The sequence below is a fragment of the Rissa tridactyla genome, chromosome 9 (assembly GCF_028500815.1).
Source record: "Rissa tridactyla isolate bRisTri1 chromosome 9, bRisTri1.patW.cur.20221130, whole genome shotgun sequence".
NCBI lineage: Eukaryota > Metazoa > Chordata > Aves > Charadriiformes > Laridae > Rissa > Rissa tridactyla.
In genome coordinates, this window is record NC_071474.1 from 40058538 (window position 1) to 40180433 (window position 121896).

General features: G+C 46.8%; 2 protein-coding genes across 3 annotated transcripts; both read right to left on the bottom strand.

The window, feature by feature from the left end:
• Positions 1–45514: 45514 nt before the first annotated feature.
• GPR50 (G protein-coupled receptor 50) lies at positions 45515–88843 on the bottom strand. 2 transcript variants are annotated; one of them, XM_054215214.1, is made up of 2 exons: positions 88646–88843; positions 45515–50020 (listed from the first exon to the last, which is right to left on the bottom strand). In XM_054215214.1, exons 1-2 carry the CDS (start codon positions 88818–88820, stop codon positions 49152–49154), a joined length of 1044 nt encoding a protein of 347 aa, XP_054071189.1. In that variant the 5' UTR covers positions 88821–88843; the 3' UTR covers positions 45515–49151. The 2 variants fall into 2 exon arrangements, with proteins under 2 accessions (XP_054071189.1, XP_054071188.1); XM_054215213.1 differs by having other exon boundaries at positions 88190–88776.
• Positions 88844–113908: 25065 nt separating this feature from the next.
• Positions 113909–120463, bottom strand: HMGB3 (high mobility group box 3). Its single transcript, XM_054215340.1, has 5 exons — positions 120326–120463; positions 117341–117497; positions 116660–116799; positions 115981–116155; positions 113909–115421 (listed from the first exon to the last, which is right to left on the bottom strand). Exons 2-5 carry the CDS (start codon positions 117488–117490, stop codon positions 115278–115280), a joined length of 609 nt encoding a protein of 202 aa, XP_054071315.1. The 5' UTR covers positions 117491–117497; positions 120326–120463; the 3' UTR covers positions 113909–115277.
• Positions 120464–121896: the final 1433 nt, after the last annotated feature.

Consider the following 121896-nt stretch of genomic DNA (forward strand, 5'->3'; position numbering starts at 1 on the left):
TACATTAAAATCACTAGAAGCTGAGAGTAAGTTCAAGAAGCCCTCAAGGAAGAACCAGTTTTACCAAAAGAAGAAGGTGACCTGTTAAGTCTAGTTAAAATTTTTTTAAAAGGAGAAATTTTCTTCCTGACCTGGAGGCTCACATCCTCAATCACAGCAGGACAGCACAACAGTAGGTTTATTTTCAAAAACACAGGGAAACATGTAATCCTGCCTCAGCAGGGAATGAAGATGAGCCATGTAAATACAATCCTTGGACACTGACTGATGTGTGTACCACACACATCTGCCAGATGAGCCTGGCACATCCCTTATGGCAACAACCCTCTGTCCCCAATTTCATCAGGGTCCTGGCCTTTTCCAAGAGGTCCCCGTGTAAGCCTCATGGCTCTGCAGCTACAGACCTGCTTTCAGATCTGGAAGATTACTTTTTTTTTCCTGCACAGTCCTGGTAGAAACAAACTCCATTTTATTTACCAACAGCAACCAAAGGTTCAGAATTCAGAGCTACTACAGTAGAAGACAGCAAAGTCAGCACATAATTTCAATTCCTTGGGTTAGAAAACCAATTTCCGTTACTGCTAATGGGATTTACGCATCCGTTCTGCTGAGCACATTACTGAAAATCTGCACCTCATTCTGACCCCAAAAGTTTTTCTTCCCCCGTATAGTTTTTTTTAAAAAAACATAAACCAACAAAAAACCCCAAACAAATAAAGTGAACTCTGTGTTAATTGCTGCCTTAGCTTTGGGCCATTTGCAATGCCTCTGCCTCTCTGGACTTATGTATTTTATTTTCAATAAATGGCTCTCCCCACTCCTGTGGTGAAGCAGTTGTCTGAGGTAGTCCGTCCACTCTGGGTTTATGTGTTGCCTGTACTAGCACGGTCCCCTTTCATACCTCTTCCTAGATAACTGGTTTGAGCTCCTTGTCTTTGCCAGGTATCTTCAGAATCTTGGTCTTTCATTCCTGTTCTTGAATTAATACTACACGGGGAATCTCCTCCCTCAGCCGTTTACCACGTGGAAGGCACGGGCCTAGAGGAGCACTCACCTCCAAGAGGTGCTGGGAAAGAAAGTCTGCTTGATAACACTCGGCTGTCACTGATGTTCAAAATCTCACGATCGTATTTTACAGTGCTAAGAAACAGTTAAAACTTTAAACACAACAATGAAAATGAGAATGCCAACACCCCTTTGTCTCTTGGATGATGTCCAGACTAGCTATGTTTATTGAAGAAGAAACCATGACATGACCACCTGCTTAGCAAAGTCTCTGCAAGCCTCTTGCTAACATTTGCATTTCATTTTTCTTAAACTGTTTATATACACAGGAGGGCTCAATCCTAACTGAAGCCTCAGGGCTTCCTGGTAATTTTAATAAAAAGGTCAAACTGAGAAAGGAATGATTGTGTGTTGATGCAGGCAGCAAAATTCACAAGAACGGTGCTCCAGCACGGGCTGCAGAACAGAGAGATGCCATCAAGGAAATTCTAGAAATTTTGTTCTCATTGCTCAGTTTGGTCATGTTTTAACACAAAGGAATCCGTGAAGCAGATACTCCAGTAATGGAGTATGACAGGATGTTTGGATTTATAAGTTGGATAAAATGGTTACAGGTGAAATCGCATGAAACAATAGAGCTCTGCAAGAATCTCCCATGAGGCTGGGCTCTCACATCCCAGTTGCTGAAGGGAAAATGGCTTTTAAAAACCACTGTCCTCCCTCCCTACTTTGACTTGTGCTTTCCAGTCACCGCCCTTTCCCTATTTCTAGACAGTTTGGTCACTCTAAGAATACTCTGACGCTTTCAATCTCTTAAAAACACTCAACTGTTTTCATTTAAGTGTCACTTAAATGTCATCTGGATTAAATCTGTGTTATCAAGACAAATATCACTTCGCACTGTACTAAGTCCACTACTGATGGAAACTGCACCCAATAACACAGATGTTAAGTAGATGACCCCACTGATCTGGGACATATCAGCAGTCTTGTCAATCCCACAATCTACTCCTGGCATCTGTCAGAGGGCATTGAGAGACTTTTCCAGTTTCGTCCAGATATTAAGCTAACATAACATGATTTATCCACACTGTCATCATGTGGGAGGAAGAACCAAGCCCCAGCATCCTGGATTCACAACCAAGCCTGCAAAATTGGCAGTGAAAAGAATGGGAATAGGGTCATTCTATTTGTAGCATAAACATTTCTATGGTAAAAGTCTAAGAAATACCTAATCTTCTTTTTAAAAAGAAAGAAAAGGCTTACAAGTAGTCTGATCATGTCTGAGAAGAGAACCACACTTTCAGACACATCATTCGTAGCTATTCCCAGTTTCCTGCCACCAGCTAACAGTGTCCAAAAAGACACCATACAGACAAGGTGAACACCACAGTCAGACATGATGGTCTGCAGGACCCCATGCCTCCTTTACAGGCTTCACTGAATGAGAAGCACTGCTGCATCACAGCCTTGCGTGGATTTTGCTTCTAAGTTACAGTTTGTGCCTCGTTCAGAAAATTTTAGCAATGTTACAAAGCCAGAAGAGTAACCGAGGTCTCTTCATTTGCTATTCCCCGTGAGGAAGCATTGCAAATTCAGAGGCGTGATTTCAAGAGGCAGTCTGCCATTCTAGACCAGGAAAGAGCAATCACTACTGATCCCTTAAGGACAGAGAATAATCAGCATCCGTCCACCACCCTCCCTCCAAGACACCCAGTGCCTGGCAAGAGCTCTGTGGGATCACTGGTGGCCCTCTCTCCACAACAGGGAAGGAAACCACAAATCAAAGACTCTGGCTATCACGCAACCAGTTAAGGCTCTTCTGGTGAGATGTATAAATGAAAGAATTTAACACCATTTCTATTTCTAGTCCAGTGCCCATGCATGGCAGTTTAGCACCTTCAAAAAGCTAGAACCGTATACCACAGGAGGGGCTCAGGACGCTCTGCAGACCACCCAGGCCCTCCGTAGAGAGCATTGCCTTCAGATTCAGGGCTTTCATTTGGAGACCTCCTCTCAGGCAGTTCACGTGCCATATCAAACCCCGCGTCCTCCCTGCGTTCCTACAGCCCCCATGAGAGCATAGCAAGTGCAGGCATCTATTGTAATTCATTTTGGGGCGTATGAAGGACTGTTGGGCTTTCGTTGTTATTAGTTTCATGCAGGTGTTAGAGATTTCTTCTGCACTCCTAAATAAATGCTGTGCAGATTAGCTACAAAACCCCTTAGTCCTCCTCACGCTTGTGTCCTTTAGGTCACAGAAATCACTTTAAAGTCAGCAAGGAAAAAAACCCCTGCTGTCTTTTGACAACTGAATGGGGTGTACCCTTCATGCTGACAGCAAGACTGAACGTAGCCTCTCTGCACAGTGAGACAATAAATCCCTTTATTGGCACAGATTACCAGCCGGATTGCTTGCATACAGATTAATGAAACAGCATGAGTCCTCTGGGTGACTGCAGAGCAGGGAGAGTGGGAGGGGTGAATTTATTTGCTCAGATGCTTGTGATCTGGCTATCTATCAATCACCAAGGAAAAAAACATTTTGTGAGCTTAATTGCAAAAATATCTTTACATACAGATAACAGAGAGCTGTGAAAATTACCCAAATTATAAAAGGAAAGGAAGCACCCCCAAGGTTGCATACATGAAAGCCCAAAGTTGGTGCCACCTGCCCAGGGTCAGTGTGCCCCACACCACACCTGAGGTCTCCCCTCCAGCCACAAGTTTTCCTACCCTGCCTCACTCGGGCAGCACATAGCAATAACACCAAAAGCATTACTGAAAGAGGAGACCTAACACGTGAAGCAAATCATTCATCTTCTTGAGAGCCTCAGCAAATTCTTTCCATTGCCATTTTTAATTCACCACCAAATATGGTGAATTAAAGAGAGGCTACAAAACCTTTCTTATGGCAGAGAAGATGAAGGAACAGACCTTTCACATTCTTAATTAACTCTGCATTGAATGATGGCAATTGATAGTTTATCACCCCTATTTCATGCTCCTTATCCAGTCCCTGCCTTGCTGGCTGCAATCAGCCATAGGTGGCAGGGTGCAAGTCACAGACCCTCACCCCAGGGAGGGGTCCATCCTCCCCAGCCCACCACCTGCCAAACTCTGGTGATGTTGCTGCCGTCAATGATGGACCACTTGTGCACAGCCATTGTACTGCCAAGGGGAGAAAGGTCCTGGCCCCACAACACACTGTACCCCTACTGAAGGCCACCACTAAAAAGGCCTGGTTGCTTCCAAGGACCCTGTGAGGACCCAGCCTGGGGGCTCAGGACGTTTCTCCTTCTCCAAGAGGCTGCCAGGAACTAGGTACCTGTTGCTCAACCAACAAATCCAGCTTAAAGACCTATCTAATTAGTGAGATATCGCTCTGATGCTCAAAAGCAGGTAGGTGCCTGGCTAGTACACAAGTTGTTTCGGGGTACTGGGACTGGCTTGCCCAGTGCCAGCATTTTTTGGCAGCTGGCTGTACCAGCTTGGCACCTCTGGGAAACTCAATCCCCATGTTTGAAAACCGGCTACAGTCATGAAAATATGACTTAGAAAATAGACACAAACTGTGTTAAACTAAGACAGCAGCACATTTTCTTTTGGTTTTTTTTTTCTTTTTTAATTTTCCTGAGCTTGGCTGTCCCTGAAATCTTTTACTAATGAAATTACTTGAGAAAATTTCTCAGGAGACAATAAACATTGCAGCCTCGTTTGACATAAGGGAATTCTTCTAAGCTGAATCGACTCTCCTCCATTAAAATTGAGATCTGCTGCTAAATACTCTGTCTCCCCCAAAGAGCAGACTATAAATCCAATAATAAACACAATGACATATTTACCAAGGAACTAGAGGGCAAAAATAATTGAAATTATCTGTTCCTAAATATATTCCAGTGTTGGGAAAGCAGAGTCTGCTTCCATTTCTGATGTAAATACTTTTTCCCAGTCCTAGTATCCTTTAGGGATCACTTTAGCACATGGTAGGAAAAACGAGTACCACCCCGCAAGTGCCAAACTCATGGGTGCTGCTCACCAGCTCTCTGTGTGTTTGGGGAGAGGCAGGTCCCAACCGGAGCACCCACAGCCACCAGGAAAGGTGGCACCAGGAGCTGGGCAGGCTCATCCCGGGGGCCAGGAAGCCTTACAGGCAGGTGCCTGAGCGCTTTAGCACTTCGCACCGCTTTCCAGCTGCCTCCCCAACTCCTCCCCTGATTGCTTTTGCTATATACTGACCTATCTGCTCTCATCTTTATTATACTTTCATGCTTGGAAACCAGCAAATGAAGTGAGTTAAACTGGATGTTCATCAACTCTTATGGGGACAGTGGGCACCTCCAAGCCTCCACAAGGCTGGAGTTACGCTGCCACTTGGACAACCTGTGTCTTGCCCAGTTTAATGCGGGTAACTCATTGTTTCAGCTGTCTGAACAACAGCAATAACAATTAAAAATAGTCACAGCAATCAGCACAAAAACATTCCAGCCGTCCACTTGATGAATTTTTGTTAATTATGCATGGGACTACAGACAGTATTAGATTTCTGTCTTGCTAGAGATACTTTGTGTGGGCCATAAAAGTGACTTTATTTGGAGGAAAAGAAAATATTATCTATGGGAATTGTGCCTGCCAAAAACAAAAGAGAAATCTTCCAAAGTAACTTCAAAAGATTTGGGTTCAGGCAACAGGGCACCATTTTAAATTCATTTAATTTAAAAAGTAAAAGTAACAGCACCATAACAGCACTATCTGGGACACAATCCGGTCAAGTGGATTTCATTCAGGACAGCTTAAGCTGACATAAAGGACCGCTTAAAAGAAAGAGCTGGTGGTTCTCTGCTTCCATCCTCGTCCTCCTGCACTCTGAGAAAAGCAGTACTGAAGGACTGATTTGGATCAAACCCGCTTTTTTACTGCAGGCTGATTTTCCTGCAGACTGGTAACCCAGTCCTGCCCCCTGCACAGCCTCACTAACACCCCTGCCGGTGTTGAGGGGAGTCTGGGGGTGTCATGGGCCAGGGATGAGAAATGCAGGCAGTGGAAGAAGGACTCTGCAGCATTCCCATGTTGAGTTTTGACATTGGTTTCAGCTGACCTTGTCTGCCCTCATTGCTAGAACAGGTACCCCAGTGGTTTCCCCCCAAATCCCAGACCGTGTTTTCATCACTGTGTTTGTGTCAGCTCTAGACTGGCTGGAAAATAAACTAATCAACAAAATGCTTTTCCCTCGTTTTCTCTTTTGTCCAACTAAGAGACAGGTGTTTACCCCCCAAAGTGGTAATTAAAACACAACATTAGGTTCAAAAATCAAACACATTATTTCTGCTAAGATGCTGCAAGTCTAAAGGCTCGAACCACACCAGGACGCAGGTCCAACAACCAACTTTGTCTCCTGGCAGAAATTTGAGTCAGCATAATACACCATCAGGGCAGAGCATCCCTTGGGTCCCCTTGTGTTTGCTGCTTGCTGGGTTCTTCTATTTGAGCTGCTTTACTTCACTTGAGCATAGAATACATTAATGAATCCTTCACACTTGAGCATAGAATACATTAATGAATCCTTCATTCCATTTGCTCTTACTTCTCACACAAAGCCTTGGCCACCAGCACCCTGCAAGCAGGGAGTGGGCTCAGACTTCAGGGGCAAAGCAAGCCAGCAGCCTGGGGTGTCAGTGAAAGCAGTATTGTTCTCACTGGAGCTCACACAGTTCAGTGCCTTTCTGGGTCGCACAGGTCTTATCTGCACTCTCAGAGAAAACAACAAAGAAATGTGCTAGCCTTGGCCAACAACTTCACCAAGGAGCATTAATAAAATCTTACAAAAAAGCCTTCTAATTCACACTAGTTTGATAGACACCACAATGTTATCAGCAAAGACCAACCTCCAGGTGCGCTGCCAGCAGATGTACTTGCGTGGCATGGAAGTGCCCTGGTAGCACACCCTGCACCTCGAATGGATGAGGACAACCATCACACACTTGTCACAACACAAGAGCCTGGAGACCTTGTAAGAGAAAACAAAGAGCAGTCTGAAGATAATCTCTTTGTAAGAACACTGAGGCGGATATGGTTAATTAGCCAGAAGGAAAGCAAATTGATTAAGAAAACCAAAATAAGAAGTAACAAAGCTGTGACAGCTCACACATCACAGCTAACAACAACGGGAGACAGGAGAACCGTGTAAAAAGCAGTTGTTTAGCTTTGTCCCCCAAGTCATGCCCTTCATTAAGTAGTTCAAGACACCATCCTCCAGTTTCTGCGTAGCAAAACCAATGTAGAGCGAGATGATGTGTGCAAATACCTATGTAATTATCTGTTCTGTCTCACAGCCTTCACGTGATCACAGTGGCACCCTTAAGCGGGAAAGTGAGCTGAGCTATGAAGGTGGAGGGAGAGGAACTGCCACTGCCCAGCCCTGGGAGGAAGAGTCAAAGGGGAAGGGACGAAAATACAGCAGAATTAATGAAGAGTAAAGTACTGGTTTAATGTACATTTTTTTTTTCCTATTGGCAAAAAAAAGTTTTGTGCATTTTTTTAGGTTTGTTCCTGAGTAGATGATTTCTGCTTTAAGAAATGTTCCTATAAAATTGACTTTTAGGGTCTGTCTAGACTCAGAAACATTTCTAACTTGTTTTACAGCCAGTTCTGCCTAAATGATTTCTAAATTGGTTAAAGTCTTCATATAGATTTCAGATAGTCTAAAGCAAGCAGGCAACTTTTTTCCTTGCACTAAATTCAAGGTAACTTTGAAAAGTCCATTAAAGCTAATGCAATAAAAATGTTCAGATCACCTGTCGTCCTGTACACACAGGTTACTGCTATGGCTTTAGCGCTAATTTAGATTACAGTTTTAAGCCTTGTGGAGGATTCCCCTCCGTTATGGGAAATCCATGTAGGTCAGGTGTCAAATAAGCAGGTGATTTCCTTCCATGTTTAACCTACAGCCTCACATACATCACATTTTCAAAAAGTAAGGCAAGAAATGAACATAAAGCAACTTTTAATTTCATGCTGTTTACTAAAAATTTGACAACTATAGCAGAAATTATTAAAAGTCTCAGGTAATTCTCACCATTGGAAGGCAGAGGCATATGTCAGATTCCTGCTGATTATTTTTCCCTTGAATGATTTAAAAACAGATTGTAGATCAGCCTTCAAAAATTTCCTCTAGGTTTATTCAAACACAGAAAGACTTAAGAGGTCTTTACGCAGAGGTAAAGAGGTCTAAGTTTAAGAGGTCTAACTTTGAAATCATTGCAAATAAAACACTTGGGAAAAGCTTTGGATGGCCAAAACTGAGATCCAAGCAGGTATTGAGTTAACTGATGAGGGATCACCATGTTCCATCTTAAATAAAACTACACAAGGTAACAGCTAGTGCCAGGAAAGATGGGGCCATTCACCCCACCTCATCATCAAAATCCCAGGCTTATGCAGTTGGTTATAAATGAATTCCTGATCATAAGATTGCATGAGAACAAACATGTGCCTTAAAATGCAAGCTCAGACTGGCTTGATTTCACATCACCTGCTTTTTACTCATTAATCATTGTCTGATTTCTTGCCTTAGAGTGAGTTTGTCTTTCTTGACTCCAAATTTCTTGGCCTTTGCCAGTTGATTTAAGTGTGAAAGAGGAGGGGGAACAAGTCTGCTCCACTAACAAACACAATATCAAATTAATATTTACTTTTCTCTGGCATAACTTTAGTGTTTGTTATTTTTATGCATTCTACGCTTTCCCAGAGTCCCTGTTGTTTTTGCAATCCTAAATCTCAATCCTGGTTCACAAGGTTAGGAGAGCAATTGTATTTGTTCTTCTTTTGCCTAAATGGATGTAGAAGTAATGGAAATAAACAAGATAAGCAATAGCCAGTCAGTAAGTAATGAAGAAAGGTCTTCTTGCTGGTTCCAAGAGTATCTCACAATAGTCCTTCATAACTTCTGGAAAAATCAGAAAAAACCTTCACATGAAGTTTGAGAGTTAGAGCTTAGAAATCTGAATGGCACTGAGAAAGGCACAGAAATCTCATAGGCCATAAAATTACTGAAAACTGGGAAATTACTTGGCATTAAGTCATTACTCCCTATTTTTTAAACCATCCACAAAACAAGTCATAGCTAAAGCATTGCTCATGATGAATATATCCATCAGTAGGAAGCATTTATGGACCTGCTTTGCACATAGTCTCACAGAGCCCAGGACAACGTCAGTGTTTGCATAAACACTTCCCTGAGGTGCAATTACAAGCTTGCTCACAGTAAACAACATGTTCGTGTTTTGCTAAATCTGAGACCCGGGAGCCATGTTCTGGGACATCAGGTTTGGTTACTGTCCGCACCATCCCTGTTACAGCACCAGTCCCTGGTGCTACACAGAAACATTGATGCACACCACTCTGCAAGACGCTGGCTCTGCTTTGTGATTAGCAGCTAGCCGAGTTCACCAGGGCTAACTGCAAGCTCGAGCTAAAAGGTCCCATGGAAGATGGAGATATAATGGGACACGAATGGTCCAGGTTCTCCAGGTGTGGGATCTGGGGTGTCAAACCACTGGTGCCCAGACTTCCCAGGAATGCTCAAGCATACACAAGCTATCCTTTGAAGAGTAAAGATCTAGGTAGAGATCTACCAAATGGCTTTAGAGTTTAGCAGGGCTACTCAAGTCACAGCAAAACCTGTTATACAGGATTGGCTGACCTGCCCCCTTCATTTCTGCACTTCGCTTTAACTCCACTAAGCCTAAAAAAGCATTTCATTGATCTTATCAGAAATACAAGCTCATCTTAACACTCCGGCTACACCTCACTGAAGATCTTTTCGGTGCAGTCCTGACTGGCTATTGTTCAAAACAGAGAGATTAATCTACTGGAAAGCAAAACCACAAAAAATGAACTTAAAGTAAATGTCATCTTCTCAACTACACAGTTCAGCCTCTTCGTAGTCTGTGTGTTGCATAAATCCTATTCATCCATTCATCTTTGGAACTTAAGTCCACAAGAAAACATGTTTCATGTCCCCCAAACACAGTGAGTAAAATTATGTTTGTTATTGAACACTGAATTAACGACACTTAGAGAGTTACAGTCTCCAAACAGAAGAAACAAAATTGTTATTCCACAACACAGAAATACATTCAGTGTTTTACCTGGTGTTCACACAAGGCCTGAATTCAACTTGACTGATCCCACTCAGACTCATACAAAGGGCCAGCGGGTCAAGCTGCTCTTGCCCTACAGTGTGGCAGCCTACTTACAAGTGCAGATCACTGCTTGTGAATCGATGGGACTTTTTATCTCACACAACCCTGCAAGATGCTCAGAGTTCTAGAGCTCAGGGACGTAATGAAGCCAGGCATATTTTGTTAAGTTAGCTATACTAACTTAGGATAGTGCCCAGAGAGCCATGTGTACTGATGCTAGACTGTAAACTCCCAGTCCCAAAGATATCACCTGAAGCCACAGATCACTTCAGCCCTTGCAATTAAGCACGAGTTTCTGGAACAACACTTCCTGCAGCTCAGTGCTCAGTGGGCTGAAGCTCTAGGGGAGACAGGCTACACATAGGCTCCGGTTCCCACAGCCTGCGATCAAGAACCCCACAGCTCCTACAAGCTAAGCACTTATGGCACTTAAATAACTGTATGGGAGTCCTTTGATAAAGCCCCGGAAGCCCTGCTAGGCATACAGCTACTAGATATCTGAGGATGCTGCAAGTTTCTTTTAAGCCTCTTGAGACATTAGACATCACAAGGAATCATAGCAGCCTGAGCTTGACCCCAAAATCCTGTAGCAAACATTGTGCAGGTGTCAGTTAAATACCAGACTGCTCTGGTGACATCAAAGCTCTTCCCAAAGACACCACCATCCCCTACTCACGGTCTGGGCAGTGGTGGAAAACATAGACAGAAGAGAGCAATACTCTGCATCAAAAACAACTCCAAAATACCCACTACTAGTATGTCTTGGAAAAAATCCTCTCTCTTTGGAAGGCAATAACCGAGTCACCAGGAGGTGACAGACTGGATAAAACTACCTATTGGTGTCCTCAAGGAGACCCAGAGAACAGCTGCCCATACAGTGTGTAACCACCTCCACTTGATATTCTCCCTTAGAAGAGACCCTGCCCTCACCAAACCTTGTCCTTCCAATCAACTTGTGGAGCAGCACTCTCCATCAGGACAAAGCTTGTTCTTGTAGCTGGTGACACTGATTGATTCAACACAGCTAATATTTTTTTCTGAATTTCTTCCGTTTTGTTCTTTCTTCTGGGATTTGTTGGTACAGCACACGCTTGTGAGTGATAACAAACAATTTTCCACTAAGGCACAGAGAGGAGGCTGCTGCTGGCTTGTTTTCTATACAGTTTGAGGGTTTTCCTCCTTTTTAAAAAAAAAAAAAAATGGGTAACTGACAATACTCATTTCAGATTCAGTTCCTATTTCACACAAGCCTGCTTTTCTCCCTCCAATAAAATCAAGCATAATACATACTGCATATTAAGTCCCAACAGACTTCATTCTTTTGTCTTCTAGGGTCCTGCATTGGTTCCAGTGCCCTTCATCTGAGATTTCGTCATGTTTCAGGCTGAGTTCAGAATTCTACGGTGTGAAACACCTCAGCTCAGATGGGACTGAGGTACTTAAAGTCTCCTCACCCAGGATCAGGGGAGGGAGCCCGTCGTGGGGAAGCAGATGGCCTAAGAGAACATTTCACACTATTCAAATGCAAGAGCAAGATTTTCAAAGCTGTTCATTTCAGACACCCGCCCTCCATTGCAATCATGCAGAACTGTGAATTGCAATGGGTCTTGCCTACCAAGTCTTGACATTCATGAAATAGACTTTTTCTCAAGTAACTGAAGATCATTCCTCAAGCCACCTGATAAGTTCCGTTTTTACAGTGTTTAAATGTCACAGGCATCTTCAGAAGCACATCAAATGAACAGTTTCACTATGCTACGTAGGCTATAAAAGCTCTCCTCTCAAAATACAGTGTGTTTTAGTAGCAGTGCAATATGGTTTATCACCATATAAAATCTTTCTGATAAGTTTTTTCTTTAAAAAAGCAGCTTCAACCTCCTGTTCCAGAACCAGCTCATGCAGCCACCTGCATTAATTCATCATGTTGTACAAACAGGGGTGCTCACTGCAGGGCACATAAAACAGAGCCTCCCTCCACACTTCAGCTCTTCCTTGTGCTTTACAGGAGTGTGAAATAGGGTGAACTGCATTTGAAGTAAAACACTGTCATCCTTTTACTGCTGCGGAAAGGTGAGAAAGCTGTCAGTCAAGATGAGGTCCACCAGCAGAGACTCCATCCCCAGAAACTGGCCTCATCGCAAGTGGCAGAAATCTACTTAACAGCAATAATATAAGAGCCAAGAAGATTGAAAGAAACTGAGGGTATTTTGGCTTACAGAACTCATCTAAATATCAGTCTTCTCTTTTCCATGTTCCCAAATCAAGGCAAAAATGTTGCCGGGTTCTCATCCATGGCATCAATGTAGTATCCCAAGGTACTGAGCATGAAATTAACTAGAGGCAGAGCACATATACATAAAGTCTGGGGATGCAGGAAGCCCTCTCTTTCTGAAACATTGCTGATTTTTTAGAGATAAACATGGTCTTTATTCTGTTCTCAAATATCCAGTCCCTTCTTTATTGACCACTCCATTTGTGGTCTGTGCTGGATTTGTCTTCCCACAAGCTACATAAAATACTTCCCTACTTCAGCAGATGCAGAAACAGCTGCTGGGCTGGCTCGAGACTCCATCTTTAAGCTAAGGAGTAGCCTCTAGTCCTGCTAAAATTGTAGGTGGCTCCAAGATTTGCAGTCTCAAAACCTAACAGTCTTGTTAATGCTACAACACTCACTGTAGTTACAGACCAGCTGACATCACTCCCTCTAACTTCTGGATTTTAACTTAAAATTTGAGTATAATCAGCAGTGTAGATTCAAACATCTGAGTTTTCCAAACACACAGCCTAAAAATGTTGAGTTCATTTTTAAATAGCATGCTTGCTGTTTCATGTATCTTTTCAGCACCAATTCCGCACACCAGAACTTAAGATCTCAACTTTAAATAATTGTTATTCTGCATAATTGAAACCATTTCAGTAAACCCCCTTCGTTTATTCCTCCCCAAACATCCATTTTCTAGTATGTTTCGATAAAACAGAGATGCAAACCTGATGGGGGAAGATACAGATATACCAGCTCCGCTGGGAAAATCTGCAATGTTTTACGCCTTGGCAAGATAAATCTCTGTCTAGGGCACCCGCTACACACCCACAGTATGTCTTTTAATTGCTACAGGCCACTTCAAGCTGGTATCCAAAGAGTCTTTAAGCGTTCTGGATTAAAAGAGAACTAAATGTTTTCTGAAGACCCAAACTGCCATAGAATATTTTAGTTCAAATAAAAACAGATTGTGGTGGTTCACTCCAATGTATCAAAACTACTTATGGTCTTACCTGCCTATTAGCTGGCAGAATTCATGAATATTCAATGTTATTAGTTACTATGTTCCCAGGGCAGACATATCCAGCCCTTTATAAATTATACATGGACTCTTTGCAGACAGCTGAGAAAGCCAATTAGCCAAGTGGAATTTGCATATCAATCAAGGAGAGAGTGTCCCATGTCCAGCCGCCATACAAGAAGTATCTTAGATTCACATTCTACATCTGTAGGTTGGTTTTGAATTTTTGTAAGCCTTCCCCCAGAGTTATTAATATCTTTAACTAGAGCTTTAAATAGTAGCACATTTGGGAAGCAACAGAGAAGCCCAGGGAGGCAGCCCAGCACCCATCCAAGCAGCACAGAGCCCAGGCCACAGGCACAGGCTGCACCTACTTTTGAAGCCAGGAACTTGGCTGCAGCAGGAAGAGTTTGGGGCTGCCCTGCCTGAAGCTCCCATCTGTCTGTCCACACACCCCTGCCAGAAGTGCTGTAGGCACGCAGGAGCTCCCTGGAGCTTGTGGTCCAGGCAGACTCTGCTAGGCGAGCCTGTGGAAGAGGCACAGAGGGACACAGCAGCTCCCAAGCCCCACCTAAGGAGTGACCTCACATTCACAGCAGTGGTGAAAGAACATCTGCAGAAAGCACAACAGTCTCAAAACCAGGTCAGGAGGTTTAGCAGTCACGAAAGTGAGCCATAAAACCACCTGGAACACCCCAATGGGTCAGCAGAGCTGAACCAGAGGTCTCTCAGAGACCAGCCCAGCACTGCCACAGCTGCTTCGCAAAAGCAGGTGTGAAGCAGTACCCTTCTGTGCCTGTTTCTTCCCATAGTTGCTATGCTCTTTTCCACTCCCACATCCACCTGCACTTGTGATTTATCTCACCATGTTGTGATCTCAGGTCTTGTGGTCACAGCCTATACGTGCTGACCTTTTTCCTGCTCTGTAACTCCCTGTTTCCCTCTCTGCAAACCCCATCAGTCAGGAGAAGTTGGGGCCAGCTCTGACTTGCATTTACACACAGCAGCCAGCTCCTGTGATTGCTCCATGTGGGCTGACATGAGGCTATATTTAGGGCATGAAATCCCCATCTTACCTCTATAAATGCTTTCAATGACTCATCATGGGGAAATTTGCAGCCCTACACAATCATGAAAACAGAGGAGGATACTTTTGGGAAAACCGCCAACACCCTTTCTCTCCAATGGGAGTTTTAATTGGCACCAGCATTTGTGTTCACATTGATCCATGCTCTTCTACACTCAACACCAGTATTTAAGCATGTGAAGGCGTAGAAACAGTACAGATGAGGCGTGTGACTGTGAAAGCCATATGGGAAAGTGCTGATCCCTTCTCTCTCTGGTATCAGCCTGTATTTATTGCAGTGTCTCTGTTTGCAATTCAAGGTTTATACAAACTCAGCAAAGAGGGTATTTGCAGTCAGCTAGGGGCACGCAGACGGTCAGCTGCTACATCTCAGCCCATGCACAGTAACACCCGCTCACACTCTTATGTTGTAATTTGGAATATGGCTGGACAAGGTTCTGTTAAAAATGTCATACCCAGGGCTGCAGGCAGATGTATACTCAAGCATTGATGCCAGAAGGAGACAGCAATCCTCTACAAATACCAAAAAGTCTGGTCCTTGGCCCCTCACTAGGCATGGACGGACCTGGGGGACAGCATTGCCCACAGCCTCAGGATCTATCAGCCACACCAGGAGAAACCACTTGCTGGAACACGCGCACCCTTTCTCTGCAGCTCTTAACTGAGCAGAAGCTGTAGGCACCGTCAAGCTCCACTATTTCAAAGTTTTAGTGAGCTTGCTTTTTGTCAAAGAAGAGAATGTGCGAAAGAATATGGAAATACAAACAAAACAAGCTTGTCAACAGTGGTGGCTGATTGTATTCATGATTGGAATCAGTTTTGATACCAAAAAGACATTTTGCAAGCAAACAGCCCATTTTGCAGTACAGCACATTTTGCTGTTTTCCAAAAGAACAAAATGCACTGAAACATAAAGCTGCAGTGTAAGAGCTGTCTGCCCTGCTCACCCAGTAAACCAAAAAGATGAAATTTCACATGCAGTTTGATTATATGCATATTTAAGGATTACAGCTATTACAATCTGCTGGATATATAAAAGTGAGATCGTCGTTGTTGTTGTTGTTAAGTGCACTCTTGCTCTACCTCTGCATTCCCCCACCTCGCCAGTCTGGGTGCAAGGAGAGGACAGCAGGAGCTGGTTCTCTCAACCTGTTCTGTAAGCTTGGTTGTGCCTCCTCCAGGCTGCATTTGCCATTCTCCCTGCCTTCTCCTAACCATGGCACATGTCCTCCGAGGGCTGCTAGCCAGGTGCCCTGGCCAGGCCATGTCCTGCCTACGGATCCCAGTGGGGTCACCATGTAGCTTGGCCTGACAGTCCCAGACATAAGGTGCTCCCTCAAAGTCCCACATTGACTGGGTTCAGGCACTACACAGAGAAGACAAAAGGCTAATTGCATTGAGTATTTTCTCCTCCACATCCCAGCAAGTCAAGGCAGGTCTTAGCTGAGTACACCCAAAAAAGGGTTATTAAGATCAACCAACCCTTCTGAGGCCCTTGAGGTCCCCCAGAAAACATAAAAACACAACCACCTCATCACAGAGCAGGGGCACTTTCCACCACTGGCTTAGTGAGGATTTACTTTCACCAAAGAGGGCCTCATTTACTCAGGGATGGCTAAGGAAGCGCTCCTACACCCATGCAGTAGGGCACAGGCTGCCCCAGCAGACCGTCAGATGAGCCACTGCGGTTGGTACTCTGCTGGGCACAGGGTTGCTGGCAGTGAAGTGGTCACACCAGCATGTGAGTATCACAGCTTGTACTACACGCAGCTCCCCTTCTTGCCCCGACATGGGAGACTATTACACTCCACATACCCCCCGCACAGTTAATCATTTTAATCTATTTTGCAAGATTCAATCTAATTCAGCAGCTTTACTGCAAGACTGATGCCACATTAGGGCTGCGCCCATGACAGGGCATGTTAGGAGGAAGCTATGTTACTCTAGCAGATCTATGCATGGCCCCAGATGGGTCAACACTGCACAGAATGATGCAGCAGTCCTGCAGCGTGAAAGCTGATGCTCTGCCAAGCCAGAGGTTCATGGCTGCTGTGGTCCATGGGCACCACCAGCACAGGACACACTGGCTGACATGGGGCAAGTAGGCAGCACTGATAAAGAGGAAAGAAAATGTTTCTTCCCAAAATCCTCATTTCCCCCCTCCTCAGGCGCTCAGATCTAACAGCAAGGCACTGGCTGGGTCCCATACAACCACACTAAAACCTCAGTGATAAAAGCTTTAGTATCGTTGAGCATCCAAATGTTCCAGAGATACCTGAGTTTGGAGCATGCTTTGCTCTCCCATCACCTTTCCAGCTACTTCACCCTGCACTAGCAGTTGCAATAACTCATAACAGGGAAGCCACTCCCAGGGGCTATGATCCATGCCAGAATTCTGGGATGAGCCTCTGGAAAGCAGCAGCTCAGGAGACAGGGACTGATCCAGTCCCCAACAGTAACCTCACTAATATCACTGATAATAATAAATGGACACAGATAATTAGCAGCTGGGGAAAAGCTCTGTGGTTTCGTTCAGTCCCCATGAAGTAAAAACCCTATGGTGTGAAATTCTCTCCAAAACAGCTGAAGCAATTTGTGTTTGGGTTTTGTTTCCCTGTCTGCAAAAATTACAACTGAAATACTGCTGTAAATCAGGCTGTTACAAGAGCTCCCACAGCCCTTTGGTCATGTCAATCATCTGATTGCCTTCAGTGAGAGTGTTTCCATGAGTAAGGACCTTTGGCAGGAGTAAAGTTTGAATGATGAAGCACTTGCACATAATGACAGATTCATAGAATAATATGAATATTTATACACACTGGCACAGGAGCACTAAGCTTCCCATACAATTATTGATGTGCTGTGTTCAGGCACAGATGCTCATCTTGGCTACTTTCATTTGAGCATCTCTGTGGCTCGCAGAGGCAGTCAACACACACTCGACCACTCTTTGCTCCATTTTGTGTCAACACTGATTCAATGCCACAGTTTCTGCAGAGCAAGGCCAAAGCAGGAGAGGCCCCAGAAACAGAGCTTGAGAGCACTGTACTCTCTCTACAGGTCTGTTCATGTGGCAATCGCATCCTTTTTTGGTGCCAAAGCAGTATTTCCAAGAGAGTGGGTTCAGCTACAGAGCAGCATTAAGCACAGCCACTGTAGACCTGGTGAGCCTGCTTGCTACAGCATGCTGCAGGAAAAGAAAATATTTTGCTACTGTAACTTCTCTTAATCAACACTCGCAGCAGGAGTGAATCCACAAAATACATCATGGAATAGTGGAATACAAATGTTGCAAGGAAAAACTACCAGACATCTGAGGGGCTAAGGGATGTGGGCAGGCACAGCATGGAGAAGGTGTGGATCTCTGACCCAAAGAAACCAACCTGGGAGAGGCATCCACCATGGTGAGGTAAGAAACCTTACAGACCTACTTATGGTATTTACTGAGGTATTTTCCTACCTGGAGTATTTTTCTTTATAGAACAGAAATCAGCAGAGAAATACTCCTCCTAAGCCTGTGGTGTGGGTGGCAGCTCAGACTCACATCCTGCTAGAGCAGAACTGTGAACTCCTAAGCCCAGAGTGCAAGGAGAAGGTATTCCCAGGGAAGACTGCTTTCTACCAGTATTTACCACCACCACTTTTTTTTTCCCCATTTAAATAAATGCAAGTAGTACTGCACCCACAGACTGTCAGCAGCAATAGCGTAAGAGATTTGGGCAGGGAATTCACAGCCTGCCCTCCCGTGTAACACCTTCCCGATTACTCCTGCCGTCTTGCACAATCAATACTAATTATAGCCACACTGTCACTCCACTAGTGAGGAGTAAAATGGTGATGATGATAATGATGATGGGGTAACAGAAACGTTCATCCTATGCACATCGGTAATCTGAACTCACCCACGTGCTTTCAAGACATTAGGATAGATGTGCTCTGAATCCAGAGAGATTCAGATCAGGCTACGGAATAGCTGCGCAAACCATTCCGACCATAACACTTTAAAAGTTAATTAAAACATTATGTGCTTCCATACCAGTGCCCTGTAAAAAAAACATTCTTCATAGGCACTCTCATTCATGGAATTTTGCAAGACAGGCTGCATCAGTAACAAGGAGACATCTGTACAGTGCAATAGATGTTAAACAAGGCAGTGTTCCAGCCTCCCTTGGACCGGGGCATTTCAAACAAGAATTTCTGGACATTTCTCAGTCCCACTTTTGGCTGGGCTCAGTGCAACAGCTCAGGAACTGACTAATTTGCCATTCCTCAAGGGGAAACCAGCCCAGGCTCAGCTTTCTTCAGTGTCAAATGCTAAACAGTGGTTTGGGAGCGCCGGATCCAGCACGAGCAGCTCTGCAATGGGACTCAGCACTGGAAGCTCTTTCTGTGTAACGCCACACTCAACATCACCAAAGAAGCCAACTGTAGTGCGCAGAGCAGGTTTTCCTACTAGAGGGTGATCTGAACGCTGTCATGAATGCTGAACACAGGCCATGCCCATGGAGTCACTGATGTCCCAAGAACACGGTTTATCACTGACTCTCACAGGACCTTCATGGCCATGGTAAAGCACAATACCTTGAGCCCTGCAAATCACATGCACACACATGCGGTTGTTTGTCTCTAAACCATGCATGCCCAAAAACAGAACACAAGCTTTCATGAGCATTTAAGTGTCAGACTTCACTGAGCAAAGCTCATTTAAGTCACAGAATTCAGGCACATTGGGATTGCTTTTTTTCCCGCCCTCACTGCTACATGTACCAAACTCAGATGGTAAACCAGAAGCAATTAGCTTCTTGCTCAGCAGTATCCTCTGCTGACAGATCAAATGCATCAGCACAAATATACCTATGGACGCTGCACAATTTGGTGAAATACACTGTGAAAGTTGGTCTGTGTGGCCAGCTAAGTCTGGCTTTCAAAACATAGCATTTAAATAAGAAAAGCAAATAGACAAAGACTGAAAGCAGGCTAAATAACCATCAACAGAACTTGTGCTGCATGGTACAGTCTGGAATAGAGCCCCAACGTCCCCCAGATCCATTGCTTTCTGCTCCATGCCAAAACTCAGTTTACTGCCTTTCCCCTCTCACCAGGGGAGAAGATTTATGCAAGACCCAAGCAGGCCTGTGTCAAATCCAAAGGCATTAAACATACGGAAGGGTGCTTTACCTATCACAATGCAAATTATATCAGCCATAAGCCATAAAAAAGCTCATTTCAAACAACAGTAATTTAACAGAGTTATTCCAAGGAGAACTACTGGCTATATTTGTTTTCTTTCTGATATTGCAGTAGCAAACCATGCATGAAGTTTATTAAGCCATGCTAATTGTCTTTCTGTTCTAGCACATTTTAGCCATATGGAGAAATCTGGCTGGTGCTCAAAATACAAAATTGTTATTTGGGGAAAAATATCCTGAAAAGCTTCGACTGCTTCAAATGTTAATTTCTTCAACAATGTGAATAATACATAATCAAAATGTCAGCCTGGATGTGGTACAACATGTTGGAATCCATCAGAGAAAGGTAATTTGCAAACCCCAAGGAGACACACATAGGAAAACAGCTGAGTTCATGTAAAATATTTGTCATTAACCTGAAGAGTTCATGCTCACTGGGGAGAGCAGATGACTGCGTGCCCATCCAGAAGCACGTGCAGTGCCCATCCAGAAGCACGTGCAGTGCCCATCCAGAAGCATGTGCAGTGCCCATCCAGAAGCACGTGCAGTGCCCATCCAGAAGCACGTGCAGTGCCCATCCAGAAGCACGTGCAGTGCCCATCCAGAAGCACGTGCTAGTACTGGATCACGCAAAAATCCCTACCAGAGCAGTCAGGTCTCAGAGCTGAAGGTTGGAGATACCAAATCCATGGGAAGAAATAGGGGTCATGCTCAGATCCAAGTCTACTTTTCACCACGACCATGGGAGAAGCCCCTGAAAGCACACAGCCCAGCCAGAGAGAACCGTTGCCCTGGGCATTGGGCACTGAATGGGAGAGATTCAAAGAGAAGAATGTCGACACTGGAGTTACTGACCCCATTACCGTGAATCATCCATTCAAAAAATTTACATATGGAACCAAAAGCCTGGAAGAAGCCTTCTCAGCATAGAGAACCCCCTAAATGTTACATATAAGTGATTTTGCACGTGGAAAAATCTATTTCAGGTGGTAAATTCTCATTCAGCTACTCTTCACAAGGGAAATCTCAGCAAAGTCTGAGACCTTATTAAAGTTCATCACTATAAACTGTCTTTGTTAAAATTTCCAACCCTTTCAGCTGTACAACAAATGAGTATCAATACACAAGATTAACATTTCATGATCACTTGCATGCCTTACTTATTTTTTATTAAAACACCTAATTTTTATTTCATTGACAGATGACACAATGTCAATAAATTAATTCCAAGAAACATTTTACATGCCATGATTTTTTTTTTTCCATCCTCAGGGCACTTTGCTCTTGTGCTTCTGTAATTCATGCCACCATTTGAAACAGCAACTTTCAGTAAGGCTAACCATAAAACAAATCACTGCTGATAGTCTTATGATACAATCCAGTTATTTATGAAAACGGATATGTTGTTCTATTATTCCCTTCTATCCTAAACAATAAAATCTAATGACTTGCTTCTGAGAAGGAAGATACAGGAGCACCAAAGCATGACATATAGGATACAGTTAATGTGAATAATATGTTAGATTTTTATTTTTAAATATCTAAAATAATACTGATTGTGGATTAACAGAAATTATGCTTGCATGATTCTCAGCTTTTTCATTACATGCCTCTGAACCCCCAGAATGGCAGAATAATTGCTATATTATGTATTTATTCCTAAATCGTGGATTACATAAGGTAAATATTAAGAACAAGCTAATATGTACAAAACACCCTAAAGCAAATTGTCATCTTGGGGGGCTTGAGGAAAATCTACATGCAGACACAGTGCCATTACCAACTGTTTTAACTGTTACTTTGACAAAGATAATAGAATATCTCAGAAACAGAGGGTAGGCTCTATCGAGGCCTTCATCCAGATTTCCCAAGGGGATGTTTTTGGACGAGCACCACAGCCTTGTCTGGAAGCACAGCCGTCCTCCACCAGAGCTCATCAGAGCCTGGAAGAAAAGCGGATGCTTTCCTACAAACACAATGCTTTGCAAGCCAGAAAGGACGGGCAGGCAAGGCCAGTCTCCCACGCCTCCGCACAGACAGCTCGTGCCAGCTCCTCCTCGAGCACGTCCCGCTCTGCAGCCACTGCCCTCCTTCCCCACTGCTGGAAAGCGGCTGCCCTGAAAGATGGGGCTGGAAGGCCTTGAAGAATGGCTTGCTGCAACTTCATCCACGTGAGCTAAAGCAAACCAGGCCTGCTTTACACCAACACTCTACCACCAGGTCTACCTTAAATTGCAATAAACTACTTAATACAAATGGAGTAGGATAATTGGGGATTACACAGTACTCTGGCATCAATAGTTGTTGGGGTTTTTTGGGGTTCTTTTGTTTGTTTTGGGTTTTTTTTGTCTTGTTTTTGTTTTGATGGTTTTTTTCATATTTTTTTTTTTATAGAATCATAGAATCTTCATGGTTGAGAAGGACCTTTGAGATCTTCGAGTCCAACCAACCAACCTACAATCTCTGCCACTAGAACAAGAACAAGTAGTCATCCAGAAAAGGAAAAAGCAAGATCAAATCTTTTGTTGTTTCTCATTATTTACATGCTTTGTACAACAGAATAAGGATTTTAGCTGATTTTTAATGCCAAGGTTCATGTGCTGCTACTGGACTAAGCACAGTTGGTCCTCAATATAATTACACTCCAAAGAAGTTCAAAAACCCACGGTTCTACTGCCTGATCCAGCTTCCTTCCAAATGGAAACTGCTCCAGGCAATTCTCCTTCTATGTAGCTCAAGTGATTCTCACGAAAAACCAGATGGCATGAACCATCTTCCAGGAAAAGACAGCATTTGCTATGCAGCGAGAAATGTTAGAGGGCAAACAAGCCCCCCTGCCTGTGCCTGACACATCTTCCCCATGTCAAAACAAACCCTTCATTTTGCCTGCTGAAAACCAGCAGGAGAAAAAAAGTTTAAAAAAAAATTATAATCAGATATCATCACGTAGGCTCTCCTGCTTAAGCTACACGGGAAGCTCCTGTGACTCACCTCTTCAGTCACGCAGCAGAAGAAAGAGTGAAGCTGCAGTGAAGAAAAGTAACTTCCATAACAACTTTTTATTCCAATAAAGTTTCTTTTTCAGCATTAAAAGTAGGTTATTCTTTTCACAGTACTTGTATGCAGGCAGGCAAGCACTGCAGCCCAGATGGAGACAAGCCCCACGCCATTTCAACATCTTTATAAATGCACGGGAGCCATTTACTTACCCAGGACCTTGACAGGGGCTTGCTAAACAAGGGGAACAGCTTCACATGGTTCTCACCACCATCTGGCAGTTTTGGAAAGGCAGACACAAAGACCAAGTTTTGCAGGGCCCCAAGAGCAGCTGGCTTCAGAGCTGACCTTGGTGGAGATCTCCAGGAGTCAGTCCTCCCTCCACTGAGCTAATTCACCAATAAAGCATCCCAGCGTCTACAAGGAGACTTCCAGCCCAAACCACCAAACACGCACAGGAGGTGCTCAGGCAGCCTCCCGCTGTCTTGCCTCATTTCAGCTGATTGCAGTCATTTCACTGCTTTTCCTCAATTTTGTCATTCTCTGAGCCCACCTGCACTCTCCGGGTGCCGTTGCAGCACCCCAGACACCTCACACCTGCATGTGCCCACCAAGGCAAGGGGCTGCCCCAGGCCGCTCCTCTCCCCTCTCTGTCCTTCCATTTATTCCTCAAATAACACATTCAAGTGAGAGCTGGGTTTATAGCCCTGGGTTTTTGCAAATGGGAAATGTAAGCTCTAATGAGGGAGAAGTAGGAATATTTTTGCATCAAACAGCAATTACTGAACACACTGCCTTCTGAAGATTAAAAGGGTTTTTAAAAAATAATGAATACACCTGGGTCTGTGCATTCAGTTGAGTCTTAAAACTCAAAGAATCTGAATTAGCCTTATTTCCTCAGGGAAGATAATTTTTTAAATGTAGTTGATACATTTTAGAGACTCAATCTGCCACCTGCAGTGCTGTGAACCAACTCCAGAGACTTGCACACGAAAGGGTGGAAAAAAATATAAGCTAAGTGAAACATCCTTTCAATACCTCATTTCTGCTTGATTGCTCTTAGAACTCATTTCTGGTTGATTGCCCTTAGAAATACAGAAAGTAAAGAGGTGCAAAGAGGAAAGAAAAGCAAGAAAATCTTCATATGTCCACTCTTACTACATATGCATACATCAGCATTTCCTCACATGTACAACCTTCATTACTATTTGGATTTTAATTAGTTTCATGTGGTTAATTGCACAGTCAGTGAGGCACAGAACTCCATAGCATGCCGGTCATCAGAGACGTTAACCCTAGGGTTATCTGAGAAAAGAGGTACTGAAAAAATATTCACCTACTAGCATTGCAATAAAAGTTATAAATAGGCTTTATCTGATGCAGAATCAAGCGCGAAAGAACAAACTCCTCTTACAACTAGAGGGACACCCTGTGCTGTGCACATGGAGCAGTCCCACGTATCTTATCCCTTGGCCTTGAAAGATCATTTCTTCCTAAAGAGATGTGCGTGCTGTAAGTCACCCTGCACCACCAACCCCACAGCCTCCCTGCCTCTCCTCTGCTCCTCTGCCACCTGGCCCAGTTTTTAGGGTGCCACAATATCCAGAGCAAGGACATTGCTGTTTGCCATTACATGCTTTCTACACTTCAGTTCCCCTTTTGCAAACTGCAGACCCCCTGGCCCTGGACCACCCACACACCCCTAACGGGGTTCTCTTTCTTACTGCAGCACCCACTGATCTTCCCCACGCTCCACCTGCAGGATTCGGCTCTGCCTCTGCCCCATCCCTGTAAGTGGCACAATTTTTGAAAGGTCAACTTTCCCGTGTCCAAACCATGACACGGAAGTATATAGCTGTCACTGCCATCTGCACTTTGAGCTTCAAGTAGTCTTAAGCATGGTGGGGTCAGGCCAAAAAGTATCCAGACTATAAAAGCCACAGACCCTAGGAAGTTTGCTCAACCCATGCACACAAGCCCAGTCCTACACCCAAGCCTGTTTGTAAGCTTCCCATCAGGACACTCTATTAGCTCAAACTTGAAAACTGGTAGAGAAAAGCATCACTGCTTTTCTGTCCAACCTCCCTCAAAAACCTTCTCTGCTCCAGCCCCCACTGCAGTTGAACTTCCCCAACTTTTCCCCAAGTTACTGGTTTACTTCCCAAAGCAGGTCCCACAGCCAAGGAGTGAGGCAGCACCAGCTTGCCTCAGGGACACCCCAACTCCTCAGCTCAAGCTTGCTGTTGCAGGGCAGGCTGGCACACTTGATAGCCTGTGCTCCTGACGAAGCCCGTGGCATCACATCAGAGTATGCTGCTGTGACCTTGCAGGGAGCAGAGAACAGCATGAAGAGCAGGGCCAAGCCACCACTTGCCAAGACATGTCTGGGTCTGGCAGGAGGCAATGCTGAGGAGCAGCCCTGGGCTTGATTTGGTGCAGCTACAGGTCACACATACTGAAACTCTCCAAACGCCTCACTCGACAGGAAACCAGATGAAGACACCTAAACCAACGACAGCCACAGCTTAAAGTGCATTTTCTTTCGATGGATTTAATAAAGCTCTATCATTTAGTTGTTTCAGTGGCTGAAGAGGCATCAGAAACATCACCTGGCCTGTCACAATACACAGCTGCTGTAATTACTGTAGGGTAAGTAGACAGAGGACTCCAGGTTCAAAAGAAGCCTTGAAAGCTCTGCAAAACCCCAACACCACCAGATTTACAAAACCTACTTGCAGTCAATGTTCTGATGCAGCCATTTCCCTAAGGTGCAGGCACCTATAAAAGCTGAGAAATGTTCACTTCTCCTATGACAGACAGAGATATGCAAGTTTGTGGTCTTAGCACAGCTTTTTCCAGGGAAACAGTGTTTTAATTTAAGGACCTTGGTTTTTTCATCCCACAAGCCCATATACTGTGCTGCAGGCAATTAACGTTGGGAACCTCAGTTAGTAATGGGACACTTCTCTAGGTTACAGCACAGGAGCGCTGTGCAGCCGTCACAGCTGTGTCCATGGGACTGGGTGTACACACACACACTTTCCTTGCTCTCTCTTATTGCTAAGTACAATTTAAGCAAGGAAGCCCACCAACTGCTTTGTGGTTACACTACATCATCTCTGTGCTTTGGTCCAAACAGAGCCAAGTTACTTCACACAAGCTGAGCTGTGGTAACTACATGTACTTCTCTTAAAGAAACATGAAAAGTCACTGTGTTGGGGAGAATTCCTCACAGAACCATGCCAGGATAAGATAGAGAAGCTGTAGCGAAGCTACAAGCTAATGCCAGATCTCCGTCCTCCCACTCTGATACTTTTAGCTGTAGGGCCATCTGGGAAGAGGAATATAAAGTGAATTTTAACTTGCACTCACAACACAAGCATGGCTGAAAACTAGATTAACTGTAGTCCATTTACATTCACCGGAGATGTATCAACTACTAAATTAGATTGATCACCACTCCATCTCCATCACTGCTGGTCTCTGGTTGAGCCCAGGGAAACAACCAGTAGAGCCAAATGGGAGAAAATTGAATGAAGTTTTGTTTGTATTTCTTCAATAATTTTTAAGGAACAGACCGAGAGACGAGGCCACACTCTGAGCTTCCAACCCCTTGTGGTGGAGAAGCTGCAGAGAATTAATTTGGAGAAAGTTTGTCCAAAATTTTGAACCATGATTAAGATGATGATAACCTCATTAGCCCAACCAACCAATTCCTACCAAGTCTGACCCTTAACTGCATTTCAGTAGAACACAAGGATCTTTTATTTAATCAGTCTCAAAACAAGATAGCCTGTACATTTCAGAAAACAACAATTATACATTCCCCAGATATCAGGTCCAGAGGATTTCCTTTACAGTCTTCCATATACATATTTTTCTTTTTTCCCATGGCCAAGTTTTCCTGTGAGCAAGGTGAGGGTTCAGATTCCAGGTCTTGAAAACAGCACCAGGATCTTTATCTGAGACCTAAGCAGGATTTGCTGTTGGCCAACAATGGGCACAGCCATACATGTGCCATTAATTACCACAAGCAGTTAAAAGCCTTCAGAAGGGGTCTGTCTCTGCTCCTATGCTTGTTCCTGTCTATTTTGGGCTGAGATTGAGGCAAACTCCACAGAGAAGTTGCTCAGGAGAAAACCTGCACAATGCCTGCCCCTCCTTCCACATACGCAGCCAGTAGCTGCCTTTGTCTGCTATCTCAGCTGGCTTCCTCCACCACCATGAAGCTGGGTCCACACCTGGGAGCAAAGGCATTCGCCAGCCTCAGAACACCCAGAGAAGGGTCTTCTCAAAGCTTCCCTGAGGATTAAACCTCACAAATCAAAAGCATAACTGTCACTGAAGGGAAGGAAGGGAGAAAAGACAATACTTCTTTTACTCATGGACTAAGTCACGCACACAACTGCACCAAAAACTGTTCAGAGATGTCTCAAGCCAAGAAGCCCACACTTTGTTCAGAAGTATCTGGTGAAAAAACTTTATGCAGATTTCCCAAGCCAGACTTAACTATCTCAGACACCTGGTGTGCAATCCCACAGTATGGGTCAGGTCAGAGCCCTCAACAGTTTGTAGGTGACCTTGTGCAAGTTGTTCAACCTCCTGCTTCACAGTCCCAAAAGAAAGAGAAGAATTTTCACACTGCTTTCTTCAGGTAAACTAATTCAAGCTTGTGTCTGACACATGGTGCCTGGGTGCACACATGCAATGGACGTACCCTACAAGGCATTCGCATACAAATTCTGCTCCTGTTACTGTTATTAAAAAGTTGTTTGATCTATATACACTGTCTCTACCACACAGATCATGTGTACTCTGCAGAAAGAGATCCTGCAAAATTCCAGACAATGGACAAAGGTGATGCATGTTTGTGATGTTCAGATGCAGAACTGGCCAAAATAACATTTATTTCCACCACAACAGAAATGTATGTCTATGCTGACAACTACCATAAAAAAACCAGACCGCTTCCTGATGCTTAAATTCCTTGTAGAAGAACCAAGGGACAAAAAAGCAAAAATAGAACAACAAATTGTGTCACTGTTGATTTACACTAACCTCATTTTTGAATCACTAGGGCATGATCCTTCCCTGCTGAGCCCAACTTGAGCAAAATGCAGTCTTTAAACCACCACTTCTAAATCAAATGTCCATAATCTAGCTGTGCAGCATGCAAGTGAATACTGTGTCCTTTGCTGAGTGATTCAGGGGTTAAATATGATGGGTCAGTGTAGCTTTCCTTCAGACACAGCTTTCTAGCATTAATAGCATTTCTCAGAAATATTTTGTTGATTATTTCTACATGTCTCTGACCCTTAGCCATATCTTTATTTTTCAACTGCCTTCCCCCTTGCTACTGCTCCATTTCCTTCCTAAGTTTTCAACTAAATCCAAGCTATTGACGTAATTCAGGCATTCAGAGGGCAAAACAAAACCCACCCTTGATCTTGATCCAGAAGTCTTTAAAAACCAAACTGAGGTCAAGCTGTCAGGATTGCTCGACTGGCCAGAGGACCATGTGGAAGGAGCAGCCGGGTGCTGAACAGTTTAGGACAGCAGTACTGTTTCTTAGACTACAACAGCTTCTGCAGTAGTACTAAGGGCCTCAGCAGCTGCCAGCACCAGTTGCTAAAGAAGCTTTCTCAGTCTAACATAGCAAAGAGGGATTTCACTTGTGTAGCACTTGTAGAGATGAGCAAGAATAAGAACTCAAATGCCTCCCACTTCAAAAACCTATGTGTGAATTGGCCTTAAAGGTTTAAGCTCTCCATTTCCAGACAATACTGTACCCTCCTTCATTTAAAGCAAAAGAAAATCTACCCTCAGGGACCCCCCATTTGACATTTGTAAGATATTATCAGCACTACAGCCATAATCTAAACTGATGCTAGATTTTTGGTTCAAATACTGCTGGTCTCTGCTTGTGTCTTCTAGTTTTGAACTTTCAATATCTGGCTTCAGAAAGACACATCCCTGGTGTAAATATTAACAACATTCTACTTTGAACATGATTTGAGCTGTTACGCAATGAAAGCTTGAGATGTCTGCCAGGAAAAACACCAGAGAGCAAGAAAAGCAGTAGCTAGTGTTAAGAGGGGATCAGAAAATTTGTAATTGAACAGTAGTTAAAAAATAACAGTACCCAACCCACATCGTAACTACACACCCCAACTTGTAGAAGACATCATGATACAAAACGTTTAATATTTTCTTTACTAGCACAGTTACATATGCCAAGTTGTTTATAAAACAGCAGCATTTCAGTAGTCTCAGATGTCCAGTATTATTTGCAAATTATCTAAGCCTGCAATATTTTCTGTTTTAATAATCTGTCAGTCCTTGCTTCACTACCTTCAATAATCACATGCAACACCAGCAGAAATATTAACCTTGAAAGCTGCATGAAGTGCAAAAGTGGACTTGTATTTCAGCAATTTAACTCCACTTTACTCAATGCAGTTAAATAAGCTATGTGATTTCCATCTGCTTTGTGTGACTGGCAGGTAATGCTGGACAGATGTTAGAACAGATCTTTTCTGCATCTGGTAGATGGATTCCCTGTTCCACCCAGGCACGAACCAAGGTCCTAAACAAGGTGCCAGTACTTCTTTGTGAAAAAAAAAAAAAAAGCTGATAGTAGGTAGGCTGAGCTCCTCTCAGCAGGAAGTAGAACTTCAGGAATGAATTGTATGCAGTTTTCAGGAATGACAATAATTCAGAATTTCATAGATTAGGAAATTGAGCCAAGGAAAATGCTCTTATCTGCAATTCCATGGAAAAGGGACAGTTTCTCCTATGTATGTCTTAGCAGCATCTTCCAGTTACTTTTATTGAGGCTGCATAAACTAGCAATCTAAGATACACATTGAGCATGCTGTTAGCTGGCCGTGTTACAGCCCATGGGACGCTTGCCAGTACTCGTTCAGAATAAAGCAGTCAGCAGACACAGCTTCAGGCATATCTGTTTGCATCCCAGTATGACTTGTCAACTGGATTGCACTACCGTGATGGGGTAAGAGATTGGAAAAAAATTGTCTCAGGAGAAAACAGTGGTCCCACAAAGTCCAGATATTACCTCCAGCATTCAGAGGACTAAAAGGCATCCAGGCCCCTTGGCTTGGTACAGAAGCGTTTAGCTCCCCACAGGTCACAGTTGGGCTGGAAGCAGTCAGCAGGGACAGGCAGCTTGTGGGAAAACCAGCCAGACCACAGCCTGCTCTGCCTCTGACACAGCAGCATCTCCCTCCATCAATCCCCCTGACTGGCATCGCCAACAGCTCCATTCATCATTTGCTTGCTCAGGCCAAATAGATCCCAACCTTGTATCATGTGAGAAACCAGTCCCTACTGTGCTCCTTACCCCAGCTCCAACCCAGATGATACTGAAAGGACAGAATTTTTGTCATAACTTTCACTTGAGATTTCACTCTTAATCAAAACAGGTTTCTCACCAGTTGGTTTTAATGTGATATTAATTGCTTTTATAGTGGTACAGGCTCACATCACACTCTTAACTGCTGCCAAAGCGTGAAAAGCACTTACTTCCCATTGCTGAAACTAGGAAAATATGAATGGAAGAACCGAGATAACTCCCTGAACTCTGTGCTCACCTGATTCAAAGATGTAAAGCAGCAATCCTGCACTGTCACCAGGAAAAGTTTTTCCCCACTAAGTAAGGCTCAGGTCTTTACCAACGATTACAGATTGATATCACCAATTTCTTGGTGATCAGCAGCACTAAAGTCATTTGTTGTACTACTGTGATTCCCTAGAAATGGGTCCAAGTCATAGGTGGCTTCACTTAGGACTGAATGAGCTCCCTAAAAGTTACAAAGACTACATTTTTAGCAGGATTGTTTTTCTCATCAGCTCTGTACTCAACCAGTTTAATCTCCTACTGGTGCTGGAGCAGTTTGTCTGGTATGAGTATAGAGGCCATTGGGAAGATCCTTACAGAGCCATCAATCTGCTAATGTATGTTTCAGAGCTATTTTCTTTTCCTCCTGGTCCCCAGTGCCTTTTACCAAATATCTTACCCCATGAGGCTCAGTTGTAGCATTATGGTTATGCTCAAAGGGATGTGTGTTATTAAGTACCTAGACACCTCTTTCTGAATTTCATTGCTGCTTCTCAAGAGGCAAGAATGTGGATTCGTGCTGGCTGACTTCAGATACTTCAGTTCTGCTTTTTCACAGCCCTGACAGCATCCCACACAGGTAACTTAGGTGGTGGCAACAGCAGTGACTCACCAGCACAGCCTAGATCCGCTCTGGGTGCCTGCTGCACAACTAGACAAGCCTCATGTCCCAGGCAGAGGGCTCCTCCTGCAACTCCAGAGCTGGGACCTGATGTCCAGAGAGAGGACTGCAGATCAGTGTCCCCCGACACCTCCCACAGTCTAACTTTAGTCACTTCCTGGTCACCACTTTGCCTTTCGAGACATCCAATTTTCCACACGCCTCATTGTGACACATTTCACTGTTCCAGACCTAAACTTTAGGAACTTCGACTGGCACCAGCCCAGCCCTGCATCTGGCCTTCATTCCTCATTTGTAAAATGCAGATATCCTGTTCACACCACAGAAGTCCAGACACACAAAAAAATTGGGATCCATTATTTGCCTTAAGCAGATGGCCACAGTAATGCCCTCTGAGTCTCATGCATCAAAATGGGTTACACCAGCCCGCTCCGCTGGAGTGTCATGGAGATTCTGTAAAGTGTTTTGTGCTCTGAAAGGCTTGTTTACAAGTGTTTTAGTTTTAGCCCACAAGCATGAATTCTGTTTTAAAATTTACTCAGATATTTGAAGTTCATTCTCAAGCTACAAAGCGCCAACCCATTTCAGCCACCACAATAAGCTACAAGGGTTCAGGAAGAAAGAAGGATTTTAATCTTTAACTTTTTTTAAAGCCATAAAAAAAAATCAAAAGCCAGAAGAAGAGCAATGAATTTTTCCTGAGTAATACTCCATTATGCCAAGATGACAACAGGGTTTGATTTGGGGGGAGTAAAAGGTAATGGCTTTCTTTCCTAGCAGCCTTTACTTCCCAGGTAAACAGTGCTGGCAGTAGAATAAGAAAAGAAAAAACCACCCATTGACATAGGCAGTGTTCCAGCACTCAGTAACTCACTGGGCACTGTAGCTCACAGTGTTGGGTCCAGGGGTGGCTTAAAGAGCGATGGCCATGAGAAAGAACCAGGCTTTTGGAGAGCAGTAGAAGAGTCTTCCCAAGACATGGGGGGGGGGGAATAATTTATAAATAGTAGCATCATTAGCAGTGAATACAGACTGAAAAGGAATACAAGGCATTAATAATCATACCACAAATGTTCTTTTAATACATGATCAGAGTATATTTAATATATCCTCATGTTTATAAAGGTAGATGCATGTTAGGGTTGCACTGAACATAAAATGTCTATTCACATAGGAAATAATTTTCTTCTTGGAATCTACTTGTCTCACCATCAAGCAAATGCATCTCATCAAATAAGTGTAGGCACTTCTTTTTGGGCCATTCAGCAGGAGTACACCATCAGCACAATACCAGGATGCACTGGAAATGGTGAAGTGCTCTGTGAGGGAAGAAAACCAGATTCAAACTGAAAAACTCCTTAGGTTTTTATAATTAGGTGCCTGAACCACCTTCTGCCTCTCAGGGAGGAAGGGAAAGAAATAATTATCAGCCATCCAAACTCCTTGCTATACAAAGAGGGCTCCCACACTACTGTCAACTATGACAACAGCCAGTACTCTGTGGGCAGCGCCTGTTTTATTCCCCTGCCAAAGAGCAACTGAAAGGGGCTGGTTTCACCAGTCTGCCTGTACTGGCATGGGCAGTGCTTATGTACATTACAAACTATGAGGCTCGAGCCAAGGCCCTCCTCCTGAGCAATCTCTAGAGCACTTTGGAGAGACAGAGCTGATGACTACCAGTCTCAATGCTTACATGTGCAATCTGTAAAGATCAGCTTGTGGGATCACATCTGGCCAAAGACAGTCTGCCAGCAGACACCTCCAAGCCATCTCTTGCCAGGTGTGGCACAGCAGCTTTGAAAGCAGGCTAGGAGGGTGGGATTGGTGTCCTTCCCCCATGGGCAACAGCTCTGCTCTCTGAAGCATGGGATGGCTGCCTCCCGCCTCAAGAAATAGCAAAAGCAGAACAGGAGTCTTCACTCTGTGCCCATAGATTTCAGTAACCAAGTTTCAGTCAACTTCAACCAGAATGGATTTATCTTAGTCAGGTTTTTTTTCCCCTCCAATTGAAATAGGTGACATCAATTTGACTTGTCAGTTTTAATTAGCATTTGCATTATGTTCTGCTCTGAAGAAGTTGTACTGTTGTGACAGACAAGGGGAAAAAAAGCCTAATACATAACTCAAACCTAGAATTTAGAATGTCAACATGAAAGGCAAAACTAATTAAGATGCTTCACAGGAGATCCCGGTGCTTCCCACAGACACCGGTGACATGATGCTTGAGACAGGCATTCTGTACATTCGTATATATACAAACACATCCAAACAGTCAGGGATTCACAAAATGAAAACTGACATCAGTTAGTACTAGCAATGGAACAGAGCCCAATACTTGCAGCTAAGTTCAAGCCTAATACTGGGTATTGTTGCAAGAATGCAGCGAGAATCAGTCCCTCTTTCAAATAACAGAATGTGGTGACCCAAGATAAATACGCGAAGAAAGCTTTATCAGGAGCATCTAACAAATGAAAAGCTGATGCAAAAGTACAGATTCCCCAGACCATATTTGGTTCATATCACCTGCTGTAGTCAGTCAGTATTACATACAGATACCTCCAGCGACACCAACAGAAATACAAGCATAGTTTTTAAAAAGTGTTAGACTTATTAGACATTTCAATTGACTCTGAAGCAAGCTGACATCAATTGGATTTTTTTTCAAGTTAGATGCTTCAAAAAAACAAAACTTACAGGCAAAGTGTGCAACCAGGGCAAACCCATGTGTAAGTGGCAATCATTTTGTTTAATATTTAGTGCCAGTTGTGATACTGCAGAGCATTGCTGGAAGCAAGAATGATGCAGAGCATCGAGGAGCATCACTGGAAGAGTCACTGTCAAAGCATGCTTGGGGGTTCTTCACAGGGCTTCTCCAATACTCAAGAGCCTCTCAGCTCTTACAGCAGGAAGAGACACAAAAGGTAGGAGCCATCTTCAGTCCTAGAGCAACATTCAAGGTTGCAGTTGGTGTTGGATTGTTTTTCCACTGACCATAATTTGTTTAGACATAGCAGCTTTATTGAAATACAACAGTGAGATAAACACATTGAAGATGAGAAAAAGCTACCCAAGATGAAGAACAGTGCAATAAAGACATTGACATATACAGGCAAGTTTCCATTTTGACTGGAAACCAAGAGAAGAACTAGAACAGCCTTTTCGGGGCTGGAAAAGGAACACCCTTTTTGGTTTTAAGACAGAGTTTGTTCTGCTTATGATAGTTTGTGTGACATAGCTGCCTGCAATTATGACCAGCGGGGACACAGACAGGATCCTCCATGACCAAGATTGTCCCTTACGTGCTCCTCCTGCCAACGTCAACTGCTTGCTTGCACTATGCATAAGTTTTGGAAGGAGTGTTGGGGGAGGGAGAGGAAGTGGGAAGAGAAGGCATTAATATTTTTAAGACAATTCCTCTGTTTAGCAGGAAAACAGCTATTTATGTGTTTTACAGGTAAGTTACGAGGCTTTTGGGAATCAAGGTTTGTATTGAAGTACCAACTGGCCTTTGATTAGAGCAGTGTAAACACTGCGGCCGTAATAAATCACCAAAATCAAAGCTGAACCGTGCCATGAAGAGGAGATTTCAGAAAGGGGATTTGTTTTGTTTGGGTTTTGTTTTTTGAATAGCTGTGACCTGATCAGAATCAGATTAGCCAAAAAGCAATTTATTTTTTTCCTTAATATAACAGGGAGAAGTGTGCAGACAAGAAAGGTAACTCACAAAAAATTGAAGCATTTGGGTTAGAGAGGCTGGAGTATTTCAGTGGAAGAGACAAAGTGTTTTGGCACATCTTCCTCTTCTGTCACCATCTCTCCCCTCAACATCCCACTGTGTTAGGACCAGGGCTTGCCACTCAGTGACATTGCAGGGCTAAACCACCACAATTCCTTAGTGAAAGCTATCTGCCTACCTCAATGGACCTTGCCCCTGTAGAAATCACCAGGTTTTATGCCTCCTGCCTTTTCTGAAATGCTCTTTCCCTTTATCTAGATTTGATTACAGCGCTCACCAAACGAGTATTCAGGCCACTCCAGGGATTTAAATCTCTCCTCCACAGAGCTACAATAAACTACTCAAATTCAAATATAGACTTACAAGTTTGAACACAGTAGAGACAAGACAGGGACCATTAAGCATCTTTTGCTCATAGCCAGAGCAACCAGCTCCATCTCATTTGTCAGATGGGGTCATGCAACCCTCCAAGATTAGACCCCAAAGATTAACAAGGCAAGGCCTCTGAATAACTCTGCTGGGCTACATGACCTGTATTCCGGTTTCCCTCTAGGTACATACATTATTAGTAGTTGTGTGCACAAATACCTCAAAACTGAGTTGCCCATCACCGAGGATGGGATTTGCTTCAGCTTCCTACAAAGTTAACAGAAAGACTTCCCATTGTGTCTCAACAGCTCCATGTCCCATGTTGTATTTACAAGAAGAATTTGCACCCTGATGAGGATCAAGCACAGCATGGTCCCATCATTTTGTTTTCAAGCTCTAACTGTGCAGAACAACTTCACATGAATCAGGTCCATGCTACCAGTCTATAGGTCTGTTTCCAGAGTTAAATTCTTTCCTTAACTCAACACAAAATAAAGGAGGCTTAAAAAAATCTCACCAGGCTCACATGAACACGTCTACTTCACCAAGAAACATTGATGTTTATACAGAGCATGAATAATTTAGCTTTTCTGATCTTTTTGAAGAGTCTAATCTCACTGAATGTTACAGGACATATAATTTATATTATTTAAATAGTAGAGGAAATAAAAAATGGTTTCAACTCTTAACCTTATCTAATAGTCAGCCTTAAGAACAGCAAAGTACAGTAATTGCTATAATGGCAGTTTGCCCAAGTTAAGTCTTAATAACATTATAATTAAAAGGGTCTTTTTGGCTCTTATTTTTAAGATTGATTCACCCTAAAATGCAATTTTTCACCTCCTCACTGTAAATACCTGCTTGGTATTTCTCAACTTTTCTTGCACTCAGCTTTGGTGGAGGAGTCCCACAACAGCGAGTCACCTGGTCATTGATGCTCCAGGTAACCCCTCAATCCGGAACTGCACAGATACAGCCAGTGGGACAGAAGCACAGACAAGGAAAGACTGAAGCAGTAATCTTGGCACATTACAGTCCTTCCTCCAGACACTTTAGTCCCCATTTCCAACCACTAGACTCCCAATCCTATTTTTACCTGTCAAGAAGAGACCACTAACCTGTCTGGCTGACTACCAAAGCCTTTTCTACAGGTTTTCCCAAGCAGTGCTGTGCACTGCAAAGGACTCTGTGGCCAAAGTGCAACCCACAGGCCAAGTCATCTGTCTCAAGCCAGGGTGATGGTGCTTCTGGCATAAGTGACTGAAGAGCTCTGGACTGACCAAGCACGTAGATCCCATGACCAGGGAACCCTCAGAGCAATCACTGTTCATCTTCAGTTTTGCAGACTTTATTGGTGTTACTTTTCCCTTTTGACTTATACTCTCCACTGTTAACAGAATAGAGGATATAAAACAGAATACCTTCATTTCACTTGATTTAATAGCTGATTTAACCAGCTTGTTACTAGAAATAAGTCAAATGAAAAACTGATTGCATTTCCCTTTACAGAAAGAAATACCATCACGTTAATTATTCTTTACTGGCATAGTGCTAATATTCCAATATCTCAGCTAGAGCCAAAGGCAGTGGGAGCCAGGCAGGTGCTCAAATATCCCCATATCCCCAGCTTAGTCCAGGACTGAGGTGGGCTCTTAACTCAGGCCCATGTTTCTCAGGGTTCTTGCCTTACTCCGTTGCAATATATCCTTTTAGGGCCATATTTGAGCACTGAAACCACCCGTGCCCCAGTGACAGGGTAATAGAGAAGCAGGTATCTAAGGCACATTGCAAAGAACCAGGGAAGTCACTACATGAGCTGCTTGCCTGAACCTGGAACCAATAAAGACCAGGCACAGGGATTAAGCAGAATTTCACACAGCTGACTATTGTCCTAAAAGCAGTTAAATCATTTAGGAAAGGATGGTTACAAATGCTCTAGATATCTTTCTGAATAATGAAACCCAGCAGGTAATATAACAAATATTTAATATCACAGTAGCTGTGAACTGTGTCTGCAAAATATTTACCCCTAATGTGTCATGTCCCATCTACACAAAAACCATCCCAAGTGAATTACAAGCAGTAGGGATCTTGGTCTAGTTGACCAACTGAAGCACTGGATGCGATTTTACAACTAATTGTGACAAGTGATAAAATATTGTTCTAGAGCACAAGTTATTATACCTCACTTTTGACAGACTTTCACTTTAGGTTAAAATATGTGTTTTCTACAGAAATGCATCACTAACTAGTTCACACAACCTCCTACGTTTCTTCAAATTGAAAGACTCCAGCAGTAGCAACAATATTACCTGTGTGTATATATATTAATGCAGAATCTCCAATTTCTCTCTCTGAATAGAGTCATCCATTAGATTTAAGAATATCCAATTCAGACACAATGTAGTCTGTAGTTTTGTAGAGTACAGAAATGAATTTTTAATACCAGAAGGAATCAGTATAGTGAGATAGACTGACCTCCAGCCTCTCCACAGGCTGTAACTCCTGCATCACCAGCCCTTTAAAGAGCTGCTGGTTCTGCACGTTAACTCCAGCTAAATCCTTAGACCCATGCCAGCTGAATATATTACTTCCCCACCCCACCCGAGACATCATGGATATTGTTAGTTTTGTCTGCACTTTAACTCCTGGAGCAATCTAAGAGCGTTCTTTTATGTATTTATACTTGTACCATTGAATCACTTTTCACTTCCATTTTTTGTTGCCATTAATGTAACTTAGAAATTAGGACTGTTGGAGTCTTTCTAACTGTTAAGAAAATCATACTGGATTTGGACCAGCTCTCCTCCTACACTAGTGTTACATTAGCATAAACACAGCTTTCAGTGGAATTAGTCCTGTTCACTCCTCTGGGAAACAAAAAGAAAAGGTCACTCCTACTGTTTTCTACCTACTAAACTTAGAGTAGGGGTTTAATCCACAAATACATATGTAGGACTCAAGCTCTGGAGGGAGAATTACTCAATGTGGCCAGATAGTATTGCAGCAAATCTGATAATGTTTCATTACGGCTAATCATTTTCACCAAAAAAAAATGGCTCTTAAGATACCACAATGCCTCCAATACACCAGAATTAGATAGTACACATTAATATGAACGACAAATAAACTAAAATAAAATCAATCCTACTTCTGCATTAAAACAACTCAACAAATACCATGAGAGAAATTATGAATTAGCTCAACTGGACTCCAATGTGCTGATCTTTAGACATTTAATCAAATAAAACACGGCACGCAGACCTGGTCTGTCTTTCCCCCGCTGCTTTTGACTGTTCCCACAACACTTGCTCTGTGACAGACAAAAGGACCCTACTCCTTTTAAGGCTGAGCAGATCACAACCCCATTTGGGTACTTGGGGATGCTTTTGGCCACAGTGTTTGGCATCCAAGTGTCCTGCTAAAAACTTCCCCCTGTTGTCACAGCTACTTTTGACAAGTTACCATCCTCCCAAGCAAACCCATACCCAACCTACACGTGAAGCATCAATAGCAAAGTGCACATATTCCTGCCTTTCATAGACCACATTCAGGGGGAAATCGTGAGCTAGAAGATCAGATCAAAACTCAATTGTCCTTATTTCTTTGTTGTCAGTGGTTTTCCACCACATGGGGTTTGGGTTTGGTTTTTTTCCTCCTATCTCCACACACAGAGAAGCAAATCAGTAGAAAAAACTATCAGAGGACTGCAGCAGCGTAACAACCTGTTAGCCAGTACCCACGCATCCTGTGTTTCGTCCCAGGCCAATAAAATACAAGGAGGTCTGCAAAGCCTTGTTGCAGCTGACTTAACTCAGTCCTCTACACTTCTAAGAATGATGTTCACCTTTGATTTTCATTTCAAAGGTCCTGCTTCAGCAGGGTTAATGAGAAAGAAAGAAGTGATATAGCAAATTAAGGCTTAATCATTGTGCAATTCCCTTCGATAAATGTTAATTGTCCCATCCTCAGTGCTTTGCAGTGTAATTAACTATACCTCTGTACCAAAGTGAAAAAACATAGCATGCTTCATTTCAAGGTCACAAAACAAGTGAGAAAGAAGCAAGAACAGAGGCAAGATCTCCTGACTTGTCACCTCTACTCAGTCCCCTGCTTCAACCACTAGGCAGCATCCACTCTTCAAGTTGACACAAAAGATAGAAAACCAATGTCAATGCCAGGTACTAACTAAAAAGCTATGAGAACAGAGACTGGAAAAAGGGAGCCTTTCCACATTGATCATATGAAGGAACTGCAGTTTAAATCAGTGTTTGATATGCAATAAGTTTAACAAATAGACTTGTATACAAGGTTATCTAGCTCTTTTTACATATGCTCCTAAAAACTACAGCAACTATGGACTTAAAGATTTAAGCACCACCTCTGAGCTCAGCTGTAAATTATTCTTCTTTGCTGAGCTACTGCTTATCCTAATGTCCCTGCCAAAACAAAAATAAATTCTATTAGACATACCATTAACATATTTAGTATCAGTACGAGAGTGACACAATTCACTAAAACCAAAATATCTCAAAATGCTGGCTGCTACTACCCCTTTACAGCTACTAAAGTGCTTTAATGAAATTCTATCTGGCTGCAAAGGGAAAATATGGATGGATTTACACATTCTAGTCCATTTAATTAGCAGCTGGGAGGTTTAATGGCTAATAGTAATTTCTGTTAAACACTGAGCCATACCTCTCATCTGAAATCTCTCAATTCAGACAGCTGCTTGTGATTCATTTTACTTCAAAGGCTCAAAGGTGAATTTCAGATGCAACTGTGCAGTGAAGTCTGAGTTATGACCAAATCAAGAGACAAACATCCAGAACTGAAGAGACCTATAAAAATTGTTACAAGAAGGCTATCCCAGTCTGTAATAAGTACTCTATGCTGCAGCCCCAGATGACAGCACAGTTTCAGAGAGCTACAATTTGTTCCTTATCTAAAAGCCCGATTATCACACTCCACAACACATGAAGATTGAGAGATTGTGCAACTACTATCCCAGCTATTATCACCAAACATGTTCTTCCAAGCTAACTTGGTGCACCTTCAAAGAGGTCACTTGTATGTAACAGTAAGTCCTCAAACAACAATACCCACAAACATGCTCCAAGGCAAGCAACCAGCTACAAGCACATGCAAGGTGCCGCCTCTTAGGGCAGGAGCGGTAAAAACTATTCTTTGCTTTCCAAAATTTCAGCATCAGAGAATGGAGTGGGAGAAAGGTCTGGCATCTGGAATGACACAGTCTGTCAGCCTGAGGACCCACAGCTACAAAAAAAACCTCTTTATTTCCTTCTTGGAGTAAAGCCTGCCCAAACATCTCCAGTTTACAGATGGGATCAGCAGGGGAGAAGCATCCCCATTTTTGATTTCTTACAGAGCGAGGTGCACGAAGGCACTGAGCAGTGCCTATTCCTGCTACAGAGCTGGACTCATACAGACCAGCCAGCAGGACTTGCCTTGCTTTTCATCTTCTACAAACTTCACATTTTAAACATGCTGAGTTCAGGAACCATTCAGTGTCTGTACTATCAACCCTCAAATTCTTTTTCTGTGCAGCCTTAAGAACATGCCAAAAATAAACTAAGGTTTCCATCACCTACTGAAAAAGCAAGGGAAAAGCACGTGCATAGCCGCTAAAGCAAAGCTCATATTACACCCTCCAGTCACTAATACACAAAGTGCAAATCCCTGTATTCCCTGATATTTCTTCAGTAAAAATAAAAATACCAGCCTTCCTCCACCTCCAGCACAAAAAAGACTTTTTCTTTGTTGCTTGTAGCTTATTGATTTTCAGTTCTTCAAGTATAAGTGAATCTGCGAGACTTCACCTCTAACCGCCCTGCATGTGTTTTTATGTTACAGAGCAGTTTCAGGCAGTAAAATGTCAAAATAAACAAGATAAACAGGTAACTGTGACAAGTTTTCCCAAGGGCAGAAAAACATTATCAGCAGTTGCTGATTTTTCTATCTGCTCTGAAGTACTCAGGAGAAAAATCAGAACTTTCATATAGTCAATACTTCGTAAGTTATGATTGGTATTGATTCCTTTAGGAAAACCCAGGCTGTGCATGTGTGTGTATATATATATATATGTCTCTATACAATGAGGAGAGCAGTATAAGTAAGATCTATGCTGGAATTCAGGGGGCTTCAGGTCAAGGTGCAGCTCATTTTCCTTCACCTGCCTATTCCTCTGTTTCAGTGTTGGCCCACAGGTAAGGGGCTGCTGACCTGGCCTCCTACAGATTAGCCCTCAGTATTGCTTGAAAGACAGAGAAGTGGCAATAGAGAAGGAAGGAAAAAGTTAATTTCTGGTGTAGGGCACAGCAGGGGAGAGCCTTGTGTAGAAGAAATTGCCCTCAGGGTTTGCAGATAAGGGCTGTTCCTGGCCCTGCCGCCATGTTCATGCATGGCTTGGTTACGACTGGCTGAAGTTGGGTTTAACCTGGCTCATTGCCTAAATATTTACAGTTTCTCACACATCCCAGGCTGAGCTGGGCATACTGGGGCTCAGTGTCTTTAGCACAATCACAAACACAGCAGCTCGGCAGGGCCAGTCAGGCCGTGCGGTGGGCACTGCCAACACAGGACAGCAGCAAGGACAGGTTTTTGCCACTGAAAAAAGCCCCTTGTTGTAGCCTTAATTCCTGCATCACCACCAGCAGGGTAGGTAAAACCACCGGAATAGAACAATCCCTGTTTTTCCACAGGAAACGTCTGCTTTCCAAAACGTGTTTTGACTTCCCAGCAAAAAGAGCTTCCTACCAAGAAAGCCAGCCTCCCCTCCCTCAGCCCCCCCCCTCTCCCGGGGCAGGACAGCCCCCTCCTACCTCAGCAAGGTTTCTCTCACGGCCAGGTCTCACCAGTCCCCAATGCACACAGACGTGGGCCCAGTTTTGCAGTGCCTTTGAGTGCTGAAGCTCTGCAGATCCTCAAGGGCCCTGCCAGCAGTCAGGGCAGGCACAGCAGCCCCAGCACAGCACCTTCCTCCTCTCCCAGCCATACTCTGCCAGGGGAGAAGGGAAGAACCTCTCCTGCGGGCAATTTAAGGCCGTGGAGCTGGGTGTGACACAGCCCTGCACAGGGGCAGCTCGTCAGCCCATCAGCCCCATCTAATCCCTGAGCAGCCCAGCTGTGCCCAGGTCACCATCGCTGCAGCTCGGGGCCCTCCAGACCAAACCAAACTGAACCGGTCTGGTCCTTCAGGAGCGTTTGACCGCAGTTTGTTGTGTTTACAACTAAATGACAGCTTGAGGAGGGGAAAGAGGGAAAATACTTTCTTCAAGATCTGTCTGTGAATTACATGCAGAGCCCCGCTCCCCTCAAGGCTCCTCGGGTGATCCCACCGAGGCGCTGAGGGGCTGCTGCGGTGGCGATGGCGGCCTTCTCAGCCTGAGACAGGCCCGAGCGTGGCCTAGGCCTGGGCTCCCGCACAAGCCAATGTGGTACTGCACCTCCCCGGCCTCCTGAAACGTTTTTTTTGACCCATTTCCAAGCAGGAGAAGCTGGAAAGGAATTATTTGTCCCCAGCTGTGCCAGGCCGGCATCGCAGGGAGCCAGGGTGCTGCGATGATGGTAGGACAAATACCCATAAAAAACGAGTGTTTAAGGTGACTGACAGTGTTTTGTAATATTTCAAAAGTGTCAGAAAAGGAAACGTTGTTTTTCTTTAAAACAAAACAAACAAACAAACAAAAACAAAAAAGCAAAATCTTACATAACTCTTATCTTAACCACCAATACATTTGTGCATTTAATATTTTCAGACGTACACTCTGGTTTTCTCTAGATTTCCTTAGTTTTACCTGCTGTTTTGCCCTTTCCCATGCTCGTGCCGCAGGGGCTCCCACGGCCAGGCACGCAGCTCCACACGGGCTGTGCGCCTCAGCACCATAAAAATCCCTGGGTCATTTTTTATATTAACAGGTTCATTAACTTTATTGCCCTGGCCAGGTCCCAGTTTGAGTAAGTACAATCTCAACCACAAATGTCTCTTTCAATTTTTTTCTTGCAAATTGTTTTGCGCTTTTTTCCATGCTTTTTTTTTTTTCTTCTAATTGGAAAACAGCTGTCACTTTTTACCCAGGGCACGTTTGTATTTTGATACCACATTAATACCTCTGTCCTAAACACTTATGAAAACCACTGGAAGCCTACCTCGAGGCAAAGCAACCTGCATACAGGTGAGGAAACAATTTTACATCATGCTTCCAGGGAAATTCAGAAGTTTTGCTCACAGGAGGAGCACAATGCCGAAGGAAAGACATCACAATTTATTAAACATGTTACCTGTAAAATATTCTACATATAAAATTAATTATGTTCTTCAACTGGACAGATTTGTAAAATGGTTTGATGGCTTAGTCTATTTAAAAGACAATCTAAGCAAGCCATGACTGCACAGCCATTGCCACTAATCTAAAAGACATTTAAGTTTCCCTGGCCTCTTAGAAGCTATTATTTGAGTTAAAAACCTTATTGGGAGACCATGCTTGGGAGAAAACATAGAAACATGTTTCAGTTAATGGTTCAGACCCACTTTGTTTGCTCTGGAAACTGACCCCAGACTGTAAATTATCTCTCTGCTGTACAGGGCATTACTTATAGCATATGAGTAATGGATATTACAAACAAGCATTAAAAAATGCAAATTCAGTAACTGAATATTACAGAGCTTCCATTCACAAACGTAGTTCATGAGTGATACAAATTTTATGGTTCTTATCACCAATGAAAAAATTTGCATATCCCATCACAGAGTTCTTGCAAGCACATTCTGCACTTCTTATCTCAGGGCTTTTATGGTAAGAAATATTGCATTAGGCCCAGTAATTTACATTTTTCCAATAAAATTCTAAATACATATGCAGCAGCTCTTTACTGACTAGCTTCAAGTTATAAATTATAAGCTTGGAAGTAAATACATTATGACAAATATTGATTTCTGAATAGTCACCATGAGCAAGATTTTATCCTGGTGTTGAATTATCACACCTCTTGTCTTTTATAGCTGTATCTTGTCTCCCAGCTACTATACTTTCTGGGAAGTAAGTAAATAAATAACACCACCTCACTTGTGACAGTTCAATTCAGTCAGTTCCACATGTCAGAAACAGCAGGTATGAGTCCATGCAAGGGTTTTCTAGCAACTCTACTCAGACAGACATTTTGGGACCTCCAACTATTATAAACACTACTTTCAGCCTGTCACATCACCAAGCATTGCAGGCTTTACTGTGGAAGGGGCAGATGAAGTCCAGTACCTCATGGAAAATATTAGCAAAAAAAGTAGCAGTACTGGTCTGGGATGTCATTGAATGGACAGTGCTTGTTCATTCATGCTCCATGGTTGTTCAGCAATTTTTTGTTTTAATGGATAATCTCAGTCTTTACTACCTTAACACCATGATTACACATGGCATCTGGTTAGGAAACAGGAACAAGGCGCTTGGTCTGCGTAAAAAATCAAATAGAGAGCTCAAGTTGCAGTTGTAACTGGACAACCCTCCATACTCCCATCACCCCTGCTTCAGAAGTGGCACTGAGACTCTGCAAAAAACAGAGACTCCAGTCAAGTCAGCATGGAAATACAGTTGTTGCAACCCACGGGCAGAACCTATTGTCTGAAGAACTGCATGAATACAGCAAAATCTGCTCCAAAACAGAGATGGGGAAAAAAATAAAGAAAACCAGCAGTCCTCGATGCTCCTCACAAAGCTCCTCGATGGAGACCAAGTGTGTGGCAGCCCTCACTGTGCCTCCAGCCCAGGGGGACTCTCTCTGTCCCCAAACCTCCCCTGCAACCCAAATGCCACCACGTGCCCTGACCTGTGACCAATGCCGCTCCCACACCTTCCCATTCACAGCTTGTCTGCGGTCTCCTTCCCAGCTGCAATGCTGTTTGTAGGGCAAGAAAACGGATGAGGCGCAGTCTTTGCTTCCATAGCACCCGATGGATAGACGTAGAAAGGCAAAGGGCCTTGGAGGGACACACAGTGATTAGACCAATGGCAGCACAGAGAAAGTTTCTTCCCTCATGGGGAAGGCTGTAGTGCATCAGGCAGATGGGTCACGGGCAGGTGGAAGAAAAACATGTGAATTCAAGGAAATGTCTCAGACGCACTGGGTCATTCTCTTCCAAGTCTGAGCTGAGCAGCTGAGGTATGCCTGAATTCAATTATATTTGTCAATTCAATATGCTTGCTGGGAGTCAACAAAACCCAAGCTGTTGTTCCAAATATTTATTAAAAAATAAACGCAAGTGGAAAAAAAAAATCAATAAGCAGGCCAATGGCATATTTATTACAGTTTTAACAGGTAAGGAGAACGAATCTACTTTATGAATAAAAATAACAATAGGGAAGTATGCTGAAGGATTCTTAATCAAATGATGAAATGGAAACAGCATATGCAATATATATTTATATATAAATTTATTGTTTACATTCTTCTTAAATAGATTAAACAACATTCATTAGCAACATCCAAAAGTATTTCTTAGTGGCAAGAGATTCCCCTTCCTTCACAGCAATACCACCTCTCCATAAGTTTATGTCCACTGTGATAATTTTGGAGTTTGGGGCTAGAATACGTATTCAACACCACCAGGTCAAATCCAGAGCAAGTGATCTAAAACCAGTTTATAGGAGATCTCAATGTTATTTCTGTGACTTAAGGCCAGGTATGCAACAGGCAGAACTGGCAGAGCATGATTTAAGCTGCGGGATCTCCTTGAAAGCTCAAATTCGGATTAAAGATAAATTCCCATAGGGAAATTCTGACACTGCTCAGGATTCTGAGTTTAAGACACACTTCCCTTTTTTTGTAAACAAATGTTAACAAAATAAACTCTCTGTACCCTGTTAACCATTCCTTAACATAAAAATAAGGAGCTGCTTGTGTGGTCTTAAAATAAGCCAGTATAAAAATCTATCCTAAGAACTGTCTCTGTATCAAAGTGCTAGCAAATGGCACAGTGTTTTCTGCTTGGAGCCACGTTCCCTGCTTTTCACATTTCATATTGCAGACCTCAGCTCCAGCAGGACTGAGGTCAGGACTCCAACCATGGTGGCTGAATCATCCCAGCTCCAGGCTCACTCTTGGGCAGCCCTCACTTACACATGGACACCCAAAGCATTTCTGAATGGGTCATGCTAGGACAAGCTCTCTGTGTTGTTAGATGGATGGTGCCCATCGCAGACCCATCGCCATGCTGCGGGGCAGTGGCAGGGTCTCCACGTGCAGGGAACTGCTCAGGAACCACCCCAGCACAGCAGGCATTTAGCCTGGCTCCTGCAAAGACCTGGGCAGGAGTCGGGCTCAGACCCCTACAGCAGAAGACGAGCAGATCCCCCCATCACTTTGCATAGTTTGGTTCAGCAGGAACTCTCTGCGAGACCTGGGGAGATGCTCTATCATGCTCCTGCTGCCCCCCTTCCCACCAGGTGCTAGCAGAGACTCCCATGCTTGCCTGTTAGGGACCTCTTTGGCTTACTTTGTTTGGTTCAAATGCTCACTGGCTGCTACTTTGGAGCCTGAATAAGAAATAGTGCAAATACAAGCTTAAAGAAAAAAAAATACCACTTTAACTGAATGTTCAGTGAAGGCAAGAAGACAAGGATCCATAAGATGAAACCCCATTTGTGGGGTATATTTGGCAAACCTGTACAAGATTCTTCATGATTGCCTTAAAGGAGTATATTTGGCTTGGTGCTAGATGCTTAAAATTATTTGCTAATGTGATTCTAACTAACACCGTTGTTGCTAATTGCAAACAACTTTGAAGACTAGTCACAGAACACATGACATCTCCTTGGTGCGATGGGACAAACACTTCCTGCAGTTATGGATTCCTTGGTGCTTTTCTTATCCAAGTTTGACTCAAAATGATTTTGTTTGCATGGAATGGCGTGAATTCATCCAGATTGGTTTTGCTGGAAGGCAAACGGACGACATTATTTCTGAGGGTCAAGATACCTTTATTTGGCCATGATTGGGCAGAAGAGGAGGCCAAAACAGAACACAGTTTGATTCCTATTATGGGAGGCTGTCTGTGGTGCATTTTAAAACAATAATAATCTGAAGTGGCTGAGATGTTCGAGTTTGAAACTTTGTGAAGTGCTAGGGTGCCCTATAAAAAGAGAGACCCCCCTTACACTGCAGCAACCTTCACCACGTGGCAGCACGCATGCTGCAGTCCTCACAGAAGCAATGCACCATGCAATGTTTCTTGACCCACATCATAAAGGGGCTTAATTTCTCTCAACTCCTTTTCCCCCCCAAAAATCAGCAGAGGGGACATTCAGCAATAAGTTTGCCTTCAGCAAGCAATGAACAAATGGCTTGTGAACTTCACTAAGGATTAGGCACTTAGTCTGCTCAGGGTTTTTGTAAATCCTACGTACCTCCATCTCTAGGCACCCACATGCTATTATTGCAAAGTCTGGTTCTCAGTGTTTCAGGGCTCAGCCCTGGGAACTAGTCCTGCTTTGACTATGATCAAAGAGAGAAGACTGCACTCTCTGATCAGGAGCAGGGCTGACTGCTGTCCTCATTAGACCCACGGGGCTCAGAGCTGCTCCTCTCCATCACACAGCTCCCACCATGCCTCTCAGTACACCAGCATCAAGCCAGGTTTGCTAGCTTGAGGACAGAGTTGCACTGGGGGAGTTTTACCCGTGATTTTATGGGACTGTTTCAAAGCAGGATCCACACATTTAAAACCATAAGGAGATGAATTCACCATGAAGCTAAGGAAAAAAAACAAGTCATATTTACAGACAGCTGCCGTCACCCCCCTTACACTCCATTAAAGAAACAGCCTTATCTGTGTCCATGTGCTTGCTTCTAATGTGATAGCCCTTCCCAGCACTTCAGGACATTGTTTCCAATGACAAAGATAACAGAGTTTGGGCTTTAACTGAGAACTGATGCGTGAATGTGTTTAAGTAGCTTTCCTCTCCCGGCTCCATGAATTAATTACAGCTTTGTACATGAATAAAATGGAAAAAAATTATCTGCTTTTTTTTTTTCTCCCCCATCATATTCATGTTATGTGGTGAGCAAAAGGAGAGATGTTTGGAACAAACACTTCCTTCCCCTTCTCCCTTTGTCTGCAAGTGTAAATATTACTGGAACTTGAAAACCGGCATCTGCATTAAACAGATGGGACTCCGCTATGTTTATCTTTTTTATGATGTTCATGTAGCAGGGACTTCTGAAAGATGTTTGGCATGAATGCTGGCCATGACAGGAAACTGCCTAAATTAGAATCAGGCTCCAAGTATCTTCCTGCAATTAGATTATGTCACATGTTATACTCTTACTCGTGGCCTGGGAAGGATAGTGCAAGGGTACTTAATGTCTGTAGATATTGAATTAAAATGAGTACATCAGACACTCACTAGGTCTGGCTTTTGCTTGCCTCACATCTAGCCCAGACTAGCTTCTAAACCTTAAGAGAAAAGAAAAAGGAAAACAAACGTACGCAACAGTGGAAGTCATCATGCCCATATGTACGCCTGCTGGCTAATACTGTTACCTAACTGAAAAGGTAAAAAGTCATGCAGTTCACATGTTGTTTGCTATAGTTTGGATTATGTTAATGCTAAAAAATATTATTCACAGGGAGGGGAGAAAGGTTGGTTTGTAATACACGGCAATTTTGCCAGCTCTTGAAGGTTGCATTTCAATCATAACTGCATTTCTCTGTGCGCTCTGAACGCTTCCCTTTTCAAGGGTATTGGCATGCTTATGGCAAAAGCAACCAAACCAATTAATTAGGCACATGGTGAAAGTTAAAAAGAAAACAGAACAAAGACAAAAGTCAGTCATTTCCATTCTGAAAATCCTTATTCAAAGCCTCGATGTCACAGCGATAAGCTAAGCATGAAAGGTAGCAGACTCCTTCCTTGCATGAGGGGCCCAGCGACACCAGCTGTGAAATGTACACATAGAAAGCCTCTTCTATATTATATATACAACTGTAATCCAGAATAAATAGTACTCTTCTGAATCATAAGTGTATTTCAGCTTGGTTGTTGTTGTTTGTCACGGCTGGAGATGGCTTGCTTTTCATCCCTTCTGTCCCACCCTTGGACACATCAATGAACAGCAGCCTGGGAGTCCGGAGTGTCAGCAGTATCCTTTTGTACTCCTTCCGGAAATTCTGGTTAAGAAGCCCATAGATCACAGCATTGAGGCAGCTGTTAAAATAGGCCATAAAATAGCTCAGGACAAAAAGCCATTCTGGAATGTGTGGCTGCACTTTTGAAGGGTTAATTGAAACAGCAAGGCCAATAAAGTTTAACGGTCCCCAGCAAACAGCAAAAAGGACAAAAACCACAAACATAGTCAAGAAATTCCGGATGTCAGCTGCCCTGAGCTTCTGCTTGCAGTCTTGTCTCACCCGGTGTTTGACTTGAATTACCAAAATCCAGATCCGTAGGTAGCAAAACGTCACGATGGACAGTGGGACAATGAAGTGAACCACCACCACTGTGATGGTGTATGAGGTACTCACCGTCTGGGCAAAGGTACAGGAGTAAATCCGGGGGTCATACTGCAAGGAGCCAACAAAGAAGTTTGGCACAATTGCCACCACTGTGAGTATCCAGGTCAGGCAGAGATAGCAGCAGGTGTTCTTCAAGTTGAAGAGCTTATCGTACCGAAGGCTGTGGCAGATGTAGCAGTAGCGGTTGATTGCGATCGCCGTGATGTTGAAAATGGACCCGATGACACTTAAGCCCATCAGGAAGCCACTTATCTGGCAGTGAACGTTTCCCATGGTCCATCCATTATGGAAAATGGCACTCAAGATCAGAGGGTATGGATAAACTGCAACTACAAGGTCTGCGACAGACAAACTGACAACAAAGATGTTGCCTACAAAAAAACCAGAAGAGATGGTGAGAGGTTAGTGTAGGTCCAGATAGACAACTTGCAACTTACAATTCCTCTTTAGGCCTAACTCTTCTCACGGCCTTCACTCTACCCTCCATTTGGAATTTGAAACCCTAGAAAATAAGACTTTGCTCTACTAGTGACAGCAATGGAGAGTAACTAGGCACGATTAACCTGCATATTCCTTCTTAAGAGATTTCTAAACTGGAAGTATTACCCTTAACTCAGCTCTAGCTGTGAGTCAGGTCCCTGTATTCCTCCAAGCTATGTAGGAGAGAAGGATCTTGCTCTCCTTGTTAATCAGCCAGCACAGCTGTAGTGACCAGGCAGCCACCTTGCATTCACTGTCCTGCAGAGAACTTCATTCCTTTAAATACCATATAGGACACACAACTTCCTATAACATCACATAGTGGCGCTTTACATAACCTCTGTCCATCGTGGGCCAAAGAATTGGGACAGTGGTTTTCAGTGTTTTATTCATTGCACTGACGGCAGTTGCACTGGAAAGGTCTTTTTTGGTCTCTTGCACATGAATAGGTACATTTTCACCAGAATTTCTGCAGCGTTCATGCTAAGGAGCATGTGTTCTTCCAGGAGCCATGGTGCTTTTTTTGCTTATCTTATTTGGTATGTTTTTCTGTCCCTTTAATATTAAAGTTGTCCAATGCAATATGGAAGGTGAATCACTCCTACACCATCTGGGCCTGGTCAAGGAATATGATTAATAAGCTGCTGCCAGACATCTCTGCAGACTATATGCTGCAGGTTGTCCATTTATGCTCTAAAACAAAGACAGGTGAGACTCTGTGCAAATATAAAATAATTTAAGCTTTGCTGGATTGCAAATGGCACATTGCGTGGGACACCACCTGTCAAGGCCACTGTGAGGAGCAGCCTCTGATGACCCAGGCAACCAGTGACTTCCTAACAGCAGTCACTGCTCATTTTATGAGTCTGGTGTGTTTTTAGGTAGGCAAAAAGCCTTTCTGTTCAGTTTGCCAGTCAGAGTAGAAGAGTGCACTAAGAAAGGGACCTTGAGGTCTTTTGGGAACTCGTGTAACTACAGGACCAGCTATAATCTTGAAAAGGACATTTGTCAATATTCAGTTTTTTGATGACTAGACAAATTGTCATTTCAGGAGGAGCTCAACATTACAGTTAGAAGACAGCACATTAGAAAAAGTAGGGTTTTTTCCTAACTCTGCTACCTTCATGTATATCTGCAGTGGCAGGAAGGAAAATATTACTGAAGTACCAGTAATATTGTAACACCTTATGTTACAAGGTTTAACACAAATGTTTAACACATTTAAGGTGTTAACACCTCTCCCCCTATGTGTTTCGGGCAACATCCTACCCTGCTGATCACACCTACACCTTCTCTTCCAACTCCCATATCCTACTGTCTACCAGATTATATGAAAATAACACTAAAAAGAAGTCCTTTTCTGTAGCATCCATGAAAGGACTCTCTGAGATCTCAGTTCATCTGAGCCACCAGCTTCAGTATTCGGAAAATACACCTAAGGGCTGGCAGAAATCATGGCCGCATTGCCATTGCAGTTGGCTCATTGCTACGTTTGTTGCCAACAAAAACTATTGGGACAAGTCAACAGTTCATATCAGACAACAGAGTCCACTTCACGCTGACTCGAAAACAGTCCAGACTTGAGAATAGCCCACGGCAGTGCAGGGCTGAGACAGCTGACACAGAGCGTCATTTTAAAATAAATATTAGCAGAGGTCATGTGAAGTGCTGAAATCCTTTTAGAAAGAGATTTCACATATACAGGTTTACCACAGCCCACAACTTCTGTGGCTGCTATGCCTCAGTGCTGCTTTTTTGATGATTTAATATCTTACTTAGAGCTTTTTAAAATGCAGTCGCTGAACCTGGTCCCCATATAAATAACTCTATTTATGCCCACTGTCAAAGACAGAACCACCTGTGGTCAGGCTTAGCAGGCACCCTAGAGAGGGAATGCACTTTTACAGCAAAACGTTTATTCGTTCTATCAAAAATATGTCACTTCAACAAAAAGCAAAATGTGTCCCCAGCACCAGAATTGGTGTTTGTAAAGATTTTCCAAAACAATGCTCAAGACAGCAAGATAGAGAGGTATCAGCAACCCGATTTAGGCAACTCTCAGAGGATGCTGGAGACAGACTCCACTGATGGGACCACAACCCTCCTCTTCACTGGACCTATCCCACTTGGATACACATTTATATACACAGGCAGTTGGAGAGCGAACCTCTGCATTTGCTGGGGATGAAAGACAGACACATTCAACCCCCATTTCTGAATCAGGCAAAGGAGAACAAAGCTGGGTACTCCCTACTTAAGACAGCACATCAGTGGATTTAATCCAAAGCTTAGCAAAATCATAAGGAAAATTCTTAGCCTCACATCACTGCCAGCTGCTGGGACAAATGAACAGTCTCTGTCAGTCTTTCTTCACTAACTGGGATAGCTGGGAGGAAGTAAAAATATAGGGGTAAAAAAAAAATCTATAAAATTAATATTCCCAGGATGGACTAATAGCTTGGATTCAATCCAACAGCACAGTACTGCGTGTTTTATTTTGACACCACTTCATTGCATGTTGCTCCATCAGGGAGAAAATGAGACTGTTTTATCAAGACAAGAGCTAATAATCTCCTCCTTTACTTGGAGAGCAAACCTGCCATCCTGTGCTCTGTGCTTTGGCTTGCAGCCTTGGCTCTCCTATCAGCAAGAAGGGCTATTGCCCCAGCAGGGTGTCGGGTCCCTGAAAATAAGGTCAGAAAGGTTCACTTGGTACTATTTCACAGAAACAAACCCGTCTTCCATTTTATTTGGCAGTGTGGTCAACTTCATACTTTTCTTCCGGTGAGATGAACACGAAGGTCAGACCCTTGTAATAGCCGCTCACCAATCAGTCCTGAAAATCAGTGCATTTTTAACCACTGAGTACTGAAAAGAGGGGACACATTGCATGCCTCCAAACCTGCAGAACACGCCCTTCAAAGTATGGGAACTGCCTGCTGGCTAATTATTAAAATAATTTTGAGTAACTTGAGTTAAACATTGCTTCAGCCTCGCAATCCCTGGTTTACTATGAGACGACCATGTGCTGGGCCCTGTGGCCAAAGGCTCGCGTGCTTGTCCTCTGTAGGATGAGATCAGACCCTCATTCCCAAAACCATTGCAGAATGGGAAGCCATCTAATGTGTGGCTTTTAGGGAAGGTAAAAAGCAGTCTCCCGCCAATGATAATCACTACTGTATTTTTTTTACATTTTTCCACTATAAAACAAAGGAGCCCTGCCCATAAATAATACCAGCAGGACTTTATCTCAAATTTAGTTATCTGCTTCTGTAACACTATTTTCAGATGTATCTTTTTGTTGGCATGTGACTATATTTCCTTATTAGCTTTCACATTTTCCATCCTGTTTTTAACTTCTACTTAGTATAAATTGGTTCGTGTGCCACTCTGCTCTATCCCCCAGCTACAAAGGCATACATGAAGAAGCACAAATGGTGGAGAAAGGCAAGTCTGTCACAAGCATACTGGCAATACAGACTTGGCAACCTTTTCAGAGAAGCTTTAAATCTTTCTACATTATAGACGTCCAACACAAAGCTATGTATTATAAAGGTACGATACACTGTTCACTGTTTTTTTTGAAAAAAAACAACCAACCAACCACAAAACAACCTGAAGCCCAGCAGCAGAGCACATTATAAGCATGTGCGAGTAATACAAAAGGGAATTTATCCCAGAACATCTTTCTGCCCTAGTACTCCTGCCTTTGAGCTCCCTCCCTCCCATACTCCTATAATCCTGTCTCTGCTCACTCCAACAGCCTGCTCCTGTATTCCAGCAGTTCCCTGCCTCTCATTTTGCCTGGATTATCCAACAACACAAGTTATCTGGGGACTTATTGTCAAGTCCTGGTGCTAGGAGACGTGTAAAATACCACATTGAGTTCTGCAAATCAATAAACCACATACGTAAAGGTCTTCAATGGCAGGCTGCCTGAACAGCACCTGACCTGCATACAAAGGGACATCATTCTTCTATAAAGATTAACAGAGCATCGCTGTACAAATACAAGGGTCATTGGCTCTGCCTGCCTCAAGAGGCCATTGGAAATCCCTCGGTGCCCAAGCTCTGGCTGCAGAGACATAGCGTCTCCCTGCTGCTCCCACACAGCAGCTGTGGGCTGCCCTTTAGGACACATGGGCTGTTTTAGGTACCCTGAACCTAGAAGTGGGGTTAAAAGGCAGGGGGAGAAGGGGAAAAGAGGTAAAATAGTTTTCTGAAAACTGGCTATTTTTCTACATCTCGAAATGTCCAAAGCATGCACCCAAAACTCTTGTACTCTGTTTTCCATATAAAGCTCTCTTACACTCAACTTTCCTTGCTGAAATATTACAGAGCTGTTTGCCTCAGGTTAACAGAACACAGATGCTCAATGCAGCCTGAAGTTAACACTGTTATCTGTAAACCCAATGCTGAAATTGAAATGTCCTGAGCAACAGGAGTTGCACCAAAGCAAAGAGACAGTTTTGCGGATCAACTTCTGCTCGCCTGGCAGAGTCCAGCTCCAGCTGAGGAGGAAAGAGGGCTTTGCTGCCCAGGTTGCCCCTTCCTGCCAGCCACCTTGCAGGCATCTGAGTTGCTCTTGAATAGCCGGTGCTCAGCATAGCATTTTTGGGCAAAAACCCCCACATACAACAGCCTCAAGCCCAGCAGGTGAGAAGCTGACCCATGCGCATGATGGACACGAGTGCCATGGGGGCTCACTGCATGACCAGTCCCCCCACTGTCCCAACCTCTTCCCAGGAGCGAGATCAGATCCTGGTGCCTCTCCAGCTGCAGCCAGAATAACTGACAGTTGAAGAACAGCAGGTATAAAAACCTGTTGAGAAAAATGTGCTAAGATACACAATGACACAATGCTAAAAGTTTCCTGGAGTGACTGGTATGTTTGTGGTGACACCTTACTATTTACGACTTATAACAAAGCCTTAAACTTTATATTTGTCCTTTCAGGTTTTATGAAAAACTCAACAGACTCATGTCTACAAGGAGATAAACTGGAATGAAGACTCACATCAACCCCACAGAGATATAACAAGGTTCAGTAAAAAATTTAAACCATGACTGTAAAGGAAGACTCTGATGACCACTTACCATAACCTAATACTCTCTATTTAACCTTCCAAAGCTTATGCTCACTGCAAAACAGAAACAAAATGTACCGTTTGCCCCAAGCAAAAAGATAAAGTCATAAAAGCTTTATTGAGCATGCAACAGGACTCTTTATTAGCTTTGATAGCCTCCTTTTCTTGTTTGTTTTTACTTGCCACTCGTGCATTTGCTTGTATGTCACTAACCTCCAGTCTGCAGACATGAAATGTGCCCTTGGTTCTGCAAACTAAGTGGCAGTTCATAGAAAACACTTTCAGACCAATTTTCTGAGCTGAAAAAAATTTCAGACCAATTACATCATATAGCGATGTAAATTTAGACAGATAATAACACTGTGGCATCGGGGGATCCTGATCCTGCAGCCCTCACCGACAAGCATTTCTTACATCACAAATTCTAAAGATTGCTCCAGGGAAGACAGTGTCTGCCCCATCAAAGAGCATTAAAAACCATCCTTCTATAGGGACCTACAGCCCACGTCACTGCTCCATCCAAGCTCTTGGCTTCCAGGGCACAATGAACAGCGCACACGCAGCAAGAAAACGGCACATGAGAAATCCCAGATTGTTAATTGTTGTCTCTTTTTAGCATTCTGATAAGCACTGATGCATCTGACGTGCCCATACAACAGCCCAGCGTGTACTTACCTATTTTGACAACCGAAAACGTTTGGCAGGGGAGCAGAAGTGAAAATCAGAGAAACTCTCCCTGAGATCCAGGCAACAGGAAAAAAAAAATAAATAATCTGTTGTTCAATTCATTAATCCACAAATTTTAACTGAGGATTTTAATTGTGTATTTAGGGAGTCTGTTCAAAGAGATTAATAAAAAAAAAAAAGAAAGGAAAAAGCATTCAATCAGTTATCTGTTATCATTACTTCATCCGGATTCAGAGGGGGATAAAGCATGGTTTCCTGCAGTTAAACAGGCAACGCAGTTGGGCTGCCAGCTGGTGTCAAATTCTGACTGAGCTACATAAAATGATACAGAGAGTAATGAACAGACAGGAGAGGAGGTATTGCCAGCCCACAGCATCCTTAGGATGTAAGGTTAGAGAACGTGGAAGTATCCAATTTAAGGACACCATTAGGGACACCTAGACAAAAGCAAAAAGCTCCAGAATAATTTAACTTTTTCCTGGCAAAAGTCCTTTGAGACCTCTCAGCACAATAGTGAAGCCAGAGAACAGCAATCTGCTCTGGGCTACGAACCGTTACCTGGTTTACTGGCGTCGTTCCCTACGGGAAAACTGTGAGGACTTAGTGTTGTTCCCTGCCTTGTGCCAGCCCTGCATCCCTGCAAGATCAAGGCAAAGGCAGAGCAGGAGGCAGGCTGCGAAGCCAGCCCTCAGCCTCCTCCTGCACCCTTCCGTGACCAGACGTTTAGGCATCACGACCGCAAGCTTCATTAGCCATCTCATCAGTATGTTGTCACGGTTGCGTGAAAGCTGCCTTTCCCTCTGGACCTGTGAGAAAGACTTGCTTCCAGGAGGAGGAGAAAAACCTCACACTATTTACTGAAGGAGAAAGGACCAGCTCCCAAGCACTTCAATTATATTTATTTTGTTACACGCCATGTATTATTTTGTCTGATGGTTAAAGAAAGGAATTGCTTACACTGCCAGGTGGAGGACTGGATTACTGGATTTTAGACTGGCTTTTAGGTCATGACCTTTTAATTGTATTGCTGTCAAAAACATATTTGAGCCACGCCTTCAGCTGCAGTGAAGGGCAATCATTTGCTGTGTTCACACCCCAGAGATTCGTAACTCCCATTTGGCTAAAGTCAGACAGATTCAAAGTCATATCTGAGCTCAGAAGTCTATGGAAATTCACTGGAAATAAGAGACCAGCCCTGCTTGTATGATTTCATATCTTTCCTTACATCAGTTACCGTTACATTGCACACAATGCAAAGGAGGTGATGTTTCCCTTGGTCTGACGCAGACAGTATCTGGCTATTCACTCTTGACTGAATAAAAATTGGTTTAATTACCTCTTCTTCTGGACCTTTAAAAAGGGGTCGGCCCTCTTTTGGTACCAGTGCAGAGTGACTTCCCCATTCTCAGAGTTTCAGATATTTTAAAAATTAAGTTTTTAGACCATCCCAGAGAAATGCTGTTTAGAAAGCTTCCCCCTGTTAATCCACATTAATCCTAACACGTCCTGCCCAGTTTAGGCACACCCTCCCAAAAAGGTGATATGAAGACATTAGAAAGAAAGGGAAAACTATGTAAAGTTGACATTTTACCTACCTCCAAAAGCTTCCAGCTTTTTAAAAATACCATTTTCTGTTCATTTACGGGCCTTTTAATGACTTCTTCCTGTGTTTTCCTGGAAGTTCTGACCCTTCACAAGAGGGTAAACCATGATGCTGCAATTCTTCTGGATTTCTAAACTTAGCTCTTGTTAGTGTGATGTTTTCCCTGGATGCAATTATGGCAACTGGATCTGCTAGTAATGGAGGAGGAATAAGTGCTGGTCTTGATCTCTCTCTTAATACATACAAAGAAAGTGCTAAAAGGTACCCCTTCTTCTTATGTGCCCCAGACTCCTGTCATTTAACTGTTACATCCACCAAACTCACAGACTGCAGTACGGCTATGAGATGGCAAGCCAATCAACTTAAAAACTTGGATCTTCCCTGTATCACTTCCAAACGCTTGGGGTAAAGATGGGCTCGGAAACACCGTCTGCCTTCACAGCACATCCAGCAAGGCTGATGGAGAGGGAGTGTCAGGGGCAGGAGGCCCTTAAGGCCAGTCTCCAAGTTGACCAAGCGAGAGGAAGCCTCAGCACCTCCCTCAGTGCCAGCTGAGCCTGCGGGGCACTGGCTGCAGTGTCTCACTCTGCAAGGACAGCATGGCTGATGGCTACGTATTCCCTATGGCAAATTCTCATGGGAGATGGCAGGTCTTTGGGAAGACACTAAATAAAACCTCTCACAGCTGTAGGAGAGTGCCCTGGTGCCCAAATTCCCACTTGACACCCCTGGCTGCCAGTGCCACCCTCTGAATTCCAGCTCTTTACCCTCCTTTTCTGCCCGAAATCCCTGCGGAGTGGTACTATGCGATTTTAAGCAGCTGCCTAATTCCCATCCAGGCTGCGTAGGGAGTGCAGGCTGATGCCCTTATGTTTACCCTCACACACTGGCCACACGAGCACAGAGACGAGGTCTACCAGCCCACGTTAACTCCAAACCCATTATTTATCAACTGGTTTGTAAAGTGCTCTGAAAGAGGAAAGGCCCTGGATAAATATAAATGTGAATTACTGACAGCATTCATTGAACTGACAAACCAGCATCCATCCTCTCCTGGTCCCAGCAGCTGTACTGCCACCATTTGCCATCTGTTGCTATTCTAAAATAAAATCTGTGAACTCAGGCTTAATAGACTTAATAATGCTCTTTTGCTATTGGTGTAGGTCAAATTGTGCTCCTGGCCTGGAAAGGAGCTTCGTGCAAGGAACCGATTCCTAGGCAGCTGAGAGGCAGAGCATACAGTCAGATCTGAATACGCAGCTGATTTTAGTGATAAAAATCAAGTCTGACTGCCCTGGTGAGCCCTGCCGAACTGACACAGCTGAGCCCAGGAGCTGGCTCCTGCTCCTCCTTGTGCTTCACCAGCACGGTTTGTTGACTGAACCTTAGTGACAGCACCAGTCACTACCCCCACGGACCTCCCCTGCAAGGAGCAGATGATACCCTGCCACAGATAAGAGCTTGGCTTGGCCTCCCAGCCCTGCAATCCCAGGGATGAGTCTCTCTCCCGTGAGAACAGTGTTTCCCAGAACATCAGCAAAAGTTTCACTCCAGATATTCCACAGGGTTTACAGGACTCATGTCAAGGCTGGGTACAGGCAACAAGAAACCATCAATGATATGAGAAACTCAGACTACGGAGTCCCAAATGTATTGCTGGCAGGCATCTGCTTCTTATTTTTTCCTAATGACTTATGAAACTTAATCATCTTTGAAGTGCAATGTGTGGGTATATTAAAAGAGAAAAGATGTTTTTGCAGTAAAGTCCACAGTAAACATGTTCCAACATGAGCCTGTGTGAACAAATGGTTCAAATGGATGTGCTCTAAAACTGATTTCAATAGGGAGTCTAATGGTGGCTAATATCCAACTGGCTTGAAGGAGAATAAGATTTCATGGGACCATAACACCTAAATTACTGGAGGAACCTCTTGAAGTAAGTAGCTATACTGGTAGGCAGCAATACACACATCAAAAGGGAGATCTTGCACTTGTGGATCGTAACTGATGAGGCTGGCAGACAGCTCTGCCGTTGACAGCTTCCAGTACAAAAGCATCACTGGATTCTGCTCTTCCGCAAATAATGTTTTGCCCTCAGCAAAAAACACCAGAAAGAATAAAAGATGCTGAAATAAAGGCCATCCGTATAAACCAAAGAAATTTTGAGGTACTTAGCTCAATTGCCTAATCCTGAAATACCCCCAGGTCTGACTTTCTCGTCTGTAATGATAAGGGCAGGCCTACTTTTAGAGTTGTATAATCACCATCAAGTGATGGTGCTTTTAGTCTCCCCTTAAACTTTCCCCCCCTTCCCCTCTTTATCTCCATTGAACTTTTCTCAGCAAGAAATAAATCACAGAGATGTTTCTTCTATCTGAAACTACATAACATCCATACCAGGATACCTGAAAGTGGTAACATGTAAGTTGAGCCTTATGAGCCAGACAGGGCTACATGCCACCCTTTAAATGCTAACCCCGAGAGGACCTCTTAAGCCCATCAGTGGTTAGGAAGGGAGACTCTGTTTGCTCCTTCAGTGTTGGTATAGCCAAGGGAAACCCATCAGGGAAAATGGAGCTGGAAGGGACCCTGGGAGGTCAGCTGACCATTCCCCTCAGGCACAGCGTCTCTTCCTAAAAATTACTGACAAGAGGGAGCATTTCTAGATCAAGGACTTTGCCCTTACTCAAATCCAAGCTGCCTCCTACTCTGCTTGCTACAAAAAGAGGCTTTAGACATGTGCTGGTTGAGCAAGCTCAGAAAAAAAGGAATAACTCAACAGCACCTTAAGTCAGTGTGAGACCTACCCCCAGGCAGGGACAAAACAGAGGAAGAGCTACGGCTTTTCACACTGCCTTGTGCTCCCGAAACGTTGGAATTTCTATCAGTCTTAGAGGACACACTTTTGTTTGCCATCCTCTCCAAAGACAAGAGAAATGGTCAAGATTACTAAATTGCTAAAAGAAAAACCTCACTCGCTCTCTGCAGTTTCTGAAAAGCCCTCTTCCCCAGTCCTAGGTTTCTTTATCTAACAGCAGCATTTTTTAAAGACCTGTCACTCATCACGCATAAGATACTTCCTTCTGCCTCCCAGTCTCTTCAGAACCATTTGTGACTCTCCATTTCCTCTCCTTAGGAGGATTCACTGATATTTTTCATTTAATTGCTGAAATCCCATGTTGTTATCAGTCCCCAGTGAAGTATTTTTGTTTATCAAGAAACTCCAAAGTAACAGAATATTTAAGGATGAAATGAAGCATGAGCTTAATACTGAGGCTTCTTGTGAGAAGTGCTTGCGTCTAAGTGCACACAGAGATGTCATACATTCATCCTGAAATCTTAAGGGTATTTGCAATACCACATATCATTAAAAATACCTTCCTGAGAGGGGAAATTTGACAGGGTTAGAAAGGATGAGAATTTCTAGTCCTCAGCGGGAATGTAACACACGCATATCAAGGTAGGCCAACAACAATTCACAGCGTGTTGCCCACCTTCTTCATAGGGAGCCCCAAAAGCAAGCTGTTAGAAACACAGAGAGGACAGGGAGACCTAAGGCAAGCTTAGCGTGCGCTGCACAGGGCTTTGCAGAAATTCTGTCAAAAAAATTTGCTTGGCGCATTGCCGGCAACAGCTGAGAGCTTTGCACATTAATGAGAAACTGAGGGGAGTCCAGCAAACGCTCTCTGCTTTCTGAGTGGAGCCGGCAGCCCAGCGTGATATGGAGTGTATTTCCCTGTCAGGCACGTGAACACACCGACATGGGTTGTACATTCAGTTGGGCAGCTCAAGAAACACCTCTGAGAGCAAGGAGGTCGTCTTCAGTCCTTGCGCAACTGTGTGAAGTTTTTAACACACTGAAATATCTCAGTCAAGTATCCGTATATATTCTCAGGAATCCAGGGAGTTATTTGCAACATCAGAGCTAGAAGGAAGCAGGATTTGCAGCTTCAGTAACAGATTTACACAGGATAACAGAGACCAGCTCTTGCAGCGAACTCTCCAGCCTGAGCCACCCGAGAACCTCCCCAGGGGCACAGCCTGCCCAGGGTGTCACCGACACCCAGCTCCGGCTGCCACATCGCCCCGGATCCAGGATGGGGAAGATGCACCCCAAGGAGGATGGACCCATGTCTGTCAGCTCAGCAGGTGTAACAGCCTTCATTTGGGAGCACGGTGGAGAAACACGTGGTGTCGACAGCACCACAATGTAAAGCAAACCTGGAGCGACTGGCGAAAGCCAGCTCCTCAGCGCCAGGAGGGCAGGGCGTGGAGTTTAACTGCTAATTAGGACAAGGCAGTAGCAAAGGGTGGAAGAGGGGAAGAAGTCGGCTTTGGTTCCCCTGGGGTTCAAAGTCTTTCCCAAATTCAGCTACATAACGCATCCTTCAGAAGGAGAGCGATGGCTTTTTCTACGTTTAGCAACAAAGCAGAAACTCTCATGCCGGCACTGCCTTCTGATACTAACCGTCCTTTTATCATTTATTCAGGAATAAAACTGTAACAAGGCAGATTTATATCAAATGACAAATAACAGCTGTGGGGAAAAGAAAAAAAGTGTCGCACTTCATTAGAACTCTGCAAGACTCTGACAGCCGGAAACACACCACCAAAGTGGCAAATACAGCCGAAAAGACAAGACAGAACTCACAGCATCTGTTAAACCAAACGGGAACTTGTTAAAACTAAGGGCCATTTTCCCCCTTTCATATTTAGTCTCAAAACACCACGTAAAGAAATTCAACCTCTTATAAAGACAGGCTCAGTCACTAGTGCAGAAGTGACATGAGACCCTTGCAAAGATTTCAGATTAAAAGGTAACAGTTAATACCCAAGCAGTTCCTAAAGCCCTATGAATATGTTAATCTGGTATCAGCTGCAATCCTCTGATATTAAAGTAATAAATCTTACCAGACTGAATTTTATCGTTATTCACTTGGTGTTTTGATATTCCTTAAAAATATGCAAGCATTCAACATGAATGATGCCGATGGGTCTGTAGCATCAATACCTATGCCATCCTGGGCCAGGCTACAGGTTTCCTTCTTCCCAGCTAACTCGAGGCCGTACCTGCCCCTGAGTATCAGCACTCCCAAATTCTCTACACCAGCAGGCACTGGTTTCACCCACGAAGGCTGCTGGGATTGCTGGGAGGGAACAGGAGTGCACAAGGCTTACACGAGCCACACCTGGAGTTGATTTTGTAGCGGTACCACAACAACCACCGAGAGACACTCAGGACTGAAACGTGTCCTGCAAGCCAAGCTATAGATTTTGCCTGAAGGATACTGATTTCCAAAGGGGACGGGATGATTCTGCTTCAATCACGCCCAAAATAAACATTGAAAAATGAAACTAATGAAGCACCTAGCCAGCCAGCCCCAGATTATCCCACAGCGTGAGGGTGCAGAGCTGACAGGTTTTGTTCTGTATTTCTTTAGAGGGCAGGAGGTGATGGCACTGTGTAGTTCTGCAATTAATTAGTCAAAGCTAGTCTCATATTGGAGAACTGACTGTAAGGACAAACGAGACCCATTCTTCTTTCGAGCAAGGACTTTCCCAGTTAATTGCCACGTAGCCTTGCGCAGACCACTGCCTTGGCATGTTTCAGCTTCCTGCTCTGCCAGAAGATCTCCCTTCCTTCCATCCACTGATGTTTAAAAGTACGAGGACGTCATTCAGTGGAAGGCAGAATAGAAACAGAAATTACAATATTTCTGATGTGCTCACCTTTTGGCTCTTGGGCAGTTCTCCCAAACTGAACACTTCGTTTTGAACAGCCCTGTGCAGAGCAGTCTCGGGAGGCTGCCATACGCGAGAATAACTGAAAGAAGTGGGATAAAGCCAGCAGAAGCATGGCCCTATTTACCTGTCCTGGCATTCCCCTCGGTCCCCCAAACTGAGAGGGGTTTAGATGAGAAATGCTGAAACGCAGCACATGCAACTGTAAATTCAGTAACGACAGTCTTCTCACTCAGCTAGACGGAGTCGTTACCCCAACACAGTACCAGAAGCGCATTTTGCTGCTAGAGGTGACATGACTGGAGCTGCTGGGACTGGGAAAGGACAGAGCTAGCTGGGTTAATAAACATCACTAGGGATTCATCACAATAGGAGCCTGAACAAGAAGAGCCCTTGACTAACTCCTAACTTGGACTGCTGCATCCAGCAGTTATCCTGCAGTTTCCACTTGATTTGGAAATCTTTCATGCTCTAAGCTGGATGCAATTGAATATGGTCATGATCCATTCCTGGACTGTCAACGCTTCCATGCTTGCAGCCTGTGTCAAAGTGCCTGAAGATCTCTTCCAAAGAAACCTCACTGGCTGATTTCCAGGGGATAATTGGGAAGATCCGTTGTAAATCACACTGCACAAGAACAAACACACTGTTGTCCTTCTGGCACAGGGTAGAAGCTGCCCATGGCCTTGCAGGTCAGTGTTGGAGAAAGCAGTGATGCGGCTCACGGGTAAACTATGAGTGTTGCTTGTTTAATTTGTGACTGGTTTGGAACAGAGGTGGTCTCACACAGCCTGCAGACAATTCCCTCTTTGTAACCAGAACCCAAAGCTAATCCCTTGTTCCCAGAGACCACGGCCTCAGGAACTGACATCCAGCCTTGGTTTCCCCTTCGGGCTCCTGCTGCTTACACATCTCCCGGCGGGTCTCACTTAACAAAAAGCTCACACATACCTCTTGGCTTCCCAAGACAGAACACTTGCTCATGTGCCAGGAAAAAGAGCTTTGCCGTCTACGTACAACAGCGTGGCTTTGTAACCCTGCCCATAACAATAGCACTGTGTAATAGCCAAGAAGACTGAAGCAGCTAAAACTACCAGCAATTCTACAATATGTTGCAGTCATATAGCAACATCTGCTCAGGAGAGGAACATGAGAAGGATGCTGAAGTACTAAGAGCAAAAGCAATGACATTTTCATCAAAAGAACAAAATGCCCCCTATGGCTCCTGATACGCACACAGAGCACAACACGCTGCAGGACCCTGTTCCCGGGGCTCAGTGTGGGAACCTTTAAGCACATGGGGCAGAGATTCAAAAGTGATGTGTCTCCGTGGAAGCGATATCTACTAGAACGTCTGCGAAGAAGCCTTTGCACCAGGAGCAGCTACAGCTGCACTATGGGCCTTGGCATGCTCTTTGGCAGGAGCACACCTATTCTCTTTACTCCGCTTTATTATTTGGGTTTCTGTATCAGCACCTTCTGGGCAATCCTCAGACAGCCCGGTAATTATGGAAGACAGGGCACTGCGAATCATTATTATGGTAAATGCTACAAGTTTCTCGGACTGCCTGAAAGACAGGCATGGGCGGAAGCATTCGCAGAGACTACTTTGGGATAATGGCAGCATTTACAACCATGTCAGCTTCCAGCAAGTCAATTCCAGTAATCACAGAATCACATAAAGCAGGGCTGTCGCCTTCCTCCTCGAGAGACAGGGAAATATCAATAATAAAGATGCATGCCATGGAGACTCCAGACACCAACAAGCTGTTTCTCACAGGCTCAAGCAACTAAACCCTCCTGAACCTTCACACAACCACCCTGACTGTCCCCTAAAAGGCCCTGCGTTGAGGTGCACATGAAGTTGCTGCTACATCATTACTAGATAAACCATAAATTACAAATATTCCCAACACATGAAGATGGCTTTCACAGTAAAAGGACCTTACCACCAACAGCTGGCTATGAATACACTCTTCCCTCACAGGTATAAACCTCAGAATATCAGTGCTGCCCTTCTCCGTTTTTCACCCCAGTTGCCTGGAGAAATGAAGTGTGTCTGGTCATACAGCCTGCCTTTCCCTGGTAATTTTTGTTCCTGAAGGCCAACTTCATACACATCTTATAGAAGATTGGATGACTCATTTAAAAAAAGGAGTTTCTACACAATGGAAACTTGTCCCTATCAGAGCAGGGGTATTGTGAGTGATTGCACTCATTAAAAAAGGTATAGGGTGACCTCAAGTTTTCCAGGAAACCGGGTAATTCAGTTGTTACAAAACCACAGACCGGGATGAGTTTCAGTCAAGTTCATATTCACACAATGCAGAACCAGCCTATAGGAAAACTGGCTTCATTTTGACGTTCAATGTTTAACTCATCTTGTGTACGAATGGTGCAAAAGACCAAGAAAATCAGATGTAACATCACCATACTGTTGAGAGGTTGCTGCTGGCTTCAAGTCAAACTAACTCATCTTCCATGTCTCAGCCTAGAAGAGGAAAGCTGAATATCTCATTGTGGGCGAGGGGTCATTAGTAGAAGTCTCCTCTAAATGAAGACTTTTCCCTGAAGTCCTGACTCCTTCAGCAAGACTAACAAAGGCAGGGATAACAGTAGGCGTACATGTTTCTTGGCAGAACTTGCAAAACCCAAGACCAGGAAATTGGCAAAGAATCCACAAAAGACAGGCACGTTATAAATATCCCAAAGGCAGAAGAAGTCTCTGTCAGAGGTTAGACTTCAACTGACACCAGAACCTCGGTCCATGAGGCTCCAATCCTCCAATCATTAGGAAAGTAAAATGAGGAAAACAAAGACTGGTGAGACAACAACGCGCAGGCCCACCATGGAGCCCAGGAACAGGTCTCCTGAAAGGAAGCTCAAAGCTGACACCGAATAATAATGAACACATACACATGTGCAATTAATAGAGGCAACTTCTTCGTTGCAGGCATGTTCTGCAGTGGCCTCCAATTATTAGGATTGCATATTCCCAGAAATGAAGTCCCATGAGTTTTCAAAGAAACGGTACATTCCCAGAAGAAAAAGCTGCCATGAAAAAAAGATAAAAATAAGCTAAATCTGCTTAAAAAACATTAAGAGGTCAGTAAACCTAGTTTTAAGCAGAACAACCACCACGTTAACGCTGCAATACAGCGGCGAGATTGTGGGTTACCTAACCTGCCACCCAAGGAAAAAAAAAAAAAAAAAAAAAGGCAAGTCAAAGAGGCTGAAATGGTGTTAGCCAACATAAGTAAATTGCTTCACTAATGGATTTGATGCTGACTTAATTGTCTTACTTGGCAGTGCCCTGAAAACTTGCTCTTTTTGCCTTCCCTTACCTAAATGAAATTAACCTATTCCAGAAAATTAAGAACAATTTATCAGGCCACTGAAGGCAGACTGCTTGTTGGATCTAGATCTGTGTTATTCCATCCAAGATCCCAGAGAAGCTTTGTAATTTAAAAAAAAAAAAAAAAAACAACAAACTAAAAATAGGAGGGTCAGCAAAGTGTCACCTCTGGAGCCTCACTGCTCCTCTCTCGCATGCTTTCTGGCTGCCGGGCACACTCCAGCACACAGGTTGTACAAACAACCATTTGTTTGGAACAGGAGCGTTTGGCTCCTGCTACAACATAATTTGTTCTTCAGTACTTCAGAAAATGTAACTTCCAGGGCATCAACCAAGAAGAAATTTCTGAATGAACAAAATGGGACCAGAATATTTCACTGTGATTTCAAGCTCTTTTACTTTCTTGATAAAAACCAAAGCGGGTTTTTTTTCCAAGAAGTTTTACATGGAAACCTTCTTTTCTGAAGACGTCAAAACCACTATTTTATTCTTCCTTATAACGTAATTGTTTTTTGCAAAACTAATCTAGGAAATGGATGACTTCACTTTTCACCAACAAGGCTTTCTACTGTAAAACATTACCATCTTGTGCTCATTTGAGCACATGCAGTGGTGCCATCACCCACTCTCTGGAAGGAAACACATAAACACCTGCATCTCAATATTACAGAAGTCTCACGGATTTGAAAACCAACAGGGGAAAACCGAAGGAGGGCATCTTTTCTTCCAGTATTAACCGGTCATATTCTGAAACGAAGGCTGAGAAAGAAAATTTAGCTAAAGAATTGACGGGAGCCAGAATGCTCCATCAAGAAGGACGCCCTCTCAGGCAGAACTGCAGTTTGGTGCATCTTTACTCTCAACCTTCAAGCTCTGCCTGCAGGAAATAGTAAAAATAAGCAGTTATTTGTCAAACCCTTAATGTTGATCTTTAAATTTTTCATTCTTGGGAGATGAAGTAGGGCAGGAGGAAACACATTCAAGAATAACAATAAGACAACATAAGGGCTTTAAGTGAGAAAAAGCTTGAGGAAAACACTACTGCTGGGATGCACTAAGTACCTACAGCAATACAACTTGTCTGAATGGATTTCCTACTCTCTTGCGGTACTGACAGATGTGACTGCAAAGGCTGGCATCACAGATGAAAGCAATGGGAGCTGATGATTACAGCATCCCCTCCTACTGTACTGCCTTCCTGCTGCACTGTCAGCAGGACGATTCCATCTCTAACATGAGGTTGTGTTCAATGAATAGAGAAAAATCAGGAGCAAGAGCAGGACGATGCTTAGAACTGCCGCTAGTTCATTTTAAATTCAGAAGCCACCCTCAAATTCATTCTGTCATGGACATGAGAGCAGGAGCACAGTGCTCCCACCCTGGTGGGATGGCTCCAGCCTGCAGAGCTGGAAAAAGGAAAACGATACCCCCTCCCATTTCTTTGACTGTTGTTTGCATATAGGATTGGGCTAAAGGAAGTTTGCTGTTTCTTGGAAGTGTCAGGTCCAGCGCCTTTGGGCACACGATGAGAAAGGTGTTTTGTGCCTTACCTCACCGCGGTGCATCCTACCACACGTTCATGGGTGACGTGTCCGTGTCACATTCCCACTAGCTTCAGGCTGTGAGAGTACTTTTTCTTCTTTAAATATTTACCCTCGCTCACTTATGCATTCTCCTGAAATGTGCAAATGGTTTAAAAAGATGATATTGGGATTTAGTGGGATTATTATCCACGTACAGGGTTCTGTTGTAAAGGAAGGTAAAGCTGGCCCTTCTCTGTGCTATGAAGAAAAGTGAAAATGTGTCGGGAAGGTAACGGTTCTACTGACACTATTTAAAGTCCTACTTCAGCGTACATCAAAGTCTTCTGATCATTTACAGATTTCTTTCCATGGATGTGGTCTTGTGTTTACATCAATAGTTGCAACAGCTGCAACAGTCACGCAAACATTGAGAGGACACAAATTCAAAAGCTCAAAAAAAGAGATATGCCTATAATTATGACTAATGTTCATTACAAATCATCCAAGAACTCTTCCAATCCCTAACACAGGGCAAAACAGAATTCAGAATTTCCCAATATACTGGAAAGCTATTTTGGAAATTTGAATGACATAGTGTGGATTACCCAAATAATACCCAAGACAAAACTAGATGTTAGAAAAAAATCGAGGTTAGAAGCCACAAATTTCTTCAACTCTGTAGCTCACATGGCATGCAGTCTTTTAGATAATTACACAGATTTTGACTGGCACACAATATCATGTGAATGTTTACTTATCTACACTCATTTTCCAGAGATACAGTCACAGAAGCCTTAATGGAGGACACCACACAACCTCATCTGGAAAAAAACCACAACAAACACACTTCATCTTCACAAGAGATTGTTGAGGCACTGAAAGGATGTGGAAAATTGGAAATAGCATCCATGCTGAGAGCATAAATGATCCTTCTCTTTAGCAGAACAGAATTGGACTACTGCTTCTCACTAGGAAAAGAACGAAAACATTTGCAAACATGAGTCCTGTTATGAGAGCCACAAATGTACCTCTCACAGTCTAGGGAGTCCTTCATGTCCTTACAATTCTCTTATCATTTCTACCTCACTGCCTTGGTGCTTTCTTCTATTTTTCAGCAAAGGACAAGGAAAAGAAAGTGTGGTGGCACACCTGATATCGCTGTAGGCAAACCCACCCAGCTTGGTACTTCCCTTCTCAGTCCTGACAAGTCTCAAGGGTAAATCCCCTCTTTCACCTTTTTTTGCTACTTGGAAGGTTCCTGACAGGGCTGTTCCTGGTGTACTGAAGTGAGCACGGATGCTCTCACTGCTTCTGTGGCAACATCATCAGGAGCATCACTTCAAAAAAGGATTTTGAAGGATGAAGGGGGTTTTAGGCAACATTGCAAGTTAAGAAGTTGTTTCTGGTGCTGTTCTATTCTTCAAACTCCACCTTATCCCATCCCAAGGCATGAATTGTCATGTTTTCAAGTTTTAGGACAATAAAGAGCATCACGCACCATAAAAAATAAAACCTGCAGAAAGTACTTGCTCATAAAGTAATTTTTAAATTCTCTCTCTTGATTGGGAACATACTTGTATACATCTACAACGGATTAAATCAAATATTTATTTACAATATAATAAATAACAGGCTTCCCCAGAAATGGCATAGAGCACTAAGTAAGGGGTCGCAATATACGGTATCTTGGATAAGCTGTAGAAAGCTTAAATTTTAATTGTTTTTCTTTTGCTTCAGTTCCCTGTGTTTTCAGCTCTCTATATAAATAATGTCATGGACTTTCTGGGTGCCACTAGAAGTGAAAAGTGTTCAGAAAGCCAGGTAAATGACATCAATATTTACCACCTTGAATTACTCCACAGATGTCTGTTAAAGTAATGCTTTCTCATACTTCATGGAGACCAAAGGGTTGATGAACGCTCTCAGCACAAGAACAGCCACATCAAAGCTGACCTGAGCGTCATCTGGTCCCGCGCCCCATTGTCAACAGCTGCCAGAAGGAGCTGCCTCAGAGAAAAGTTCAAGGAAACGCATATTGGGCAACAGGGAGATAACTTGCCTTAAGGGACCGCTCCTCCCTGACATGCAGCCAAGCACAGCAGTGTCATTTATAATATTTATAAAACATAGCACCTTTTCTAATAAGTGAGTTCAATTTTTACACCCTACTACAGTGAATCTGTAAGAAAATCTTACAAGACAGTTGAGGCACAAAGCTTTCACTTAACAAGTTACCTAAATGGCGAAGAAAATATGCCAGGAAGCCATGGCTGAGGCTAGGCAGGAAGGGAAGATGCTGTGCCTGGCATGAGCTGACGCTATAGGAGCCCACACTTGAACAGTGGCCAGAAAAGATTTAGGACATATTCACAGAAAATACATGCCTGCAAGTCTGACAGATCTTTACAAGTCTCCTCCAAGATAAGCCTGCATCATTTAAGCCTAACATCCCGGTTAGCTCAGCGATCTCCAAGAAAGCCACGTTGTCTCTCTGGGTGAGGGCGGCACCGGGCACAAGGCTCCCACAGGTGACAAACAGCAGAACGGGTGGAAGAAGCCACCCATACTTGAAGAAGACCTGGTTACCCAGATGAGATGCACTTCTCATCTAAAGCAAAGCCTCCACAATTTATAGAATGATTCCTTGTACAAGACATTATGCAAGAAAAAAGGTCACCTCTGTGCTTCCTGCCCAATCCCGGCCAGCCACTCCTCCCACGGACGAGCGTTGCAGCCCTAAGGCATGGCTGCCTATGGGCTGAAGGAGCTGTGGCCCCATGGGCAGAGCTGGGGACCCAGAGGCTCAGGTCCTAACGGTGGAGCCGTTAGGAACGCTTTTTCAAAGGCTGTGTTCTCTATCAAGTAAAGAAAAATCCAAAATCCAAAAATATTCATGGGAAACACGCTGATATTCAGACAGAGTTTTCAGTAGCAAATGACGAAAGGAATTAGCTTGATAGGTAAACGTGCTTCAGCTTACTTCATCTCAGTTTATCTGTATGCTAATATTCAATTTTACCTTATATGCACACAGATGTTTTCGTATTTCAGCAGTAACCAAGTCTTTTGACAAGCTGGAATCAACCTTCTTCAGTCTACAGGGAATTATGACTTTTTGTTCCAATTCCAAACACCAAAACCCAAATCTGGACATGGCAATTCCCCATAGAAGAGAAACTAAGAGTCAAAGCCTTTCTCTTCCTAAAACAATATGCAAGGCCAAATTTGTAATCTTTCTTTGACTTTCCCGACTCAGCAGAGGGGAATAATTCCACAACGGCACGTGTCCAATACAATTGATAAGGAGAAATTAGAGGCTTACATCTAGAGAAGTATAAATCCTGCATTTACTAAGGTTTCCTCGGCTGCAAGGGAAAGAAACATTGCCTCCTGGTGATTAAGAATGTAATTATTATTATTAATTCTGAAACACTTTGAATTACATGGTACATTTTCTTTAAATGGGCACTATTGTTAGTGCAAGCTGATGTGAACCAATGATTTATTCATGGCTTAATAGCCCTGCTTGTTTCATATGCTCAGCACGTTTTGCTGAGTATATTGTATTATTGGCTGGTTGCTATAAACAGCCCATTTAAACTTGGACAGAAGCTTTTGGAAAAGTTCTATTTAGAACAGATACGTGAATTAAAACACCAACTACATTGATCAGTAACTACTGGTTTCTTCCAAACTCTTAACAAATATATATGTGTGTGCATTAAGATCTCAAGAATCTTAAGAATCTCAAGATTCACAAGAAACGTATAGTTGAAGTTCACATTCAAACAAAGCTTTCTACTCGGAACGATCCTAATATCCAGCCATTTGAAAATCAAGAGGAAGTCTGCCAAAAAGCACTGCCAAATTGTGAAATTTCTGCAAATAAATCAGAATCGGGCTTCCCCCATGGTGTTAATAAAATACTTCCAGCCTTGCTGATTAATCTGCAGTACCTTCCTCTACTTTCTCAAGTGAAAAAGCCTGGCTTTACTGGCTTCATTGCAAAGGTCTAAAACAAAACTAGCCATGGAAGAAAAGAAAAAAGCCTTTACAATTTGGCCAGATACACTTCTGATGAGAACTAATACCTTTTGAACTGCTAAGTAATTACAACGTACTTTTCTTACTGAAACTCCCCCAAAGTTTTGGCTTGAAGGTGTTGGATGCTGAGCAAAACCGAATTGCACCATCGATGATGTACACAGCTGTACAACCAGCTCCTCTTGGGCTACTTCATGTTTGAATTTTTAAAGACATCTCCAGGAACTAAGTTCAGTAGTTTTGTTTTCCACAGCTGCTACAGCCCTTTATAAGGGCCACATGCTTTTCCCTCTCCTAATATTTCCATGTTGCAGTTTCTTAATCCGTCATCATTTTGAGGATGACAGTTCTTATTTGGCTCTTTGGAGAAAGAAACATTCCTAAAAGGAGCATCATAGCCAAGAATGTGTAAAGTTGGCATGAGTAATACCTGCTCCCTATTATACGCCTTTTATCTAACTCGGAGCAGGAGATGAAGCCGCGTGTAAGTGAAGAGGCATTGCCCGACTTCCAACCTGCTCTGCGCAACCCTGCAAGACAGCGGGTTCCAGTGAGTCTATAGAAAATGTAACCCACTAGTTATCTTGCTTTGCTAATTAGATGAGGAATAAGATTGTAGAGGGCTGGGCCGCTAGAGTCAACAAGTGCGCAGCTTTCCATAGTCTTTCCTGCTCCTTGTTCAGGGAAGTTTTCTGAACGGTGGGAGAAATTAGAATCTAAATCAAAAGTTGAATTAGATAAAGCCATGAGCTAGGATGATGTACTGGCATCCTACGGGTGCAATTTTTTGTTTCTTTAACCAGCAGATTTCAAGAAAGCATCTGGATATGAATCAGCAAGAAGTCCACTGTTCAGCTCAGGCTAAAGGGACGGAGCAGGGATGCACGTTCATACAAATCCCTGCACCTCCCCGGGTGCCGCTTTGCAGAACAGATGTCCCAGAGCTGGGCTGCAAACCGGACACACACCCCAGAGCTTTCCTTTCCACGACTACCTAAAAAGGTTGTGTAGTTCTCAGATAAGACTCCACAAGCTTAACTCCTTACAGACAATTCTACTTTCGCTCAAATACTTGGGAAGTCTTGAACACAGGGTGTGGTTTGGCTGCTTCCCCCCAACTCCAAAACAGAAAAAGGGTTGGTTTTGTCTGTGTTTTTTAAACACACACTACATTCCTGACTTCAAACAATGGCAAATAAAAATCCATCTTTTAACGTAAGTGAAAGAGAATCAAAGTCATATGAGCAAATAGAATCTTCGTTCCAATTTGGTCATAATTATAGGAGAGATTATGCATGGAGATGTTCAGAGATTAAGGAAAAGGAAGGAGAAGGCTGGCAGAAGAGAGCAAATATTTTCCATGCTGTGAAACCCTGCTCGTTGGCTTTACGTCGCTTCCCAGTGTGAAGCTGTCTTGGCCCACTTCCAAGGGAGCACCACAGGAAGACTGGGAGGATGGCGGTAGAGGTGACCCCAAAAGACAGTGTGTCCTCATCACAAGGCCAACCCAAGCACCGCACTTCGTGTCACTCTTTCCTTTTAAAGCCTATCCAAATCCGTTCACATGGAAAAAGGGTTATTTTTCTGCACAGCGATTCAGAACACAGACCTTAAGTTAGAAGGCTCCAAGCCGCCTCACAAAATCATTTTGGACTCATTTTGTCTATTTCTGTCTTTTTGCTGCTTACATATAGATGTGTTTCATTGTCACCTGAACCGTTTCAGTGCAGGTCATTTACTGCTCACAGGGAAGGGAAAAGGACAGAGCAGCTTTCGAAACAGAGGTGTTTGATCTCTTTTAGGTGCAATTCTGCAGCACTTTCGAATTCCATATCGAGATTGCCTTGCCCTGCTTTGACTTTTAGCTGCTTCTTACTCCTCAAGATACTCCCCACACAATTGTAGGCAGACACTGTTAATCACTGAAGCAATTAATACAGCATGATCGTGAGGAAGCCGGGGAAACACAAGAGGCATAAGGAACAGATCTGACGCATTAGCAGACACGTACGTTCTGAATTCATAGAATTAATATATTTAAACAACCAATAAATGCTTGAAAACTTAGGTGTTACTGGAATAATGAATTATAAAACACTTGTTGATAGAGAATGCAGAAGTATTGTATTCTCTGCGGTGGAGGTTGAGAGTTTCTGAATGTCCGTAGCTTTCTACAGCTTGGAAAAGCACTTAAAAGTAAAATAACTTTAAAAGAGGGGAGAAGGAATAAGGCAGAGAAACTAATGCAATGCGGGCGAAACCACAGCTCCATGGGCAGCTGATCTATCGGTCTCACGTCCCAACACCAGCAGTACTCCAGAGGAAGAAGCGTTATCCCTGATGCATCTGTCAAAATGCAAACTAGGCATTTCTGACAGAAATAAAGTAAACCTGATGACGGGATGGACACAGCTCTAACTCCCCTGGTCTCAGACAGAGAAAGCAGCACATAGTGGGTCTGAAATGTGTTCGCCCAGCAGCGTTTCCCTGGAAAGGATGCGCCTGTTACAGTCCACAGCTTGTCACCACGCTAAAGAAATCACATCTTCTGTCTTACTTTCCCAAGTGTGAAGGATAAGAATCAAAGTTGCCAGGCACGGTTTGGTGGCAGGAATATCAATAGCATTGGGTTTTATTTCCAGCTTCCCAGAAAGCCAGCACAAGAGCTTTCTAACTACTGACACCCCCCACAACAGGAAACTGAAAACCGTTTTTGACAAATGCACAGCCATAAAGATCACAGGCAGAGGTATAAGAAAGGGGCTGTATTCAAGTAAAAGCTACTTTCATCTCTTTTGCAACTGAATGACATTTCAGCTCCAGGCTGTCCTTTTACCAACTTTGCAGGGAATTTCCACTCCAGTTTTCCCTGTTGCTATTCCTGTGCCACTCCAAGGCCACTCCAGCAGATACCTCACCTGCCTTGAAGTTGGCACCAGTCCAAAGGACAAAAGGTGCCAAATCAGAAGTCTTTTATCTTTTTAGCACGACTGCAAAGTACCTATCTTCCCATTACAGGAAAGATGTTCAAGTATTTTGAGCTCTAGGATGCTCAGGAGGGAGAGAGTCATTCTCCTTCCTGAATCCACCCTGTTTTCCCCCAACTCTCCTTCCCCACAGGAAGGAGAACAGGACAAGGCTCAATACCCTATACACGGACATCACACACGTTATGTGCATCGTCTTGCACTCCCGACAGCGACGTGCCAAGCTCTGCAGCCCCCGTCAGCGTGGCAGCTCATACGTTGGTGCTCCAGCACAGCGGCACTCCAGCCTTCAGCCGCAGGGCTGCCAATTCAAAACCCACCCACTTACTTTAAAAAGGATTCGGCGCACACCGAGAACCCTGCTTTGAGGAAAGTCCAAGACCCATCAGAACAAAAAAGGCCACTGGGTTTCCAAAGACAGAAGTGCAATATGCTGCCAGGCACCCACCTGTGCTGGCATCCTCACCCTGCAGTCAGCAACCAAACGCATTTAGATGCCCCAGACCTTTCACAGGTCCTTTCACCCCTTCTTGGTTTCCCCAGAGAAAGAGCAGTCTCAGCAGAACTAGGGGTGTGTGGAGGGACACGCACAAAATTTGTGCTTTGCAGGAATTGGCTTGTCTGTTTCTTCTCCTTTAAAAAAAGAAGTGCTTTTCTTGGGTTACGCGGTGCAGAATAACCGGTTGGCTTTCTATTTCAAAATGAACTCATCTTAGACGGCAGAAAGCTAAACCAGATAAAGGGCTGCGCTCAGCAATTCGTCTTCATTGACGTGCTGTATCCTTCCACCCCAGTTGGGGGGGGGCATTTTACCACAGCTCAGGACAGCCCATGGCTAAGGGCTTGGCACAACAACTCACCAGCTTTGCAGTAAGGACCCGTGCAACACGGGGGTATCGCCCAAGGCCTACAGCCATACGGCAACAAACACAGGACCACAGTGCACAACAACTTGGCAGCACAACCACCCTCCCCAAAACTACCTTCCTGCCTGCCACCTCTCTGCCAGCTGTTGCCTTCTGTGAGTGCAAACCATTGAAACCTCATGAGCAAACCTCACCAGTGAGACATATACACGGGTGCACACCCATTATTAAACCATAGGGTAAAATCTGCTTGGAGGGGTCCATTCGACAGTTTTGCTGGTTGCTGGGAACTGAAACTCATTTGAAAACAGGGGAGAGGAAAATAGAAGAGTTGATTACAAACCCGGATCACATTCCAGGAAAAAAGTGTCAGCGTTTGATCATTTGTCTTCCTTCCACTCGGGAGGAAAAGTGGTTGTCTTTCCACATTTGTTGCAAATGGGCAAAAGAACCACTTTCAAAGGTAAGAAAAAATGGTGAAAAACTGGTTTATCTAAGCAATAGGAACAGTCCAGTGGCAGCAACTGGTTTTGTAAAGCTAACAATCAATCAGAAGAAATCCAGCCTCTCCTGGGAGAAATTTGCCTCAAAAAAGAAACAACAAACGAGAGAACAGCAGTCAAAATACCAGTAAGGAAGAACAGATGCTGCCACGGGAAGGCTGAAACAGTCCAGCTCCTTGTAAGCCCTGTTTGTAGCTTGCCCGCTGCTGTTTCCATATCTGTATAATTTATTCCAAAGCAAATTTATTATTTTAAAGACTCCATGGAGAAGGTGGAGAAGGCTGTGTGTCAGCTAAGGGACACCAATGCTGGTGTTCATCCAGTGGTTATTTCTTGCTCCCACACTAACGTCAAAGGCTTTGTCTAGCCTGGGATTTCGCAAGACTTTTAATTAATGGCTTCCGATGGTACATCCACACTGGTAAGGCTTCTCTCATTAGCTAATTAGTCTATTGTCCTAATGAAGCAGAGCAAGCCAGTTTTAGTCCCTCTTGCCTTGCGCAGGAAACCCTACTTTTCCCACCTTGGTCTTGCCTCGAGTCAGTTCCCAGCTCCTCTGTCCTGACTTGCCTTTTAGGAGGACTCAGCTGGGAGAGAAGTGCCCTGAAAGAGGGCACCGTGCAGCAGGCTGTGTTCGTCGAGATTAGCGTCAAGCTGTCAAAGCCTCCCACTAAACAAGTCCTTCCTTCTCCCATCGCACGTGCCTTTTTCTGCAAGTCCTTGCACCACACTTCTGCCTTCCCTACAGAAATTCCCATGGACGAGCACGGGAGAGGCAGAGCTTGCAATCCATACTGCACTACCTGATCATCTCAGTGCCTATCAACTACACCTACTCTTAAAGGGTTTTGTCGGCAAGCTTTCAACTTAGTCCAATTAGTTTCGCCTAATCAGTTCTGATTAGTAGAAAGACATAAGACCTAAGACATAAAGGCAGAGCTTGCTGCTGACTTAACACTCACAACTTAGGTACAGTAGAAAAGGTTTCCTTCATTTCTAGTCTTCCCTTGGAAAAGCCAAGATACAATCTCTGACTTGACGACATCTACCTCTGCATAAAAGGGAACAGTTTACTTTATACTAGCTTAATTCCTCCCTGCAAAGCAGAGCACTGGAAAGCCTGGAGATGGTGCCAATATTTTCGGAAAGGCCAGAAAGAAAACAGGCAGAGCTAGCGACGGAAAGCAGAGGACAGATAACTCTTTAACTCATCTTCGTCTTTGCTGCTGCTGTTCATTGAGACACTGAGATCACACTGGCCATTTGTAACTAAGCTAATGGTGCAAGCCGCAGAGGAGACAGATATATTTTCAGTCAGATATTAACAGACACTGTTAGCGTGAGCATGACCTGCCCTCCACCAGGAGTCAGAAGAGTGGAGGTGGGAGGCGAGCGTTAGAGAGGACGATGTTGAGTGTGAGAAAAAACCAGGAACATTAATTTTGCCGACTCCAGACTACTCCAAATGCTACTGGAAGCCTCTGCCAGGGATATTTTATCTTGTCATGCCTTGCTTTTAGTCTCTGTACCAGGAACTGGAAAGGGTGTTTACTGTACTTGAGATAAAGTTAATGCACCTTATGCCCATGCCCTCATGGCACCATTGGCCAGACTTGTCCTGAATTGCAGCTCTGACCTCCTCCCCCACCACACAGAAAAGCCACAGGCTTGGCCTGGGGGTGCCATAAGGCTGGGCTGCTTCACTTGGCTGGGGAATCAATACTAGGGGCTGGGGTTTGCTTTTATTTGGGCTAGCAGAGAAGACACCAGGCCAGCGTCGAGAGACTTCCACCGCCTTCCTTGTTCTCCACAACTGAGGCAACTTCCAGAAAGTTCTAGAGCATGTCAAAGTAAAGGATGAGGACCTTGACATGTAGAGGCTGAAGAACAAATTGACCTGGGAAAGGTGCAGTCATAGAGGAAGGACACACAGTCACTCAGCCCTGGCTCTGCTCCCCAGGGCACCTCTGTAGCTATGTCAACACAGAGATATGACCCAGGAAACTTTCGTGAAAAGCTATAGGTAGTGAATGGTACGATGCACAGCCATTGTCCTCAGACAGCACAGGGCCAAAGCTACTGACACAGGCTATTGTTCGCCCCTTCTATTTAGAAGAGCAATGACTTGCATGAATGTTGGTTTTGGAGTACGTGCTTGGCAACCCCAGCAGATAGACAGCATTTCCATGGAATACCATAAGGTTCTAAAAGAAATACGTTTAAGTTATTTTCGCAATATTATTAAATCCAGGAGTGAATATTTTGAATACGGTATAATCCATTTTCCTAGGAACCAGCCAAGAACAACACTAGGTTTTGCTTGGAAACAGACAGCAGGGCAGGGGAAGTGCTGCAGCACTGCCATCCCTGCCTCACCATTCCCTCTGGGACAGGGGAGCCCTGCACGCCTCCCTCAACGTCCCCAGCTCTTCCCTCCTCTGTCAGCATGCCTTGAACAGAGCTCCCATCAGCTCTTCCCCCGCCCACCACACGGGCGAGCCCCGATTCCTCCTGCCCATGCTGGCGTGACTCATCTCTCCTCCGAGCCAGGGACTCTCCATTGGCCCCAGCAAGCCCCAAAGCTGAGTGCTGACAAACGCATTGGGAGGGCAAATGCACAGCACTAAAAAGGCCAGGCAAGAATATTTCAGCAGCCTGCAGATGGGACTCAGGGCCAAAGAAGAAGTGGGAGGATGGTGAGATCTGGATGGCTCCTGCCATTGAAACTGGCCAGCAGACACAAACAGAATAAGTAGGTGGATTGGGTAGGTACAGAAGAACCATCCCTGAGCACAGATCATCTCCCGGTCTCCAGCAGTTCCGTCCTAAAAGCAGAGCCCAAACCCATTCCCATGCACCAGGACCCCAGTCTTTTATTCCCTCTTACCTTCTCTGCCTGCTGCCCACTCCACAAACCCTCTTATGCCATCTTCAGATGCAAGTCCCAGGGCTGGCTTAAGTTTCTGTGGTCACCTGAATTAATAGGCTCTCCTCACCACGCAGCACATAGGAAAGCAAGTTAGTCACCCTGCACAAGTCACTGGAAAATCCTGGAGCATCTGGAGAACATCTCCTTTTCCTAAATCCCTCTTTGTGAATCTCCGCACATGTAGGACAGAGCTAAAACCAGAGGAGAGCCCCGTTCCCCCCATCTTGGCTCATGGGGGCAGCCCGTGCCTGGCAGGAGCCACGCCGTGGGCACACGGGGAGGCTGCTCCCTCCCGCCTGGCTCCCTCCGGCAGCACGGGCCAGGGGCCCCGTTCCTAATGCATCCAAACGGGACTCTGCTGTGCTTTTCACCCACCCCATTAAGATTCAATTTGCTCTACTTTCTACTGCAATATCTGCAGAAATAAAACTCGCAGCTGAGATCTGAAGGCCAGACACAGGGCCAGGAGTACGATGAAATACAGTAGACTCCATTTAACTTACGGCTCGCAGAGCCCATGGGAACTGCAGGCTGCGTGCCAACTCGGCACCCAGGGGGCCAGCTACATTCCCACCCAGAAGACATCAGGCTCTCTTGAGCCCACCTGCTCTCACTGTCAAAGATAAATGTCTGCAACAGGCAGAGATGCCTCTTCTCCCCACCTTTCCCCTCAGGACAGGGAAGAGGAGCAGCTCCATGAGTCTGAGCATCCTCCCGCCCGCCCTTGCTCTCTTTGGCTGGGGTTGGCACATCCTGCCACCGCTCCTCCCACTGTGCTTGGATTCCCACCACTCCATCAGCATTCCCACCTATCCCCCCCACCATCGCCGCCTCCCACTCCTTCTGCACATCCTCCTGCCCCAGGCCTCACCAAACCCATGTCTACCTGGATCCTTTCTTGCTGGCCCAGGATCCACAGCCGTGACACACTCATTCTTGGGCAGTTGCACCTGAACTTCACCCAGGACCAAGCCCAGGACTGCAAGTGTTGCATCTAAGACAAGCAGGGATTCACGGCAGGTCAGACCCTGGGCTGCTGGACCTCAGTCCCCCACGGCCATCGCAGCATTTGTCAACATGACATCTGAAGGTGACGCTGGGGATGGTTCAACAAAGCAAGATCTGAGGTGTCTCAACATGAGACATCAAGTGGACAGTCTCAGAAGACAGGGACTCACTGGTTCTCACCCCAACTTTCAGGAATGAGAATAGTTAAACATGACAAAGCTACACAACAAGTTTCCTTCTATATCTTCCACAAAAAGCAGTCCTGTCAGACCAGGGCGTCGGGGACCCGAGTGTCCTGGGACTGTGGCGCAGTCTTCTGCTTGCCAGCCAGCCCAAAGGACGGTCCTGTTCTCCTCTGCCCCTGCTCTCTGCTGTGGGATGGACTTGGAGGGGATTAAACGTCTTGTACAGAGAAAGAAAAGCAAACAAATTGCAAGGAAAATGAAAAAAAAAAAAGCAAACAAAAAAAGTTTCTGAATTAATTTCCATTTTATTTATAGGCCATCATGTGATAGTTGTCTTTTAAAGCCTTTTAATTCGTCACTCCACAAGTCACACAGGGAACAGCTACTTTGAGCATGTATGCCCACCTTCCCTCTTCCCGAAAGACGTTCCAGCTTGTGCTGAAGGACTGGCTGTAAGGTAATCAATTATTCGCTATTATCTGAATCTCTCTATCTCTCCAGATTTTGCAGGAACATCAAGTCCTGGGGCAGTAATGCACTTTGGGGCTGAAAGGAAAAAAAGGAAAAGCCTTTGCTAGAGGCAAAGAAGGGCAAAGTGGGGGGAAGGATTCAGAGAGGGAGAAAGGGAGCTCAGCACCAGGCTGCACCTGGCTTGCTAACACTTGTTGAGGTCCACAGGGTGGCCCCCCCAGGGAGGCAGGGTGTTGTTTTGCGTTATACAAGACGCAGATCTTCCTAATCAGAGGATTTTTGTTTGAACTAATTTGAGGGTAACTGTATAGAGACCTGCACCAACACGTAACAAAACTTTTGTTGAACACTTTGCAAAGACAAATATTCCTTATTTCAGAAATGCCAGAGTTACTGTTTCTAGTGGAAACCTGATTCATTTATCTCAAATCGTGTATTTATGGTATAATCACTCACTTGACCACATACCATCTGGCTATCAAACCACCGGTACGCCTGAAGTGCATGCCGAGCACCGCTGACTTACAGAGTGACTAACAGTACTTTCACTCCCTTCCCCAGCCGCACATCCACAACCTACGGTGCTGTGTTCAAGCCCTGCTCCAAACGGGGGTTGTCCCAAAACCCAACGTGTGGGAGTGGGGGGAGTGGAGATTTCTGCTGAAAGTGCCACAAAGTCTCACGAAGGGGCTTCTGAGCGCCAGCACTCTTAAAAATACTCACATCTATATGAACTGTAAGGAAGTTTTTTTTTTCCTGAAAAAAATAGCAAAAAAAAAATCAAAAATAAAAATTGGTGGCTTTGACCTCACACAGTTGATAGTATGGAATCCCCTTGGGATCCCCTATGGAGCTGTACAAATGACCAATTTAGAAATATTTCTGAAGTTACTGTATTCCCCCCCCAAAAAAAACCAACTTAGGAGCTGCTCATGCCTGAGCGAGCTGCCGGCTCCTCCAGAGCTCCCAAAGTACAGCATGGGAGCAGCACAGCACGGGGCCACGAACGCCACTCCGAGCAGAACAGCAGCTCTGAGCCCCCTCCTCAGCACTCCGGGCACCTTCCAGCTCCCGCAGCCCAGAAGGAGCCCAGCGCAGCACTGCTGGGAGGAGAGATGTGCGAGGGTCCAGGTGGGAACACGACCTGAATCCCCACCAAAGCTGGAGCACATGAAGGCGATGCTGTCAGAGACCTCTCCAAATCAGCGTGGCCACGGGGCTGTGCCATGGACCAAGCAAAGAACCATTCTTCCGTGTCTCACTGGGCAAATCACCCTCTAGGAAAAAACAGATAAAGACTGTCCTCCACTTTACACTACTATTACACTTAAAGCTCACGCTTTCATAGAATCATAGAATGGTTTGGGTTGGAAGGGACCTTAAAGATCATCTAGTTCACCCCTTCGGCCCTGGGCAGGGACACCTCCCACTGGACCAGGCTGCTCAAAGCGCCATCCAGTCTGGCCTTGAGCACTTCCAGGGATGGGGCAGCCACAGCTTCTCTGGGCAACCTGTTCCAGTGGCTCACCACCCTCACAGGAAAGAATTTCTTCCTAATGTCTAATGTAAATCTACCCTCTTTCAGTTCAAAACCGTTCCCCTTCTCCCTATGGCTCCCCTCCCTGATCCAGAGTCCCTCCCCAGCTTTCCTGGAGCCCCTTTAGGGACTTGGAAGGGGCTCTAAGGTCTCCCCGGAGCCTTCTCTTCTCCAGGCTGAACAACCCCAACTCTCTCAGCCTGTCCTGATATGAGAAGGTGCTCCAGCCCTCTCATCATGCCCCTCCTCTGGACTCGCTTTAATCCAAATTAATATTCTCACAAATTTTATCCTGCTGTCACTCCCACTTCTCCCACCTCCAGCAGCCAGTGGCCCTGCTCCAGCACCCCCCTGCAGAGCCACAGGGGCAGGGGGCTGCAGAAGAGAGATGCAGCGAGGGACCAAGACATCCCCGCCAGCACGCCTGCTCCACCAGGTACACCCCCGCTGCTCACACAACCAACCACTTCCAACAACTTCTCTGCACCAACCGTACAGCCCGTGCCATCACCACGCCAAGCCCCAGCCAGGCTCCCCCGGAGCAGCCCCATCGCTGCAGCTGACATTCCCATGGCTGATGGCACAGGGAGCATCGCTAGCAGGCAGCTTGATAGGGCAAATTCATCACCGTCCAGTTGAGCGAGTCCATAACGAAGCTAAAAGCAAACACTGTCATGGATTATTCCCCCCCAACAGCGGAGGAGCAACAGCAAGCCCATCTGCCAGCAGCTCACCCATTTGATGTCACAGGCACCCATCCCCATTGGGGAGCAAGGGGGTGCTCAGCGCCACCCTTCCGCATTAAACAACCCAGGGAGCGGGGACAGGGGTGCAGCTCCGGGGTCCCCTAGAGTCCCAGCAACCTCCAAACTGTTTCATTGACAACCAGCACGTTTCCCTCAATGGAACCCAGCAGAAAGGCCGGACACCTGCTGCAGAGTCCTCGGCATTTCGGAGGGCCAGAGGCTGGGTAAATCAGAAGGGCTGGTGGGAGTTGGCCACAGACAAATGAATCAGCCGAACAGATGAGCAGATCATGGAAGCATCTACCCGCAACGTACAGAAAGAAAAGATGTCATTTCAGGCTTGTGGCAGATGCTGGAGGGTTTGTGGTCCTAAAAATAAAATTTAAAAAAAATAAAAAAAAAAAAAGTAAGTCTCAACACACCTACATATAACGGATAGCTTTCTAGGACAAGGAAATCCTGCAATAGCTGTAAGAAAATGAATCACAGCTCTCAACTGCATCTGAGATAAGGAAACAGAACACGATTCAATGCAATGTCTCTAAAAGGTCAGTTTCCCAAAACTGGAAACAATCAGACACAAAAATAACTGAGAGAAAACACCTAAATATAAGCACATGGGACACTGCTCCCTGGGAGATGTTTAAAGATGCCTTAGTAGAGCCCGCATTTCCCCCCCCCCCCCCCCAAAAAAAAAGCAATACTATATTCAAAAAAGTTTATTTTGTTTAAAATAAGAATTTTTTTAAGACAAGAGCCAAAGTAGGAAACAAATAAAATACATAACAAATAGAAAACACACTATAAAATTAGTAGCTGGAAATCGTGACATTTTATAAAGAAAGCTAAAAGGTAACATGAAACTAATGGCAATAGGTATGTCAGGAAAAAGGCAACACTCAATCAACACAATAAGCTTGATGCTAAAAAATATGGTGAAATTATCCTGATACAGAAGATGTAGAAAGTACAAGCATTTCTTTTTCTGTTTGCAGATAAGGATGACTTATATCTCTGCTATAACAAGATTCTCTGAATTGCAGCAGCGAGCTGGGACAATACCCCCACCGTCCGCTAACCATTCCTCACATCTGTAACTAGAAAACCTGCAGGTCAGAGCCGATGAAGGAGCCCACCAAATCCCTAACGTTGACTTTTAAATATAACAACGAATAGAAACATGTCCCAGGCCAGCCAGGAAGTTCCAGAGGTCTTGGAACAATAAATAAAAAACCCCACTCAAGCAAACAAAAACTTTGCCTTGTGCCAATATTTTCCGAGGGCAAACGGCCTGACCCAGGAAGCGCAGGCTGGTTGCCCTCCCTGCAGTACCCGGCAGAGGCGGAGTATTAGGGGACAGAAACACCATTAGTGCTCGTCAACACAGCTTTCTGGTCGGAGGGCTTGTCAAACTGATCTGGTATTTCTTCCAAGAGTACGCATTTGGCTGACAAAGGTAACCGTGTTGACATAATACAGGCAGACTTGTGTGTGATGCTTGACTTTGGCTGCTGTGACAGTCTAAGAACAAAATCCCCCGCGCTATGCAAACATCAGCGTATAGTGTACATCCAGAGGATTAAAAGCCGGTTGAGCCCGGTGACCTCATTAGAGCTATACCTGCGCTGCCTGCCCCCACGGTGGTTTCGGCTCCCCGGAGAGACGACGTTTCCAGGAGGGCAAGGGACCCACGAGGCGGCAGAAATCGCTCTCTGCATGGGAAGCTCCAAGGCAGCGCTGGTGGGAGACGTGGGTTTTCAGGGAACGCACGTTTCGGCCGCGTGCCTAAGTTTGCAGCAAGTTGAGGAGAGCTAGAGACGGGTCTTTGAAGACCCTCTGCCCAAAGAGCAGGCTAAACTCATTGCCAAGTATCGGCTGGTTTCAGTGTAGGTTTTCACACTCGTAAAGCCAGCAGGACCCACAAATGTAAAACGATGAACTCAGCCATGTCAGCAGCCTTCGGTTGGTCATGCTTCTGCACCAGCACCAGCTCATTCATACTATCTCCTACATGGGCCTTAATCAGCGCTCTGAGCACCTTCCAGTAACAACACGGCACAGACCAACACCCACCCGCCATTCATTACTCCTCCCAGAGGGAAAGAGTAGTGGAGTGATTTCTCTTGGAAAGTTTTAGAGGTCAGGCCTTTTGCTTTTAAACTCCACCAGTGCTGGGACAGCAGGGTGGCCAGATTTGTGAAGGCTTTCAGCTGCCAAAAAAGTTCACCCCTTCTCACCTGCCTCCCACAAAGTCATACAGACGCCTCTCCTGCCAGAGGAGCAGAGAGTTATTCTCTATGCCCTTTACCCTCAAGCATTTAAATTTAGTGTCCTGCAATTTAAGTGTCCTGCACTCTGGACATAGGGACCAAAGCCCAGAGCTTTGTTTGAAACTCTCAGACTGTACAGGCAGCTCCGAGTGTCCGGGTAGCTGGACATTACTGTAGGAAAGCTTAAGGCCAGCGGTTCTCCAGTATGACTGACTGAACAACCAACTGTGGACGTGAAGTGTCCACCGCGGAGGAAGCCTGAGGCTTTCAGTGAATCCGGATTTCCTCTGCCCACAGGCATCACTCACCTCCTTCCGCTCACTCAGCTCGGGGCAACTGCTGATGTTCTCCAGGCAGTTGATCACACCGGTGAGAGTACCCCTTGTGAGACACAAGGGTCTTGACAGCCACACTCGTACTCTCTGCCCACTGCAGCTACAGGCTGCGCAGCGGTGCTGAGGCGTGCCAAGTACTGCAGAGAGGCCCAGGGCGATGGACCACAAACTCCATCCCCACAAGAGCGATCACCCACCACAGCTACTGAAGCCGTGCCAGTGTCACATCCCCGCCTGAATCCAGCGGGTACAGTTTTAGCTCCAGCTGGACGACCTTGTAGTTGGGCTCACGCTATCTTCCCTGTGAGCTTGCTCCAGGAAGAGGGCTTGGCACTTCCAGGATTTGGCAAGAGCTGACACATCTATAACGCATGTTCTTTTCATTTATTGTACTGGCTTAAGGTAGGTTTGAACACGAGCAGAGAAACTCTTTGTCCAAAGGATTTCCACCTGGCTGCTGTGCTCCAGGTGCTGCTCGCGTGTCAGGAGGAGCACGAGCTGAGCTGAGCCCCCTGGTTTCTCATTCTGCACCCAGGGAGGCAAAGAGCCCACTTGCTTCCCAACATGGACAGATGCAGGGTATTGTCTGACTATCCTAAACACACACAATGTTTTCAGCAAGACAAGATGACAACAGTTAGATGCTGGTTAGAGGTTTTACCTTACTTAACTTCAGTCCACCACCATCTGTCTGACCACCTTGCTTTCCTGCTGCTGAACCCCTCTAGTGACTTGGCAAAGGCATTCCCAGTTTAGGCTGCTGATGGAAAGAGGAACGATGCTCAGGTCAACAAAGCAGGACGGGTCTCTTGACACCTACCACCACTTCAAAGCACATACCGCTGAACTCCCCACTAATCACACCCGAGTTCTGTGTGCAACGAGAGCCACCTCCCCTCAAATCAGGGAGGTTAACAAAGATTTCACATGTGTTGGGTTTTTTTTTTTTGTGTTGGAGCAAACAGCAAGCTACTGACAAGGATTAAGATTTTGAAAATATCTCCACAGTCACTTCAAGAGAAAGCTGTCCTTTTTCACTTCCGCAGGAACTTTAACTCAACTCACAGCAGAGGCAGCCTTAAGACATGAAATGCATTCACGTGATTAACAATTTGAAAGGTGATAAAAGTAGCTAAATAGGTTCAAATCTGCTTGCTGCCCAACCAGCCAGATAACATAAACCACTAGTTATCTTGAGGAGAAGGGAAGGGTGTCTCTATTTTTCTTTTCCAGAACCACTGATCACAAGCTCACAGCACTCACATTTTAAAGCAAAGCTGAAGAGAGTGGAAAATACCTTTCCTAACTATATTGAAGTTCTCATAAACCCAGTACAGCCTGTTTGTGCATTGTGGCTACTATGAGCCGCATTCCGTGTGCCAGTTAGAGAGCAACTCAGTGGTCGAAGTCACTGCGTCCAATGCCTGCCCAAGCCAATAGCCATTTGTGTGATGTCATTAACAACACAACCAAATGTTAAAAGTACTGGAAGGGAATCATCCCGTCAGCCTTACTCATCAGCTACTTTTACTGAACTCTGTGGAGTTACTCCATACTTAAAGAAGACCGAGAGAGACAGAGAGACATCAGCACCTCCAAAATGCTTACAACTTTGTCTTCCACACCGTAAACACTGGAGATATTTCATCAAAACCATTTTACAAGCTGTAAAACCGAAGCTCGTTTTATGTCTTTCGCTGTAAAAGTGGACAGCAGTGTAGTCCTTCGCTAAACGCTCTGCGGTACATTTTAAGCAGCACTACGCTGACTAGCCGAAACTCCTTACAGAGCAATTTATATCCAGTGCTATTTCTTTGCTAAGATTTATATCCAGTGTTATTTCTTTGATAAAATAACAAGACTCTAAAGGTAAAAAAAAAAGAAAAATTACACCTCAAAAATACAGCCTTTTTAAAAGTGGTTAATATCAGTATCAACTTAACAATCTTCCTAGATTAATTCATTAGGGAGGTCAATACATAAGGCTCCAAAGCAGACTTTCAAATTACCCATGGAAAATACATGGAAAATCTTCACTCTGCTTTCAGTTGGCCACCTAAAGCACAGCCGCCGTATGTTGAAAATGCTAAAACACGTGCAAGCACACAAAAGCAAGCGTCCAGCGTTGTAACGGGCTCGTCTTCAAGATACGAGCAGCCTTCCTCTGCACCTGACCCCGCACCTGGAGTTTTCCTGAGCGGCGCCTGCTCTCCTGGCTCTCTCCCAGCAGGCTGAAGGAACGCGGGCTCTACCTGCGCCGCGACGGGACCCCGGGCTCCTCCATCCGCAGCTGCCTCCGGCACAGAGAAGTTCCGAGAAGTTGGCGGGCAGAAGGCGCGGTACGGGACAGACAGCGAGTAACCCCGGCGGCGACTCGGGTGGCCGGCGAGTAGAGACGAGCGGGTGCTGCTCTGGCTCATCGGCAACTCGCCACCCCTTCACCGGGGGCAGAGCTGCCCCTTCCCGCCCCGGTGTTAGGGAGAGGGGCTGCGGTCCTGCCCCCGCCGACCCCCGCGGGCTCCCACCGGGCGGGCAGCGCTGCCGTACCGCAGGTGCGGGGGCCGCTCCGCTCCGCTCCGCCCGCCGCCAAGTTGGCAGCGCGGCCGCGCCGCCCCCCGCGCCCGCCCCGCGCCCTCACCGGCGTTGCGGAGCTTCTTGTTCCTCATCACCGAGAGGATGACCAGCGCGTTGCCCAGCACGTCCACCACGATGGTGAAGATGAGCACGGCCGCCAGGGCGGTGCCGGCCCGCGCCGACGGACGCCCCTCCAGCCGGCAGCCCGGGCAGCTCCCGTTGCTCCCCGGCCGCTCCATGCGCGTCTCTGCCCGCCGCCACCGGGGCCCTTCCTCCTCCTCCTCCTCCTCCCGCCCCGACGGCGGCCCCCCGGGCCGCCACCGCGCCGCGGGGAGGAGCGCGGCTCGGCACCCGTCCCGGGGGGCGCGGGCCGCCCCCTCCCCGCCGGTGCCACCGCCCTGCCCGGGGCGGGGCGGGGGTTGTGGGGGGAGCGGGGGCGGGGGGGGGGGGTGCTGCCCGGTGCGCGGCGCGGGGCACCCGCAGCGCTCTCCGGTGCGATGGCGCCACCGCGCGGCGGCGGTGGGGAGCGGCGGGGAGAGGCGTGGCCACCGGCCCGGGGTAGCGCCGGGGCCAGCCCGGCAGCCGGTGCCGGGGGTGGGCAAGGGGCTCAGCCCCGCGGCGAGCAGCCGGTGGCAGCACGGCCCCTGCACCAGCGTGAGCCGGCAACGTGCGCTCGTAACCCAGAAAGCCAACCTGGGCTGCATCAAAAGCAGCGTGGCCAGCAGGGCGAGGGAGGGGATTCTGCCCCTCTGCTCCGCTCCCGTGAGACCCCACCTGCAGTACCGTGTCCAGCTCTGGAGCCCTCAGCACAGGAAAGCCATGAACCTGTTGGAGCGGGTCCAGAGGAGGCCCTGAAGATGCTCAGAGGGCTGGAAGCCCCTCTGCTGCGAGGACAGGCTGAGAGAGTTGGGGGTGTTCAGCCTGGAGAAGAAAAAGCTCCGGGCAGACCTTATAACCGCTTCCAGTACTTAAAGGGGGCCTATAGGAGAGATGGGGAGGGACTCTTTATCAGGGAGTGTAGGGATAGGACGAGGGGTAATGGTTTCAAACTGAGAGAGGGTAGATTTAGATTAGATATTGAGAAGAAAATTTTCACTATAGGGGTGATGAGACACTGGCACAGGTTGCCCAGAGAAGTTGTGGCTGCCCCATCCCTGGAAGTGCTCAAGGCCAGGCTGGATGGGGCTTTGAGCAACCTGGTCTAGTGGGAGGTGTCCCTGCCCAGGGCCGAAGGGGTAGAACTAGATGATCTTTAAGGTCCCTTCCAACCTAAACCATTCTATAATCACACACATCCCTGCCTGCTCTACAGAGCTTTTACCTCCTTCCTCTCCCTCACAGCTGGTTGCAGCCAGCAGCACCACACTGAGGGGGAAACCAAGTCAAGGTGAAGGATTTCGGTTTTTGTCCAAGGAAGAGGTGATGGGCAGCGGCTCCAGCTTGTACAGCCTCCACCAGCACAAAGTGGTGCTTTAAAGAAGCCCCCAGGAGACAGCTGGCGGTGATCACCTTCACTGCCCCATGGCCCCTCCAGCCTGCACAGCTGCTGGGGAGACTCACATGGCTCCTGCCCCCGGACAGGGGTACCAAGAGGGGAGGAATCACAAGGTGAGGTTTCACATATTTTCCGTGTCGCAAGCATTTTCTTTGCCTTTGTTTCCCACCGCAAACACTGCCCCGTGGCTCTGCAGCCAGTGTGCCACCTGTCACAGCCAGCCACCTTTGAGCCAAACCCATCCTCACAAGAACTTTTTCAGCCAGTTATGTCGGAGCAAAACCATTTGCTTTCATTTAAATGCTTTTTACTGATTCTAGCGTGTGCAATGCAGGAGCCCCAGCAATAATTTCAACTTTAGCAGCACACTTGCATGATTCTCAGCCACAGGAGAGCGGCGTTCCGCAGGGATTTCCCCCTCCCTCAGCCCAGCCTCGGGGCTGAGGCTTTCAGGCACCTTTTGGGTTTCACTCCACACCAGCACGAACAAGCAGAGACCAAGCTCCTGTGGTCAGACTGTGGCTGCAATACAGCAACCACATGAATTCTCAGCTTTATTTAGAAAATAAACCTGGAAAATATTTTTTTTATGGGCTGTGGAGCCCAGACGTGATGCTGTGCTATGGCCTGGGTAGGGGCAGAGATGCACCGAGGCTGCCTGTCTCCCACGGCTTCGGGCCAAAGCCACTTCTCTGTGTGCAGGTCAAAGTGCCCGAGCAAACATAACGGCTGCATCACAACCCGGCCTGGGGGTTCTACAACTGCCCAGTCGAGTGAGTCGATAGCAAAGCTACAAGCAACCGCTTTGGTGGCTTACTCCCCGCCAGCAGCGCACAAGCAGCAGTGGGGCACAGCCGAAACGAGCAGCAAACAGGGTCCCTCCCAGCCCGGTGGCACAGGGTCAAAGCCAGCACCACATCTGCACTCGGACCTTGGCTGAGTCAAGCTGTTTTAGCAGGTTTTTACCCTTTCCCCATAACCGTAGAGCACTCAGTTTTGAAAGAAAATGTGGGGTTTTTTTAAGATAATGACCAAAATAATGCATTTTCAAATTGTCAAAAAGAGCATTTTGGTATGAAGTTTGATTTCTCTAGGCTTCTCAGTTGACACTGCACTGAATTCTGCACAGTTTTGTAAATATTTTCTCTGTGTTAACCAAACAATCTTGTTGACAGACTTTCGGCTGGTCTATGTTCAGGACGTACCTGCGGCACAGGAGCAGCTCGCGTGGACGCATCCTCTCAGCACCTTTCACCTTCGTGCCGCTCTGCTCTTGCAGCTGTTTGCACCATTTTTAAGAGGTTCTCAGACGTATTTCAGACGTGGAGAACTGGGATGAGAGTTCAGAGGACCTGAAGTTTACACGCAGGTGTCTTGGACTTGCTAGTAGAAAAGTGGTTTGAAACTAATGAAGATGGTGTTTGAAGTCAAGGAAAAAGCTGCCTGAGAACTTTGCCTAAAGGTGCGCGCAATGCTATCTCTTCTCCCCCCACTCTGGAGGCTTTCAAGAACCCCAGCAAACCCCCACCCAGAACAATTATCTTCTGCTAGCACCAAACCTGCCTGTGGTCTCTTCCAGCCACTTCCACCAGGGAGGCTGCCGAGCTGGGATATCCCACGGGGAACTGGTTTTGCCAGTTGTGTTGGGTTGGAAGGGACTTTTAAAGGTCATCTAGTCCAACCCCCCTGCAGTAAGCAGGGACATCTTTAACTAGACCAGGGTGCTCAGAGCCTCATCAAGCCTGGCCTTGAATGTCTCCAAGAATAGGGCCTCCCCCACCTCTCTGGGCAACCTGTTCTGGTGTCTCACCACCCTCACTGTAGAGAACTTCTTCCTAATGTCTAATCTAAACCTACCCTGCTCTAGTTTAAAACCATTGCCCCTCACCCTATCGCTACATGCCCTCGCAAACAGCCCCTCCCCAGCTTTCTTGTAGACCCCCTTCAGGTACTGGAAGGCCGGTATAAGGTCTCCCCGGAACCTTCTCTTCTCCAGGCTGAAAAACCCCAACTCTCTCAGCCTGTCAATAATGGGAACAGCATTAATGCACATTCTGCTGACCCCCCCGACCTTCGCCAGCTGCAGGGCAGGGGTGGTTGTGATGGTGCCGTCTGGGACAAGAGCACTGATGGGAGCCCCAAAGCCGCCCAATGAAGATTTTGGCCTCGCTTATACTTACAACTTGCTAGTTTTAAGTTAAAACGGCAGAGTGAGGTAGAGGGGGTTGCATTTTGTGAAACTGCTGCAACTGGAAAAATGCAAGAAATGGCTTTTAATCTTTTTGCATTTCTTCTGGTGCATAATTTATACCTGCAAAAAGCAGTCTCCTTTCCACAGCCCGGTGCAGCTGCCCTGGATGGGAAGGTCTGCACGGTTATAACAACTAATCTCTCATAAGACTCTTAGAAGAAATTATGATAGATGTAGCGAGCAACTGTTTTCATCAGTGGAGTGATTTAGATGAATGGTTTTCAGGCTGTTTCCTCCCACCTTCCTGCTAAATGGACTCTTCACTGCTTCAATTAAGAAGCGGCTCGCACTCTAGGAAGCGGTGGCAAGGAAAAAAAAATGAAGGTAGAGTTATCAATAAGACCTTTTTAATTACGCTTTACCGGAACCTCTGATGTAAATCATACTGAAATAAAAATATCCCCAGTGCGTTAGAAGAATTTAGGCTCATTTGATTGTGCAAGGACCATGAACGTGATCACGGGAGAATGCAACTGAAATAGGGTCGGGAACCAGAGCCCTTCGGCACTCAAACCGCAGCGGGGAGGGTATGTACACACAGACAAACAGGAAGACCAAGCAGAATGCAATCAGCCCAAAATATTCTAGCGTCATCAATGCTTTTCAAACACTCCTTTTGCAAAAATGTAATAGGTTTGCTAACGGCGAGGCTGAGAGGGGCAGTGCCTGGCTCCCATCGCAGCAGCCACATGCGGAGAATGGCCCGTCCCTTGCTGAGCGCGGGACACGTCCAGCAGCACCAAACGTCCCCCCCTTCCCCACCCCACCTACCAAAGCACGCCGCTTAGTAAGAGTTAATCCAGGTATACTATAATAAATGAAAGCTTGCATAATTGAAAAGTAGCTGAGGCATTAATCTTCCTTCTCGGTACCTTGAGTCCTCTTTAAAAAGATTATTTTGTCTTCAGAGACAGCTTTAATGCTACTTAATGAATCGCTTATAAATGAAGGATTTTTTTTTTCCCCCTATACAGGGACAGGCTGACTACTACACCAATTTTGTCAGAGAGACAATTAACTTTTGTCAAATACACGAAGATAATGGCTGTTCCCCACAAATACTACTACACTGAATTCGGCGTATTTAAGGCCAATTTGCCCTGTCATTTTGACTGAGCTGACAGTGATGTACCCCTTCCCTTGAGCTGGACCTGGGGAAATCTTCACGTGTACCAAAATGACTAGCGGCCCCCTGAGCACCCCCAGGAACAGGTAGGTTAGTGCTGGATAAGGCATACCAGGCTGGGAAATTCAGAATCCCAACCCGAGCTCATTCAAAGGTGTTTTGGCGTCTAGCTTCAAAGCCTAGAAACATGGAAAACTGGGGCACCAGGAAACCTTCCCCTGAACTTCTACAGCGAGTGTCTCAGTCGCACACGGCTCGCAGGTGAGTTTTCTTTGAACTGTAACTCCCGCCCTGCAAAAGCAGACACCAGGGGGTGGGTTACTTGTTTCCCCACTGCAAATAACTCCCAGTGAGCGGCAAAGGCAAGTTTGTAGCACGACGTCATTCCTAACGTGGAGATCCCCAAGCAGAAATGCTCAGTTGTCTCCTTTGCCTGTGTCCCACCGGGCACCTGCTCTGTTCCCCGGATCCACACACACAGCGCAAAGATGCTGAATGAAGCCCAATCCCTCCCCTCCCACCACACCGGCGGGGCTGAGTACTCGTATTTATTTCCAGCGAGAACAACAGGCAATAAAAGTTGTAATTCCTCGACAAGTGGGCCTTCCGACCCAAGCAACTGCCTTTGGGAGAGACACATAAGTAGATGCAAAAACGGGGGTAATAAATCCTTTGCCGCGTGGGCTGCTCCCACACCATTTAGCCCCGGACAGGACACGGAGGAGCCCTGCAGGGCTGCTCCCGGAGATGGGCAGAGGAGGTTTCCTCCACCCCTGAGCAGACCAGATGAGGGTTTAGAGGTCTCTCCTGCCTCCCGTATGGATTCCAGCAGCCTGCGGTGGTTTAACAGCACCAGGATGCGGTGTTCAGCCGCTGGAGACCTTCAGCACATGCCTTTCCAGCACAGTCTGTTTTCCTTGTTTGAGATTCTGGTCTAGACCCCAGACGACGAAGGTTCATTCCTTGGCACAGCCTTAGACTCCTTGAGCTGACAAACACAGCTAAAATAAACCATTTAGTCCGTCCACGCATAATGGCTGTTATCTTCAAATTAACGACCAACACCTTTTTTCCCCCCCTCCTTGTCTCAATTCTGCGCATGGCCAGGAGGCAGAGTGATTTCCAAACCATTACCAAAGGGGGAAATCACCATTTTCTGCCCGCCACCCTCTAGCCGAACACATACAGCAGCAGTTCCTCTCTCCCTAACATTTTTTCTGTCTATTTGGACTGCGCCGCTATTTACTGCGGAGGCAACACAGCTGTACCCTGTGTGGCGTAAGAGAAGCCCAGTCTTGCAGGGGGGGAAAAGCACTAGTTGCTTCGGCAATAAATAGATGAATACAGCAGCTTGCCCTGAGCTGCCATCGCAGAAGAGATCAACAAACAAGCGGCTCTATTTATGCCATCGTGCTTGCATCGGAACTCCAGACAAACTAATAACCTCGTGTTCAGCCACTTCCCCTCTTTGTCCCCAAAGCAGCAGCCTCACGCAGAGCGCACAGCCCGCTCGCCCAGAATAGGCTTTTTTGTTAATCGCTCAAAAAGCCGTGGACACAGGCCTGTTCATTCAGCTCAACCGCTTAACCCTGCAATCTAAATAAAAAAGGGAAAGAAGGAAAACTTTGTATTCCTTTCGTACCCTGAATATTAAATGACACCATCAATGTTGCCTTGGGACGCGACATCAAACCACTTCCTTTGCTCCAAGACGGGATTTAAGAAGAATGACTTTGAGGCTGAATTGCTGTTTCAAATCTCCCATTTCCCTCTCCCCCCCATCTCAAATTTGAGGATGCAACATGAATGAAATCAGAATTAGCCTTGTTACAAACGAACCAGGGGGGTGACCTAGATTCACTTCGCCTCTCAGAAGGAAGTGACGGCAAAAGTTTAAAACCCGCCATACGGGGCTGTCAGCTGCGGCACATTTAGGTCAAAGTTTGTTGCGATCAAATTGTGCTTTCTGAAAAGGCTTTTACTAGCGAGATGATTTGTATGGCAGTGGCTGAATTATGCATGGGATTTTTACAGCCTCTGCTAGCAAATAACTCCAGCCCTTCCGACAAGTGCAGAGAAGCTCAAGCTTTTCCTTGCGGCATCTTCAGTGGCTTCAACCCAGCTCTGTGACCCTGGGGACACACGTTGTGCTGGGGCATCAGGGTAGCTCTCGCCACCAGCCACATCAGGTAGCATCCCATGCTGTGCCCGGCTGGAGCCAGTCTTGCTGCAGGTCTCGAGGTGCTAGGACAAAAAGTGGATTTTTTTCAATGATCTTATTGAATCCCACTCAAGTCATCCCAAATCAGAGAGCCTGCTCCCAGCGAAGGCAGCCTGGTTGCTGTGCGGGCTGCCAGGGCTGCTCAGATGACAGCCAAGTGGTAGCACAGGACCCTGCCCAAGTGATGGTCACGCTGAGGGTAATACATGGAAATGATCGGGCTGGTGGGTTTGTTGTGGTGAACTGGAAAAAAAAAAAAAAACCCTCAGGGAAGGCTACGACTGTTTATCCCATTAAGCCATGAAGATTCAATTAATGTATTTCAGGGCTAACATATCCAAAAGAATTTAAAAGCTTTAGTACCTGAGTAAGAAACTCCTATGTCGCCTGGCCTTGCCGTAGGGGGAACAGTGTGAGATGGAAACTACTGAGATGCTCTGGGGACTCCCTCCTCCACATCGCCCCCCCTCCCCGTCCCCAATTCGCATTGCGGTTCACCTGGATGCACACCCACCTGCAAGCATTTTGCCCGCACCCGCTACGTCCAAGCTGCTTTTCCAGCTGTGGACGGCACAAGCCCGGCATGGTGTGGGACAAACCTGGCCGGGCTCTGGCCAGCCCAGCTCGCTGGCAGCTGTGTTACCCACCCAGCCACAGCGTCACTGTGGGGACACTCATAGGTGTTGCCACTCTCTTGTGAAAAATCACTCCATTGCCATTGGCAGCTGCTTTCCAACACTGAGGCTGAAATTGCCATGGTCGTCCTCTGCAAGCGGAGAAATAACAGTCTTAAAGAAAACACAGAGACCTCCCTTCCCCAGGCAGCCCCCCTGCAGCCCGACTGTGGGAGCTGTGGCTCGAGCAAGCTTCGGGAGCGCTTGGCACGAACCACCTTGTCACAAGGCAGCGGCGCAGGAAGGACAGCGCGACACGCCGTACTCCAAATATCGAGCTCTTAATTACGTCCCAAGCAGCACCTCTGTGCCTGCAGTAATGGGGGCTCAGCTACATCCGCGGCTGTTAGCGAGATCCTGTTTTGCTTCATCCTCATTATGGGAAATAGCCTGCTCGGATCCAGCAGCCGGTGGAGATGTTTCCTCTCGTGAAGCAGATTGCTTTCTCCTGTCAATTATGAGCAGAGAGCTCGACAGCCCTGCGCAAATTGCTGGGTGAAAGCATAAATAGGAGTACACGGGAACCGATTACAGCCTTGGTAGCACGCTTGCTTAAAAACGGCTGATGGAAACACAGAGGTCAAGAGAAATAAAAAGTGTAGAGGTGATGGTGATGATGGCTGGCCCTGCAGTCCTGTGGAGCCCGGGGGGGACATGTGACCCCTGCAGAAGTGCAGCCGTCCCCAGCAGTGGTGTGGCAGGGGTTAACAGAAGGGCTGCAGCAAGTTGGCTCTGAAGCCACAGTTTTTTCCCCCCAATGAAGAGATTACCTTTCCTCAGGCTATCGCTTTGGTTCCTATCAGCAGCGAGCATCCCGCAGCTGGGAAACTCAGCAGCCCTTGGGGGAAAGGGAAACAATTCCCCCCTCTCACTGTACTCCTACCAGAAGCCCCGATTTCACTGGACACTCCAGCAGACCTGCAAAGCCCTGCGGGATTCATAAGGGGTGAGCGAACAGGTGTCTCTGGGCTGAGGTTTCTCCCCAAACCTTTACTGGTGCTCGCACTGCCGGCAGCTACAGCCCTTACCTGGGCAAGTCCAGGGGGGGTTAAACTTCATCTGAGCATCATAGCCCTCATGGGTTCCCATTCCAGAGAAAAGGATGAGAAAGCATGTGTGCATTTTAACCAACAGTCTCCGAGCTGGTTTCTTCAGCCCTACAGACCTTGCTGGCTCCTCCCGGGCCAGGTTCACAGCCCCCACTGCCCAGCCTGACCCCCGGAGCCTGCCTTTACTCCATCCTTTGGGGAAGGACGTCACGGTGTTTCTTCTGCCCTGGTTTGGGGCTGTTTCAGGCAAGGGACAGCTTTCCTGCCTCTTGCTGGCAGCGAACAAGCTGAGTGCCCATCTCACAACGCTCACCTTGCTCTGCCCTCTAATACATTGCTGCTCATGAACTTCCACTGGTCTTCAACCCACTCCCCATTCCCTGGTCTGATCTTCGGCCGTCCCCAGACCTTCAGCCCATCACCGTAAGGTCCACGCCAACACCCAACACACGCGTGAAGCGTCACTCACACTCACTCCCACCCTGCCCATCTCTTCAATAGCTCCATCCAGAAATCTCCTGCTCGGCATCAGCTCTGCGCGTTCACACCCATCAGCATTTTTGCAGGCTCTGCAGCAGGGTATTGATCCCTGCTCCTAGAGCAGGTCTATCTGAAGAAAAGCCATTGCGTTTGCCTGGGTGGGCTTCGAAAGCTGTCCCTTCTGTGCTGTGCAGATCCCTTCTTTGCCTTTCCACTTCTGCTTCCCCACAGACCCACTGGGAAGTGGCGTTTGCTCACCCGCCTCACCCCAGCCCCCTTGCTTTCCTTCTAGGCCTCACAGGCAGAGCTGCCTATGATTTATTTCCTTGTATTTAACACTGCTAAGTCAGAGGCACCAGAAAACTGCAGCTGGCAACTTCAGGCTGCTTTCCAGCTCCTCCATCCAGACCTGCCAGCAGACGTTTTCAGTTTTGGTTCTCAGATCTCCATTACAGTCTGGTCTCAAAACAGCGAATCCACCAGCCCTCCAACTGTGCACGTTCGACTCCACAGCCTCAAAGCTGTTACAAACGAGCCGCAAGTTCCTCCCGCTCCTCACAAGAAACGGGTATCCCTCCGACGCGTCTGTCTTTGGCGGAGAGCAATCCCCTGCAGATCTCTTTATCACAGTTTGGTGCCTGGTTTTCCCTCCTACCCCATTGCAGGCTGGTAAGCAAAGGCAGCTCCTCAGATCTAGCGACGTTAAAATTCCTCTTTATCAGTAACTCCACTTACCTCTGCAACAAGGTGAGAGTTGTGCTTGAATTTCTGCTGCTTTCCTGGAGAATTTAAGCAACGCTGAGCTGTAGGTGCATCCGTCCTCCTGCTGCCTTTCCCTCGGCTCCCTTCTCCCGGGAGCGCTCTGTCCTTCCTGCAGACATTTCTGGACCCAGGTTTTATTCAGTCGTGGAGGAGACACGAGAGCTGTGGTTCCTAACTCACACGAGATTTCACTTAAATTTGAACTAATAACTTGAGAGAAGAGAGATGGGAAGAGAAAGAGAGGGATTTGCATGTCTCAGGTTCACCCCGCTCTCCTACAATCTGACTGAAGAAAGCAGATTTGGAGATATTAAGTCAGTTATGAAGTTTAACTGGGCTGCATACATTTAAAACAAACTCCCCAATAGATGGAATGAACCCCCTCATCAGGGTTTGTCCCTGCTCCCGGCCGGGGGCTGAGCACTCTCCCCGGGCAGAGGGGACCCAAGCCTGGCAGGCAGCACGCACAGAAGAGCCCAGAGGAGAAGGCAAGGCTTGCTGAAGGAAAGCTGGATGCCGATCCTAGGGAGCAATACAGACAGGAGATACAGAGAGTTTGAAATTAAATATAAATTCAACAGTGGAAAAAGCTGCCAGAGGTATTTAGGGTTTGTATATGTATGTTACATATATATACACACACATATATATAAAGACCAACAAATCCTATCTGTATGCAATATGAGCAAGATGTTGCTATAGTAATCTTAATTTTACATTCCTTACATTGAGAAGACGACTGCAAGTTGTTTGGCACCCAGACTGTCTTTTTGTTATAGCATGTGCTGGGTTCAACCCAGTGGGACTCTGTTCTCCGCCTCTTAGAGCTATGGCATCAGAAATAACTACTAACAATAACATCATCGTCACTACACGGCAGCCTTGGATTCAGTTTCCTTTTAAAAAAAATTCAAAAAAAGAGGAAAAAAACCTGCCTGTGCACATTAGCGTGGATTTTAGGCTTGGACGTAGACATGTGCCTGAGGATGGGCAGGGACCCAAGGAGCAGCATTGGAAGTGGGATGGGGTGGGAGGGTCCAGGGTGGAAGTGGGTGAGCAGGGGGCAGGAGGAGCAGCGTCTGCTTCAGATTTCATGTGGCACCAGCTGTAAATCAGAGGTGGCCCTGCCCAAGCCGGCAAAGGCACAGGGGTACCAAAAAAGGATGGAAAGCAAAGTGAGCCTCCAGCGCTGCGAACACGCCACTCACGCTGCGGTGGGAGGTTTCTCCACAACTCGATGTGCCAGCATGGGACGAGGGCTTCCAGCCCACCATGAGGGGCTCTGCCTGCAAGATGGGGATCTAGAGCTAAAATTCAAACAGTTCTCTCAGAACTGCCCCCCTCTCTGGTAGGAGCCCGGCTCGTTGGAGGGTGGTGAGGGGGCACCCACTGAATGCTGCCTGCACCCCTGCCAGCTGCGCACGGCCACGCTGCGAGCATACGTCCACCCATCGCTCTCGCACAAGACATCTTCAAGCAGCAATAAAGGCCATGTCCAGGGCTCTCCGTCTACCCTGGCAGGAGACGAACAGCTTCACGGTGGTGAAATCTCCAGCAGAAAGCACCCCGGTTCCGCACCTACCACCAAGATAGGAGCATCCTTCTTTCGTCTCCCTCGAAGACCAAAAGCAACCGGTGCATTGAGGCCACCCCCCGCACCTCTGCCCCACCGCAGCTAACCCCTACCTGGGTCCCCCCTCCTGAGAGGGGCTGGGGGCTGCATGGGGGGCTACAGGCCTCCAAAAGCCAGGGATGTGAGCCCTCCTGGGGAAGAGGAGAGGCAGCACTTTGCCTCCCTGGCTTTGCTGGAGCTTCAGGTGGCGACAGGCTCAGGGGAGGTCTGAGGTTGGGGATCCACGCGAGCCACGGGCACGTCCCGTGCTCTGCAGAGGCAAGCACTGCCTTCGAACATCCTCACCCAACAGCGGCTCCGGGCGCGTTTGTTCTCTCCAGATTGATGGTGTTTACCACTTCAGGCATCTTCTCAGTCATCTATGATCTCTGGCCGCCAGCGGGTCTCTTTGGGACATTGAGTGACAAGTATTGTTACAGTGCCAAGGAGATGGGACTCTCAACTGCCTGCAGCAGGCAGATCGCCGCAAAATCATGATTTATCTGGAGTTAAATTAAGTTATGTCTCTCTTCCCTGCCTGCCCTGGCAGTGGCTGCATACAGGTGTGTCGTATTTCTTCCTCTAAAAGGGAAAACACAGGGCCATTTACCAACGGCTAGAGATCAGAAGGTGCCCAAATGTAAACTCCAGGACAAAGCTCATCTGAGCGTAGTTGAGGGAGGGAGCTGACAAGTGACAAACAGCCGGAGCTGAGTTCGCTCTATTTTGGCTTACGCCATTGCTTGGGGAATCACGGGAAGGGAAAACAGGTGAATTATTGTCACCTCCAGACTTAAACAAATGGAGGCTTCAAACAAAATTGCATTGCTTAGACATTCAGAGGGGGAAATATTTACCTCGCGTGCAGAAATAAATGTTATAGTTTATGAGTCATATAAAGCCTTTTATGCTGAAAATCCCTCTCTGGATGAGGACAGGGATATTTCTCATTGTGGACTTGATCCATGCAATTTATTTGCAGAGCAAAAGGATCAGTGAGGGCCTTATTCTCCAGAAGATCTGGCAACGGGAAAAGTTCTACTGGGGGCTGGATGTCCACCTGTGCCTCCCCATCCCAACTCACGCAGGTCCTGTCGCCCATCCAGGCAGCCCCCATCACCCCTGTCAGAAGAAGCTCCGGATACTTCTTTGAACCGAGGGTTTTGGAGCCATGACGTGCCCGGCTGCAACAACAGGGTTGCTCTGCCATGTGGCTGCTCCCCAGGACCGGGGGATGGAGTGCGGCTGCAGCACCAGGGGCTCCTCCAAAACCCCCTGTTCACAGGCAAAACCAGGTTTCAGGGGGGCACAGAGCTGGGTTCGGGGCACACGAGGAGCGGAGCCAGGTGGAGCACAGGGACAGGTAGGAGGAGGGTGCTCTTCTCTGTCTGCAGCCCTGGGTGCCCACCTCACGGGGACACAGGGTCCAACCACTGTCACCCGCTCAGCTCCCCCCAGCCCGTTAGAGAGATGTGCGCGTGCACAGACACACGCACGAATGGATGAGCCAAAGCTGTGAGACCCCAGCCCTTGGGATGCACTACACCCAAGCCCCTGGCACCACATCCCAGGGAGGGAGTCAGCAGCAGATGCTGGGAACAGCAAAGGCAGGAAAAACTCATTCATGTGCGAGGCGTCTGGGTCTCGAGGCAACCGGCAGCGAGTTCAGGCGGCGCAGAATGAGCCTGCCCCAATTCCTCTGCCTTTTGGGAAAGACATTGCTGTCGCCAGAGCCTCACGCCTTCCAGAAAAGCACCATTCCCCCTATTGCTGATGATTTATTTGGGAAGAAGCCTCATTTTTCACTGATCATATTAGAAGCACAGAATGGATTACAGCATGGAGTAACCTTGATAGCTAAGAAATTCAGCGTATGCAAATGTGAGCCTTAAACGGCTCTTTCTGTGAAAGATTGCCTGTAGGGGGGACATCTTTGCGATACGGCACCAATGAATAGACCGGTATTTAAAAGCAGGGACTTTGCCACAAGCCAAAATATATGGTCTGCTGACATCTACCAACAGCAGCTTTTCTCTGTGAGCACAACAGGCATCTCTGGCTCTGCAACCCTGCTCGCTACACTGCGCAGCCCCCTGCCCGTTGGGATGCCTGGTATACCAGCACACGTGCACCAAAAGATACCAGGCTGCTAAAAGCAAACCACTAAGGCACCTGCAGCGTCCATGAGCTCCCGGGCCCAGCCGTACCCTTCCCTCGCCCCTGAACTGCAGCCTGAGGGTGGCCAGGAGGGAGCACCAAGGGCCTGGGTCTGTTTCGTCCTCTCCCACCTCCGCCAGCCCCTCGGAGCTCGGGCATTAGAGCGGGGCAAGCACAGGTATGAAGAGGGATGAGGAGAAACTCGTGTTTTCCCTGGACTGATGCTGCCCATGGCCTGGGTCCCCTGGTGCCAGGCTGCAGTGAGCATCCTCCCTTGGGCATCCCTTGCGGCACCCAGGCTGGACCTGCCACCTCCAACCAGCGCAGGGATGGACAGGGATGCACAGGGATGCTGTGCAGTGCGTGGCAGCTGCCTGAAGATGGCAAGCCAACACTGCGGTTTATAATACATGCAAATAGCCCCGCTGGAGGAGGAAGGGGGCTCCCTACAAATAAGAGGGCTATAATTTCTTTGCAGCCCCTGTAACGCCAGAGCAGAATTTAAATTGCGGTGTTCATCAAACAGGTCTGAGCCTTTTTTCTTTCCTCCTCTTTGTTAAACACTGCCCGTCTTGCAGAATTCCGAGCGGTGCTCCTGGTACTGCACCAGTCCTCAAGCCCAAATGCAAAGTCTGAGGAAGAAATTGCAATGCATCCTTTGGCACCAGGGAGCCATAGAGCTGGTGTGTGCATGCAATAATTTATCCTAAGCCTTCTAGTGGCATTTTATGTCTTTTTGCTGTAGTGCTATTACAGCTTTGATTACTCCATTTTTATGTTTGTCAGCACAGCATATGGGCAAGATAATTTGTATTCAAAGTATTAAACTGGTAATGTAAATTATTAAAGACCCAATTCATAAAAGCATTACACACCATATGCAGATTTCTTCCCCTGAACTCTCCCCTCCTCCTCCTCCCCATTTTGCAGACCCGGCTTCACGCCGTTCGAGCGGGACTACTGCCAGCTCCCACCCCGTGGGCACCAGCTTCGTCCCAGTGGACGTCAGATGAGGACCCAGCACCTTCCTCTTTCTGCTGTCCCCTGCACAACCCATTTATCTCCAGGTGCCTGTTGCCCATCAGCTCATCTCATTTCAGCATCTCCAAAAGCATGACAGAGAAGAAAACGTGTTCCCATTTTCACCCCAACCCCCATTTGCTGCAGAGCACCCTACAAAGCACGTACATCTCTGAGCATGGCCATTGCAATGAGACCTTGGAGGGGGCATAAGGGGAGGAGCAGGTGAAGATGACCACTGTGGCGGTCCCATCTCATTGCCTTTCTGGGGCTCCACGACCGCAGGACGATGCCAGCTTGCCACTGGTTTCGCAGCGGGGGCTGCCGTTCCTGTGGGCAAGCTCCTAGCCCTCGCGGGCAACAGGTCACCTCTCCCCATGCTTATCCCCAACAGGATTCCAGCAGCCGCTCCGAAAAGGCTGGGGGCAGCAAAACCTGCCCATCCTGCAGGGAAATTGGGCTTTTCCGCTGTAACCCCTGCAATAACGGGCAACTCATGTCAGTGGCTGTTTACCAGACCATACACAGTACCACCATGTTGAGCAGATGCCGTCTTCTGTTTTTCTCATTACCAAGATTTAATGTCTTATAAGCTTATTATTGACTGAGGCTTTAGGCTTTCTTCAGGGCTGAGGCCAAGGGGAACGCAAACTCCCAGAGGCTCCTGTTTGCAGGAGCATCCCCCTCCGAAGCCGTCAGGACCAACCCTGTGCTCAGGACTGCCTCCCCCAAACCTGGACCCCTCTGCCTTGCAGCAAAGGCAGCCCAGAAGGGCAGCGGGGACATGCAACACGCCCTGTCCCTGCCATGGCGTCCCCTGAAACCTCCCAGCACAGGGAAGTTCCAATGCATTGTGCTGCCAGCGATTCTGAAAAGTGACATTAAACCGGAGCAAGAATTGGGGCCATAAAATGCTTAACCGCTCTTAGTCTGTGTAAAAATCATGCAAGTCCCCCCCACAGCACCCATACGGTTTTCTGGCCCTTCTTTTCAGGAGAAACACACTCCTCCTCCCATCCTGGGGGGAAAAGCAGGATTTTGTATCCGTCTCTTCCAGAGGTTTGGCATCCAGGGGCCCCATGGGTGAGATGTACCACTTCTCCAGGCCTGTTCCTCTCGAGCCAAATACTGCTGCTAAGACAGACCCAGATGCAGGCTCTGCGGCACGCAGGCACCCAGCGAAGGAGCCGGTTCCCCTGTGCGTCCACGCACTGCCCGGCGCTCACAAATCGCTCGCAGCAGTAGCTCCCCGAGCTCACGCAGAGAGAGTGTAAGGACACCACGTGTCAACCCCAGTAGGACACGAAGGCACCCAAAACGTTAAAAGGCTGTTGGTACCTGCTGGGACTCAGCTCTGCTCCCCTGTCAGGTCTCCCCAAAAAAGAAAGAGCCATTTTGCCAAAAATAGACAATAAAATAAGGTAGTGCAACAGGAGCTGCCGGCCATCGGTACTGCGCGGAGGCCCAGGGGCCGGGTCAGCATGTGCGTAGCTAACATGTAAAACAAGAACATCCCACGCAACATACAAATAACGGAATCTCGGTCCTTCCCTTCTCTCCCTGAATTTTGCACGTCTTTAACACAACACAGGCACGTTTCACCGAGTCAGCGCTTTCAGCGGATGCTGCCACACGGCTGCATTGGGCTCACTCCTTAGTCCCACTTTTAATTCCCTGGGGCATCGTGTCCGGCAGTGACTGGCATGTGTCCTTCAACCACCCTTTATTAATGCTCTGCCTGGGTCCCCACTGCCCTGGCACCTGCAGCACTGATTTCTTCATTTTTTTTTTAATTAAAAATCCCCTCGCTTTTATCATCCCCAGCATGACCCAAAGCGCCACCAAGCTCTTGTATCTGCGTTAGGGGGACGCATCTGTGCCTGGAGGTCCCCTCTTTACTTTCCCCCCAAACCACTTCAGCTTTGCCAGAGATGGGGCAGGGTGGGAACTACACTGCCCTCCTGACCAAGGCACCTACCCCAAACATCTCGATGCCGGGTTGCTCAAGGTGACGTTTCCCCCGCCCTGGGGTCAGGCGTGCTGCCGGTCGGGCAGCAGTAGGTATTTGGCAGGAGCCCTGCGAGGCTCCAGCTGTGCACGGCCGCACTGTGGCACCTTACAGCTGTGGCCAAAATTGAAGCTGCCAAGGCAGGTTGCCCAGGAAGGGCATGGAAACACGAGCAAAGCAAAGCGCTGGAGACGGGGGAGGAGAAATGGAGCACACGCCAAGAGGCTGGTAAAGAAATCGCTTTTGGGGGGAAAACAAAAGCAAAACAAACCACTCTCTGGCTGTTTCTCTTCCCAACATATTTGGGATTCCTTCTCCAATATGGTGTTTTCCAAAGGGCAAAGGCATTTTTTCAACTCATATTTCATCATCAAATGAAGAAAACCCCACACATCTGTCCCCTCTCCACCCACGGCTTTGCACTCCGAGCCACGTCCTTGTGCCCACAGGGGGATGGGGCAGGTGAAGCTGTCCCCAGACGGATGGCACCGCCCGTGGCAGATGCTGGAGGTGGCAGAAGCAGCCCTGTCCCATAACAATGGGCTCAGCCTGAGGAGAACCAGGGTGCGCGCACGGGAAGGGTTTGGAAGCCCCAAGTTTCGTTTCTCTCCTCCTCTCCCATGCGTTTGCCTTTCTATCGGGCTCTGCCCAAAGAGCGGGGAGCACCCTGCGAGGGAGAGCCCGAGCATCCGCCCTCTGCGTAACACCAGCCATGTGCAAAAAAAAAACCCCAAAACCTCAAAGCAGCAGGCAGCAGTGGTTGTGTGCAAACAGCGCCGTAAAACCCCAGCGCATCCCTCCAGCTTCAGAGGGCGAGCTGCTCCCGCTCTGCTTGCGATGGGGTTTGTGTTAAACGCACAGAGCCCTGCTGGGGAGGGCAGGGTGCTCCGTAAATAACAACAGAAATTGTTATTTCAGAATATATCCGCAGAGAGCAACCGCCATCCCGGCACGCTGTTCATTTTCGGCGCGTATAACCCATATAATGAAGACGCAACCCACCCCAGCAGACAAGCTAAACAGCAGGCTTCCAGATGTCCACCCTGCTCGCCCATCTCAGACTCCTAATCCCCTACTTTGTCTGAGCTCTAGCTGATTTCTGATGCATTCAGATTATCCAGCGAGCATAACTGCTAGTGAACATCTGAATATTTCCCCCCTCCATCTCACATTTCACCTTGGAGGAGAAGCACTTTACAGAGTCCAGGCCCCTCTTTATCAAGCCAATTAGTGTAACACAAAAGCAGTGAATAGGACCAGGCAAAGCTCAATGGCCTGTAAAATCCCCAATATTTCGAGATGGGCTGAGGCCAAATATGACCGTTTTCGTAAAAAAAAGGAAAAGCCAAGGGTGAGTAACCAGAGCGCTGGCCTTTCTAACCGCATTAAAAAAGAAAACCCAGCAAATTCATCTCACATACAAGCCAGTTCATGTATCGTAAAGGAAAGTTTACAAACAGAACGGCTATAATTCCTCCTATAACATTGGAGGACCAAAGTTTGCAAGGAACAAAAGGAAATGATTAACAGGGGAAATATGCATGGTACAAAAAAGACTTTTTAGTCCAAAAAGGGATGTCCATATTTAGAAACACTTGATTCCTGTTGTCAGGGCCCTGCTTTTTCCTGAATGCTTTTCTCCCCCGTGAAAGAAAAAAAAGTCACAAAGGGAGTTTGTGTGCAGCCATGTCACATGCGGGCAGGGCACCGCTGATTTTCCTCCAGGATTAAGGGAAAAATGCAAAGATTCCAGAGCAAGCAAATAAATAAATAAAAACAATCGTGTCCATATTTAGGAGACGACTTTTAGCAAACCATCAGCTGCTCCCGCAGGATCCCCTCTCCCCCCACGGGCACCCCAAGCCCTTGTTGGAGTTGCTGCCCCCCCCAGACCCTCCCCGGGGGCTGCCGGAGCACCCACCTCTGCGGCGAGAGGGCGGCTCTTGCTTCCCCTGCGCTGCGGGGCTGGAGGTGATCCCGCTCCGGCTCCCAGAGGTTTGCAGCTCCGCTTTGGGAGAGGCTGTCACCCGGCAGCTCCGCAGCGTGCTCCAGCACGGCCCTGTCACCTCCTGCGAGACCCGGTGCCCGAGCACAGCCTGGGATGGGGTACATGGGGAAGAGACCCTACCAGGGTGGCTCCGAAGGGCCAGGAATCTCATATTTAGCAGGATGAGAATGTATATATGAAGGCGCTTCCCATCCATACATGATTTAACACCTTATCTCGCCCCGCAGCAGCCTACTTCTGTCCCCTGCCATGAGAAGGAGTTCCCAGCGGAGCCCAACAAGCTCGCCACAGAAACCCAGCACAGCCCTGGTACAGCCCAACACATTTCATTGGCCACAACCATCTCCACGAGAGGCCTGAGCACAAGCAACAGACATTTTCGAGACCACCTGTTCCCTTTCATCTATACGAGCTGCCGAACCTCATCTTGCAGGGCCAGCTGTGAAATACGGCACCATATGGTCCCCGATACGGAGAGAGACCCTGCGGGCTGGATGCCGTCTGCTCAAGACCCAGAGACCCCGCATCCCTCAGCCGCCTCCCACTCCCATTTTCCACCTCCATCGTGACCACTCAAGCTCCACGTGCGCCGGCTGGTCCAGCACGCTCCCAGCTGGCAGCAGCTCCTCCATCGTGGGAGCCTCCATCCTCGCCCCGACGCTGCCACGAGCGCCAAAATCTCAGGGGAACAGCACCTGCAGGTGGTCTGAGCTGGCACGCAGCAACAGCCCACACCACCTGAAGATCTTGCCTAAAGCGTTTGGGTAGCAGGAAGACAGGCCAGCCTGCTCTCAAAATTTGGGAGTAAGTTATATCACCTCAAAGAAGCTATTGGGTGGGATTTGCTGACTGCGGCTGCTTCGCTGGGCAGAGGGAGAGCAAGAGCAGGGAATGGGAAGAGGGGAGGAAACAGATGGGTTTTTAAAATGGGTCTTTAAAAGCCGAGATCTGCAAAACGGCACCTGGAAATAAGCGTTGTGGGGGCATTTATTTGGAGGGGTTGGGGGGGAACAAAGAGAAAAGGTGTTTGGGGGCTTCTTTCCACGTCACACATGGAATGATCAGCCTGGACCGCTGTTGGAGAGTCGGGTTTTTAAGACATCGCCTTTCAGTAAATGACGAGTGTCAAGGGTCATCTGCCCTGGGTCTGCAGGAGTACTTCTTGGTGCTCCCCACAGGTGAGTAACGGCATGTGGAAATGGAAATCGCCATGGAAATGGCAAAGGGTAGAGTCTGTAAGGGAGACACCTTCGCTTTCTCCCCAGGCAAAGCACTAAGAAGGGAACAGGAGAAAACAAACAAGGCCAAGTGTTCCCACGGCCAAAACCATTGAAGGGCTTTTGAAAGTCGCCCTCAAGATTCAAAATACCAGGTCTGGTCTAGCTGATTTTTTTGCTAGACAACTCTCTCTAGTGGGGAATCCCCAAAGAATGAAACATTAGTGACAGTGAGGAGTGAGACATCTTTAATTAGACAGTTTAATGCTATTTGCTCAGATTTTATTCCACTTCCAGAGAAGCCCTTGGAAACAAGGGTTCCCTTTAAGACTTTTACTGACACCTTGGTCTTTGAGCTTGGTCTGAAAACTCTCCTAGTAGCTTGCAAAACTTACATTACTATACAAAGCAATGAAATAAAGCAATGGCTGACCCAGCAAGTGCTTCCTTTTGCTCCCCCCGCTACCAGGGAGCGACCTCCGCCAGGAGCTGCAGGTAGCAACACCTTGAACAACTGCAGAAGCCAAGCCCCGGGAAGGTGCCCAGCCTGAGCTCTAAAGCTTAAGAGAGCAAAACCTCACCAATGAATTCTTTAAGAAAACTGGAGACCAAATTGCCGCTGCTCCCACCTTTCTCGAGCCTCTTTTGTAAGACCATGAATTATTGCTGCTACACCCCAGGTAACACACAGCAAAAGTGCAATGACGCAGTAATTAGCGGCAGGCAAGAGACATTTGTCTCAAGCAATCCCCAAACCACTTCACCCTTCTACACGTATTAATTTTCTAAACTAACGTAAAGCAAATCTTAAGCTTCACGAAGAAGCAGTTAAAAACACTTACAAGGAATAAGCTCTTACAACAACAAAGCCACCAGGCCATGCTTGATTAATATTTTAAAAAAGAGCTTCTTATTTTTTTTTTCTGACTTGAAATACCTGGGGGAGCTTTACAAGGGGAGGGGCTGGGAAGAAAAAGCAGCTTTATCACTTGTAGCATCCTACCTGGCTCTCTCCTTACACAGCTCGGCTACAGCAGCCTGCCCAGGCTGCGACACCCGCAGAGAGGGGCTGCTCCTGATCCTCGGGCGTCTCGGTGGGGAGAGCCCAGCCAGGAGCAAGGTGAGGTGGTGTACCTGTACCAGGTACGGGGACGGAGCCACGGCACTCTGCACTTCAGGGGCTGAAAAGTCACCACAGCAACCACCATCAAAACACACGGTCCCACTGCAAGGCTCGGCTCCCAGCCGTGATTTTCCTGGCTGCTGGATTCAGTCAGGGACATGAAGCCACCCATGTCGGAGGACACAGTTACAGGACAGGCATCCCCTTACCACAGTCAGTGCGGTTCCGCCTCTCAACATCCACAAGACAAGAATTTGCTTTCATGCACCCCAGCCCCCCCAGCACCAGGATTGCTGCCCCACGCAGTGCCCCGGCTCCCCACTCCCGCAGAGGTCACTTGTTCTCTCTGCCCTGCCTTAACAGAACGACTAACCCTGGGTTAGCTACTTCACAGGCGTTTCTGTGAGGCCCTGCCATGTCCAGAAACAAGAGAAGGAGGTACCCACCACCCAGGAGGTGTAGCCGTCAGCTCTAGCAGGGCTGTGGCTGCTTCCTCCTGCCTAATTTAGGGATGCAGGTGCAGGAGGGCACTCGGGGAAAAGCTCTTAGCAGCAGAGAACTCCAATCAAGGTCGTTAGCACAGGCAAGGAACCACCCCTTATCCACATCCCGCTTTAGCACGTACATCTCAGACTTATCAGAAGGATGAGACGTTTGCGGAGCGCTTTGAACACAGGTTGCCAAATGCTGGCCAAGCGGAGGCCGGCACACAGCGTGCTCCCAGCCTGCCGAGAAGGGATGAAGACACTTCGTAGAGCATGAAACCCCCGCTGGACACACTGGTTATTGGTCCCTTCTCCCCTGCAAGCTGAAATATGTTTAGAGAGCAACTGATGGGTAACGGGGTCTCCAGCACACTTTGTTGTGCGGCACAGCTGCAATTTGCAATTCAGTTTATTGCATTAAAAGCTGGCGGAAAGAAATAAATATGTCATTTGTCACAGTTCCTCCCATTATCTCTTAGAGGAGAGCGAGCTCGGGCTCACACTCATAGAGGGGAGAGTGGGGCTTGTCAGAAAGCGACCGGCAGCGTGGCCATCAGCGCAGCTCTGCTCTGGCCCCAGCAAAGCCAGCGGGGACGTCCCACCCCAGCCCCTTCTCCTGGTCCAAGCCCTGCTTCCCGAAGCCCTCGTCAGAAAAGAGCTTACTTGGGGGACGTTTCCCTGCCCGTGGAACAACAGCCTGAGCGAGCAGAGGGAAAACACAAACTCGGGGTGGCTGCCAGAATTGTGCTGGAGGCTGGAAGCGAAAAGCCGTTCACATGCCACCGCCTGAGCCAGGGCCAAGAGAAGCCCTCGCACCTCGCTGCTGCTCCTGCAGGTCTTATTAGGAGTGAATAAAACTATATAAAAATCAGCCGTTCAAAGGCAGCAGATAAGAGAGGTGTTTCGACTCTGCCTGTATCCCCAGTACGATCCCCAAAGCAGACTCTCACCTTCCTATGGACCTCCGTTAGAGCTGCAGCCGTTCACTGCTAATTGATTCAATATGCATTTGGACTAGGATTTTTAATTAATTTTATTACGGAAAAATTAATGCACTGCTTCCCCACAGATGCATTAGGATACCGACATGAGCGGTAGGAAACCAGCTGGCAGTGTGGTTTTCGTCGTGGCTGCTTGGGGGGATCAAACCCCACACCAGCGGTGGGGCTTTCCCCATGCAGTCCCTCCCCCGGAGCCCCCCCCTCTAGTCTAAGGGCTCACACCAAGTATTTACTGCGTTTCAACTGAATTTAGAAACATATAGGCTACAGAGCAGCGGGAGAGCATCGCTCCTCTGCCTCCCGGGTCGTGCTAATAGACTGCCGGGCTCGCTTTTGGCAGTGGCGGGATCGGGCCTGTGCAGAGCAGCTGGGCAGCCCCGTTCATCCCGTCACTCTCCCAGCGGGTTTGATTTCCGAGGGACGTGGGGCATTTTGGTAGCGAGCATGTTCTCGAGACTACGTACAGTCCTGAGCGCAAATCAGACAGTACCAACCGTGGGAAGTGGGGGCAGCACCCTGCCTGCCTCTGCCCATCCCTGCCCCGCGTCCGCACCGCCAGATGTTCTCCCTCGAGGAAAAGCTCTCACACCTCTGCCACTGTTTTGGGCACCCGGAGAGACCACCCCATCCAGTCGAGCAGCGAGAAGGCTTTAACAGCTGCGGCACTGCACCGTCCCTTCTTCTTCACTGAGCTCCCTCATCCTCACATCCCACCTCAGCAGGCACGGGGTGGGAGAGGCAACAAACCACATTTTGGGGACACAAGCGGTCCCGCAGACAGCTCTGTCCGATTCACACAAGGAAGAGTCTTTCTTCATCCCTCCCTTTCCCTCAATCTGTTTTATCGTTACCCTTCCCTACACATAACGGAGTTAATAAGAGACATATTTACTCTGCTTGGCTTGGGACTAAAGTCAAACTAGAAGTTTTAGCTGTACCGCAGCCCAAAGCAGAAATGTCTGCTCTGAAACACCACAAGCATTTCAAAGCAGAGAGAAAGAGCATTTGGAGGGTGTTCTATCAAAAAACATGGAGCTGGGTGAAATTAAGCAGTTCCCAATATTTGACACGACATCTCAGAATGCAAACAACAGTGGAGGGGGGAGGAGGGGGAGGAAATCATGTGTTATTTATATACATTCACACGATGGTATTTATGAATGGCAGAGCATTGGGGGAAGAAACATCGTCACTACATCTGCAATATCCAAATTTGAGTCCCTGGAGTCCTGCACTAGCGTTGTATTGAACGGCATCCCCGAGACATGCCATATTTTAGGAATTTGCGGAGCAGGAATAGGTAGCACACTGTAAGGTCCAAGACCTTAATCAAGCCCTGCAACTCGATAGATTTCCAATAGAATGAAGACAAAGAGGTGTCAGCTCTAGTTCTTATTTGCTAACACTATCGATAGGGGCTCAGCTCACTAGCAGTTAATTCAAAGCCAAGCTCGATTTGCACAGCAGTGATCTACACTAATTCCCATATGTGGCTAAGGGGAGATTTTGCCAACTAGACAATAGAAACAGTATTACAGCTCCTGAAATGATGCCATCGCTTTTCTCTTCTGTTCCACCACTTCCCCATCAAATTTCCACGTGCTGGAATCTCCACTCGTCATCTCCCTCGCACCAGAAGACGCGCAGAAAGGGTAGCGAATACAAAGGTACCTATTTCTTTTCCAGATGCAGCTTTATTGAGGCTTTTAAAAACGCAACTTCCCATAAAACGGGGGCCAATTTCACACTTTTTTTTTTTGTGTGCATTGAAGACACATTGAAGAATTGCCCTAATTAAGCAGTTATAGAAATATTTCTAAGTGATCCAACTGTAACTTCGCCTTATAAAAAAAATTGCCACATGTTGCTTCGTTTGGTAAGTGTTATTAGAGTGCTTCATCCGCCACTGAGTTCTGCTTGGTTTTGTTTTCAGGTCCTAGTCCATCTCAACACTAGATCAGACCATTTTGCCAAGATGCTACGGTTGTTGAGCAGTCACAGGAAGCCAGATGTGCTACCCAATTAGCCAACGAAGCAGTTTTATCCGCGTTAGAAGTAGCAGTTACTGCCTGTAAGCCTGGCCCAAAGGAAGGGGTGGCAGCAGCCTGTACCCGCAGTTTACACTACTGAGTTACCCCGTTCTCCTCATCAGCTGCACCCGGCAGCCGTGTCTTTGACCTGCTATTAACGCCAGTATCCTCACACCCCCATCTCCTCCTTGCTGCCAAGCAAACACCCACTAGCTACAACCAGCACAAGGAAGGAATTCCAGGGTAGCGAGGGGGTGCTACAGTTTTCCCAGTTCGTGCAGTTTCCGTGCTAAGGAAAAATGAGGTTTGAGTCACCGGCTACAGACCAGGCATTACCTCTCCCTTCCAAGGGCTGCAAGACATCCCCAGCTTGGAACCGGAAAGACAGCAAGTGACTGCGGCACAGCCAGCTGGTCACCGAAGGGGACAAGAGACCTGCGTTGCTCCCCCAACCCACCTCACAGCACCCGACGCGTGTTAAAACTTGCGTCACTAGAGAAAGGACACAGACTAAGTACCTGCTCCTACTTCAGCGGGGAGTTAAGACTAGGCGCCTGGCTCCTGCCACGAATTAAAATGCTAGAAAAAACCACAAGTCTGAAACAGCGTAACACAGGACAAAAAAGGCACATTTTAATATGTACAGCAATGCATTTGGGCTATAAATTTACCCAACACAACTGGAAAAAAAAAATCCAAACTATGCTTTTATACTTATTTCATGGTGTCAGCCTCATTCCTAGCCACCTACCTTTCTCTGCATCTCTGAATGCTGCTATATACACACACAAACAAACAATTACGTCATGAATGTTCATTTAGGCTCCCAAGTTCAAGTAATAAAGTTCAAACTTGCATAGCATCTTATGCCACTCAGCCATAAACAGTTACGATTGCATATTAGCTGGAGCAGCCATCTCTTTCAATTCAGCCAGTTTTGGCTGGCCACCATTATTATTTTTTTTTATTATTTTTTAATTTTTTTTTTTTAAATCCTTGAGTCAGAATGTTTCCTAAGTCACCAGCCCTGAGGGATGCCACAGACTTCAAAATGAACCTCTTGCTGTTGTTAAGATCCTTTTAAACCAGAAATTTAGAGTGTTGTCAAGAACAGTTTTAAAAATGTAATACTGTTTATTTTGCTTCAAAAACATTTCAGCATTCTAAACATACAAAAAAAACAGAACGTTGCAAATTCGTTTAAGTACAGAGTGTTTTTGAACTTCAGTTGCTGCACTGGCTCTTCACTTGGTTGACGATGAAGAGATGTCTACAGTTTCAGTTTAAAAACTACCGCACTTAACTAAAAAAATCCATACACTTCTCATGCCAGCTGAACCCCCTTCCACAACTAAGAATGGCAGCAGAATGCTATTTCACTATATACAGAAAGACAACTTTAAGCTAAATGGACGCCCACTGTAGTGTAAATAGATCTACCCTCACAGTGCATGCTTTGGGCCATGGCACCCCGGGGAACGTACAGCCTTTCCAAGTAATCACTGCTCCTCTAAGGCATCATAACTCTAAGCATGTACCACAAGAATCTGTCTAGTTTTTACAAACTATAGATATGTACAGTTTATAACCCAGGATTTTCTAGCCAATAACCATATAGTAACACCACCTTACAAATTAAAAAAATGCTTGAAACATTTTTAAATGCTTTGTTACACCAACAGCAAAGTGCACAGAGTTAGGAGAACACTAGAGCGCCTTTTCATTTTAAAAATGTTTGGAAATATGTACAACTTTGATACAGTTTCAGGGTGCTCACTACACCCATGGCCACTTCATGTAAACCAGTTACAATTTCTAGAGCACTTTTAGAAACTACAACGCGATCGGAATCCAAATTTTTTTTTTTTTTAATTAAGCCTAATAAGGGCAAGAGACACCATCTCAAATAAGAGGTGCTTCATTTATGGTGTTTCCCCTACTCTATGGTATTCACATGGAGACAAGTATTGTACAGTTTTATTCATCATCATCATCTTCATCCTCCTCTTCTTCATCCTCCTCCTCCTCTTCGTCTTCTTCCTCTACCTTTTTCCGAGCAGCTTTGGTCGCTGCTCCCTTTGCGCCATCAAACTTTCCTTTAGACTTGTAGTCTGCAACATCCTGCAAAGTCAAGGGGATGTCTTAATTTGCTCTAAGCAGCAAGCACACACAGCATTTGTACAGTGGCGGGCGTTAACCTACAAGGGACTGGCCTTCCACAGCCGCACCCCCAGAAGGGGACACCCAGCACTATCGTACACAGGTATGCAGACACCTAAGCATACTCCGCTGCCTCCTGATGACGGAGGCCTCGAACCCTGCGTTCATCGTTACTTCTTTGAGGAGGAGAAGAGAACCCAGCCTCTCTTAAAGGTTTCCTGCTAACGGGACACAGCTCCTTTAACGGCACGGCAAACCCTTTGCTGGAGCAACACGAGCAGCCGCGGCTGCGCATCACGGGGGAAACCTCTCCCTCCTCGCCGGAGCCCGCCTGCGGCTCGCTAGCCTGCTCCAGCCCAACGTACGCGGCGCTGGGCTACCCTGCACACAGCGCGATGAGAACAAGTCTGACAGCCGGAGATGCTCGCTACGCTGGGGACGCTTTGGCTGGGTCTACGGTACAGCCACACATCAACACGAGAGCCGGTAGAGAAGAGGCACAAGTGAAAACTAGCCTTACCTTCTCGTACTTCTCCTTCAGCTTAGCTGCCTTATTGTTATAAGGCTGCTTTTCACCATCACTGAGGTTGTTCCACATTTCGCCCAGTTTCTTTGCTACATCCCCGATGGATATGCCAGGGTTTGTGGACTTGATCTTGGGGCGGAACTCTGAACAGAAGAGGAAGAAGCCAGACCTTGGGGAGAAGCACCAGAGGACAGTCAGCACCGCACCCAGGGAGCGCCCCCTTCCTCCGTCCCTCACTCACAACACCCGCACCCACAGGCTGGGTAGAAACACCGTCTTACCCACAAAACCAAACATGCTTTGATTTTACTGAGACCCAGACTTGCAGCCTTCACCCAATGCTGGTTTTAATCAAGTGTTGTCTATCTCTCCCCATCCAATTTCATCTTAGATGCACAAGTCTCACTGTGACCCGGTCATTTCCATGTCTTCCGTCACCATGAGATTAAGGGTACCAAGCACTGACCATTCCTGTTAGTGCTCTACATGCTCAAGATTAGAAGCTGCCCATTAAGATTTACAAGCCAGTATCGGTACGCTATTAATACCACCAATACTGCTATACCAACAGGATGCCCCATCTACTTCCTTTATGAAAACCCATCAGCTGTGTTACAGGACATGAAAAAAAACCCAAAAATACCTGTGCATTTAATGCTATAAAGTTACTTACGGTGGTCGTTTTGGGGCATTGGGGTCCTTCTTCTTCTTGCCACCCTTAGCTGGTCCATAGTCCTTCATTTCTCTATCATATCGTACCTTATCAGCCTTTGCCATTTCATCAAATTTAGCCTTCTCCTTGCTTGACATGGTCTAAAAAAAAAAAAAAAAAACACCAAAAAAACACCAAAAAACAAGACACCAAACCTGGGATTACCCAACTGCTCAATAGCTGGCAAACTTTAAGTAAACAAGCCAACACATAGAGACTCGATAGGGGAGTTTCAGAATTTGTTTGTTTTCTAACTGGACACCTTGGGGACGAAGGTCCTGTACCGGCGACTGCAGCCACCACTGGCATACCCAGCCGGACGGGAGCAAGGGGAATGGAACAAGTACAGCCAGGGTCCTCCTTGAGGACACAGGCCTGGAGGGAGGTGGCTGCCAAAGGACGCTGCTTGGGAACAGGAGAAAAGGCCAGGCTGCAGGGGAAGCACCGGAACGGGCAGAAACACTGGGCTGACGCCTTCACAACCATTACAGGAATCAGCAGCACCCGATCAATGGCCGAGACACCCAGCCAAGAACGGCACACAGACCAAAACAGCACCGGCTCCCTTCGTGTTCAGACACATGCACATCATCCTAGCCGATACCACAAGTCATCCCATCAGGAAGTCACAAATTCAGGTACCTTCCACCTCTCCGAGCACTTCTTGGAAAACTCTGCAAAGTTGACTGGAACCTCTGGGTTCTTTTTCTTATGTTCCTCACGGCACGTCTGCACAAAGAAGGCATAGGCAGACATCTTGCCCTTGGGCTTCTTCGGATCACCTTTAGCCATCTTGACTCTGTAGGGAAGAGGGGAAAAAGGGGGGGGTAAAAAAATAACAAGTAAATATGTGAGAATGTGTATACGTATGTGTGTATATGTATATGGTGTGCATATGTTTTTATATATATATACACGCATACCACTGTCCTCCGAAGCGTTGTCCCATCAGTAACACATTCCTTTCTTCCCCCCCAACGCTTCTTACCACCCCCAATACAGAGACTTAAATTATTCTTCCTTGACACTTGCGTTGTAGACTTGAGCCAAGTGAAACCGGCCCCTGGATTTAAGTTTTACATTGATACCTATTTACATCATGTCCAAAGACTGGAGACAGGCTATTAAATACACACACTCCAGCCCATTAAGAGTTATTTACGAACTAATATAAAATATTTGTTTTAGTTGGCTACCGCACCGGGGCTTGAGTGGCATGTGCAGTGCCAGGCTATGACTTATCCCTTTAGGGGCTGGAGCGCTCACGTTAGCAGCTGCCACCCAGGTAAAAAGGCAGGACAGATTATTCCCCCCTGTAAAAGTGCAATAACCTTTCACATATCAGAAGGCGTGCAAAGAAAGGCTACTTTTAAACACAATGGGACCCGTGGAGCTCTGCGAGGTGAGCAGCGCTTGCTCGTGCTCCACCAAGTGACACATGTTCGGAGGCGTAGTGGTCAGTGCGGAGATGTGATTAGCAAGTCACTGAGAGGACGATGCTAACTTTTGGGATGTATTTCTTTCCCCCCGCTCCTTTCCCTGTTATTTTCTTTCCCCTCAAAGAAAAAAAATAAATAAAATAATAAAAAAATCCCGCAGCAATATTTCCTACTTACAGCTTCTCAAGCGTTTGAAATTTTTTTTTTTTTTTATTGGTGCAACGTTAATATTTAATTGCGCCCATCAGCCCCCCGAGCGCAGTTTTAAGCCGCCCTCTCCCGCCGGTGCCCGGCGGGGTCCCCGCTCCCGCCGGGACACGGAACCCGCCTGAACGGGGCTGGGGAGGACGGGACCCGGCGGACAGGCCGGAGCGGGGCCGGGGCCGCCTCCTGCTCCCGAAGTTGGGGGCGAGCGGCCCGCGGCGGCCGGCCTGCCCTCCGCTCCGCTCCCGCCATCTTCTCCCCCCCCCAGCTCCCCGCCAAGGTCACCGCGGCCGCCGGGCTCCGCGTCGCGGGGCGCGGGCACCTGCGGCGGGGCCGGGGCCGGCGGGCGGAGGGGGCAGCGGCGGCTCCGCCAGACGCCAATAATTCATCTTCCATTTTGTGAAATGCCTCCTGATGAAAGAAAGTGCCCCTGAAATGCGGCGGGGCGGCGGGCGAGGGGAGCCGGGGGGCCGGGCGGCGACCGGGGGCGCCGGCCCGGCCCCGGGGCGGCCGGTGCGAGCGGCAGCGGGGAGCGACGGCGGCGGCGGCCGCCGCTCCGCGCCCAAGGCCGGCCCCGCTCGCTAAGATGGCTTCTCCCGGCGCCGCCGCCGCGCCGCCCGAACAAAGCCGCGCTCCCCCCCCGCTCCGCCGCCCTCGGCCCCCCGCGCCCGCCGCCCCCGGCCCCGCCAAAACGCCGCCCCCGCCGAGAAGGGGCTCCCCGCTCGGCCCCCCGCCGGGCGGCGGGGGCGGCGGGTCCGGGGCGCGGGCGGGAGGCGCTCTTCCCCCCCCCCCCCCCCCCGCCTAGCGCAGCGCTCTCTAACAAAGGCTCCCGTGCAGCCATTATCGCCGCCGCTACGCTCCTCCGCGCCGCCAGAAAAAAAAGAGTGCGGAGAGCCCCGGGGCGGCCCCCCAGAGCCCGGCCGAGGGCGCGGGGCGGTGGGGAAAGAGGAGCCGGGGCGAAAGCGAAAGGTTTGAGCCCCCCGCGGGGCGCCGGGAAGGAGATTTCCCCCGCCGCGAACCCCCTCCCCATCCCTCTGCCGCTTACACGTCTTTCTTCCCTTCGCCGGGGCTCTCCAGCGCCAGCCATATTAATGCCCACAGCACGGGCGGCGCGGCGCGGGGAAGAGGCGATGCGGGGCCCCGCCGCGGGCGCAGCCCCGCCGGAGACACCTTCCCGGGCAGGGGAAGAGCGGCGGAGGCAGAGGCGAAGGGATCGGGGGAGTTTGGAAGCGGCGAGAAAAAAAACACAACTGCTTCGCCGGGACCGACGGGCGCAGCGCGCAGGGTTTATCCCTGTCAGATGCTAAAGCGACAGCCATATTAATGCAGAATAAACAGCGGGCACGGCACTGCGTACGGCCAACAACTTTCCCACCGCCGCCAGCCCCACCGAGCCCACCCGGGGGGGGGAAGGGGGCAAATAAAAGCCGAGGGCGCCGCGCGTTTTGCCGTGCGACATTAGGAGGCGGCAGAGAAAAATCCCTGCCCATGCGGGGGAGAAGAGGAGTTAGTCCCGGTGTAGTTGCTGCACCAGCCATATTACTCTCGGCGGTACGGGAGCCCGGCGCGGAGAAACCGGGTTGCACCGGGGACAGGTAGCCCCTCCGCGCCCGGGGAGGGGGGGGGTCCTGGTGGGGCAGGGGAGGAGGACGGGGGGCAAACACTGCACCCCTCCAGCTGCGCGCAGCATCTGCCCCGGCACCACCGATCCCCTTTGAGAGCGGGGGGGGAGGGAAAAAAAAAAAGTTTTGGGTGATTTTCCCGATTTTTTGAATTAAAAAAAAAAACCGCACAAAACTCGAAGGAAGGAACGGAAAACAACACAAAAAAAAATAAAAACGATAATAAATAAAAAAAAAAAAGCCGGGGGGGCAGGCAGAGCGGAGGGGCGAAGGCGGGGGAGGGGGGGGGGGCAGGGCGGGGCGGCGGCAGGCCGGGCAGGGGGCAGCCGCCCCCCGAAAAGTTGCGGCGGGGCTGCACGTACCTGTATTGTTCGCGGGAGTGTGGAGGGGAGCGGGAGCGCAGGGCACGGCGCGGGGCTCGGCGCGGCGCGGCTCAGCCTCGCGTTGGCTGCCTACGAGAGCGGCCTGATTGGCTGCGGGGCTCCGCCGTTTAAAACAACCTCCTCGCCCGCTCATTGGCCCGCCGCCTCATGAATATTAAGCGCGGCCTCCCGGCGGTTGGCCGGTGCGGGTGAGGTCATTCATTCAAAACGAGCGCCCGCCGGGGAAAGGGGAGCGCGGCGGCGCGCGCCAACTTTCGCCCCCTTTCCACCTCCCCTCCGCCCCGCTGCGCGCCCCGCGGAGCCCCGGCCACGGGCCGGGAAACTGTCCTCGCCACGTGGTGGCGGCTGCCCGGGGGGAGCCGGTTGCCCCCGTTCACCTCGGAACGGATCGGGGCCGTGCGGTGCTCAGTCACCCCACCGCCACCCCACCCGGCCTCCTCTGCGCTGTCCCGCAGTGATGGGCAACGCGGAGTTCGGGCTCCGCGCGCCTGGGTGCCCTGTTGAAGATGAGATCCCCTGGGAGAGCAGGGGGACGAGGGGTAGCCGCATCCCCGGGGAGACGCGGAGCCATGGGAAGGGACAAGGGACAGCGACGGCAGCATCCCGGGGGAGAGGGTGGGAACCCGGGGCCTACAATAGCCCTTTATTGCTAATTTCTGCCCTAAAGCCGTCAGGGCCCGATTCCAATTTCAATGGCACTGTTTGCAGAGCCGCTTACTACTGTGCATAACAGGGAGGGAACTGAGCCCAAAATAAACTCTGCTGACAGTCCCAACACGCGATGGATGGAAAAGGAACTACAGAGCGAGAAACTGCGTGTTTGTTGGGGTGGGAATCAGAGAGTTTTACCCACTTGTTTGTCAAATAAAACACCAAACCAATTAACTTGAATTACTATTTCTAACCTGCTTCCTCAATTTGTTTGGTATTGACTTTCTAGGATTTGTTTGTTATTATAGACGTTGTTATTATTTTCCTTGTATACAAGGAAATGTGTAAAGATGCCCTTCTGACTGAAACCAACCCAGTGTGGCTCTGGGGCCGAGGGGACAAGAGTTCCTTTGGCTCTCTTGGAAGAGCTGTTTCCTATAGGGCAGCTGCAAAATGGTTAAACTGGTATTAGTGGCTGACCACAATTGTTGGTTGGCTCAGGAAAAAAAAAGCTGTTATTTTAAGGCTGGAGCGGTAAGACTCAGAAACCACCATATACTGTTATGGGCTGGGCGTAACTGCCACCCTTCTTTTATGATAGCCAGAAGAAACAGTTGCCCTCTTTAAGGAATAGATAGTGAAAAGAAGCCTCCACCCTGGGCTGAGGCGCTGACAGGCAGTGGGGTTTACCCGATACTGCCCTGTGGAAGCGCTTATGGCTATAACAACATATGGTCACAGGTTGCCTTTGCCGGAAGGGATCAAAACAAAACAACTGATGAGACATAGAGGAGTGCCAGCCTCCTGCTGACAGATCCACTGGGAAGCGTGCAGAATTTCACCCAGGATTTTAGCCAAGGTCCTGCCTAGATTTCTCCCTATGGGTACACCTTCTCAGC

Bases quoted from the DNA above. Each gene is read 5' to 3' on its own strand.
- GPR50 (XM_054215213.1), bottom strand. From the start codon at position 88,427: ATGAGCCAGAGCAGCACCCGCTCGTCTCTACTCGCCGGCCACCCGAGT. The intron at 50,021-88,189 runs GTGCGGGGTCAG...GTTTTTTTGTAG, and splicing joins GCCGCTCAGGAAAACTCCAG to GCAACATCTTTGTTGTCAGT.
- HMGB3 (XM_054215340.1), bottom strand. From the start codon at position 117,490: ATGGCTAAAGGTGATCCGAAGAAGCCCAAGGGCAAGATGTCTGCCTAT. The intron at 116,156-116,659 runs GTAAGTAACTTT...CTTCTCCCCAAG, and splicing joins AATGCCCCAAAACGACCACC to GTCTGGCTTCTTCCTCTTCT. The intron at 115,422-115,980 runs GTAAGGCTAGTT...TTGACTTTGCAG, and splicing joins TGAAGGAGAAGTACGAGAAG to GATGTTGCAGACTACAAGTC.